At 34.2% G+C, this 125,226-nt stretch overlaps 7 protein-coding genes, 1 non-coding gene and 2 pseudogenes across 18 annotated transcripts; 5 read left to right on the top strand and 5 right to left on the bottom strand.

Annotated features, from left to right (window-relative positions):
- Positions 1 to 9,066: 9,066 nt before the first annotated feature.
- Positions 9,067 to 9,137, top strand: TRNAG-GCC (transfer RNA glycine (anticodon GCC)). Its single transcript has one exon. It is a non-coding gene; the product is annotated as a tRNA-Gly (tRNA).
- Positions 9,138 to 10,139: 1,002 nt separating this feature from the next.
- XK-1 (xylulose kinase-1) lies at positions 10,140 to 17,076 on the bottom strand. 9 transcript variants are annotated; one of them, XM_086439312.1, is made up of 11 exons: positions 16,908 to 17,045; positions 15,716 to 15,942; positions 14,976 to 15,115; positions 14,791 to 14,897; positions 14,645 to 14,706; positions 14,403 to 14,535; positions 13,360 to 13,448; positions 12,830 to 13,107; positions 12,194 to 12,263; positions 10,708 to 11,006; positions 10,140 to 10,427 (listed from the first exon to the last, which is right to left on the bottom strand). In XM_086439312.1, the coding sequence occupies exons 1-10, from the start codon at positions 16,978 to 16,980 to the stop codon at positions 10,803 to 10,805; spliced, it is 1,383 nt and encodes a 460-aa protein (XP_086295438.1). In that variant the 5' UTR covers positions 16,981 to 17,045; the 3' UTR covers positions 10,140 to 10,427; positions 10,708 to 10,802. The 9 variants fall into 9 exon arrangements, with proteins under 9 accessions (XP_086295438.1, XP_086295440.1, XP_086295436.1 ...); XM_086439314.1 differs by having other exon boundaries at positions 14,645 to 14,897; positions 15,716 to 15,854; positions 16,908 to 17,076; XM_086439310.1 differs by having other exon boundaries at positions 14,645 to 14,897.
- A 12,429-nt stretch (positions 17,077 to 29,505) lies between these two features.
- Positions 29,506 to 33,261, top strand: LOC147403651 (cytochrome P450 84A1-like). Its single transcript, XM_086439319.1, has 2 exons — positions 29,506 to 30,502; positions 32,416 to 33,261. The coding sequence occupies exons 1-2, from the start codon at positions 29,573 to 29,575 to the stop codon at positions 33,037 to 33,039; spliced, it is 1,554 nt and encodes a 517-aa protein (XP_086295445.1). The 5' UTR covers positions 29,506 to 29,572; the 3' UTR covers positions 33,040 to 33,261.
- A 6,706-nt stretch (positions 33,262 to 39,967) lies between these two features.
- LOC147403652 (altered inheritance of mitochondria protein) lies at positions 39,968 to 51,654 on the bottom strand. The gene is made up of 5 exons (XM_086439320.1): positions 51,386 to 51,654; positions 43,210 to 43,379; positions 42,290 to 42,353; positions 40,405 to 40,474; positions 39,968 to 40,314 (listed from the first exon to the last, which is right to left on the bottom strand). The coding sequence occupies exons 1-5, from the start codon at positions 51,546 to 51,548 to the stop codon at positions 40,194 to 40,196; spliced, it is 588 nt and encodes a 195-aa protein (XP_086295446.1). The 5' UTR covers positions 51,549 to 51,654; the 3' UTR covers positions 39,968 to 40,193.
- Positions 51,655 to 54,022: 2,368 nt separating this feature from the next.
- On the bottom strand, positions 54,023 to 63,913 carry LOC147403653 (transmembrane and coiled-coil domain-containing protein STS1-like). 2 transcript variants are annotated; one of them, XM_086439323.1, is made up of 15 exons: positions 63,273 to 63,913; positions 61,973 to 62,054; positions 61,223 to 61,687; positions 60,063 to 60,231; positions 59,456 to 59,608; positions 58,730 to 58,827; positions 58,326 to 58,417; positions 57,450 to 57,520; positions 57,219 to 57,354; positions 56,625 to 56,684; positions 56,026 to 56,108; positions 55,859 to 55,935; positions 55,316 to 55,386; positions 54,527 to 54,584; positions 54,023 to 54,416 (listed from the first exon to the last, which is right to left on the bottom strand). In XM_086439323.1, the coding sequence occupies exons 1-15, from the start codon at positions 63,494 to 63,496 to the stop codon at positions 54,294 to 54,296; spliced, it is 1,962 nt and encodes a 653-aa protein (XP_086295449.1). In that variant the 5' UTR covers positions 63,497 to 63,913; the 3' UTR covers positions 54,023 to 54,293. The 2 variants fall into 2 exon arrangements, with proteins under 2 accessions (XP_086295449.1, XP_086295448.1); XM_086439322.1 differs by having other exon boundaries at positions 54,024 to 54,416; positions 61,223 to 61,696; positions 63,273 to 63,908.
- Positions 63,914 to 64,181: 268 nt separating this feature from the next.
- Positions 64,182 to 74,096, bottom strand: LOC147403654 (uncharacterized). Its single transcript, XM_086439321.1, has 10 exons — positions 73,483 to 74,096; positions 73,032 to 73,111; positions 70,633 to 70,826; positions 70,052 to 70,170; positions 68,910 to 69,724; positions 68,677 to 68,804; positions 67,877 to 67,936; positions 67,733 to 67,783; positions 66,625 to 66,751; positions 64,182 to 66,505 (listed from the first exon to the last, which is right to left on the bottom strand). The coding sequence occupies exons 1-10, from the start codon at positions 73,806 to 73,808 to the stop codon at positions 64,524 to 64,526; spliced, it is 3,882 nt and encodes a 1,293-aa protein (XP_086295447.1). The 5' UTR covers positions 73,809 to 74,096; the 3' UTR covers positions 64,182 to 64,523.
- A 3,226-nt stretch (positions 74,097 to 77,322) lies between these two features.
- On the top strand, positions 77,323 to 96,580 carry LOC147403655 (endoglucanase 23-like). 2 transcript variants are annotated; one of them, XM_086439325.1, is made up of 8 exons: positions 77,323 to 77,504; positions 80,813 to 80,906; positions 81,543 to 81,603; positions 92,350 to 92,643; positions 93,381 to 93,680; positions 94,037 to 94,198; positions 94,919 to 95,194; positions 96,152 to 96,580. In XM_086439325.1, the coding sequence occupies exons 4-8, from the start codon at positions 92,491 to 92,493 to the stop codon at positions 96,482 to 96,484; spliced, it is 1,224 nt and encodes a 407-aa protein (XP_086295451.1). In that variant the 5' UTR covers positions 77,323 to 77,504; positions 80,813 to 80,906; positions 81,543 to 81,603; positions 92,350 to 92,490; the 3' UTR covers positions 96,485 to 96,580. The 2 variants fall into 2 exon arrangements, with proteins under 2 accessions (XP_086295451.1, XP_086295450.1); XM_086439324.1 differs by lacking the exons at positions 77,323 to 77,504; positions 80,813 to 80,906; positions 81,543 to 81,603 and having other exon boundaries at positions 88,059 to 92,643.
- Positions 96,581 to 99,538: 2,958 nt separating this feature from the next.
- Positions 99,539 to 102,292, top strand: LOC147403656 (endoglucanase 24-like; annotated as a pseudogene).
- Positions 102,293 to 110,217: 7,925 nt separating this feature from the next.
- Positions 110,218 to 112,812, top strand: LOC147403657 (uncharacterized). Its single transcript, XM_086439326.1, has 2 exons — positions 110,218 to 110,364; positions 111,992 to 112,812. The coding sequence occupies exon 2, from the start codon at positions 111,994 to 111,996 to the stop codon at positions 112,648 to 112,650; it is 657 nt and encodes a 218-aa protein (XP_086295452.1). The 5' UTR covers positions 110,218 to 110,364; positions 111,992 to 111,993; the 3' UTR covers positions 112,651 to 112,812.
- Positions 112,813 to 114,336: 1,524 nt separating this feature from the next.
- On the bottom strand, positions 114,337 to 117,128 carry LOC147403658 (putative TPR repeat-containing protein At2g32450 pseudogene; annotated as a pseudogene).
- Positions 117,129 to 125,226: the final 8,098 nt, after the last annotated feature.

Raw genomic sequence — 125,226 nt, forward strand, 5'->3', positions numbered from 1 at the left:
GGAAAAAAAACTATTTTTTTTTTATATAAGCTATGATAGAATAAATATTAAAATGAAATATGTTTAAAGGTATCAAAGTGTTATTGATTTATTATAAGGCTTACGTGCTTCATAAATATCCATAAAAATATCATATGTTGTACATTTTTGGAGGATGAGTTCAAAGATAAAAGGTACTAATGACGATGATTTTGAAAAATAAGATATAAAAATAATAAATGTTAAAAAGATAGGAGAAATTTCTAAATTTTTAGATATAAGTACTATGAAAATTTTAATATGATTATTTTGAATTTTTTTAAAATGTTGAAGTCGAATTATATCCGAACCAGTGTCGTATAGTATTTTTGCCGTTCTTCGAATGTTTAGACTAACTACGAAACGTATATTCGTACACCTAATTGCTAATTATGCCCACGTGTTTATAAAGGAGATAGTTTCTTCAATTCTTTGATGCGGATGATTAGCTTCAAAGTTTTTTCATACTCAAGACCTGACAAACCCACACAAATCTCGCATTCGTTTCGGAAACCGAGTACAAGGACATGTGAGTGAGATCATCTACAGTTGTATAAATTAACACGTGGAGTACATGCAAACAAGTGGGTCCTACTTTTCTGTCATCAAACGATCGCTGTTATTGACAGAGAAAGATGCATCATCAAATGCTGAAGCTGAAGACAGCCAGTTCCTTGTGTAGGAAACAATCAGCCGTCAGAAAAATATTAGAATTTGAGGCCAAATCCTTGCATTAAATGGGAGTCGGATCTCATGATGAGTGCCAAAATCTTCTCCTCATTACTCTTCTTAAAATAAACAGCAATTTAGCAAATCAATACGTATATCTAAGTTTTGCTACTTCTTACCTCCTCGTGTTTTCATTCCAATGACTTACTGCTTGACCCTAGTCTACTTGTAGTACTAATATAGAATTACGTAAATATCCTCCTTTTTCAAACCTTGGCCAAAGTCCCTTTGGATTTCTCCTTCTAAACCAATCATGTAGTACACGTTTTTTACTCTCTAAAGTGAAAGACCACGAATTCTTATCTTAATTTTTTAGAGCTTCCATTGGCACCCCAACTGTTACTAATTCTAAATCATAATTTACTTATTTTTCTTTAGAATAAGAAAAAGTTGGGGTGTTAATAGAAGATTTATAATTTATTCTTGCTAGATTTTTGGGTTTAAGATTTTTTATGAGTCGAATCATAATTGTAAATAACTATTGTTGAGATAATAATTTGAACAAAACTTTCGTAAGTTTGAATGGTGTGTTTTAACATTTAATTTAGGTGTATTAGATTATTTAAAAAATTAGGATGTAATAAATAAAATTTGGAGTGCCGTTAGAAGCTCTCTAATTTTTCAAGTCTAGAAACTCTATTTTTATAAGTCTCGAGAGCAGGTTGGGGCCTACCAAGTAAACAATGTAATAAATATAACCATTTTTTTTTCCCCTTTGATGAATTGAAACTGATAGATAGGTGGGAGTAAATAGATCCATCTCATTAATGCACTCATTGAGTGCTAGAAGTGATAGAATGAGCAAGGAAGTCTAAGATCAATAAATAAGATAAAAAAACACACAAAAAAATAAAAACAAATTATTTGAACAAATATAGAACTTTAAATATAACCATTCTTTTTTCCTTTTAATGAATTGAACCATAGATAAGAGTAAATAGATTCATCTTATTGTTGCTTTCATTGTGTGCTTGACGTGATTAACGAAGTCTAAGATCAATAATTAAATAATTTAATCAAACTGATTATTCTTCTTACGACAATCCTTATAAAAATAAAAATGAAAATAATTGTCAATAAATATAAGTTTTCTTTCTTTAAGATTTTTAAGTTAGAAGGTGACATTTTAAATATTTTGTGAACATATGAATATTTAGTGGAAGACCCTGGTGACATGGGGAGCAAAACATTTGTAGTATATTTTCTTGCAATATGAAGTTTTGGATGGTTGAGATATCGTCATGTCGACAAAATACTAAATTCACACGATTAAAATTTGGAGTTCAACGACAATTCATTTTCATGACCTTTGATCGAAAAAATCTTTTTATGATTTTTTTATATTCGTCCTATGCTTAAAAAACTAGAGGATTGGTGTGTTGTTGGTTGAGTGAATATAAAAATAATTATTATAGGGTATAAAAATAATTAAAATTCATCGTGACCAAAGCATCTCCGTACCATTTGTGAATGAGATGAGTTCTTTTTCTTCTTCTCCTTTTTCCTCTTCAAATCAAATGTGTGAAAATAAAATAATATGATTTGAGATAATGAGATGACTTAAGTCGTCCTAATATCATTATAAACAAATAGAGACGAAAATGTGATATATATTTTTTTTATATGTAATTCTCTGATTTTTTGTTTATATATATGGATTAGGATCCGTATACACATAAAGCTACTCATAAAGCTACAACGTGTTTTGTCTTCTATGGACAAAAATGTTTAGAATGGGCTGATTTTTTGTGATGATGATCTTTATGGTGAGGAAATCATCCTTGCCAAAAATCAGCCCATTATGAAATTTCTAGCCCCATGTTTACAAGTTGAAAATTTTTAGATCGTCCAATTTTTATAAATCACTTTTGATAGGGTTATAAGTTTTGGAATGGAATGATTTTTTTGCAAGAATGATCCCCTCACCACATATATCATTCTCGTAAAAAATTAGCCCATTCCGAACCTTTTTATATATATATATAGGGTCAGGTTCAAGGGACATGAGAAAACATATGTAAAAACAATGTAATATTAATAGTTTTTTAAATATGGGTTAGAAATTTCGGATTGAGCTGATTTTTTGTGAGAATGATCTCTATGATGGGAAGATTATCCGGAAAAAAAAATCAGTCCAATCTGAAACTTCCAAGCCCATTAAAAGTGATTTAGAATGTGGACCGTCGATTTTTATCAATTTTTGTTAATAATTTGTAAATCACTTTTGATGGATTTAGAAATTTCTGATTGAGCTGATTTTTTGCGAGGATGATCTTCTCATCATAGTGACCATTCCTGTAAAAAAATCAGCTCAATCCAAAATCTCTAACTCATGTTTTGAAAAACCATTGTTTTTTCATATGTTTTTACATATGGCCTTTGAACCGCCCCCATATATATATATATATATATAGGTCCCGTTCGGCACCCTAAGTTTTACCACACACTTTAACAAACACGTTTTGTCTTACATGGGTTAGAAGTTTCGGAATGAGCTGATTTTTGGTGAGGATGATCTCTATGGTGAGGAGATCATCCTCACCAAAAATCAGCTCATTCCAAAACTTCTAACCCCATCAAAATTGATTTACAAAAAATGGACGGTTCACAATTTTTCAACGTGTAAACATGGGGCTAAACATTTCGGAATGGGCTGATTTTTGGGGAGGATGATCTTCTAATCATAGAGATCATCCTCACCAAAAATCAGCTCATTCCAAAACTTCTAACCCATGTAGGACAAAAAACGTTTGTTAAAGTATGTGGTAAAACTTAGGGTGCTGAACATTTCCCTATATATATATATAGAGGGTCCTGTTCAATGGCCAACAGTTTGCAAACATTTTGGCAAACACTTTTTCAAAACATGGGTTAAAGGTCTTGGAATGGGCTGATTTTTGGTGAAGATGATCTCTACGGTGAGGAGATCATCCTCACAAAAAATCGGCTTATTCCAAAACTTCTAGCCCTAGTTTACAAGTTGAAAAATCGTGAACTGTCCATTTTTTGTAAACCATTTTTTATGGGGTTAGAAGTTTTGGAATGGGCTGATTTTTGGTGATGATGATCTCCTCACCGTAGAGATCATCATCACCAAAAATCAGCCCATTCCAAGACCTCTAACCCATGTTTTGAAAAATGTGTTTGCCAAAATGTTGGCCATTGAACGTTACTTATATATATATATATATATATATGAGTCCCGTTCAGCACCAAACATTTTAGCCAACCATTTTTGTCCTACATGGATTAGAAGTTCTGGAATGGAATGATTTTTGGTGAGGATGATCTCTATGATGAAGAGATCATTCTCACAAAAAATCAGCCCATTCCAAAACTTCTAACCCCATGTTTACAAGTTGAAAAATCATAGACCGTCCATTTTTTATAAATCATTTTTGATAGGGTAAGAAGTTTTGGAATGGGCTGATTTTTGGTGATGATGATCTCCTCACCATAGAGATCATCATCACCAAAAATCAGCCCATTCCAAAACTTCTAACCCATGTTTTGAAAAATGTTTTGTGCCGAACATCTCCATATATATATATATATGGAAATGTTTAGCACCCTACTTTTTAACCTACGCTTTGCTCAATGTGTTTTATCTTACATGGGTTAGAAGTTTTGAAATGGACTGATTTTTGGTGAGGATGATTTCTATGATTAAAAGATTACCCTCATTAAAAAGCAGTTCATTCCGAATTTTCTAGTCCCATGTAGGACAAAACACGTTGGGCAAAGCGTAGGGTAAATAATAGGGTGCCGAACGGGACTCATATATATAATGAGAGTTACTATTGCCACACCACCTTTTACTAACCCCACAACAACTGTGTGCAAATTCTTTGATGATTTACATAAAAATTGGCGTGGCATTAGCAGCTTTCTAAAAACTAATAAGGGGTAAATGAGTCTTTGCATAGTTTTTTTTTTTTTCATTCCAGATAAAGTCCTACCATAACAATCTAATTACACATTTACACCTAGGTTTTTATTGTTTATTAAAGCAACTCTTCCTCTCTCTCGCTAAAGCTTCTTTCATGGCTTCTTTGAACCCTGAAGCACCTGAGTTCATCTTCCCCTACAACGACACACCTCTTCCCATCTTTTCTTACAATCTCACATATTTCTATTCATCTTACCCTCCTTCTTTGTTCTCTACTTTCCCTATGTTGGAAACCCAATCATCACTAACAACATACAACAACTCTGATATTTGTTATTTGGTCCCTCAGTGGCATCACCTACAAAGCTCATCAGCTTCATCAATGGCAGTAGAGAGAGGTGTGACGAGTGAGGATGTTGTACCTAGAATCGGTACGACGATGGGGAGTAAGCCTGGTAGGAGAGAAAGTCGGAAGGAATGGCTTGGCGCTAATAGTAACCAAGAGAGGATGATATGGAAGCAAAAGGTTTTGGGTGTGTGTGAGGAGAGGTCATCTCGTCGAAAGAGTAGTGAACCTAAGCTGATTGAAATGGAGCCAATCCAACGTGATGGAACGAAGACCACTATAATGATAAGGAACATACCAAATAAGTACAAGTACGACTACTACCTCTATGTGTTTATATGTGTGTGCGTGTGTGTCGAGAATTTCCTTTGTATTCTCATTAGGGAGAAGTTGGGATTACTAATTGCTGCATGAAGAGATGCTCTCAACTTCCTTTAAAACCCATCTTTCTGGTTTACTTACTTTGATTTTGCACCTCTCTCACTAGTATGCATGAAGAGAGATGCTTCCCAAGCACTTCAATCAAACATCTTCTAAATCTGATTTTATGCTTTTATATACTACATGGGTTTGTCATTTGTTCTTTTGGTTTCTTGATAGGGTGATGTTCGATTTGCTTTCATTTTATTTCAATTATGCACTTAAGTTTGTCTGTAGGGAGATTCATTTGGTTTTGAGGGTGTGGGTGGGTCTGTGGCAAGTTTCCTTTGAATTTCTCAGTAGAGATATGATGAGGTTACTAAGTACTGCATGGAAATGACCACAATTTTCTTTATACCCATATGTCTAGTTATTCCATTGATATTCACCTTTTTCATTACTATACTATGTGTGATGAAAGATGTTTTTCAATTACTTCAATCCAGAGAAATGCTTTCCTATTAATCACCTCACTCCAACTTCTTCTTATCTAATTATGATTTTATTGCATGGCTGTTGTCAATTTTCCTCAACATTACAGTTTCTTAGTAGGGTGACATATATAGAATCTACCATTATTTTATTACAATTATGGACTAGTACTGGCTGTGTTGTAGCTCATGTTTCCTTTAATTTTCAAATCCTATCTTGATCTCTAATGTAGCATTGCATGATCAATTTGGTCTATGAAGTTATTACATGGGTTTTGTGAGTTTCCTTCAATTCGGTACTCAAGTGGTTTCAAATTTGGCAGATGTTGTCTTTACTGTCAATTTCCTTCAGTTTTTTTTTTTCCTTCTTCTTTAATTTTATTTGGGTTTCTCACCTTGGGATTCCTAAATGCTACCCATTTTCTCAGTCCATTTATGGTCTCATGAGTTTCCTTCAATTTACACTTAAGTGGTTTCTCATTATCATGTTTTCAAAACTCGCCCGAGTCGTCTCGGTATCGCCCAGAAACAAGATGGACGGACAAGTCCATGTATATATCGGGTGAGATTTAAAAGTTAAAACCCAAACGATCATTTTTCTCATTGTTGAACGAGTCGTCTCAAACGTATTGGAAAACTCGGCTGAGACGACTCGGTCACGTTCATGGACTTCACAACAAAACGAGTTTTAAAACCATGCTCAGTAGGGAGATGTATTAAATGTCATTTTCCTAAAGTTTTTTATCCTTATTAATTGGTTTCTCCTACTGGGCTTTTGTTTCGACGTCCCATGCACCCATTTCCTCAAATCCCCTCTATGATCTCTATCCACTATTGGCTATTGTGATTTCTTATATTTATATTGAAATGGGTGTAATGGGTACGTGCTGTAGTTTCCTCCATAATTTACTGTCAATCTCCTCAAGTTTTTTGCTTAGTTTTGTTCCTCTCAATGGGCATACCTAATGGGTTTTTGCTTGAATGACCCATGCAATAATAGCAATGCTCAGTATCTCAATCTCCTGTTTCATCTCTTACCTTCTATTGATATTGATATATTAATTTATAATGAAATGGGATGTAATGGGGTTTGTTGGTTTCCTCTAATTTTTTACATTTGTGGGGTCTCTCAGTAAGGAGATGTTGCTAGATTTGCTTGATAAGCACTGCATGAAGGAGAATCAGAAGCAAAAATTGGAGAAACCAACAGAAATTGACGAAAACTTTTCATCAGCTTTCGATTTCGTGTATCTCCCCATAGATTTTGGGTATGATTTGATTCATAAACTCATCCAAATTATCTTAAATTTGACAGATTCTCTAATTATTTTCTTGTCTGGTTTTTCAATGAGTGCAGGAGCAAGTGCAATAAAGGGTATGCTTTTGTTAATTTCACAAACCCAAATGCAGTTTGGAAATTTCACCTCTCAATGCACAATTACAAATGGGGAATTCTCAATTCCAAGAAGATTTGTGAGATTACTTACGCTAAGATACAGGTAATTATGATCTAACTTGGAAGATAAAAAGGTTTTTACAATGAAGATAAAAAGGTTTTTACAATGATGATTTATAATAGGGTAATTTAGACGTACCCCTTCTACTTTGGTGAATATATCTAGGTACCCCTGGATTTTGAGACCTATGAGATACCCCTTGACTTGGTCCAATATGAAAATACCAAAAATACCCACGTCTTCAAAATCTTCAAAGCTCAAGAAGAGATAGTGTTTTAGGAGAGGTTGAAAGTATTAGAAAAATTATGGAGAAAGTGTTAAGAGTATTAGAAAAATTATGGAAATTAAAGGATTTTTAGAATAGGTTACGACAAGGGCATTTTGATCATTTTATATCTCAGAAGAGCGTTGGTAATGGGTGTGGGTTTTCTTCAGCTTGAAGTCCAAGGGGTTTCTCAAATATCAGCATAAAACCAAGGGGTTGTTTAAAATAGACTTTAGAAAATGATTTATAACGACGTTAATTATATCGTTTAACTGCTGTTACGGTTTTTACCCAGTAGGGCAAGGAAGCGTTGATAAAGCACTTTCAGAAGTCCTCGTTTACGTGCGAAAAAGACGACTATCTCCCAACCTACTTCAACCCACGTCGTGACGGAACGGATGAGTCGGTAGTACAGTTAACGGTAGGTAGACGTCTGACCCACACTGTTTCAAGCTAAACCCTAATGATGAAACCCCTCCACCCCCCATCTTTGATTTGACGTGGTATGTCCAACACTTCATGATTAGGGTTTGTGTCAAATGTGCTATATGGCTGTATTGTAACTATGCAGTTGTTTTAGGAGTTTTCTATCATTTTCTCTAGGGGTAGAAAGGGGTTGGCCCTGCCACCTGGAACTGACCATATGGTGTTCAGGTGGTGGGATCCACCTCTAATGGATGGTTGTGATGTAATGGGTTTGTATTATATGTGGTTTGGGACTTTGGGTTTGTTGAGATGATCGATCTATCAAGTATCAAAGAGAGCCTACTCATTTTAATCCTCATGCTTAGTTAATGATTATGCGCAAAATTTTAAATTTTTGTGTTTGGCTCTTAAAACAATTTGATTCTCAAGATAACCCTTTACATGATTGGAGGAGCTGATCTTTCTCTAAGCCTTGCTTCCAAAGTATTGGATCCTGCTTTGAAACGTTGGAAATTTTATTTTTTCAGAAATAATCATATTCCATCTATCTGTTAAATATATATAATATCTTTAATATATTGTTTCAATATTTATGATCTTTAAGAGCACAAATTTTATTGGTCATGTTCTTCAAATAAAGGAAAATCAAATATGGTTTGTAAATCGATCATTTATATTCTCGTGGAAGTGCATACCTTCTTCCCTGATAATATATCATTGATTACAACTATCTATGATTTGTTGTCCACATATTGACAAGACTTTGATGTTGATGATATACAATCTGCCATCTCTTTAAAACAAATACGAAGAAAGGATATGTCGAGTGTTTGTTTCATCAGTATCTTGTCGTCATTTGGCATGATCTTTGACCTGTTGACCACAGGAACTTTTGGCCCAACTTGTTAAAAAAAAAAAAAAAAATCGATTTGTTTGATTATGTATATTGGTTGGATTTGAGCATTTATTATTACTCAAAAATTTTTAGGATTATATAAGCCTCGAAGAAATATTCTCAAGTCTAATGGCCAGAAATTTATTTAGATATAATAAAAATATAAAAAGACCTTAAAAAGAGTATAATTGCACCAGTGGTCTAGTGGTAGAATAGTACCCTGCCACGGTACAGACCCGGGTTCGATTCCCGGCTGGTGCATTAAATTTTTTATTTTTTCAATTTTTTTGCAGTTCCAATTTGCCCGTTAACAACTCTTTTTTGATGAATATTTGAAATACTCCTCTGTTCTCAAACTCATGATATGCCCCTTGAACTCGAAATTCTCGAGAAGACTTTCATACAATAACTTAAATACCTTCCATGTAAAAACCCTTGATTATCTTCCCCTGAATACCAGCCTCTTTTAATTTAAAATCCTCTCCACTAACATTATTTTGATCATTTAATCCGAGGTGCTTGAGCTATCTTCTTAGTGTTTTATGCAAATTGAATTAATTTTTGTTTCTCTATGTTTTCGGTCAGGATTGAGTGACTAGTGAAAAAACACATGTAAATACAATTCCAAGATTTTTACCTATCTCGATAATATGTATACCACATTTATCTTAAAGATAAATCTTGACTGTTGGATTTTGTATTTATATTACTTGGATCATGTTTTTTTTTTGTTTTTTTCATGATTCACTTAAATCTGACCTTTTATATATTTATTTATCACACTGTTATCATCTTTCCACCCCCATAAAAACAATTTTGTCCACAATATTTTGAAATCTTCTACGACAACCATCAAATCAGTTGTTGGGAATCAATGGTAATTCAAAACTGTTTAGGATTTATTTCAGATTTTGTAAATATGGATTTTAAAGAACAATTTACTTGAAATAAAGAATTTGACTTTGACTTGAGGAGTTGATCACTTCTTGGAAGTCAAATATGAGGGAATACATCATTTTTCTTCTCTATCATCATCATCATCACCACCACCACCACCACCACAACAACAACAACAACAATAATAATGCCTTATACCAAAAATTTGGGGTTAGCTAAACGAATCATGTTTTTACATTTCACTCAGTTCAAAGCCAAGTCTTTTGTTATTGGGAGTTCGTATTTGTTTTCGTTGTTTCCATCCACGTTCTTCCTCGGGACCCTCTTCTTGTTCTTCTAACTAAGGCTGTAATCGGATCAAAAGGGTGGACAAAACAGAAATAATCTGAGTGTTGAGTATGCCAGTTAGCAGGTAATCCAGTAGCCATCGACACCCGTAGTATTTATATTATACAATTAAACATACAAATCGACCCAGTTTTTTCTGACACATTCAAAATTTATGGGTTTGAAGCTGCATTAAACATAATTTAATCAATAATAATACCTTATTACCAATCTTCTTTCCTTTTTATAGTGAAGTTCAAAATCCATGGATTGACCAGCTTGACATTTTGCACTGTAACCTCGAAGTATTGGGTTTATCCCATTTACCTAAGGGAAAAAAAAATAGAATTGGATTCTAAGTTGAGCAAAGTTGTACAAGCAATTTCTGCATTCGAAAGCAATGCCTTGAAGGGGTTGAACAGATACAACTTGTAATTTGTAAAAGACAAGGAAAACTATAGTATTTTTAGTTCAAGACCTAAGATAAGCATATCTTGAATCAAAATACATATTTCCAATTCTTCTTTTCGTAAATTTTGTTTCATACCACGCAGTTTCCCAAGATTGAACAAAAAATGCAAACATGAAGCGGAAGACTAAAAGGTACCTCCATTATATTCTGGTCTCATCTAGTGAGTATCCCGCCTTGCAGTCCAAATGTATTTACTTCTGTTAGACATATCTTCCTTCTGTAACCTGTTTTCAGTGGGAGTTCTCTCGGGCGCCCTTCAATGCCAAAAGAGCGGCTCCGTATGCAGCTTCGGTCTGACTTGCCCGACTTACGGGCAAACGGAGCACTCTCTCCCGTATCTTTGTCCACTTACCATTTTTAGCGCCACCTCCAGCAGTAAACACTTCTTCTACCTCTGTTGCACCTAGCTCCTTTAATAAGCCATAAGCATTTGCCTAAATAACATAAAGTGGGGTGTAATTAGCAATGAGCTTATAGGTGCAATGGATCATTGATCCATAGATTTGGGTTTCAAAACTTGGTTTGACGTCTCGTCTGGTTCATGGACAAGACCGAGTTGTCTCGTACAAGTCAACATGCCTCAAAGCGAGATAAACCATTTAACTTGGTTTGTAAACATTCATTCATAAATATTTATATGAGAATAATCATAAATTTTCTAAAAAATAAGGTAGATTAGAATATTTTTAGTAATAAAATCATATATTATTTAGATAATAAATATTTAAATTTAAAAAAATAATTATTTTAATTAGAATATACAAATCCCGGTTGACTCAGAAGAGTTTTACTGACTTGGCCGGAATTTTCAAAACATTGCCCGAGTCATCTTGTTCATCTCGCGAGATTTTGCACATGTGAAACACCATGTCTATCCGTCTCGTTCATGGATGATGCCGAGATGACCCTCCCGAGTCATCTTGGTTGAGATTTAAAACTATGGCTTCAAACCCAATTCATGACCCTTCAATGGTGAATGCTTTGTCGCCGCTCCTTGCTACCAAGCATTATGACCAAGGGAAAAAGAGGATAAAAATGGGTGATTGTTCATCTATTGAAAAATCGTACAGTTTTGCCAGCATGCACATGGTGAAAATAATGCAGAATTGATCGAGTGTCTGGTTTCAAGAGATTTCATGGCGAAGTCATAATGTCGCAATTTCATAAAGAATAGGAAGGTGTATTTAATATAGCACAACTTAAGAAGAATAAGAAACAGAAAAAGTGACCAAGTGAAACAATTAAGTCCTAGTTTTCTGAAGTTTTTTATTTCTTTTAAATTTAATTTTCTTTCCCAATAGTTTGATATTTAACTCTGCATCATCTTGTTGTCCAAGAATTTCTATATAAGGTTTATAAAGGCAGGGATGTCCAGTAAATGTTAGAGCAAGTTAGAACTTTTATCCACATTGCTAGATAGGGTGCTTCATCGCCCCTCTATCGATATAGTCTTCTTGTTTGGCTTCTCTTCAAGAGTATTCTTCTTCGTTTGCTTGAATTGCTACAATAAAATTATGGATGATGGGTTGAAACAGACTACATAACACCATAGCTAGTAATCTTTCAGAACCCTTGCATCTGTTTTGTGGTCGTTAAAATTGAGAGAAGGAGGTTTTCCTACCTCAATGCGTGCAATGGATTCTAGTATGCCATGTAAGTACTTCACATCACTTTCTGGGCGTGGATGTAATCTGCACAAGAGAAGAAAATAATAAATCTAATGCACACACACGGTTGTCAAGTACGAACAAAATTACTACAATCAAGAACAAAATTTTAAATTGCACTCCATTCACATGTTCTAGTAATAATGAGAGATGAAGAGGACCTGTGTACCTTCTTAATCATCTCCTCCAGTAACCATGGCATCAATAGAAAGGAAATAAGTTACAAAAAGTTACGTAGCTTTTCTTTCAACAAACCCAAACTCCAAATAACATCCTAAAAAGATTTTTGAACCAAAGCCGAGGTGCTTAAATGACACTCTATATTGCCTACTTCAGCTTAACACTAGGAAACACAATTTGGGATGTGAACAATAGAAGAAAATACAAACGCAAACCACGACACAAATTTACATGCTTTACCCAATTTTGGGTCCACAAAGATTCAAGCTAGACTACTACTAGTAAGTAAGCATGTCTTACAACACTTAAAACTCAAAATTATGGAACTATACTGAGTGCATCTTAACATACTTAGAAGATCATTTGTACCTAGTTTTCTTTGGAAATTTAGATACTGAACGGTTAAATACCTGGGTACCATTTTTGGGTCTGCTATAGGAAATCTTTCACCCATTGCTGGGAGAGGGTAGTAGTCAAGAGGAGATGATTCCATGGGATTTATTTGTTGACTCAATTCTTCCAATTGTTCATCAGTGAAAATCTGTCTAAGTACAGCTCCACCAGTATTTGAGGCACCTCCAACCAACCACTTATCATCAAGACGATGGCTATACACTCCATATCGAGCATCCTCGATTCGTTTAGTACTGAGAAGTTTAACAGCAAGAGTTGAACCCAAAGATGTTACCTAATTATATAACACAAAAATAGCTCATTAGTAACTAAACACACATTCTTAATTGCATTGGAGAAGAGAACATGTTTCGTTCAAGACATTCTGAAACATTCCAAGACAATTTGAAACATTCCTGCAATATTGAATATTTTGGGGTTAATGTTTTCGTTCTGGTCTTGGCCGAAACAGTACGAAACTTTAAACCATGATTATAGTTTCTTTATAGTAAAAAAGAAAGAACGATAAGTTGTGTGGAAATCTCACAGCTTTTCCTGGTTGTGTAGCACGTGCCGCAAGAAAAGCGGCTATACTATCGGTTGTTCCAGTGCAGACAATGCAGTCTTTTGGAAAACCTGCCAGGATAATTTTTAATAAAATCAACTAAGATCTGAAACTTAAAAGGCCTCCCAAGTTAAAACAGATTTCAAAATGCAACATAATAAGACCAACTAACGATTCAAAAGTAACCAAAAATAAATAAAAGCTTCCCAAGTTGAAAAAGGTCTCAAGGTGCAACATCCATAAGTTAGAAATCCATCACATGAGATGCCAAACTATTAAGTTTTCACAGTTTTTACGATATCCACATCAGAATCGAGATGGACCAAAATTGTAGCCAGCTTTCAAAAATACAATCAAGAAACTATACTAAAAAAGAAAAGAAACAAAAGAAAGAGATGGAAACATTATTTTAAAATATTTGAATTTCTCAAAATTCAATACATTTTTTTTTTTTCACTTTTTGAGGAGGAACAAAAAGAATGGAGGATGATTTGTATGGCCAACAAAATTGTTGGTATAAGAAAAGTTAAATTTGAGTATAATTCAATATGTATGCTTTTATATTTGATAATAGAAGGTTTAGATTATGTAATTCTGTTTCTCACAATCATGGAAGTAATAGAAATGAAAGTCTTCATCGACCCTAATAAGTATGATTCTCACACGCCAAAAGAAATTATAAATAAGTATAAGTCTTAGAAACAATTCTCACATGGAATTGTCAAACCCAATAGAACTATTAAGGACCTAAGTTGTCCATTTCTTGTGAGATTCACACTAATACCTTGATTATCTGATCTCAGACTAATTACATTTTCTGAATAAAAGAAGATCTACTTGTCACTTGAGTTGTAGTTATCACTACTGAAAATGGCAATCATGAAACTATATGAGTACACATAATTGAGAGCGGACATGAACACACTTGAATTAACATATGACATGACTTTAGATAGAACGAAATAAAAAAAACAGGACTCATTCAATTCAACCGATGATGATGATGATGATGAAACCAAACATACCAAACCGCGTTCTAACTTCTTGTTTTATAGAACCAATTGAAGTTCCAGGAGCTTCGACAGAAGGTAACATCTGTGAATATGGCTGAGAAGCCAGCCAATTGGGATAGGAATCAACTTCGGGATCGTAACCAACCTGTGATAAGTATACAACATTATAAATCTTTCCCTGATATCCGTAAAGTTGAGTGAGAGAGCTAGCAAACTCTTAAAAGCCAAAGAACATCAAAGGAATTAAATAATACCTTCAAAGCATTGTTGTAATCTGACACTCCAAGCTTTCCATGAAGAAGCCAAAGCAACCAATCTGCTTGATGAAGCAACAAAGCAGAATCTTTATTTGAATCAGGGGAATTCCACCATGAAACAAGCTTGCAGAGTGTAGAGGAACCTGTGCAGACTGTATGATTTGCCGGAGCAATGAACTTAACCATTGGTAAAGCATCAGGGCAGCTCTCATTGTAAAGTAAAGGTCTGCATAAAGGCTCCCCTGTGTTGCTGCAATTGTGAATTTGAACGCCGAGTTTAGATAAGGTAACCATGTGAATATAAAACAATAGATTGTAAAGGATCCACCTGTCAACTATAATTGTTGTTGCAGAAGTCCCATCAATCGAAATGGAAGCAATAAATTGTCGAAGACTAATTGGGATATCTTCAAGTAGCAAGAAAAGTGCCATTTTCCAAGAGCTCGTCCAATCCTCCAGGTCTCCTCTCTGTCTAGACAACCAAATAGGAGCCTCTAAGTTCAAATGCAATGTGGCACAATAGATAGTACTCTCTCTAATATAAGTAAGAACGGGTTTACTACTTTAAGAATTCAATAATAGTTCATTTAAAAAAGGAACCCGAATGGAGGAAAATAAGAAAGCTCAATTGGAACATAGTCCTCCTCCAATAGAGACGAACATTGATTTTTTGTAGACTCCATTTTTAATTTTGATAAATCTAGTTTAACATGAAATTCAAGATTGTTTGATAATATCAATGAAGAAAATTCTAAGCTAATGCAATTCTTGCACCATTTTGGTTCAAAGTCCAGACACTAAAATGGGCTTAGACCCATAGCTCAGTTGGTTTGACACATTGCAAAACAACTTTGAAGTCATGCGTTCAAGTCCAGCTTACTCATCCAAAAAAAAGTCCTTGTTGCATAGACTTTTGGTATGGAAGATCTCTTGTATCAATTCTATCCCCTCACCCTTGGTGCGTGCATGCTCAAGCGCACACAAATCACACAATATTGCTACACCTTGGTATTTTCTTTCTTTCTTACAATCTATCCAAAGTTTACAGCACAAGGACAACAATCTTACCATACGTCGTGAATATTCCCTTTTTCCCTCAGCGTGAATCATCCCTTGCTTGTCGATAAGAATATATCGAGCTCCAGATGTGCCAAAGTCCATCCCAAGATAAAGTTGTTTACTACCTCGGAGATCACCATTATTTTTGCTACAAAAGGTCATCATTCTGGCGTTCGTTTTGTTTAATAAATTATGTAGCTTATTTCTTAGAGGAAACTTCCCCGAATGTGAATATCCTATAATTTCAACATCAAACATGAAATTAAGCCATAATCAATTTTTTTTTTAATCTTCATCAAAACCCCAATCAATTTACATTCAATAAATACTTTATCACACCAATGACAAATGACTTCTTCAACAATAAATATTTCAAAAGAAGCAAAACATCAAACTCCCTTTTTTTCTCAGAATGACTAGTCCTATTAAGTGATAAATTAAGGGAAAGATGATTGAGATGGTTTGGGCATATCTAGAGAATGCCTATTACAACCCCATTTGTAAGGAATGTGCAAGTTGAATTTTCTAGAAAAGCAAGAAGAAGACCAAAAATAATGTCAATTGAGATAGTGAGAGCCAACGAATAATTTTATTTAATGGGTAAGCTGGGGACTTGAACCCACAAGCTCAAAGTTGCTTTGCAATGTGTCAAACGAATTGAGCTATGGGTCTAAGCCCGGCAGATAACTTTCATTTATTCTATTCTTCTAAAGCCATGTCTTCTTTCAATTCAAAATAAGAACAAATTCCAGAAAGAGTACGCAAATATTTATCAAATACATCAAAATAGAGGGTCACATATATATGTATCTCATTTTATTAAATACTAATGATCTCTACGATACATAACAAAAAGAAGACATCGCTTCTCTGGTAAAGCTTTGATGATGACGAAGACTAGGAACGACATGAACAAAGCATTTACACATCAAAGGTAAAGTGCTGTGACACGGATACAGCATACATTTTGAATTGTTCAGGTAAAATTGTTTGGGATGTTTAAATCTATAATTAGCTTGAGAAAATTAAAATTTGGAGCAACCCAACACTTTAGATGTCAAACAATTGGAACAAATTAAAATTATCTGGTAAAAATATACAAATGAAGAGCAGTTGCAAAGTAATTTTAAGCAATAAAGTACAATTGAATCACAATTCAAATGTTGAAATCGACTGGAAACATTGTTCAAGAGAGAGTTACCATGTTTGGGAAAAGAAGTGCAGGCAAAGGACAAGGGGAAGAGCCATGGCTGAGAGTGTAGGAATGTTGTCATCACTGGCACTGTTTCTTCTATTCTTCTCCAACTCAATGGATAAGGTAAAAAAACCTTGGCTTTAAAGATACCGAGTTGAGTCATCCGAGTCATCTCGTCTGTCACGTCAGAGGTGTCGATTGAGTATGCTACGTTGGAAGTCAGATTATCACAACTCCTTTGTATAATGCTTTTAAGATTGTGTTGACTCAAGTTTTTAAAATCATGTGAATCGTCAATGCTTTGAGAAGATTTTTCTTATATTATTTTGAAAACATTAAAGGTATGTTTGATTGCACGTGAAAAATATGGTGAAAAATCAATTTTCATGAAAAATGATATTTTTCAAGCGTTTGATTATATATGAAAATAGAAATTCATTTTCCATCCCAATCAAAAAGTTCATCAAAATATGAATTTCACTTTCCTACTCATATGGATAAGAAAATGAAATCTACCCATATTTTTCATTCCTAATTCTTCCTCATTCACATATTCTTCTTCCCTACTACCACCACTATCAGCGTCATTGTCTCCGTCATCACCATCTTCGACAACTTTCTCTCTCTCTCTCGCCATCCTTCACCTCCGTCTCCACCACCATCATGTTCTTCCCGTATCTTCCGCATTATCTTTTTCCTCACTTACCTCTGTCGCCATCACCGCCATCGCCACCATCACCACCACGTTCTCTCTTTTTTTTCCTTTCTTACATCCATCGTCACTGCCACATCCTCCCCCCTCCCTCTTCCTCCTCATCTTCTCATTCCTCTCCCTCTCTTCTCATCTTCTTCCTCATTCTCCTCCTCTCCTTCTTTTTTTTCTTTTTTCTCATATTTTTTCCATGATTTTATCCAAGTAAAATCAAACAATGGAATTTGATTTTCTAACTCTACCTATTTTTCACCATTGTTTTTTCATGAATTTTAAATTTCATGAAAAGTCACTTTTTTTTCTATCAAACATACTCTAACACTTTTCTTTACTAACTTGGTAAGATTTTAAGTCTCATTAAGGGTCGTTTTGACAAAAAAAAAAAAAAATCTTTTAAACTTTATCCAAGGTTTTGGAAATTGATCACTACGAAACTTTCACCTTACTCCTAAATTTAAAATTAAAATACAATAGTGAAAAATAATTTTATATGATTTTTTTTTAATTCATAAAATTATATGATGTTTGATCAAATTATCAAGTGAACTTCACAAATGTGTTCACATACACTACATTTGACTCATTTGAGATTCAAAATAACTAATCTAACCTTTAAAAAATATTATTTGAGTTTATGAAAAATTGGTGGAGTTAATTGGAATGAACATTTCTTGTGTAAAATGAATAAATAATTTTTAATGGTTTAAGTATTTGTTATCTATATGAAAATAAGATTGTAAGACCGAGCATTAACTAATCCACCTCAAATAAGAAAAAATATATAATTTCAAATAGTAAATCACAAATGGGGACGACACGCTCATAATTTTGAAGATTTAAACACAGCTCTTTATTTGAGCATCCATTTCACTATTTTACATTTCGAGTATTTTGTTAAGATATATCCATTTTTAAAGCGCAAATATTTAAGAAATACTTTAAAGTGACAAGCTTGTCAATGGGTAGATCTCTTTAAGAAATACTTGAAATGCATAAATAACAAAAGTGAAACGAACCATGACATACAAAATTAGGTTCTAATAAAGATTATTCACTAATCTATTTTGATTCGAACATTTGTTTCCCTGTTGTTATATATTCATTTTGGGTATTTCTTAAAGATCTATTTGGTGGAGAGCTTAATGTTTGAAAAATTAGAAAACTTTGAGCTCAACCCTTTAAAGATCAGCAAATGTTGACTCACCATTTGATAGATCTTTACAAAATACTCAAAATTCATCACCAGTCCAACACTACATTTGATCCTGATGTCCCTTTCACTATTGAAAACTAACGGGTCGAGTATGGATCAACCCTAATCCAATCAAAAACTTGATTCAGTGACAGCCTTTGGTTAACCAACATTTTGGCAAATAGGTAGATGAGGATTCTAATCAACATCGAATGGACTCTTGACAGATCTCTTAAATCAACAAACTTTACTTGGCTAAATAATCATATTCAATTTATTGTTTAAAACTTTGATTTGTTTATTGAGTTATTTTATTGATGTTGGATTTGCATTATAAAACTAGTTTTTGCAAGTCTTCATCCTCAAATCCATTAAAAAACTTCCTCGATCGTGTTTAGTTATTAGTAGGTCATGCTAGGGGTTGTCAATGGATCGAATTAGACACAAAATCCGAACCACTAACTTTGGATCTAGATTAAAGATTTTGGTAAGTGTTCCAATATTGGATTCCATGTTCCGATTCAATAGTGCCTCAATCAAATAAAATGTGAAAATTTTTAAATTACATTATATATTGCATATTTAAATCTAAGAAGATTATTTATATTTGAATAATGATAAATTAACTCCCCCTGCTGACAAACTCTCCTCACGTGACTGTTCATTGAATCATTTTTTTCATCAAGATACACAACTACACATATTTATGGGGATGTGCAATTGGGTATCCCAAAGAAAAATGTATGATTTTATGCACAACCATGTGGGGAGTTAGAAAAATATTGACTCTTTATGTTTTGTACACCAAATCAGAATTGAATTAAATCCAAACCCTATCCTTTATTGAGATCCAATGGAAACCCAATCCTTGTCAAATCAGAATCAGTTCTGGGTTCGATCCGATCCATTGATATTCCTATTGCCAGGAAAATGTGGTAAACTCAAAGTTTTGCACTTTTGGCATGTAATATATACCTAAAATTGAAATGTAAATAAAATCCAATTATTGTTTGTGGTGGTAAACTCTCTAAATTCATAGATTCCTCGGGATTTACATCTAATAAAATACATATCAAGTCACACATAAAAAATCACAAAAAAAGAAAAAACAAAACAAAACTAGAAATACATATGATTCGTTCATGGGTTTCGTCATAAATACAGATTACGCCCTTACCCGAAAGAGCCACTCTAACCATCTTACTAGCTATAACAAGACTTTCCTTTATAATTCCTCTCCTCCAATTTCCTTTCTTTATGCGGTAACCTCTCTTTGAAGAAAAAAAGACAAAACTAATCTAAAAAGGAAGAAATAATTTCTTCCCTTATATCAATAAATTCTCAATCAATTATTATCCAAGTATAGATATTTTGAAAAACCTTTCGTATTTAAAAATAAGATCCCACTCTTCTCTAATTAACTCTGTCAAGATAGATTATCCCAACATGTCACATGTCAAGTACCATTTTTACCCACATATATTGCTATTGCTCAAGCTACTTCTTTTAGCTTCTTGGGGGTACATTAATATATTTAATTCAACATCCCTTTCTTAAGAGATTCTTAGGCAAGACAAAACTCTTTTACTCATTGTGGTAGATGGAAGATAAGCAAATACTCAAAACAAAATTTTACAAAGATTTGTGGAGGAGCAACCAAGCACTTGGAAATTGTAAAAAATTATTTCAAGTCAATTTACAATGATTTGAGACCCCACCAAGGGAGGACTCGTTTACTTGTGTAAAAATAAATAAATAGACGGTAGTAGGTAGGAGGTTTTATTTTTCTAAATAAAACAAAATTAAAGACTTGACCCATTTAAATGACTTGACTTTAGTTGACTTGGTTCATCTGAATCGGTAACTAAGTTTAGTTTTTCAAAATATATTAAGTAAAAAATTGGGTTTTTGCCTAAATGATTGTGTTAGAAAATTGAGAATGATGGTCTATCCAATCCACCTGTCCATTTTGGTAAGCTCCACCATAGTATGAAAAACTGTAAATATTCAAGAGAGAGAGAAATTTTTAAATGGTTTAAGAGAGCAAAATTTTTTTTTCTATGGCACTAGCATAGAAATTTTTATTTTTTATTCTTGAAAGCTTGACCTTTATTATATCGTTTCTCCTTTCTAACTAGCGAAAAGTTTCCATAAGATAAAAAGTCTATGGCATGGATGAGGACTTTTCCCTCCAATTCTTTCAACCTTCTTTTACATGGTTTCACATTAGGGTGTCAATGGGTGTCCAATTAGCCCTTGTGCCCGAAATTGATTAGTCCATTTTGGATCCATTCGAAGCCCCGAATAGGTACTTGACTAATAAATTTATTTTATTTATAATAAAATTAATAGTCTAATTAATTAAACATTAACAAAAAGGCATCTTGAAGAAAATGTATTTGAATTAAAATTAAAAAATACAAAAAAAATGTGAAGTGGTTATTTTTTATCTTTTCTCTACATGAAACGTCCATTTATTTTTCACATATTATACAATGTCAACAACAAATACATGGCTCATACCATAATTTTCTATTATCTTACTCTTAAAGGTTGATTTTCTTGAACAATTCATTATTGATCTTAACTTCTAATTGAGAAATTACAAGTTAAATTATTATATTTATAAATAATAGTCTATTTGTTGAATAACATTTTTTTCTCATTAAAAAAACATTATCTATCTTAATGGATACTGGGGAGGTCAAATGTGTGATTGACCTTGATATGTGATTTGAAGTAAGATTATTCACCAATAAATCATAAGACTAATGAAAAAAAGAACAAAAAAAGAGAGAAATAACACAAATTTTTTTTATATGGTTCGACAAACGTGCCTACATCCACAGGTTTGGGGAGTTGTCCTACTATAAATCTGATTTACATGACCTCCTCTCCTTAGTCATTCTCCTCATTTCTCCCTTTTTCTTTTCCCTCATCTCCTTTTTTATAATGGCCTTAACCTTCTTTAAATAGAAAAACTCTAAAAGAATCCTAATTTTACTTAAATTACAATTGATTAAATTACCAATTATCCAAATTAATACTTACATAAAAGAAAATAATTCTCTTAAATTGAAATTTTTTCCTAATAAGATAAAGTCTTCTTCCCATGATACCACGTGTCTATCTTGAAATGTGTCTTAATGATACGAATGAATGATCTAAATGGGAAACAATTTTATCCCTTCACAAATACCCAACTAGTATTTAAAAGGTATCTATTATTTGTAGAGTCAGTTTTGATTTCAAGGATCTTGTACTTGGAATCGAAATCAATAAGAATCGAAATTGAGATTTTACTTACGCTGTATTTAGATTAAGAGAAATGGAGAGAAGAGAAGAGAAAATAAGTGAGTTTCTCTCCATTTCTCTTGTTTAGATTGTTAAGTGGGGAGAGAAGAGAAAAAAAAAAAAAGAGTTTTCTTTCTTTCCAAAAGTGAAGAAAAGAGGAGAGAAACTCTTTTAAAATATTTTATAATTCCAACTTTACCCCTAAATCTCTTATAAGATATTTTAAATTTTCAAAGTTATCTCAAGTTCTCTCATGTCAATCCAAACATGTTGGAGAGAAATTGCGTTGCTCTTCTCTCAATTCAAACGTAACCTTAGGTTCCCGTTATAAGTATACGTGGAACTGACCCATAAACATCTTATTGACATTATACAAGAGAGAGGAAGAGATTGATTTGTGGGAATCCATGTGAAAATCAATTTCTTAGGGTCCATGACCATATGATTGCACACAAAGATACGTGAGAGAATAATTGTTCCTACAATTATGAATTTCAAATATATGATTATATTTTTTCTTTAAAAACCTTTTTTTGTCCAAGATAATTTTTTCTCGTGGTCTAAAAATGTTGTCACCGTACCTCTTGGGAAAATGATTTTTTTTTTCCTTTTAATATTATTCTTTGAAGATGAACGAAATTAAAAAAAAAAAAAAAAAAAATCACTTTTTAACATTTTTCCTAATTACTTTCAAAATAATAATTTCCATCTTGTCAAGAAATTCAATTTTCCTTGAGAACAGACCCCTTGGAATCGTGCATGAAAGCAGATTTATCTTCAATGGTAATTATTGGATAATAATTACATTATTTCATTGGATTTATTTAGATTCAAAAGATCCACCAAATGGAAAGATAATCAATAAGCCAATCTAATGTCTAATTAATCATATATGTCATATCTTCAAGATATCTGATTTTATACACCATGGCATTGATATAGTGCATCTCACTTGCATTTTTTACAATACATAAACTTCATCTCTATCATCCACAACTAATCTCTATCAATAAGGACCCTTTGAGAAAATATCATTTTACAACTAATTCATTATTTTTTGAGAAATTAATTTATTGAAAACTGTGACATACTTATCAAATTCATTTTCTTCCCTGTTGAGAATTTTTATGGACAGATATATGGAGAGTTTTCTCAATACTTATTATTAGTTTAGAAATTAAAATCCCCACATTGGTATACACGTGTGAAAATGACTGAGAAACGATTAAATAATCTAATTAAGCTACTGATTCTGTAAAATAACGTTTTTGTACGTGTAGATAGAAGATGGTACACGTTGGTAGAAAACCTACATCACTGAAGAATTGTTGCATGTGGACCCACCCAATCAAGTAGCCAGACCCATCAACGTTCAATCATCATCGATTGCTTTGATGATTGAGACTTCGAACTTAGCCAAGCATTAGGAGTACAATCAAAGAAAACACTTACTTGCTTATCATGATCTTCATCAATCATCATCAGACCTAAAAGAGTTAGAAATATACATCAAAATGCCACGTGGCATCATTAGAATAAACCTTTATAATTGAGAAAAAGGTGGTGTTGACCTTTCTCATTGATTGCCGCCGGTCTGGCCCATATGTGGGCCTAAATATCATCGGAATGCTGGAGGATCTCCACGTAAGCAGTTTTGAAGTAAAGGTAACGGCAGTGGGACCGAAGAGTATACCACGTGGCAATTTGTGAAAGGTTGTGGCTCATAGAAATTTGACAAACGCTTTGCTCAATAAATCACCGAAGAATTATAAACTAGGAAATGGTTATTTTATTGAGTCAATTCCAAAACTCATCGAGTCAAACTGAAATCAGGACAAGATATGTGTGATACATTAATAGAGTCGTGATAATACGACTCGCCATGTGACATACCTAATTGACTCCCTGGCATGACAAATTTGAAAATCGTAGATATGTATGTCTCGAGATACATGATTGTACTTCTTCATAGAAAAGTGTATTCTGAGAGAGTTGTATATCCTGAGACGTACAAATCTATGATTCTCAAACTTGTACACGTCAAGGAATCGATTGAGTACACCATATGATGAGTTATATAATTGGGACTTTATATTAATATTAGAGTTTGGCCTGTGCGACAGACATCCCTTTTGGGTAGAAAGGATAAAAGACAAAATATGATAAAATTAAAGAGATATTATTAAAAAGAAGAAAGGAGAGGAAATACAATAAAATTGAAGGGAGGAGAATATGAAATATAATAAAATAGGAATGTGTGAATCCCATTATTTTATTTCAATATTTAAATCCCAATAAACTATAATTGAGTAGGTCCACCATTCACAACGTGAAAAAAAATATATTTGACGGACCTAAGCATCAAAATTTTCATTGTCAAATTATTTTTTTTTGACGGACTGAAACCGTTAAATTAGTGGAGAATGAGAGAAATTAGCCATCGAATTGAGGATCATAAAAAATTTCTACGACCATAGGCCATCAAAATTCACTTTCTAAAATTTGTGACCTTTGGCCCGTCAAATTTTCTTGTAAAAATTTTTAGTTTTCACATAGTGATTGTGTTTTATTATATATATTATTTTTCTAGAAATAATATATAATAAAATAATAATCATGATTCCAAATATGTAGATTTTCATGAGTTATCTGAAAAACATATATAATAGTAGTCAAATAAACGTTATAAAAAAAAGTTATGCCATATTTAAGTTTAGAGTTGGCACGGTATTAACACTGAAGTGATTACGACAATAAGATGAAAGAAAGATCAATTTTGTTTTATGAAGCAAAATGTCGAACAGACGAAGAAGCATCATGTTAAAACTTTGAACTTAGGATAGTGAGATAAATGATTAGAGAGACTATAAAAGATAAATTTGAAATGAAATGATTCAGAAAAAATAAAAATAAAAAAATAAATAAAAATAACTCCAATACATAAGAAATCATGAGAAAGTCAACAAAGATAATTTACACATATTCAAAGAATGCCGGCTACAACCCCAATCAGAAGAATTGTTCAAGTTGAAGATCCTTATAAATAAATAAAAAAGTAAAAGAATTTAAACAAAAATGAACTCACTCTCAATAAAAGAAGATTTCACTTTGGACATAATAAAACTATAGAACTCAATTGTTCAGCCAATTTTAAAATTTTGGGATAAAGGCTTCTTGGTGAGCAAAGGGCTTGTTGCAACTTTTCTTTTGTTTTTCAACATAACATAACATAACATGTACATGTAATTTTATGACTACATAAACAAAGTAATGCTCCAAACATCATTAAAATGTTGTTACTCCCCATGAGATACCCTTGACATTTTTGACCCAGTGGTGCAAACCCATTGCCACACTTGCCCAATTCCCATATTATATATGGATAAGGATTTTATGGCCCCAAAAGTACTAAATTAAAATGCTGCAAGTGCACGTGATTGTATCATCGACTGTGATCTTATGATATCTTGGTCATCTACCATTTCTATCCTTAGGGGAAAAAGTGACATTTTAAAATGTACCATTGCATCACTTGGCAATGTGCATATTTGATGATGTCATAGATACCTTGATTAGGAATTTGGACGTATAGTTCATTTGATTGGTGTGAGATATACTTCACCCCAAAAATTTTCATACAAAATATGAGATCTTCTACTTGTCTTATTCATTAACTTGATCTTTCATTTTGATGCTTAAGTCAATTTTTTTAGAGTTGCGAAGTTTTGTTCAGAATGCGAAAAGTCATGTTTTTTGTTTTGTTTTTATTGTAGGTTTTCTTTAGTGGATATGTTGTCAACAATCACAAATAGGATTAAGTGACTATGCCTTAATTACTAGCTAGGATCTCAATCAACTCAGTTGTCACTGATTATCATCATGATTTTCAAGATTTGATATAATCCCTTTCTATTGTGATTTGAAATTGAGTCGTGATAATCTGACTTCCCAATGGATTGACTACTTGATATGACAAGTTAGGGAATCGTAGATCTGTGTTCTTTGGGATACATGATTCCCTTGAGATACACTTTTTTACGGGAAAGTGCAGTCGTGTATATCAAGAAAAGCAGATCTGCGGTTCTCAAATTTGTCATGTAAGGGTAGTTGATTGAGTTTGCCATCATGTGAGGTTAGTCAGACTATCACGACTCTTTGAAATATATCGTGTTTTTGTCATAGACACGACCTTCCTCACAATATTCATTTGAGAAGTAAATAAGTTTTGAGCGTATAAAAAGTTTTCTTACAACGTCAGGCTTACTTTAGAGAAAAAAAAAAAAAAAAATGGAAGAGAGAACATCTACTAGAACTTCGTAGTTGTCTTGGTTGGGGTGTCTACATTATTTGATTGTGATTGATCTGAATCAGAGGGAGAAGGTTCTCTTCATCCGCATATGGGTTGGTGGATCATGAAGTCAAGCTTGTTTTGGACAAATCTCATATCAACTCTGTAATTGGGCTATTAAGTTTTATTTTATCTCAAAAATGTAAGTGAGAATGAAATATTCTAACCCAATCAGAAAAACTCTACTATAGTAAGTCAAGTCAATATGAAGTCTAAACTCCACGTTTAATGTATTGAGGTCAACCACAAACAATTTGGCGCGTTGGGATCACTAATCATACCTATTTTGAATCAACCAACCCTCATTGCAACTCATGGTCAACCCACTAACCATATGGTGCGTTGGGCTCACTAATCACACTTATTTTAAATCACCACCATCCTTGCAACCATGGTCAAAATTTTCAGCTAGCTGGTATGGATTCCTAAGAAAAAAACATTATCAAATTCGAATCCCCATCTTTTATTTTCTTATTTTGAAATTAAGTTTGTTCTTGGACATGATCATGGTCAAATCCTTATCCCAAAGGTTTGGGATCAGATACACAAATCATGTTCATACATCCTATTCGATCTAAATCCATATAGTTTATTAATGAAATGTGCTTTCATATCTATTTTTTACTTTTTCATTCATGTTCTTTTGGATCTTCCTTTTATTCTTTTAAAATCTTCACCTTAAATATTATTTCTTCTTATTGGGATTGTAATTGGCCTTCTTTTAAAGATAATCAAACTAATTGACTTTCTCTTAGTTTATCTTTTATAACCTTTTCATTCATCCATCTTCAATATCTCCATTGCTACAACTCTAAAATTTAGTAACATGATACATTTTTTTATTACTCAACAATTTTGTTTCATAAAACATAGTTGGTTTTATTGCATTTTATAAAATTCTTTTTCTAATTTGATTCGTATGTGTGGTCATCATATCTACTTTAATCATTTGATTTTGATTCAACAACCAACTTCCTCGATGTGTCAATCATATCCTTTTGTATAACATTCATCAGCTCTTGCTGCCTTTGGTACTTACATTATACTTTTTTGTAGAGTTTAGTAGTGGGTAACATTTGATTGACACATCGAGGAAGCATTGTAGTGAAAGTTAAGGCCCTTCTTGGTAACATTTGAAGTAGATAAAATCTTAGGAAAAATGATGATCATGATTAAAAAATTTATCAAAAGAGGTTGAAGATGACTGATTTTTAGAACAAAAATTACGATTTTTTCACTAGATGTTGAAGATGAGGGATTCAAGTCTTTTCCCCTTTGTTCTATGTAGAAGACTAAGGTCAAGAGATGCATACCATCATTTTCAAAACATAAGAGGACATGTCTAAATCACCTGTTAATCATTACATATGATATTTTCATAAGAAACAAAAAATATTATTTCAATGAGTTGTGCTCCATAGATTCATGGAAAATGAACTTATATCTTCACACCCAATTCTAATCATGTAAGTTCAAAATTCAATAATTCAGATAAAAGATGTATTCCTAAAATATATTACGGATCTCTAAAATAAATTCTTACAACTGTTGGATTTCATAGGACGAATTTCAACTCAATTTGTATTTATTAAAACATAAATCTAAATTATTTATAAATTTAATATATTTATTTTTTGACTCATTCAACTTGACTCAACTAGTCAACTGGATGGACAACCAAGTGAGTTCGAGTTCTCCAATTGTAAGATTTTTATCACGATATATACATAAGTTTTCAAATCCAACGGTTATAATCACAGATGATGTTTTTGTGTAAAGATTACCAAAACAATATGACACGTGGCATTCGGTGGGCCATATTCAAACAAATCCTTCTAAATAGTCGAAAAAGATTGTTACGTCATAATGACGAAAAACATACGCTGACCTTTAGAATCTCACAACTAAATAGGAATCATAAGCTTTCTAATTTATCTGAAAAATTCTAATCGCAAACTACGTTTGACGTATAGAGTCAAATCTACCAATACGATAGTTTAGGATTTCCTTTCTGCCTAAAAAATCGATGTACGTTTGACGCTGTTGTTTGACATTAAAAAATTAAATTTAATTTAATTGAGAGACATTTATGTAAATTAATTAATTAAATTTGAGATTGAGATAAAACTGGTAAGCAAATCTGTCAAAGGCTCGCTCCAGCGAAAGTGACTCAAACCATAAAATGAGGTTAGATATCATATCTCACAAAAGGATTTTTAAGTCTAAACAGAGATGATTCTCTTTAAAGAAAAAAGAAACCAAAAGTATTACAGTCTATATCGAAATTAAATAAAATCAGTGGTTGATACTTTTTCTATCAATAATCAATTAAAGGAGACCCATTAATCCAACGGTAGAGATCAGTTAGCCACCTACCCCTTACTGTGAAACAAAACATCTCTAGAAGTCTGGCGCCACAGTTTCAACTGTGCAAAGTTATTTGAAGGACCATCCAACTGTGAGCTATGATTTTGTACTACAAGGAGTTAAATAACTAACCAACTTCACAGACTGCTTTCAGTTATAGTCACAGTATTCTTTGAATTATTTGAAGTAATCGAGAATTTATTGATTAATCATACAAAATAATAATATTTTTACCATTTACCCTTAAAGTTTTATTCTCTTCTACGTTCAATCTTAGAGTAATAAGATAGGGTCTTTGGTGAGGTTGAAGATAATGGCTTTTGGAAAAAAAAACCCTAAAAATCATATTTTTATCCTTCAATTTTATTTTATTTTTTGGATTTTTTATACAGAAAATTTCCAAATTTTTTCGAATTAACCAAATTGAACCTCTCTCCGAATATTATTTGCTTGATCAGTGAGTCACGTGGCATAAAAGGGCTGTGTAGTTGGGAAGCCACCTATTCTCAAGAGTAGTCGATATTTGCTTCCTGGCTACTATATAAGGAAAGAAGGAGCGAATTCGAAATATGGAAATAAGAAAACTTCTTGTACATCGTAGTTGTCGTATAACATCCAAAGATTGGGAAAAAAACGTATCCCTAGAAACCTCTAATAATCCTTCAAACGTGTATAAAAGCCCCCCTCATTTCTAAAAAAAAACACAGAGAGAGAGAGAGACAAAGAGAAAAAGAAAGAAAGAGAGAGAGAGAGAAGCCATGGATCCTTCTCTGCAACAACTTCCCATGTTCTTCATCTTCCTTCTCCCTTTGTTCTTATTGGGTCTTATACTACTGACACGTAGGAAACTCCCATACCCACCTGGTCCACGTGGCGTACCCATATTAGGCAACATGTTCATGATGGATCAACTCACGCACCGAGGACTCGCTCGACTCGCTAAGCAATATGGCGGAATTTTCCATCTACGAATCGGTGTGTTACACATGGTATCTGTGTCGACTCCCGAGATCGCTCGCCAAGTCCTTCAAGTACAAGACAACATCTTCTCTAACCGTCCAGCCACTCTGGCCATCAAATACTTAACTTACGACCGAGCCGACATGGCTTTCGCTCACTACGGTCCCTTTTGGCGCCAGATGCGTAAGATCTGCGTCATGAAGGTGTTTAGCCGAAAACGAGCCGAGTCGTGGGTGTCCGTCCGAGACGAGGTCAATTCAACGATTCGAACCGTCGCGTTAAAAGCTGGGTCACCAGTTGATTTCGGTGAGTTGATTTTTAATCTCACGAGAAATATAACTTATCGAGCGGCTTTCGGGTCGAACTCGCATGAAGGACAGGACGAGTTCGTATCCATAATGCAGGAGTTTTCGAAACTCTTTGGTGCTTTTAATATCGCCGATTTTATACCTTGGTTAGGCTGGGTTGACCCGCAAGGGTTCAATAAGAGACTCACTAAGGCACGTAAGTCTCTGGATCGGTTTATCGATAGTATCATCGATGATCATCTCAAGAAGAAGAAGAAGAAGAAGAAGAGAGAGAATGATGCAGATGATGGTGATTTTGATACGGACATGGTCGATGATTTACTTGCTTATTATAGCGAAGAAACGAAACAAGGAAGCGAATCTGATGATGTACAGGGCTCCATCAATCTCACTAAGGATAATATCAAAGCGATCATCATGGTACGTATATACTATGTAGTAAGAGATATAATAATAATAATAATAAGAGTTGACTTGATTCAAGTCCGTGCCTCGGGATACGCAAAATAAAGATTTATGATTATGCGTATCCCAAGAAAATTGATCTACGGTTAGTTGATGATAGCGTAGAATAAAAGAAAGAAACTGACCAACAGAGTAAAAAAAACAGATGTGTGGTTCTGTGCACAGATGCAGCTACTTGCAGTTTTAGCTAGACAGGTGGCTATCATAAAGATTTTTGACGAAGAGTGGTGGTGATGATAAACGGATTTGAAATTCACTCAAATGAAATGAAATGATGTGGCATATGTACGGAGCCATAGATTTATTTCCTTGGATACACGAGGAAAAATATCTCTATCGGGATACACAAATACAATCTTTTATTTACCGAGTGAGTGGAGATTTTTAACTTAGAAAATCGTAACTCATCTATCTTTTTTGAGTCCTCGTAATATGACTCGCCATGTGGCATACTCACGTGTGGACAATTTTGATAATCATAAATATGTACAAATAAGGGTACACTTTTATGCGAAATTGCATTTGTGTATCCCGAGGCGATTTCAGAATTTCTCATAAGGTAAGAGTGAATGAGTGATGTCGAGATTTGGATCCAACCAATTGCTTATTTGATCGGATTTCAAGATTTGGATTCGAATCCAATCTGATGAGATAGAGAGACTGGGTCTCAAATCTAACAACTAGAGATCCATCGTGGAAAAGAATAAAATCTAGAATCCATGATGTATTTTGTTATAAACAGGTCAATAAACCCGTTAACCGTAAGATTGAAAAAGCTTCCTTCATCTTTCTTTTTTTATTATTGCCACACCAACCTTTTTTATAACAGTCAGGGAAATTAAATGGATGTATTGGGTTGTGGATAACCATTATTTTTCGAAAAAGGCTAAACTGTCTTCCTACCACACTACCATTATTCTTTGTAAACACCATGCTTGAGTCCCCCCTCACCTCTACTACGCGAGGAAAAAAAGTTTTTGCTAAAGAAGGATCCCGAAAAAGAGATTCCTTTTAAAAAAATGGGGGTGATAGGTTGGAATAGACAAAAGACTGTTGATTCTGGTACGACATCTGATAGAGTTATTGGACGGACATGAGCTCAACCATTAGCAACCCAGCTTACTCCACCAATGAATTTGGTTAAGTGTAGTCGATGGATCAAACTAGGTTGGGTTATAAATTGCCCTAATCAAGCCCCAAAATCCATCCAACTGAGGCCAATTCGATCCTATTTACGAGACGAGATGGGTTGTATGCTACCAGGGGTGGATTTAGAGTGGGGGTTGTGGGGGCATTTATCCCGTAAGAGTTTTCAAATTTTATGGATTAGTGTGCTATTACAACAGATTTTAATGGTGGATAAAGAAATTTATCCTTATTACTCTTACCATTATTATTTTTCTACTCTTAGTTGACTTCACAATTATTTTTTTCACTCTTGACTTGCCCCCCCCCCCCCCCCTCTGAGTAAAATCTTGGCTCAGCCCTTATGTATGTACATAAATATAATTATATATTATAAATTAAATTATACTATAAGTAAATGGACCACTTAGATATTCATTTATTTTAAGATATATATTGCGAAACACAGAGTGGTCAATTATTTTTTCTATTGAATGGTGTAGATATCCTTATTCGGTGTGTTATATATAATTTTACTCATACGTATGCTACAAAGAAAAAAAATTGTGGCAATTTGGTAATTTAATATTGATATTTTTGTCCAGAATTTCTCATAGTCAAAAGACAAAGGAGGTCATTCTAATATAGTTAAAATATACAGAGGTATTTCTAATTAATCTCATTAATGAGGGTGGAAATTCTAACATAATCTATATTTGTTTTCTTCATCTCCATTGTTACAGGACGTGATGTTTGGTGGCACTGAAACGGTTGCATCAGCTATAGAATGGGCCATGGCAGAGCTAATAAAAAACCCAGAAGAAATGAAGAAAGTCCAAAAAGAACTCACTGAGTTAGTGGGTCTGGATCGGCGAGTTCATGAAACTGATCTCGACAAACTCACTTACCTCAAATTCACCGTAAAAGAAACTCTCCGACTCCACCCTCCCATTCCACTCCTCCTTCATGAGACCTCGGAGGACAGCGAGGTTTCTGGGTACTTCATTCCAGCTCGTTCACGGGTCATGATCAACGCATGGGCAATCGGGCGAGACAAAACCGCTTGGGACGATCCGGAAACCTTTAACCCATCAAGATTCAATAAAGAGAATGCAGCAGACTTTAAAGGGAGTAATTTTGAGTTCATTCCGTTCGGTTCGGGTAGACGATCTTGCCCCGGTATGCAACTCGGACTCTACTCGTTAGAGTTAGCTGTGGCTCAGTTGGTCCATAGTTTTTCATGGGAGTTACCAGATGGATTGAAACCTAGTGAGCTTGATATGATGGATGTGTTTGGACTCACTGCTCCAAGAGCGATTCGACTCGTTGCTATACCGAGTCTTCGTCTCAATAGCTCTTTATTCTAAGTGAGAGTGAAGAGTTTTAAGACAATTGCTTTTCTATTTGTTCTCTCTTTCCATTAGAATATAAATTTATCTTTTGGCGTTTTATTTTGGATTTGTGAAGAAATAAAAAGAACAATTGAAAAATAGACTTAAGTGGATTTGTTCCAATTTAAATAATGAAAAAATGTTTTATTGTATATAGTTATATGTTTATTTGTATGAGAAAGAGATTTCTTTGTTTGATTTGGTAGTTGTTTGTTATTTTGTGCGGGGTGGCAAAGTAAGTTGGGCTCTAAATGTTTGGCTGTTTAGGTCGAGATTTGATTAAGATCAAATCTAGGATTAACTCAATAAGCATCTGATCAAACCCTTGTTGGATTCCTCCCATTTTTTTTGTTATATATTTATCAAATCTCAATATTATGATCCAAATCCATTGCAATAACAATCAGGTTGAGTTTTACTCTTACCAAATTATTTGGATTTGATAAACAAAATATAAATAAGCTTCATATATTTGAAATCGGATCCTTACTAGAACCATGGGTAGTATAATATGGTATTTGGTGAGAATAGTGCTGTCAATGGATTGATCAATCAACCCTAAATTAGATCCATATCAATTTGATAACTTATTGGATTGGTTTTAAATCAATAATGTCCATGTTGTAAAATATATTGATTTCGAGTTGGTCCTAGAATATCATATTTCCCTTCTTCTATATTGATTTTAAGGTCAAAATTTAATTAAATAATTTTTAAAAGACCCCTTACCCTAAATAGTTAGTGTTTAAAATCTCCATAATTCTCAAGTCTATAAAACCCTAATCTCTTTCTTACTAAGAAACCTTAGCCTCCTTCCTCACATCTTATTTTCTTCTCTATAACTCGAAATCCTAAACTCTAGAAAACTTTGAGAGATTAGATGTGCGAAGAAAGACACAATCTTTGAACGAAAATCATCGAAAAAAGGTGTAAATATAATTAATAATTAAATATTTTTATGAAAATCACGTGCTTTCTTTCTTTTGATTTTTAGATATATGATTGATATCGATATGACGATATCATCATGATGTGTTCAGATTTTTCCATAAAATAAAATAATTACAAATACAAAAAGTTCAGTTTATAATCCAAATATTTTTTGCATTTTTATTTCTTACAACTCGAGATTTTGGATCATTAGTGGGTCTTATACTAGAGATTGAGTTGTGAGTTTCCAAGATTTGGGGCGTGACAAAATAAGCATTTGAGAGTAGTTTTGGTAGGATTTTTTTTAGGGCATTTTAGGTAGTATATCTTTTTGGAGGTATATTTAATGCATCTTAGCATGCCCTTAAGGAGCATTTAAACAATGAGTCATGACAATATGATGCCCCCTATGCCCTCATCATAGAACCATAGATCATTTGTCTTTAGATACATAGAAAAAAAAAAAAACATTTTCTTGTATATCCCAAGGCATTTGATTTACGATTCTGTGATGAGAGTGTTTGTCAAAGGGGAGCGCCATATTATCACGTTTCTTAAACAATACCCATGCGTTAAATTATGCACTGACATGGTAGTGGGTAGAGAACCATAGATATTATTTTTTTCCTTATATCCCAAAGAAAAAAAATCTATGATATGAGGAAAAATTTATGATTCTTAATCTATTGTAAGTCACCACAGTGTTCAACGAAGTGTTGAAGGAAGTCAATTTAGAACAACTCTAAACTAAAGCTTTATTGGATGACAAGTCACTAAAAAACTTTTGCAAAGTGTTGCATTTTTTTAATTTATATTTTCTATAAATTTACGGAGTAAAGCCTAACCTGCATTAAGTTAGAATAGAAACTTGACCGAGATAATTTTTACATATTATATTTTCATAGAGCAAAAAAAAAATACATTATTCCTATGTGTCGAGCTTGAAAAATGAACTTATATGTTCACAGACAAATCCAACGATTGTGATAAAAGATATATCTAGAGAATATATTACGGATATCTCGAATAAATCCTAACAACCATTGGATTTCATATTTACACCTTCATGAGTCTACTAATCCAACTCTATTTTTATTTATGAAAAAATATATCTAAATTATTTATAAATATAATATATTTTCATTTGACTCATTCAAATTGACTCAACTAGGTGGACACTCGAGTTGAGTTCTCATAGTTTTAAGTTTTTTATCACCATGTACATATGCATTCCTATTCAAGTTTCAAAGTTTTCAAATCCAACGGTCATAATCACAGATGATGTTTTTGTCCAAAGGTCAACCAAAAAAATGATCCACGTGGCATTCTGTGGGCCATGTTCAAACAAATCCTTCAAACACAGTCTGAAAAAATTCGTTACGTCATAATGACGATAACCTGACGCAAAGCTTTAGAACATCACATTCAAATTTTATATTAGATTATAATTTATTTCTTTGAAAAATACTAAACTCAACGTACGTTTGACGTATAGAGTCAAATCTAACAAAAAGATAAAGAGGATTTACTTTTGCCATAAATATCAATGTACGTTTGAGCTATTCATCAAATATTGTTTGACACTTATAAAATTAAATTAATTTTATTGAGAGACAGTTATTTAAATTAATGAATTTTGAGGTAAAAAATGTAAGCCAAACTGTCAAAAAGTTCGGCCCAGCGAAAATGACGCAAAAAGATTATAAATCCAAAAAAAATATAGATGAGTCAATTTAAACAAAAGAAACCAAAACATCACCTCTTATCTATATAGAAATTAAACGTAAATCAGTGGTTGATATTTTTTCTATCAATGACCCCATTTTTGTTCTTTTAGATCATCGCTCGTTTTTTCAAAATCTTCGGGCCTGTGTGGATACACTTCTCTGCGCAAGAGCAAAAGCTCAATCACTCCCCGCAAGAGCAAAAAATCTCTCTGCGAAAGATCAGGTCCTTGGAGCTTCTCAATAAAGAGCAAAAAACGTCTCCCCACAAGAGTAAAAACCTCTCCGCGCAAGAGCAAAAATCTATCCAAACGTTTATTAGCTCCTCGTAGGGGTAGAAGTCATCAAGAAGCTCTATCCAAATGCAGTGTTCACCTTACATATTATTTCTTCTTATATTGAAATTGGAATTGTAATTGACTTTTGTTGAAGTATTGAAAATAATCAAATTATTTCAATTGACTTTCTCTTAATTTATCGTCAATATGAGTAAGCATTTGTTGTTAAGAAATTTATTTACTACTTTGATGAGCTAATTGTATGACACCACATGTATTACAAGAAAACACTAAAAATCTGATCTCTTAATTGCTCAAAAAAATTTCTCCTTAATTTTTCTCTCCACCAACCAATCACTCGCTTTTTCAATACACGTGATGCATGCTATTGGTTAACACCTTAGACCAAAAATTTCTTAGCACTAAAAGCGTACTCTCTCATGCGTACTTGATAGCAGTGTTTTAACAATCAGGCGAGACGTGCGGGTTGGACCGGTCCAACTTTTTGGAGTATTTTTAACATACCCCCTTCACAATTTGGTGATTATTATTTAAGATACCCCTTGTGTTATAAAATTGATGGTATGCCCCCCTTAATCAAAGGTCTTATCTACGTTGGAAAAATAACACAAACCTTAAAATTCATGGCCAGACCAAATTTAAAATAAATAAAATTATTTTTTATTTGATCCAAGTTGCCCATGTTAAACCATCTAGTGATTGATTGGTAGCTTCCGTAGTTCCATTCCACTGAATTTTGATTTTCTAATGAAATTAAGCAATTTTGTTTCGATCAAATAGGAGTGAGTGAAAAGCTCTCTCTCCCGCTCCCTATTTTTTTAAGGATGACTTGAAGAAAAGCTCAATTACATCTCAATCTGATCTACGAGCACCCTCTTTTGATTCAAATACGCTTCGCTTAGGGGGAGTCGTCCAGAAAGACAGATAAGCTGCCATCTCTCCCGTGTTTTCCGTTGATTTTAAGGAAACAAGAGCCCCAGTCCTACTTATTCAACGAGTGCTCACCTCTACTTAAACATGAAACTAATTAAATATTTCTTCTTGGGTTCCTTCCCTGACAATTCCATTGTTTTTTTCTAGAAGAATAACGGATTTTTAAAATGGATGGCAACTAAACTCTTTAAATTTCAAATTCCAATCCAACTATGAAAATTTTACCTTCTAATTTTTTTTAGAAGTTCTTAAAATCTCACTATAATCTACATCCAGTGGCATTGGATCATGTTTTTAATGTTAAAGTTACTTGATTTTGAGAAGAAATAAAAAAAATACTTATTTCATATTTCATATTTTGATTTCAACATTCTACCACTGATCAGACGAACCCAATCAGTCATACAGGCCAATGACTAGTCTGATTTTTAGAACATAGCTAGATAGTTACTCCCAACTATATCAGGCAAAGCAAGAACAAATCCTCAACGAAAAAAAAAAAAAAGAATGATTTATCGTGCAGACTCAATTTTTGCATTTTTATTATAAAAAAACTCCCTAAGAGTTCTGACAACTCCTAGGGTACCTTATTTTATCAAATTTGTTACTCTGCAAACTTTGGAGCAGGATTCATATTATTTGAAAAGATTAAATACTTATGATTCCTTCACTTCTTTAAATCAAATACTTATTATATCATCTTTCTCCTCTCTAAAAATCATGAAATTTAGAGGGTCATGGTGCTAGATTGTTAATATGTCCATGTGAGTCCAATGATTATTTTGGGAGAGAGAATTGATATTGAGAAGAGAGAGAGAGAGAGAGATGATATATTAAGTATTTTATAGAAAAAATATTGGAGGGTGTGTTATTGATATTTAATATTTTAAAGGGGAAATTATAATTTAAAAAAATCTATTAAAAAAAAGTAATAATTTTTTAAAATTTGTCAAAATAAATCAAATTCGACCCTTTAAGGGCTGAATTTATTTTTAATTTTTTTTAAAAGTCAACAATTGCAATTTGCAACAATTAATTAAAAAATAAATTTAAATTATTATTTTTTTACCGTTGCTTTTCGACGATCTTCATCAAGACAATTATTTAATCCGATCATGATATTGATGAAGATCGTCAAAAAACAACAACTAAATAACAGTTAAAAAATAAAAAAATAATTTAAATTTAAATTTAAATTTATTTTTTAATTAATTATTACGAGTCGTAATTGTTGAATTTTTTAAAAAATTATATTTAAAAATTATGGCTAAATTTATGAATTTAAAAAAAAAAAAAAATTTGCCCTTAAAGGACGGATTTTAAATCCTTTTGAAAAATTCTAAAAAATTATTTATTTTTTAAAATAATTTTTAAAATAGAATTAAAAAAAAAAAAAAAAAATTCTCCTATCTTAAAATGAAGCTTTTAAGGTAATAAATTTAATAAAGTAGGGTTCGCTTGGAATTATGCAACAGTTGGGCCTGCAGGTAAAACTCTATAAGAAAATATATCGTGCAACGTAGCTGGTCATATAATATTGAAAGAACGGCTAGGAGGGGAAAAGAAACATATCCCTAGGAAACCTATATAGTAATCCTTTAAACGTAAATAAAAAGGGCCCTAATATCTTGGGAAAAAAAAGAGAGAGAGAGAGAAACCATGGATTAACTTTTTATCTTTTTCTTCTTCCTTTAGCTTAGAGTGCTGATTTTTTAACTCAGCCTGGCAGGGACTCGTTTTTTATCCGGATACAAACCCGATTCAAATCATACTAACCAAGACCATATTTGAATTATTTTACTTTCATTAAATCACAACCGACCTGGATATGAGTGTGTCCATATCCAAATTTTTATCCGGCTATCCGAACCATGAAAAAAGAAATTGCCCCAAAAAAAGATATTTTTCTTTGGAGGGCCGTGGTGTTGGATTGAGTCGCTAACAAAGTAGGGCTCCCGTTTCAATGGACAATAAATAACACCATGTCTACGTGACATGCTTTCATTGGAAAATAAACATTTTGAGCTGCGTGCGCTGATTGATTAGAGTCTGAGATGCTTTAAACTCCAATTAAAGGAGACACTTTTCCTATATTATAGAAACGGGACACCGTATTGGATCCTGAGTCAATTTTATTTATCCGAGTCATTGAGTTAAAGGAAAAGGAGGTAATCATAATTCTAATATATTTAAATATAAGGAGATATTTCTAATTAATCTCACTAATGAAGGAGGTAATTCTAACCTGATCGTATTTATTTTTTCATCTCCATTGTAACAGAATGTGATGTTTAATGGAGAACCGAAACAGTTGCTTCAGCCATAGAATGGGTCAATGGCTCATCAATTGAAGTTGCGTCCAAGAAATAAAAAAAAAAAAAAATCAATGTCTAATACTTGTAGAGCACTACTTTAGAATTAATTTAAGACCCCAAAACAAAGGATGCAAGAAAACCAATGTGATGATCACAACATAATAGACTGGGAAGACTACAAAAGATAAATTACTAATGAAGACAATTGGGAAAAAAAGGTAAAAGAACCCTCAATTAAGTCTTGAGATGATTCCATCCATTAATGACATATGCTATAAAGAACATGCATACAAGTTCAAATGTTCTAAACAGATATATGACTTCAGGTAATGAAAGCTGATATAGGCACTTGAAAATAACACAATACACGTATCCAGGCAATTCAATGGGAGCAACAAGATTCATTTGGCGGACCCCAAATAATATTAGGAATAACACTTTGGTGAAGCACAAAACCCTAAAGTAAATACTAGAAAATAGGATCCCTTCCCCTGGATCAGATGAAAGGCCTAAGGCCTGCAAATCCATACAAATGGGTTTCTGGGATTACGTTTAAACATGACCATTTGCCCTTCTGAATAGGACAGCCACAAAAGTCGCACCAATCAATCATACAATGTGACCCTCAATTATACCAGAGAGCATGATTTAAGCAACAAAAAAAAAAAAAAAAAGATAATTTCATCAAAAGCATTTATCCTACTAGCACTGAAATATTTCATTCATCTCTCTTCCATTTCCCACGAAAAACAATATTGTTCGTCAAAGGGGAAAAAAACAGAGATTACTTCTTGATAAAAAAAAGAGCAAAAGAGGATAAGAGAGAAGAGAAAAACATAAACAACATAAATGGCGAAAATCAGATGATACTAAACCCTGGATTATTTCTTTTTTCTTATTGTTATACATAATCATGGGTTTTTGCAATCTTACTTGGGTCGCCTTCGGTAAGGGTATAGTATGTCATCGAAACTATCTTTGATGTAATTGCCCACTCTGTGCATATTCCTGGCCACACCCGAAGCAACCAGACTCGCATTCCTCGTGTACCTGCATTTTTATAATGTTAGAAACAGAGTCTCTACAATTATTAATGAAACAATAACAATGAGAAATGAGTAGGTGAACTTGCTGGCTTGCCTGCTCAAGAATTCCTCCCCTATTGAATGAGCTGGCCTGTATGGTCGCGGCTGGGGATGAACATGATCATCTTCAACAAAACCGAGACCACGAGTCAGTTATGAGGAATCTATATAATGTTCTAGAAGAAAGGTAGAATGCCAAACTCAATGGAACTTCCCAAAACTTGGGATTTCTATTTTTTTTTTTTTTTAATGGAGCGGCAATTAGCAATGAAATCTTTAATTCTCTTAGATTGGATAAAGCTATGAAATCAGTTTTTACAGCTTGATAGAATATGAATGGATAGAGACAAATACAAATTGAAACTTGAGCGACTAAGCATATCACCATAACATTTCCATTCTCCTCCACAGCAGCACCATCTTCATGCATTCTTATGAAATACATACCATCAAACATTAAAGGTCAAAAATCAATTTGAAACTCCAGAGTTCAGCTCTGTTTGATGGTATAACCTTACCAGAAATGAAAAACCAAGAAGTGTTTCGAGTAATCCCAATAAATAATTACTAACAATGGATAAATTCCAATCGTTTTACACATTTCTTGTCTGTTAGGGCATTACTTGACCACTTGCTGAAACCGAGTTCAATGATGCATGACAGGGGGTTTAATTAGAAAAAGGAAAAGGATTCGGATTCAGGGTTTTAATGGATTCAAACAACGTCTTCAATTCAAATGAATAGAAAAGGATTAGGGTTAGGATTTATGATGGATAGAACTATATCTAGTAATTTAAAGGGATGAAAGGTGCTAGACAAATTTAAAGTCCATCCGGTAAAAAAAGGAGTTTTAAGGAGACTGTCCACCTAAGTCTCACTTGTATGGAGCCAAATCATACAAAAGAAAGAGGCATCTCACCTCTGGAAAGAACAAATTAATTCTTCATTCATTCAATGTCGTAAATCAAAGAGCTTGTACATATTCATAGGGGCACCCCACTCAATCTACAGGGGATTGTCAGTTAACCCCCAAAATCTACTGTCTAACTAAAGCCAGAATCACTCCTATAACATCTGAATATAATAGAAATGAATATTAATAGGATTGTACGTTACTAAACCTAATTGACCAATATGAGACCAAATTGGAGTTATCAAAACAACATAGAAACCCGGTAAGGACTAGTGCAAGTAAGTGAATGGAACCCTTTGTTTGGCTGTTTAGATATAGTACAGTACAGTACAATCCACACAATAAAGCAAACTGTATTTACTCAATCCCTGAAAAATAACAAGAGCATGTATGTTTCTGTAGTTTTATCTAGTCCTAGGCTTCCTAATTCAAAAAATAAAATAAAATATCCTATAATTATCTAACAACCATGTGGGCTTCAGATCTGTGCTATATCATGCAAACTGAAGATTAGTGATGGGAAAGGTTTCCATACATGCAAGACATAGATAAGTCTTCAGAAGACAAACCATAAAATGTTCAAATGTAAAGGAGCTTTTAGTTCTACACAAAAGACAATCACTTAGAAATAACATACTTATCAATCCATCATGGTAAATATGTAAAATATTCTGCTTAGTAGTTTGACACTAGCACAACTAATGAGCCCTCCTTAGTAAATTAGTATAATATGCACTTAGGCAAGGTGTTCCAGTTTGACAACAATTCACCAAAACAATTTACTATTAGGACACTCAATAAGGCCTACTGATGGCTGGTAAATGAATATAACATTGTGCTTAGTACAGACCATAACAGAAAATTTGAAGTAATGAAAGGAAGAACAATTAGATAAGAACATAAAAAACATATAGAGATCTTATAATCAGTGTAATTATGGTCCATGAAAGAAGTAAATTCATTAAATAAATCTCCAACTAGAACAAAGTCCTCATCAAAATAATATAAATACGGCGATTTTCAATACCTTCCTTACTGTGAACACGAGCAGGAACAGTATCAGCAGTTGAAGCTCTTTTATCCACCAATAGCTGCAACAAAGATCATTCATGTGAGATGTATGATGGGCACAGGTATATAAACAAAAATCATGAAAAATAAAGCAATCCACAGAAGATTTAATGCTGAATGCAAGAAGCTATAAGAAACACCACCGGGCATTAACTTGGAACCGTGTCCATCTAAGGCACCTTTTAACTAAGATCAATATGGCTATATATGTAAACCTAGAGCAAAAGCATGATGAACCAAAAAGTCTCCAGGGCCTATTGTTAAGAATAGTGAATTACTATTCTGATTAACTGAATGCTAGACCATTCGTTACTAGCCACTGGTAAACGGTTGTGATACAACGCCTTATTGGTTTCCATGTATATCTTCATTTGTTTTATATAAATATTTTTATCTTTGTAAAAAAAAGATATTTTCAAAAGAATTTCAGCATTTCCATAAACAGGATTTTTTATTTTTTTATTTTAAAAAATGTGATTTTTGGGTCTCAACAAAAAGAATATTTTGGTACAGAAGAAAGTCAACAATGAAGGAAATATATTCTAAAGAATTCTTTGGATGCCAAACATGCATTTATCCACTTGGGGATGGACCACTCTAATATCAAGTTTTTCTTGAGAAGGTGATTCCCAAATGATTTGAGCCAAAACTGGTTTTTAAAAAATTAGGTTTTGGTCACGTACTGGTAACTATTGTTTAGAAAATCACAACATTACTATCCCTAATAATGACTACTCTAATATGCTGACGAGATGCATTAATAGCCAGTTTGGCAGTTTCAGTATGCCAAATTACATTTTGATCCTCCTTTTACAGATTGAAATTTAAAAAAAAAAAAAAAAAATGTATATGCACAAGAAACATCAAAACAATAACCTCGATACCAACACAGAATGGCAATTCTGCTTGTTTATCTTTTGAATCAACTGAAGGATCTTTGTTATCCAAGTATACTGAATAACCAACACAAGCATACTTGAAGTCTGTAAGACTGCGACCCTCTTTAGAAGCTTCCACTTCAGATTCTCCGACAATGTAGCCAGGGACTGATCATGAATTTTTGAAGTCAGAATACTATACTGTAATTTTAATGGATAACTTGTTAATTTGCAAATACAAACTACACAAGACGGCTAAGAGGTGATGAATGAGGAAATAAATTAGAACAAAAAAACAGAAATGTGTAACGACGGGCTACAAGTATAGAAATTTCAAAATGACAGCAATAAATGATCAAGTCATAATAACGAACAGTTTAATATGAGGCTCCAAAGGCCTTGCCAATACATAACCAAACACTTTTTGCTGAAAGTATAAAATTCATTAATCAAATAGCATGCACACACTCCCATTGATTGGATTCCATCTTATGATGCATATAATGATGTATCCCTTTCAATAAAACATAAAATTTCACTATCCTGATGTTAGATTGGTGATGGGGGTTGAATCCTCATAGAACTGCAGTTTTAGAATAAATTTAGAATGGTGATGGGGTCGAATCCTCATAGAATTGCAGTTTTAGAATAAATTACAACAATTGGGAGGTTTGAGCAGGTTGAGAGAATATTAGATTTTATTGGTGTGTCCACTTCTACTCACTCAATAACGAAAGGAGAATCTTGTCAGAAATTTGAGATAGTTGGTTCTCAGTTAGATCTGTTTATGCCACTTTGAATATTGATGGGAATTATTTTCATTTGGGGCCTAAATGTCCCTTCCAAAGGGGGGTCTTTATCATATGGTGAGCTTCCCTCAATGAAATTCTTACTGTGTATCATCGGGTTTTTTTTTTTTTTTTGAATTAGCAAAAGAGAGGATTATACTAAAATAGAAGTTCTGGTTACGCAAAGAAAAGGAAAACAAAATACAAAAGACAGGCCCAAGGCCAAAACAAAACAATCACCCCACAGATATGTTACAAACCCTCTCCCAGTGAAACAGAAAATCCTCAAAAAAGAAACCCTTGAACTCCACAAAAGCCTTGCACCAAAAAATAAGAACCCCGGGATCGACAGGATCATTTAGCCAACATCAAGATCTTTTCCTTCGAAGATTCTTCTATTACATTTCTTCCAATCCCCAAGAAACAGCAAATGGGTTTAAAGATCACAACAATCTCTTGGATCTATTGAATAATGTTCCCAACTGTCCCCAAGACACGTAGACATCACGGACAGAGGAACCCAGGTAGCCTTGCACACCAAATAGTAGAAAGAAGTGAAACCAAATCTCCCTAGCCACCACACATTGAAGATTAAGATGATTCACTGACTCTTCATCTAAATTACATATGCAACAAAAACTAGCTCCACAAAAACCTCTTCTTCTCAAATTATCCCAAGTAAGGATCCTCCCCCACACCCCTGCACAAAAGAAGGAGGAGACCTTAGATGGCACCCTATGACCCCACATAGCCACAAAAGGACAGGAAGGCATTCCCGCCCTCATCATATCATGGTAGAAGGCCCTCATTGTGAACAACCAGTTCCTGCTGGTACCCCACAATCTCTCATCCTCTGTCACCGTTCCCCCAAAGAACATCCTCCAAATATGCCAACATGTTTCCATCTCTGGAACTTCCCACCTAAACCCAAAGTCCCAGCTACTCCCTTCAATATTCTGAACCAAGAAGCTAGACACTGGCAGATTCTCCTTCCTGGAAATTGAGAAAAGATTTGGAAACTGCTCCTTCAATGGAATGTCCCCACACTAGACATCTGCCCAAAACCTAACTTCTTTCACCCTTCTCGATCCTGAACTTGACCATTTTCCTTAAACTAGGAAGAACCCAAAGAACACCCTTCCCAACTCCACAAACGTATGCCTTATTCGCCTTCCCACTCTCCCAACTAAAGTTATCTCCCCCAAATTTAGCCTGGAATTTTTTTTACCAAAGGCTTTTTTTTTTTTTTTTTTCCACCCCAAACTTCCATAACCACTTGCCCAAAAGGGCCAAGTTCATCAACCGCATCTTCCTAAACCTGAGGCCTCCCACTTTTCTATCTGTCCAAACACATTTCCAGTTAACCAGATGAAACTTTTTTTTTTCATCTGTATCATTTCACAAAAGGTCCCAAAACAACTTATCCAACCGTAACGCTGCACTCCTCAGAATTATAAAGACATAAAATACACGGGGATGCTATGCAATGCACTCTCAATAAACATCAATTTATCCCCCTTTGAAAGATAATTTGCTTAACAAACTCCAAGCCTCTTGCTTACCTTTTCCACAATGGGATCCCAAATTGATTGCTATTGTAGGCCGCTCCTAATGACAGACCCATGTATGAAGAAGGAAAAGACCCGACATAACATCGCAACTAAGCGGCTAACATATCTATTTTTTCCTAGACCTGTCCCATTGCAAAAACCTTACTCTTTTACAAATTTACTGCCAACCATGAAAAAGCCTCGAAGCAACATATGATACCACTAAAAAAACTCAAATGCTCCAGATCCATGTCTAAGAATACAAAATGTCATCCGCAAACTGCAAATGGTATACCAATGGACCCGTTGGATTTATAGAAAAGTCGACCAGATCACCATTTTCCACAACTCTACCCAACATCCTGCCCAAAGCCTCGGCCACCACAGAACAAGAGGATAATGCATCGCCTTCCCTCAAACGCCGAGAGCTTTTGAAGAAACCTTCAAAAGATCCGTTAACTCAAATGGAAAACAAAAGTGAAGACCCACACTTAATTATCTACTGAACCCATTTCTCCCCAAAATTCATAAGAACAAGGAGATATCTCAAGCAACTCCAGATGACATAGTCACAAGCCTTCTTGAGATCAACCATACAAACCACCCGACTTCTTCACTTTAACTCTAGAATCAATACACTCATTAGCAATTAACATAATTTTCCTACCTTTCAAGAAAGCCCATAGGCAAGGCCCAATAATACCTTGTAGCACGTCATTCTCACCACTAACATTTTAGGAATTGTCTTATACGGAGCTCCCAGCAAATCAATTGTCCTTAAGTCTTTAATGTCCTCCACTCCAAGTTCTATAGGAATTAGGGCCACAAAGAAGTAATTTGACCATAGTCTAGGAACCCATGTCGATAAAAATCCTCCACTGTCATCATCACATCCTCTTTGATGACATCCCAACAAACCTTGAAGAATGCCATTTGCCTTATCACTGTTCATTCTAGCCATCGTGTTGAAAACTTCATCTTCATCAAAATGCCTTCCAAGCCAATCACGTTGTGTTGCTGAAATTCTATCAAAATGAAAATCATCCAATCTAGGTCTCACTTTGTGCTCTTCTGAATATCTATACTTTACTTTAAAAGGCGCAAACAGCTCAAAAAAAAATTATTTTTTTTTGCAAGTAACTTAACATACACGTGTCTGGTTGCCACTACTATAATAATTAAAAGAGAGATTTACCAAACAAACCTATAGGTTGCAATTTTTATTTCAAAAACTCCTCCTTTATCAACTTTGTTACTGAACAAGCCTTACTTTTTGAATCAGGCTAGCATGACTAACTTAGTGAATCTTACCAAGGATCGTTGGGCCCACATGGATTATAAAATTGATAATCCAAGACCACAACCTTCAAAATTTCATGGAAAACTCAGATTCAAAATTAAAAAAAATTAAAAAAAATCTTTTTTAGCTTGATCCAAGGTGTTGAAAATGGATGGGTCTCTTATAATTATTATAGTAATGACTAATGTGGTGTGTCGTAAGTTGACTATGAGGATAGTTTAGTAATTTTAATATCATGTAAAGCCAGAAACATGTAACTTAAGTTAACTGTAAAATAAAACAAAAAAATTTGAGTTGTTTGCGCCTATTAGAATTTTGTCCTTTCTAACCTTGTGGCATCAAATCATGTTTTTGGATGCCACGAATTGATGTGATTTGGATCCACTCCAAGTTTGTTTAGTAACAAACTAACAACATCAATATGAATTTTATGACAGGATCCCTACTCCAAGGTTTGTTGAGTAACAAACTTGATGAAGTAATACAACAATCAAGTATTCCCGATAGAAGGGAAAGGGCAATAAAGTTGGAGGGATATTATTGAAAATGTGGGAGAAGAAGAAAGGGAATAAAGTTTGAGGGGTTAGCATTGGAAAGGGGGTAGAAGAGAAAAGACAATAAAGTTGAAGGGTATTCTTAAAAAGAGAGAAGATAAAGAGGAATAAAGATGAAATTATTCCTTGAGATGCGTGGGAGATTGAATCTAAACCGCTCTTTATGGGGGTAAACATTGGGGAATATATATATATATATATATATATATATCGAGTTTGTGTGACAAAATTCTAGATAAACATCCACACAAATTGAACTAGTCGTCGGATCATTACAGTTCTAAGCAAATCCAATAGCTCGGATATATTTAAAAAAAAAACACTTATAATTGATTCACTTAATATTTGTAAAATTGCAGCTACCTCCCCATAACAATCACATCGTCTTCTTCACAAACAGCTCCAAACCAGAAAAAATTATAGAGTTTCTCAACTATAGCAATTGGTGAGATTTTAGTTTTCATTTTTTACTTTCTGAGAGGAGATGAGATGAAACCAATCAAACCAATGAATTAGAAAAATACAAAACCCAAAAATATAAAATGTCAGATTTTGTTTGTGTATTTTTGTGTGGATGTGATCAGATTCTGTTTCATTTCTTTCTATCAATCATGCATTGAAGAGACTTTGTAGTAAAATTATACCTCTCCCATGTTTAGAGACTTCTCTACCTTCAGGTTCTTATCATTTTCTTCTTTTTAAGTTCATTTTACATCTGGGTTTTATCATTTTTTTTTGTGTTCTTATAACCCACTCTAGAATCTAAAAATCCAAAAACCCATTTTTTATAACCAAGAAAAAGTTGTTTTTCAAGAAAATTTTCATATGGGTTGTGCTGATCAATGCCTTTTGCAACGGTTTACTTGCCTATAATCCAATCTGGAAATCCAAAAACCCATTTGTTTTTTCTTTTCCAAAAAAAAATAAATTGTTCTTTTAAGAAATTTCCGTAAGGGTTTTGTTGATTAATGCCTTTTTTCTTTGTTTTTAGTTCAAGTTTCGATGGTAAAGGCGATGATGAGTGTCTATGAGGGTTCGTGTTAAGAGAAGAGAAAAAGAAAATTGATTTGGTTTTTTACTTTGGATTCTACAAATTTGGGGTTGTAAGGCAATAGGGAGTTAGTTGCAATTTTACAAAACATTAAGTGGATCAATTATGCATATGTTTTTTTAACAGATCTAAGCCATTAGATTTGATTAGATTTATAATGATCCAACGACCAACTCGATTTGTGTGGATGTTTGCTTAGAATTTTGTCACACGAACTCAACCCTATATATCCCTTTTGTCTCAATCTTTATCCTCCCATAAAGACCATGAATCTCGAGTACAAATTTCAATTTTATTACTTTATCTTTTTTTCCTTTTCCAAGAATACCCCTTCAACTTTGTATATTCCCTTTCCTTTTCTCCCCCCTTTCCAATAATACCCCTCCAACTTTATTATCTTTCCTCTTCTCCTCCCTTTTCCAATAATACCCCTCCAACTTCATTGTCTTTCCTCTTCTACCCATCGGCATAAGAAAACTCTAGTATGTATATATCATGAAGGTGCCAGCTTGCTAAGTTGGTTAAAGTTTGTGAGTCTCGATACCACACCACTTTAGTTCAAAACATGCCTTCAACAACACCATCAACATTGAAGGCCTATCCCAAATATTGGAATCTGCTAAATTAAACCTGTTCCTTCATTCAATTTCATCTAGAGCCACTGCTTCTTTTATTGAAAGTATGTACATATTCGCTTTCACTCTCATAATCCATGTTCTTTGGGCATTTAGCCATGTCTGATAAGAACCTTCAACTTGTATCTTCCTTTTAATGGGGTTATAATTGGCCTTTACTAAACGTGCGTAATAATTAGTAATAATGATATATATTCGTAGTGACCAATAAAAACCTCCTTAATGCATCAACTCATATAATCCAATAAAGGAGTTACGAAACCCTCAACTTGACATCAACAATTCTCCCTAAACCAAGCAATATCCACTCCAACAAAAATATAGCTTCTGCTGATCCAAAACTATTTAGCTACTTTGTTTTGTATGCACCAATCAAACACATGGAAAATGGCACTTTCCATGGAAAGTAGGTTTTCGCCCTATTTTCCATGTGCTTTATAATAAAACACACCCTTAGAGGACAAGACGGCCTCAAGAAAATACACAAAACTACAAGTTGACTTCTCTTATCACTAACAAGATCCCACCTAAATAGAAAGTCTTCAAAAGAAAAACCCCTAAAGTCCCTATTTTGCCTACACAAATGAAAGATAAAACCCAACCTACTGAAAAAAAGACTTCCTAAAGGGACTGTTCCTTTCCTTCAAAAATTCTCCCATTCCTTTCCTTCCATAAGCCACAACTAACAACAAAGGGAACTAGATCCCATAGAAAACTCTCTCTCCCAGGCATGGATGCAGACCTCCAGCTTTGGAAAGTTCGAAAGACTGAAGAAGGAAAGCACCCTCAACTTGACATCAACAATCCTCCCAAAAAAGTAATATCCACTCCAACAAAAGTATAGCTTCTGTCGATCCAAAAGTATTTAGCTACTTTGTTTTGTATGCACAAATCCTTTGATAACTATGGTCATATCTCATAACTAGTTACCACCTTCCACTACCCAATCACCTATTTCTACCCCCAAAGTAGAAGAAAAATAACCACCAACAATAGCCTCTTTATTTCATCTCTAGATCTCCAAATTTCCTTTATATATATAAGAAGAAAGAAAGAAAGAAAAGAATAGCCTTGGGTAATGCTCAAAACTAAAAACACAAGATCTACATTACTGAATGACCAACGGCAGAACGCCTTTTTTTTAAATAAAATTTGAAAGACCCCTCCTCATGTTGCTGACTTGGAATTCGAAGTTGCAAATATTAGATCAAAATACGATTATGACATGTATATGCAGGTTCCTTTTAGAGTCGAATTCATATATGGTACAGTAGTTTTAAAGCATATTTGTAGAGTACTTGCAAGAATGCCACCTTTTTGCAATGCAATTCTACTCATTTACAGAAATATCAATGGGTTTATTAGCTAAAGCTCAACAAAGAACAAGGTAATACCAACACATAAATATTTTTAACATCTTATGTATTTCTTTAATATTAAAAGTATTGGTTGACCAGAAAGAAACTTTATATACCTGTAAACGATACCAAAAATTTTCATTTGGAGGGGGCTCACAATTCCATAAAAGAAGTGTTACCATCAGCTAAATGAATCCCATTCCTACATTTCACAATGTCCAGAGCCGCCTCTTATGTTAATGAACGTGTGTTTATATCTGCATTCAAACCTTCTATTGGGTCTTCCTCTAGCTCGTTTAGAACCTTCAACTTGAATATTTCTCAGGGCTGTAATCGGCCTTTGTTGAACATTACCCAAACCATCTCAGTCGACTTTCCCTTCGTATATTGCCTATTGGAACTACTACTATATTTTCTCGATTGCTTTCATTCATAATTTTTCCTTTTGTAGTCTTTCCACTCATCCATCTCATCATCCTCAATTCCTCATCTCTGCTATGGCCATCTTACTAATATGATGCTTCATGACCACCCAACATTCAAATTCTCACTAAGTGTAAGACACACTACATGCATGTTTCACTAAATGCTGGTTTTCGTTCCAATCTTTCACTCTATTTGTACGATGTAACAAAAAGAATCAACCAAAATCAGAAGGAAATCAACATATAAACAGGTTCAGACTCAGATCATTTTCACAAAGGTAACCTAGGGTTTGAAATCCAAAACCCAAACAGAACCATGTGACAAAGATCACAAATTTACAAGAAACAATCGATCGAAACACAACATGTAACAGAAATTGGAGCACAAATTACAGAAATCAGAGCAATTTCTAACATTTCAAAGATGAGAAAAGAAAAAAACTATCAACTCCCGAAACCCTTAACGCATTAAAAAAGATTGAAAATTTTGGGTAAATCGATAGTAAGAGAGACCTTGTGGAAGGGTTCTACCAACGCCAACGCAAAGAGGGTTTCGAGATTTGGATTTGAGAATCGATGAGTAATAGAGACATCCCTTGCATGATTTCCCCTTCGATCCCTTCACCAAGGTTTCGCCTCCTTTTTCTTCCGCAGCTTCGCTTTGTGATTCCTCCATCGATCTCTGCAACTTGTTCTTGTTTCGATTGCGTTAAATAATGATTGAGAACCTGAAGCTGAAGCCTGAAAGTGAGAGAAGACCTTCTTTATTTGCGAGAATGTCAGGAAACCCCTTGTAAATTAGGTTATAATTCTTTTCTTTTTTTTTAGAATATAGGGACTGCACGCGGTTAGGTACGTGGCTGACGTGGTAAGGACACAAAACCATTGATATTTTCATCGGGATACTAAGTAAAAAAATGTGCAGTACTATGCTCTTGACACGTCATCCACGTACCCAACCACGTACCATAATCGCGTGAGTATATCACGACTCTTTTTTTAATTAGTGATTTTGACAGATCCCACATTGTTTTGGTGAATATTTGAGGACACCCTTGGGTTTCTAAACTGACGACATGCAACTTGACCTCGATCGTTTACATAGACTACATGAATTGACCTAAATGGCCTCTTATTTTAATCTGTGGCCTTGATTGTGGACAAACCTTTAAACGATAATAACTATGCCCTTGGACTTATAAACTGATGATATGCCCCTTAAAATTGACTTAATACATTCTCTCATTGCTAACGTGGAGGTGCACATGTAACTATAGATGCTTTTCATTCGTATCTCATTGAAAAGCATCTATGATTTTGTACATACATCCACGTCGCAATGTGAGAATCAATGTACATTTTAATGTTAATTCAGTATTTTTCTATATAAAATCTTGACTTTTCTTCTTATAAACCAAGTCATCCAATCTTTTATGATAAATTGCATTTAATGTACAAAATCCTTAACTTTGCTACTTCAAAAATCTAATCTTGCTTTTTGGTATTTCAAGTTTGAAGTGATAGAAGCAAAAGATTGTATTGCGGGGGGGGGGGGGGGGGGGTTTGAAGGTTGAAGTAGATAATGTGAAAAAGTTAAAGTAGTAAAGAGAACAACGATTTACATGATTCAACAGTATGCTTACGTCCACGATCATAACCAATTTTCTTCACTGAGAATTCAGAGGAGAACAATACAAGAAATAGTCTCAAAATTTTAATCCCAAAAAATGTTGGTACACCTCTTCCCTTTCTCTCTAAATCCTAGAAGAAAAAAAACCCTTTTGTTTTTACAATCCTAGATATTTCTATTTAAAACACAGAGAGTTAACATATATATATATATATATATATATATATATATATGTATCTCCCCATAAACAAAAAAAATCCAAAAGATAATATTCTATAATCCCTTTTTAATAACCATAAAAAGGAAACGAAATACAAATAATTTTGCACAACAAATAAAACTATAACATTGAAGAGAAGTATAAAAAATTTTACAGAAAGATTCAAGATGACTGACTTCGTGATGAAAAATCGAAGGTTTTTTATTAAAATTAACGATAAGGGTATTTAAACACTTTTTTTTTATTCGATCCAATCCTTATCTTGTTGTATCATTTAAATTTGTTTATCATTAAAGTTTAAAACAAAGCTTGCTTCATATGGCCAATGGGAACACATGAGATTCATGTGATATTCTAAATAAACAATATTTTTTCAGTCATGATATCATATTACCACACAATAAAATATTGAAATATTGCAGCTGCCAACTAGTTTAGTTGGTAAAATCTTTGGATGACGATACTAGAGACCTGAGTTCAAATCCGTTCAACACCGAGTTATTGAACTCATTAAAAACTAAGCCCACTGATCATTAAAAAAGAAGAAGAAGATATTATTATACTAGAGATTGATAGGGTTGTCAAGATCAGACCCAAAGTCTGATTCATTTCGATCCAATAACTTAAGATTTATATCAAGTACTTAGATTGAACTAAGAATCCAATCAGATAAGGATCTGATCTGATATTTTGTTTGGTCGATTTTCGATCATCATTGATGTCCAAATTCTTTAATATATGAGAATATAGGAAAATTATATTATATATTTTATCCAAATATAGGACGCATATTTGTTTTATATGTCGGATAAGATTTTGATTGAAACCAAACTCAATCCAATTGTCATTGGGATCGAAGTTGACCAAATTGTATGAACCCAAAAAATTTGACCCAATAAGTATTGGATTAGTTCCAAATCTGATCTATTTCTTCTCTAAGTGGCCCCAAATAGACATCGATCCAATTCAATCTCTACCCAAGATTCGATCGTCTTATCTTTATGTTGAATTTGAGGGTAAAAGTTGTTTCTCAAGAGCTTGAAAATGATAGGATTTGGGAAGAAAAAGGTGTTTGACTAGAAGTTGCTGTTAAAGATAATGACATTTACATAATTGTAGTTAGTCTCCCATAGAAGACTGAAGTAGAGGGGTGTGTCATCAGTTTGAAACACAAGGAGGTATCTCAAATACTCACTTAATTTTCCAAGTAACCAAAGAATGGGCAGTAATCCAAAGTTAAGAGCACCAAATTACTCTTCAAAACTTGTTTTTAAAATATTAAAATGCAAATATCTATTTTGGTATTTATTCTTTTTTTTACCAGAAAGGCTACTGCAGTACAGTGCACAGCCCATGATTTTACTGTTATACCTTTACTATATGTTCACTTGTATCATTTGATAAATAATTGGTAAAACACCATACAAAAAAAATAAAATAGTACAGAATAATACAATAATATGGTTAATCGCTAACAAGAAATTGAACCATTAAGTTCTACTTTGGCAATCAACAGAGAAATTTCCAGACTGATTGAATGAGGTACTAAAAATTTCCTGGCTTTTGACTTTCTAGGGTTTAGCAGGACAGTTCCTGAAGACAGGGTAATAAGAATCCAGTTCAAGTTGTTCCAGGATTTGTTTTGAAGCCCAAATATAAGAAGAATGGCCTTCAATGAATTCTGTTAGATCAACCTGAAAAAAAAAAATTATTAATAGAAATCTTGTTTTACTTTCAAAAATAAAGTAGGAGAGAGAGTGGTTAACCACTATCACGGAGTAGGAAAGTGGCCCACAGTACTTACATTTTCGATCCCAGGGCAATCAACGGGTTGAATTCCAGCTAATCCTTGACTCAAAAGGCTGCAAACGATAAATATACGAAGGTGTCAACTTGTTAAGTTGGTAAAGTCTCTGAGTGTTGATATTACGATCTAGGTTAAAAAACCATCTTCACCCACTCATTTCTTACTACTAACCCACTTATCGAAAAATAGAAAGAAAGAACGTAATAGTGTAATACACTTGATAAAGTTGGTTTAGCCAGTAATTAGCTATCCAATAAATGTGTCATCAATCCAAAATATACAATTAATTTGACCATTTCTTGGATAAACAACAGCCTCAATTAATTTGATCATTAATTGTCATGACAGATGCTTTGAATATGGTTGGTATCTCATGTTTCGGGTATATATATATGAAATTGTAAGTGGTTTTGAGAATCATCACACGTCATAATTTCATTCTCAAAGTTAGTGAATCACTTTCATCTCATCCCTGAATGCAGGCATGGTGGGGGGGTCGTGTGTGTGAGTGTGTGCAGGCATGGGTAGCGGTGCGGGTGCATGCGTGTGTGTATGTTGAATGTCCCAAATAAAGAAACTCAATCAATGAAAAGGATTTCCTGATCAATGTAGTTAATAATGGTCATAGTTCGTATCAAGAAATGACCATCAATATAATACAAGTGGGAAGATAAATATACTACAACCTATATACCATTTATTACTAAATGGTAAAAGATTACCCAAGACTTGAAACTGATGAATTAAGCAAAGAGAGACCGACAGAGAATTGTGAATCATACATACCTTGCACGGAAAGCAACTCCAAGTGTCCAATCACTCGTGGAGTAAGCGTTCACGAACCTCCCAGCTACCATCTGCAAATCACCAGCATTTTAGGACTTGGAACTATGTTACCTGGTTCGTTGGTTCGAATTCGGGTTCGTGGTTCACCACTCATGAACAAACCCGGTTCGTAGAGGTAGTTCGTGGCAGATATTTAAGTCATTTATGTTAATCCCATAGAAGAAGACTCAGGTCGAGGGGGCTGGGCATATCATCAGTTTAAAAACAAAGGGATATCTTTAATATTGACCAAATCTTGGGATTTCTAAAATAAGGGTATCTCTAATATTGACCAAACCAAAGGGGCATCTCTAAAATTCACCAAGATAAGGGGGTTCGTTAGGTTCGCTGATTTTGACGAACCCACTATGAACCAAACCTCGAACTGGTTCTTACCAGTTCAAGGTCCGCTACTATAGTAGCTTGGAATAAAATAGAGAAATGGGGTACAAATACGGTTGCATGAAGAGCAGTTGTATAGATGGAAAAAATATCTGCAGCTACCTTTCTAGAAGCTTCCCAGTTTTCACCTTTAATCGATATCGGTGCTCCGAGAAGAACAACTCTTTCGATGAGCCCCGCTGTCAAAATTCAGAAGATTGTTAGGACCATTGAATCGATTCAACATGTCTAACTACAAAAATGCTTATAAAGCGGTTGGCACTAATTACCATTATCTTCGGTTTCAGATAAATACTGGAGACATTTGAAAATTACTCGTGCCCCGAGTGAAAAACCAACAAGTGTCACAGGCCTGAAATATTCTAAGAAAGATGAATAAATATTTTGATTATTTGCTTGATTGAATGAAATTTGCTGGGCAATGAGACAAGTGATATCTTAGTTCTCATGACTCCTGTTAGGGTTCTTAGATCAAGAAGAAGAGATAAAGAGAGATAAAGAAGAAGAATTTATTGAGAGTAGGAAGACAAAATTTTATTATTATTCCTTGCTCCATAATAAGATCAGTCCACCTATACATAATGATCCTAACACAATTACTTACCAACTTTGCCTACAACTTTGAAATATAATAATTAATACGGGACGAAAAATCAAGCCAACACTAATGGGTTCCAATGGAAATTTTGTAATTATTTAAGTTGGAGTTTGTTTGGGTCTAGAGTTATCTTGCATTAATAATCTTAAATTAACTCTAAAACCTAAGTAGACACACACTAAACTCCTAATAAACTTAGAATAGAAACTGTCTAAAACAATAATGAATCGAATTAGAAAACCAAGATAACTAGGAAACCAATTCCTTCACCTGTTCCCTTGCAATCCTTTCAATAACACTTCAGCCAGAAGTTTTCCTGCTTTGTCTGATCTGAAAAGAGCAAAAGAATGAATCTAATAAGAAACTAACAAAATAAAACCTTTGATCTTAAATGATTTAGGATGGAAGGACAGAAAGTGGTATCTTCTAATAATACATGGTACAGGATATCCTCTTAGATGGGATTCATTGATCAGTCGGTCCTGAAACTGTTGTATGCACATATTGTGTACAATATGGTCGCGGACATTCATAAACCGCTCTACCGTAGTTCTTAGCAGATAATCCCAATTTTGGTTTAATAGTACAGCCCAATAGGGGACGACCATACTTGTTCAATTTATCTCTCTCAACTTGGATGCCATGAGGCGGGCCTTGGAAAGTTTTAACATAAGAGGTAGGGATTCGCAGATCCTCCAGACGTAGAGCGCGTAGCGCTTTGAACCCAAATACATTACCCACAATGGAAGTAAACATGTTAGTAACCGAACCTTCTTCAAAAAGGTCTAAAGGGTAAGCTATATGGTTTCTTTCTGTCCTCTCATCCTGACTTCTATAATCCCCTTGTTAAGCGAAGAGAGAAACCTGTCAACAGCGATAGCCCATTTGCTGTCTATAAAATCGGTAGCTGAAAGTAATGTAGCCGGCCAAGCCAACGCAGCCAAAAGCGTGTTTAATACAGTCATCATGGCACCTTTTTTCATCAACTCAATTGCAAGCTCTGAAGAAGTGGGCACCAATGTGAACATCACATGAGATGGTGGTCATAGTAGTAATTAGTAAATAATGGCAACAAAGAGGTTTAAAAACACTTACTTGATGTTAACCAATCCTGGATTGCGGTGCTCACTGCGATCAAATTCTTAGACTCCCACTGTAGCACATACCTAAACATTTGTTAATATATTATCAGAGATAACATATATGAGTTCATGCTTCTTTGAGGTTGCAAGTTTTTAGCACAAAAGGTGCTAAACATTTTGAGTTGGTATAAGAGAGATTCTATTGCCACACCAACTTTTGCTAATGCCACCCCCAATTCATATGTACATCACCAAAGACTAACACACATCTTGGGGTGGCATTAGCAAAAGTTGGTGTGGCAATAGCAGCTCTCTAGTATATTGAGAAGAAAGATTTTGACCATATTAAAGCAAATCAAACAGTATGAACCGTATAAGAGAGTTCCACTGAGATTAAAAGTCCTAAACTCGTAATTTGTTGCACCCATAATAAGAGGAATAAAGTTGGATTATAAAAATAAGCATGTCAAACTTCGGAAATAGAAACAAGATAAAGAACTCTGCATTGCTTTTTTGAGGCTCAGAAGTGGGTCAAAACTAATATAATAGCAAGGAAGACAAAGGAAAATGAGAGATTCTATTGTCACACCAACTTTTGCTAATGCTACACCAATTCATACGTAAATCACCAAAGAATTAGCACACATCTTGGGGTGGCATTAGTAAAAGTTAGTGTGGCAATAGAAGCTCTCAAGAAAAATTGCCAGACCAAGTGAGAATTCCAAAGTTTAGAGAATGGAAACACAAATGTGAATATCCAACAGCCAATCTACACTAAATGGTGGAAAAGATAAAACATAATAAACACATTTTAAAATGGGAAGAAGATAGAGAAACAAAAGCATAGAAGTTTCAAACATCAAGGAATTAGTATGATTATCAGTTGTACCTCTCCAAGTTATCATTTTGTCCTTCCCAAGGCCTCACAAAATCCTCCTCCTCGAAAACAAGTCCGGAGATCAAGATGCCAACTGCAAGCCGCTGACAAGGTTTATTGAGAGTAGAGGTCAGAATTCGTAAATCCTACAAAGAGGCAGCCCTGTTCTCGAAATATCTCTGTCACTATAGTTAGAGCCATTCTAAATTGAATTCCTACGACACTGTGCTGACGTGGCAGTGTGAAGATAACCATAAAGTTTTCCTCAAGATACAAGGAAAAAAAATTCTATAATTATCTGCACACTGCCATGTCAGTGTAGAATTGTAGGAAGTTAGTTTAGTATTCTTCATATAGTTAACAAGAGTAGTCCCCTTTAGAATGTCACCAATAAGTGAGAAGGAAGGACAACTCACTCCTTGGTTGTGATTTTCTCCAATAGCTTTAAATTCAAATTCATCAATGCTGCCAATTCTCCGAGCCATTTTACTCCCTGTAAGTCCTGCTCCAGCAGCTGGGTTTGCGAAAAGCAAGCATGAATTAGAAAAGGTAGAAAGAATGTTCTATGAAACCTAGCACATATTAACATCATTGCCATCATCACCATCGAAGCCTTACCCCAAAGATCTGGCATTGGCTCAACAAATCCCAATAGCTATATTTAACTCAAAAGTTTTATAAAATAAAATTAAGAAATATATGAAAATTAAATGAAAACATTTGTATACACCGTAACTTAATAGAAGAAAATTTCTAATACCAAACCACGGTTGTGTTTGACAACTTATAAGTTAGGATATGGAGGATGGATTACACAAACCCTCTTCCATAACTTTTTTTTTATATAGAAAACCATTAAAATAAAGGATGATACTAACATATGTGTTAAGATGTGTAGAGATGTCTCATTGTGTAGACATGTGTTTGACACAACAAAATCATGTAGTGGTATCCATTAATGTTTTTACTAGAAGGTGGCATATGCAGATGCACATGTATCAAATGGGCTTATTTGTAATTTAAAATAAATTAATGTTAACTGTACTTGTTACAGAGGTGTCAAAAGTTACCTAAAAAATATTGGGTACAATGTGAAATTCTTAGAGAAAATAAACAAAAAAATATATAGACCATTTATTTACCTCCAAATGATGCAGCAACAGCAATTGAACCAGCAACGGATCCAGCAGCACTTGCTGCAGCGGCAAACCCACTCGCTCCAATCACAGGGACAAGAGTGCCCAATGTAGGTGCTAAAGCACTAAATCCTGCAGCAATTGCTGGAGCAGCCAGGCCTGTTTGAAGAATGTAATAGAAACTCTGAGATTAAAAGAAGAGAGCTGCTATTGGCATCCCAACTTTTACTTATTACACCCCAATTTCTTAAATTATTTATCACCCCCAAATTAAAGATTAAAACATACCTTCCAAACATTACAAAAGTTTGGTTCAAGTTATTACTTCAACATTACAAAAGCATTATAACACCTTCAAATAACTTTAGCAATTGTTTACAATTAGGATTGGGCTCATATAAAATCCTAAATCTAACAAATAAAAATCTAAAGAAGAGAGAGTTTCTCTTGGCATCCCAACTTTACTTATTTTCCATCATTGACTTATTTTTTATGTTTTTTTAATTGGGTTGTAATAAGTAAAAGTAGGGGTGCCCGTATCAGAAACTTGTTATGTTTCCAAGATGAAATTTGAGTTCTCCTAAATCTTGGGAAGAAAATCGAGATGTCATACCACCGGTGACAGCCAACAAGGTTCCTCCAGTTAATGCAGCTGCACCGATGATACCTCCACGTTTCCAACTAGACCATGAGCTTTTTGGCGATTTAATTTCTTCCTCCTTTATTCCTTCCTCTTTCACTAAAGCCATTGCAGAGCAAGCAACCATTATCTCAATAGATTCCTATAAAAACAGGATTTAGTACATATAAGATATGACTTTCAATTCAAAAGGAGAACTATTAAGAGTTATGTAGTCAATTTCTCAATTGCATTCATAAGTACATCTCTTACATATGATCGGGGGATTTTAACAGATCTAAGCATGTCCATGCCGGCATGTCCTTGTTAAAATAGATCCTTACTAAACTTGCACTCCATACACTTAGTATTGGTCCAACTTATATTAAAGTTTTTGGACTCCAAAAAAGCGCTGCACCAAAGTGATCCTTCTCTTAGTTGCCATCACTAGTCTTTGTTATTTATACCCAGGTCATCCTAACCAACTTTCTTTTATTCTATCTCCTCTCAAGATCCAAATCTTGATATGAGATATAAATTAGAGTGAGAAAATGGATTGAGAGCTTGATCTATGTAGAATAGGATAAGGTGTGTTTCTTTTAACTCCATAATAAGATAGATTTTGCACAAATCTCACTTAAGTAATTGCTCTTCTCTATTTAGAAATTTTTTATCTAGGTAACGTCTTTTTCACTTTTCCTAAAAATAAAATTCTTGGTGTCCTAACACTTAAGAACAAGGTTTAAAATCGTGTTTCGATGCAATGTTCAAGTCAGGAGAAAAACCGAAACATTCTAAGACATTCCAAAACATTCAATGTTTCGGTGGTCAATGTTTTGTTCCAGTCTTGGCCAAAACAGCACAAAACTTTAAAACATTCTTAAGAAACATAATACTAATTCCCACTCATACAATTCATGTTTTGGAATATTCATAATTTTACCATATATACCTGAACTAAAATACAAATCACTAGTGCATTTTATCCACATGGATATTAAATCAAAACAGAACCATTGAAACACACAATCAGGAAGGATGTCAAACATATAACATTCTTCGTCAATGTCAAGGCATACAATTAACAACAAAAGAGCTCTACAACTGCAAGTGAGAGGCAGCTTAGAAATAAAGACTAGTTTGAGTAGACAAACCATTGTTATCCACTTGACATCAAACCATGTCGCCAACAAACGTAAAGCCACACGGTATCGAGAATCATAGCCCATCCTTGGTCGAGAACATTTCTTGTCATCTTCAGGAATATTTGCTAAGCAAGCAGAGAGAAGCTCATATAGAACTGCCACTTTCCTTTGATAGTTGATCCGTGAAACCTCCTCCGTAGGTTCCACGTCGAATTTGTTTCCCGAGTGTATCTTAGAAGTTGTCTGCTCGAAGGTTTCAGAGGGAGCGTCCTCCCTTTCTGAGGTTGATTGCATCTCATCAGTTGATAGTTTCTCACGGCATTCATGTTCATACTCATGGTGTTTCTCCTTAGCAACCTTTGAAGAAGCATAAGCGGTTTCAATGTTTATTGTCATAGCATCAACAGCTTTTGCCAAAGCAAGTTCTTGATCCATCCTTTCCGAAGAAGTTTCACCATTTTCTTCCAAAAGTAACTTTAAAAACTGTGATGAGATGAAAACAACAATTAATAAAGAAATTGTTGAATCCTAATCGGAGAAAAACTACCAATAGTATTTCCTTCATATTAGAACAAATGTTAATTTAAAACAATAGTATTCTCCAATGATTAGTTGCTAATGAAAGCAAAATTGAATGTTCTAAATTGTCAATTTTGGATTCACATAGACTTCCATGATCATCAAAGAAAAACTCGTGAACAAATGCTCTATATTGTGATAATTCAAAAGATATTAATAGATTGAAGGAACAAGAAATACCGCTTCAATGTGATGCTTGGCTGGAGAGGAACTGCCAGTTTCCTTGAGCCCATGCCAAGCTTTGGAATCTATCTCCAAGAACCTGTTTATGTCATGAAATCAATAATTAAAAAAATTAGCCAAAACACACAAATAATTCTTGAACATTAATATCTCAATTAAACCTCCACATGAAACTTATAATAGTTGTAAATAGTAGTAGCTAGCAGATTGATGTGGCACGACATTGCTAGTTGGTCTGAGAAGACACATCACTAGGGACTAACGTGGCATGAACACAAGGTCTTCAAAGGAGCTTTTTGAGATAACATGGATTGATCACCACCCGGCACTTAGGGAAGAGTGTTATCATGATCACCAATGAGTGGGAGGCTCATCACTAGGGGACTGACATGGCATGACCACAAGGTCTTCAAAGGAAATATTGCATCATCCTCTAATCATAAGAAGGACGTTGATTTTTCCTACCTACCTCGGATCAAAGTAACCTGATGCCCCAATGGCAGAGAATGAAACATGACATAACTTGACTTAGAACCATCATTATCCCCTTCATCTCTCCCTTGTGTTGTATAAAATATAAATAGTGGTTCCCTATCAATTAAATGGGAGAGAAAGCATTGATCTCAACTAAATTCTCTCTCTCTCTCTCTCCTCTCTCTCTCTCTCATTTGATCAGCTTGGTGCGATTTGGCCCGTACGGCCGTCCTAGACAGTTAAGTTGGTCTTAGAGTCTCTAAAAACGAATCATCATACACATGTACAAAATTCTTTTTTCTTACAATAGTGCAACCTAAATTCCAAGGTAAGCAAAAGTAACCCCTAAACTCAACTAATAAAACACCATAATCACATATTATGTGCCTAAGTTGTTAAGGGCATAAATTAAACGGGTTCCAATAAGTCGACACAATTTGGTGTATTGGTTTAGGTACCTAGCATTTGGTATCAGAGCAGATCCCACTTCTCAGGTCTGAGTCATGAAAAAGACTACCTAGGAGGGCAACCAAAGTGAAAGCTGTCGTGGACGTCTACTGTGGAACATGGTGATTTGTTACGTGCCTAAGGGATCAAGGGCTTAAAGTGTTCCAATAGGTCTAAGCCTTTTGGCATATTGGTCTAACTACCTAACATCACATCAACCCATTCGACGAAAATCCAAGAATTGAGCCTCTAGTAAACTACAGCGATCCATCACGTGACGTGGATCAATCAATCGAAGAAACAATTCTCAATACTACTGTAAATTCAAATACCTTTAATTTACTTCAATTTAGGAAAAAACAAGAGAGAAGATTACCTGAACACAGGTTGAAGAAGACCAGATTTTTCATGGATCCAGAGCTCAGATTTCTCAGAAACAGAATCATTACTGCTTCCATTGCTGATTCGTTCTTCATTTATTTGTTCATCCGTAGAGTTTGGAGAACTCAAATTTCGAGTCTGATCGATCTGAGCCTGATTAAGGGCAAGAGTAAGCAGACCTCCCGAAGCATATTTCTGCCTAGATGTCAACATCGCCATGATTCGAAGTTAATTTTTGAATCCAAAATTCAATCGAAACGTCCTTCAGAAATGCTAAAACAGATTTAGTTTTTTTCTTTTTCTTTCTTTTTTAAATTGTCTTTTTATGTATAGAAAATCATGATTTCGATTTATTTTATGTTTTGGAATAAAAGCAGATATTTGATCGGAGATTTAAAGGGGTTTACTTTTTCAAGATCTCATCGTGCCACACATTGGTGCCCACGTACGTATTTTGGCTCGCTATGTGAAGAAATTAGAGATTTTTTTGTCCCTCCAAGTCCAACCGTCCAAGAACGTTCAGATGCTGTACACCCGATGTTCGATAAGCTATCTAACACTGATTCTACTGATTGCCACGTATACAAAATCGCTCAACACCGTAGTCATCTGCTGACTTGCCATCCGTTAAAATAAGGTGATTTTACACATACCCCTCCACATTTTGGTAAATATTGCAGATACACCTGTATTTTCAAACTCGAGTCATGCCCCCTTGACTGTAGTCTTCTCTTTAGACTAATAAAAATGGCGTTTTGATTTTATGGCACAGTTAATCTCACACAAAAAACCACTAGGGTATTTTTTTATCATTTTTTGTTAAGTCTCCCGCGAAAAAAACCACAGAAGAAGAGTTGAGACAGAAAAGCTCGGAGAACACACACTTTGAAAGACCATCGAGTCAGGTCGCACAGATAATCCTCAACATTGGATGAAATCCAATCACTCGGATCCACAAATATTAATCCAAAAGCATTCATTGTTTATGTTCATAATGTGCAAAAACAAATAGCACCTACACTGTCAAGCCTTAAATCAGGATTTAAAGTTATAAACAATAAATTTGAAGCCAATGGCCCACAGAAAACAAAGTATCAGGACGGGGAGGATCCAACACTCATTCAAAAGCGGGTCCAGACGATTTAGCCAAAGCAGTGAGAATGATCCAAACCGTTCATCTAATTAGGCCAAACAAAAGAATGGTCCACAGCCTCGCCTACATGTACATAATGACAGTCTCCATCGATCATTGATGCAGAAAAGTACAGTGGGCTCCTTTCTTGCAATTCCCCTTGTCGTGATATATACACACTTTCCATGGTTTGGGATGCCTGAAAGATCCACCTCCCTCACCAAATGAGGCCGATGGCCTACTACTACCGTGACCGTGAAAACCCCGGTTCGAACGTCCAGAAAACCGATTCCCATTAGATTTCAGTTGGTGCCCACATGCAGTGTTGTTATTTCCCCAACCCATGTTTGGACCTGATTCCCATGTTTTACCGAACATTGCTGGACTTTGAGTATTGGCAGAGGAGACCAATACATTGTTTTGAGTATTGCCCATGGCACCTGTCGATGATGTAAACCAATCACCACTATTTGCATTTGGTGGGCCCACCCAGTTATCTAATGCTGAGAAGCCCTGATTAGAATTATTTCTGGGTTGATTAGTAGTGCTCAAATATTCTGATGAAATTTGTAATGGTTCTGGATCTTGTACTGCGAGCGCCTGTGTTGGACTTGACATAGGCGATGACAGCTCTATATGGAGCCACTCATCCAATGCACGAGTCAACAGTATAGAATCTTCTTTGTTTTCAGTTGTTCTCCATATTCTTAGATTGGCCGAGAATGGACTTGTACTCCACTTAAGCAGATGAGCCATAGAAAATGGTCCTTGGATTTTCCCGGATGGGTCCTGGTAATGCCACACTTTGGTAGTTTCACCGACGTTGGACGACTGTGTCACCACAACCGGGTCAGTTGCATATTTCTCATTTGAAATCCCACTACTCTCACTTTGCTTTTCATCTACCCAAGTTGAATTATTTTCTCTATAATTATCAGATGAAGCTGTAACCTTTTGAGGTTGTGGAAAACTGTTTTCCGACTCTGCTAACTCTTTATGGAGCCACTCATCCAATGCATGAGTCAACAGTATAGAATCTTCTTCCTTCTCAGTTGTTCTCCATATTCTCAGATTGGCTGTGAAGAATGAAGTTGTACTCAAGTTACGCAGCCATGCCATAGAAACTGGTCCTTGGATTTTCCTAGATGGGTCCCAATAATGCCATACTTCGGCAGTTTCACTGATGTTGGGCAACTGTGTCACCCCTGCAGAGTAAGATGTTGCTTCAGATTCAAAAGATGCTCCAGGTGTCACCACAGCCGGATCATTCGCATACTTCACGTTTGAAATCCCACTACCATCACTTCGCTTTTCATCTGTCCATGTTGAATTATTTGCTCTATTATTATCAATTGAAGCAGTAATCTTTTGAGGTTGAGAAAAGCTGTTTTCCGACTGTGGCAACTCTTTATGGAACCCCTCATCCAATGCATGAGTCAACAGTATAGAATCTTCTTCCCTTTCTGTTGTTCTCCATATTCTCAGATTGGCTGGAAAGAATGAAATTGTACTCAACTTAAGCAGCTGCGCCATAGAACACGGTCCTTGGATTTTCCCGGATGGGTCCCGGTAATGCCAGACTTCAGCAATTTCACCGACATTGGGCGATTGTATTACCTCAGTAGAGCAAGATCTCATCACAGCCAGATCACTTGCATATTTCACATTTGAAATCGAGCCAATATTGCTTCGCTCCTCATCGGTACATGTTGAATTATCACATGAAGAGATAACCTTTTGATGTTGTGAAAAGCCGTTTTCCAACTGTGCCAACTCTCTACGAAACCTCTCATTAAATACATCAATCAACAATATAGAATCTTCTTGCTTTTTGTTTGTTCTCCATATCCTCATGTTTGCTGGGAAGTATGAGGTACTCCACTCAAGAAGTTGAACCATAGAAAATGGTCCTTGAATTTTCCCAGATGGGCCATGGTAATGCCACACTTTGTCAGTCTCATTTGGTCCTGTCAGGCTAGCTATCTGTAGTGGAGTATCAACGATTTCCATAGAAGACGGGGAGATGATGTCTTGAGCAGTTATGTATCCACTGATGTCCAGATCAGATCCATCATCTCTTGGTTTTGGGTGATTGTCTGTAACAAAGGGAAGCAAAGATACAATTTAGTCATAAGGTTTAAAAATAAAAGTAAAAACGAGATGAAGTAATGGAAAAGAATCCAAGTACAAAATCCATAAAGCCAAAACTAAGGACCTTGCTTTATATTATCCAATTCAGCTTCATCGTATTTAGCCTCATAAAATGGATCCATGTTTGGGTCAGTGTGTACTTCCGGAACTTCATTTAGTCTACATAAACGCTCCTCGGGTGTGTTCAGAAGCTGCAATTTTTACCATATTCTCTAAGTGTGGAACAAGGTCAAGGATTACTTGAGAACTATTTATGTAACTTTGTAATAATTCTTATTATAAATAACAAGATAGGGAAATATAGATAATCGAACTTGTTGGAAACAAATAAAACATATGGATAATAAAAATGCTACAGTCAAGACAGATTAACTTCTAATCCCCATCAAAAGCCGTTTACAAATTAATGGTAAAAATCAACGGTCCACAATTCTCCAACTTGTAAACCACTTTTGATGGGGTTCGAAGTTTCAGATTGGCCTGATTTTTTGTGAGGAACTGAGGATGATCTCCTCACAGTAGAGATCATCCTCACAAAAAAATCAGCCCAGTCCGAAAACTTTAACCCATATAGGCCAAATTTTGGCTCCAACGTTGCCTGCCAAACGTGACCCTATATATATGTATATATGTATGTATGTATGTGATTTATTATTTTCTTAGCTAATTAGACCCTTTTACATGAGTATAGATTTTTTTTCTTGATAGAAGTAATTTCCAAAATTATTTACTTTGACATTGTCTTTATTAACACTGGCAATCACCCAAAATTTTCCAAAGCTTAATGCCTGGATCAGATGTGGCATCAGAACACTGAACCCAAGGATCACTATAGGTGGTGTTAGCAAAACATAGGTGGCTATAAAACCATCCAAATAGACTTGAATAGAAAAAGGATATTCCTTTCTTTGCCTTTTTCATTTGCCCAGTCAAAAGAAAGAGTAATAAATAAAGTAACAAAATTCTCAGAATTATATCACAGAAATACTTACAATTGTTTTTAATTAGAGATACTTCCCAATTCAATAGTAACGAGACACAACAATAATCGAATCAGACAAAGATCCTACTTAGAAAGAGTACTCAAAAACATGTTCATGTAAGTAATATAAGTTTACATATATGTGCACGTAGATATGTGTTGGAAGGCAGTTCTAAGGTAAGAAACTCACGTCATTGACTTTCACTGCCTGCAGGGCTATAGCTTTCTCCTGAACCTCACCCTGCAATCCAGCAACCACAAATCTTCATACTTTAATGTAAGGTCTGCATAACTACTACTGAAATGTAAAAGTGGAAGTAAACTTTAGTATTACCACTTTCATCTGCCTAATGGACCCACATAGTATGCTCTGCCGTAAACAATTGCATTCGTCCTGCAAACAGAACGTTTACAAAACAAACTGAATGATTTTTGAAAAGGCAAACACATCATACATAAAATTGCAAACCTGGACATTTGGCATTATATCAATTGACTACCTAAATAAAAATTAATATATTACAAATGATTGAAAAGATACATTTATTGGTAAAAATTAGGAGGCAAATCACCCAGACTTAATAGGGAACTGCAGGACATAGTGAGCCAATTTAACTTCATTATCAATGCTATTTTGGGCAGTTGTGGGAAAGGGGGAGACAAAGCTGCTAACATATGAATCTGGAAATTATGTTGTGGAATGTTAGGAGATTGTGTAGAAGAGACAGAAGGGTGGTTGTCAAAAGCATGGCCAGAACTTATAATCATATTCTTGGAGACCTTATTCTTTTGGGGATAACTTTTTAAAGAATTCAAGGGGATCTTTTTTGAAGACTTTCTTGTAAAATGGGATAGGGTTTGTAACCTTGCCTTGGGGTAGGGTGCTTTATTGTCGGGTGTTCTCATCTTTGTTCCTAGGGCCGGTCATCACAACCACCTTTTTCTCTATAATAAAATCATCTTTTATCTACCGAAAAAAACAAAAACGTAGAAATTCTGCACTCATAATGGATATACTACCTGAGAAATATTGAATATGTTTATGTTGTTCTAAGACTTTACCGCACGAAGCAAACCCATGGCGTACATGGTAAATTTACGAGAAGCATTGGTATTCTATGTAAATTTAATCACCTCAGAGAACTTCTGATCTGAAATTATATCAATGGGTATATTCTCGGTCTTGTTTAGGTTTAATATTTTCAGCATGACATTTGTTGCCCTTTTACCAATTTTATATGGCTCTTCCGCTCTCCCAATACCTGTATTCAATGTCATTAACCAGTTTACGATATACTGTTTCCAATATATACAAATCAAACCACCAAAAGTAGCATAGAAGAAAACAAGTAATAACGAAAAATTACCTACAACTTGGACAAGCCTATATGTATCTTGTTTTTTATCCAACCCAGAAATCCTTATTCTTACAAAAGAGCCAACAACCTTTTCATAGAACTTGTCAGTATCTTCAATTAAATCTTCAATAAAATTACGTTGCAAGTAAAGTAAGTTAATGTTGTGGACATCAATTGCCGCATACTCATCAAGATTAGTTTGTGGTCTTCTCTCCTCGCCCTTTTTACAACTTCTATGTTTCTTATCTGTTTGCTCCTTTGTTAAAGCTTCATTGTTACCTTCAGCCTCCAACAGACTAGACTCATCAAGATTAGTCTGTGGTCTTCTCTCCTCGCCCTTTTTACAAATTCTACGTTTCTTATCTGTCCGCACCTTTGTTAAGGCTTCATTGTTACCTTCAGCCCCAAACTTAGCCTCAGTATTGACAATCCCACCTTGAGGATTCTTTTCTACAAGAAAGTGTGATTCAAGAAGCTTCAACATTTCAAAATGTCCCACACATGCTTTGCCAAACAGATTTTCCAGTCTTGAATCACATACAATTTGACATTTCCGATAAGGATCACGAAGATTGTTTCGTCTTATATATTCTAGCAAGAGAGCCTTGACCTCAAAATGAGATAAAACAGCTTTTGAGCCATTTTTTACATGGGAAACAAAATCCAAGAGCTCTTTAGAAGCCCATTCAGTGCCATCCGACATAGACAACCCGTCGCCACTATCTGCTCTTGCCTCACTGGAACAACCCTCCTCCCTGGTGGAAGAGTTTGACCATGACTTGGATATTTTTTCATAACTACTTTCTTCATGATTCTCCAAAAAGCTGTCAGAATTAGAACATAGATAATCATTAGCATCATATAATTCATCGAATGAGTTCTCTTTGTGAGCTAAGACTCCAGATTCTCCTAGTTACAAAGTTGGGTTCAGGAATAATCTGGGAAGAGAAAACTTTGGAAAAAATCAGTAAAAGATTGATAAAGTCGGAAAAACATCAGATAAATTTAAAAATAAAAATGTCTTTTTTTTCTTCAAAAAATTGTCGATTAATGGTGATTTTTTGAAAAAAATCATATGATCTAATCAATGACTATTAGAATCACGATTTGTTCAAAAAATCGCAGATTTTTGTCACTATGCAGATTCTTACCATCGTTTTTTCGCTTGAGCGAGCTCATCTGAAGTTAATGATAGCTTCCCTTTTAAGTCTATCCAGTAATCCTTGAATAGATACTCCCAGCTATTTTTGTCACTAAAACGTACTTGAGCCTATGCATATAAATAAGTATACAAACAAGAAAAAGGACAGGTGTCAAAAAAGTACCATTAATGGGTAAAATTACAAAGAATTGAGGCACATATGCATTCTAACAAAGCACCAGACTCCCGATGAAACACTGGTCTGATGTCATCCACTCTTCTACACAAAATCACTTTGATATTAACACACCAAAATAAGTATCCCAACATTCATTTTCTGAAGGAAAATATATTTTCATCAAAAGCCGTTACTTAGTTGGACAGACTCATATTAATTTAACATAGTTATAAAACAGATAGATATTTCAATAAGCTACACACTACTAGAATTTACAGAAGTAAGTATTAAGTATCACTAACGACAACTGTTTGAGTATGTGATATTAGGGATTGAACCGCAAGTTCACGACCAACAATGAAGACAATCATCTGAAAAACAACATCACATATGAGAAATTGAATTTGGAATACCATTTCACTGTTTCCCTGCTCATTCTTATCAATCAACTCTATGGTTCTCATGCATGCTTTGCAGAAGCCGTTGTTTCCTCTAACACAAAAAAAATCTGCTTCTTTGATGCAGCTCTTGCACCTCGAAGATGTGCAAGTATAGCACATATATCGGGCAGACAAACCCTTTTCACAATTGCTACATACATGCCAACCTGAAAAGGACAACAACCAAGATATACAGAAATTGATATTAGCAGTGGCGAACCAGTGATCCTGAAAGACAAAAAGTATAATACAAAAACTATCACAAGTCAAGGAAACATCCGAGCAGCAGAAGCAAGGCATGGATTGCCACATTTATACTGCCCCTTGACAGGGCATCATCCATGCGAAGACACTAAACTGAGCATGATAACAGATGAAGGCCACTTTTCAAGAAGAAAGAAATGAGAACCAGGAATTTTGAAAATAATTTGTTTCTATTAATAATATAAAAAAGAAGAACAAGGCATGGATTGGCACATTTATATGGGTTGAAGTAGTCACCCTCGAGATTGATTTGACATGTCCATAGGGGTCATTGATATTGGATTTTTGTACAGGTCAAAGCTGATCATTTTTCTTTTTGTCATCACGGTGCTCAGGAAACGAGTCATTTTGGCATGTGTGGGCGATATTATGGTGATTAGTGATGATTGATGGCTACTATATGATTAATTGTCTCAAACAACATTCCTCACGTGTTTTTGACATTAGGCCCATCATAATATTCCTTTGGTATCAGGGTTTTTAATCTAGATAAGGAACTTTTTCTATCTCAAAGGATGTAAGCCATTGATCTTTTTTGTGATAATAGAAAGATTGATCCAGATCAAGTGATATTACTTTGGAAGCCAAGCACCACCTTTCCATTGAAGACAAAAATAATCTTTTAGACCCAAGTATTATCAACATCTCGTGAATCATGTTGTTTATTTGTTGTCCACTCAGTTTGCCTTGATTATGCAGTGAGAGTAGTTACTCGTTTCATGCATGAACCCAAGAGCATCCTTGCATTGAGGTGGCTCTTGGGATAGATGATTGGATCTCCCTGCATCAAATGGTCTCAAATCAGGAGGTCTTAAGTTCATTCTTCCAGCGTGAGTGAATGATGAAAAAGCATCCTAGGTGTGGAGCATCCACGCACTGAGGTAGTTCCTACCTTAATTGACTAAAACACTGGGCTATGGGATAAAGGATTGATTCTGCATTCCCATAAATTGCAGTTTTTGGGATAAATGGTTGGATCTCCCTACATCAAATGGTATTAGAGCAAGAGGTCTCAAGTTCGCGAGTCTTTCAACGTGGGTGTACGATGTAAGAGCATCCTCGCATTGAGGTGGGTCCTGCCTTGATTGACTGGAACACTGGACTATGCGATAAGGGGATTGATTTCGCCATTCTCATCAGTTCCAGCTTTTGGGGTAAATGGTTAGATCTCCTTGCGTCAAAATTAAAACTAGATCATATCCATACCTCCAACTTCCCAAATCCAAACTCAAATCCTATGCGACATGCGCCTTAGTCAAAGGGCATAGAAAAGGGTATGTGTTTTCCTCAAGACAAGCTTTTAAAGGCCTTTGAGAAAAAAGGCTTCCCCCTTGAAGCCTCAAGGGGTTTGGTGAGACCTCGCTCTAAGACAAATCTCAAGGCATAAAATTCTAATGCCCTTCCGAAGAATGAATGCAAATATGTTGTATACATTGTATTGTTACACAACCTTACTAAAACAATCTCATTTCTCTAATCGATTTCCAAACATACAATGAACCTCAATTTCACTATTTTCAAAAGCTAAGTTGAGCCTATGTCCCACTTTGGGCACCAAAATCCCACCTTTTTTACGTGAGGTTTCAAAACATAGGATTAAAATGGTAATTTTATGTAATATTTTTGTACAAACCGTGGTCTAATGGGCATTTAATCAATTTTAGAACATAAGAGGTGCCTCAAATATTCACCCAAACTTGGAGGCCAAGTCTAAAATTGAAAGACATTTGAGAGGAAGCATGAAACCGCTTGAATTTTGACAATAACATGATTTTAATTTTTGTTTTTTTTATAAGTAAAATGATTTTTAATGTACTAACATGTTAGTTGTGTTGACTTACTAGTTTGATTGTAGTGAGGATTATAATTTTTTTTTTAAATCATGGCTTTTACTACATATAAAAAATCAAAACATTTTTTTTTGTTCACTTTAGTCCTATCTAGGTCCTAAGAGGATCAACAGCCTGGAGCTTTTAACAACTTTGCTAAAACACCACCAACGTTATTCCATCATTCACAAATACCAAAATATCCAAAGTTCCAGTAAAATAAACAATTAAAACAGAAATCAACAAATTTGTGTTAGAAAGTAAGAGAATCAAACGCACCGCAATACCAACGATCTCTGGAATGGAAGAATTCAACATCCCGATCAATGCAGCCAGGGTGGTACGCCTTAGGGCATTCCCTAACAATCCCAATTAGGAAAAAACAAGATTACAAGTATAACAACAAAATTCGGATTCTGCATTTATTTGGTGAGGGCTCAATTCAGTTAATTCTGATATTCGGGAATGTATCATGATTTCAGAGAATATACCAATGATGTTTTTAGGTTTCTTACCAAAATCCATCATCTTCAACCTTCCTAAAAACCCTATTTTTTTCTTGAGATTTAAATGTTTAAGAAAGTAAAATTTGGAGGGTGAAGTAAAAAAATTCACCATATTTCAGATTAATCGATAAATATTTGATTAATTCGTCGATTTATTCGCCTGGGTCCCAAATTCAGAGAATTTTACAACATTTTGGAAAAAAATACGGAAACAAAGCCCACACCTTCGATCACAAAGAACGAGATCCCCACCATCATAACAGATGAAACAAACGTCCTCTCCTATGTCCTTTTCTGCGACTTTCGTCTGAACCTTCCGAGGTCGACCAGGCTTACGCTGCACTTCCTCTTCTACGTTCTTCTTCTTCTTTGCGATTTCCTTCGAAAGCGCAGGTGGTCGACCTCGCTTGCGCTTCATGCTCTCTTCTACTTTCATCTTCTTTAAGACTATCTCCTGATCCTTTCGTGGTCGACCTCGCTTGCGCTTCCCGCAAACTTTGAGATTCGACTCTGCGATCTTCATCTCTACCACATATTTTTCCATTGACATGGCTTCGATCGTCGATTAAAGAGAGAATTTTGAATTGTTGGGAGTTCGAATGATTCTTAAACTCCTGCAACTTCTCCTCCTCGATTGGATTCTAGATTTAAGGAGATAAATAAGCGCCTGTTGAAGCATCTTTTTCTTCTTTCATGGCGTCTGAAAACCCTAAAAATAAAATGGTAAAACCCTACGTTTTGTGCCTTCGAGGCTTCGACTGGTTTTAACTGAGGGGAGAGACGTTACGTTTTCGCTCCACTTCGGCAAGGACACTTTGAATTGGACACGCTCAACGTTTTTGGAGAAACTCTCTCCCTTTTATAGCACGTGTCATTATACTTTCAAATTAAGAAGTACCCCTCTAAGTTTTGGTTAATATATGACACAACTCCCTTGACGTAGTCTCTTTCTATAGACAAATGAAAATGACGTTAATACCCTCATGATCAACATCAACAATGTCATTGCCTCACTGTTTTCACCAGCGTATACAAGGGGTTAAGGATTTTTAGGTCATTTTTCATAATCTATAACAGAAGACTGAGGTGTGAATGGGCATGTAATTAATTTCAAACATGGAGAAACATCGACCATTCATGAGAATATAAAAAAGCCACATGCCATATATATCAATCCTTCAAATTTTCTACGCCAGTTATTCAGACCACATATGATTAACCGTGTGCATTCATCATGACTCTCTTGTCTAAGAAGCTAACAAATATGTAAATACTTTCATCTTCGACCTCTTGGGTAAAGGTTTTTTTTTTCCCCCTTTTGTCTTCAATTTGAAAGATGAAAATAAACCTTTATAAATAAAATGGGATTTTTTTGAAAAATAAAATATGATCGAAATTTGAATTAAAAAAATAAGGATTTTCTCAAAGAAATCGATGTGTGGCTGAACTTATTGGGTTGAAGACATTTTTTTAATAGGGTTATCCAAACTTACATCTGACTAGTGAGGCTTGGTGAGCCAAGGCCTTGACCAAAGCATATGAGTCCTTCTGCCAGGCACGTGCAACACCCACACATCACACACTCCAAGTAAGTGAGAGTACGCCTTCATAGGTGACCTCAAGGGACCATATTGATTATCGAATACACAACCTACAAACGCTCATCACTTATTGGATTCAAAATTTTCATTGCACCAACTCCTTAGGTTTGGGTTGAAGACATGTTGGGTAGGTTAACATAATTTAATATAATGATTGAAGAGTCCGAACTTGATCATTTTCTAGAGAAAAATCATAATTTTTTTTAGTTATAAGTCGAAGAAAAGGGTATTTAGGTCACTTCAAAAGTCTTTGGCGTGGAACAAGATCAAATGTCTCAGCTTGTGTATGCGGGGATATTCCAAAAAAATAAACAAAAACGTGGTGGGTCACGTTTAAAACTCCAAAACACCCTTAAAATTATACCTTATTTCTAACCCTTCCATTCACAATCTTTTCTCTATTCCAAAATTAATAATCCCGACATAGGATAGCCAGAACAACTATGACTCATTAGGTCCATAAGCATATAAACGCACGCAGTGGTTAGTTATGGATGAAACAATTAATGAACATATTTTAAGCTACTCCATCTTGGTAGAGTATATCCACGTGTACTTGAATTGATTTAGAGTAGTCGTTGTCAAATATGGGATTTAAACATGTACCCTTTTCTCACTATTGTGAATATTTGTCATACTTGGTGTTTTCAGACTAACGACACACCCTATTCTACCCAATAAAATGACCTAAATACCCATATTGTCTACAACTAGTGAAAAATTCCCTGATTTAATTTCCCCGAAAACATGTCATCTTCAGCTTCTAAGATCAAATTTTTTCTCTTATCTTCAACTTCAAGGTTCTGTAACTCATTTGGCATTCAAATGTTTAGAACAATATTAAATTTTTTGCAAGATGAGAAAGTGGATTTTCATATGCAAGAATCAAGGGATTTTTACATGAGGTCAAATATGGTGGAGTGAGGATAACGTTGAGGTTAAAAATAGCTCATCCCAGAGGTTCAAGAGCTTGGAGATTGCAAAGTTCTGGGAAAAAATTAACTTTTTTATTTTTATTTTTATTTAAAGTTTTAAGATAAGCGCATTTAGGTCAATCAATAAATCATTGTAGATTAGGGTCAAGAGGCATATGCCATCATTTTGAAAATGCATAGGAATGTCAAATATTCAACAAATCTTGGATGGTTGTTTGAATCACAATCCTAACTCATGGTCCACAAAATGAGTGTGGTATGGACAAATTTGACATGATTGAGACATTAAAGGGGCATTTATAAATCAACGAGTGTTGGGCGAAATGACCAAGGCATCCCTCCAAAAAGGAAGAAGTCTTATGTTCAAACCCTTTTGTTAGTCACTCACGTGGATTTATCTTTACTTACTTGATATGTGTGATTTGTGGGGGTATTACAAGTATCTGAAGGATTTGGACAAGATATAGTGCTCTAAAAAGTTAGTTGCCTCGCCCTTGTTAGTCAGGCCTTAAGGGTATGAAACCACGTTATCAAAATATAAAAAGAAAAATGAGGGGGAGGGGAGAAGCATTTGTAACCTTGTGAGATTTGTAACTTAAAATTATATAAATGTCCCTCCTTTTTGTTAAATAGAAGTTATAATTTTTTTAATATGAAAATAAATTTTACAAAAATTAGAATAAAATTATCATTAAAAATGAAAATTTTAAAGTACTTTGAAGATATGTAAATTTTTTTTGATTTTTGGCATCTTAAGGAGGCTTTGAAGGTTCAAATCAGTCCCTGAATCCCACTCCCCACATTTATCACAATTGAAATGCCAATTCTTCCTTAACCGCTTGAACTCACTAATTTCGTAAAAGAAAAAAAAAAAAAAAAGGATTTTCAACATTTTAATTGAGTTTCATCAATTCCATTATGACATAAATGATTTGAGAAAAGAGAAGAGTCATTTTCTAGGATTTTTCTTCAAGTATTTTAAAGACATGTACAAAATTAATATTTTTTCATTTTTTTTTCTTACAAAAATCGAAAAATAATAGTTCTCTTGGTTTGAAATCATCTAAGACAAATCATCATACAAAGTTTTTAGTATCTTTCCATGTATTTTTGTTGAAAAACTTGAAAAATAAAAATGGATGAGTTTTACCAATGTCGAATTCACCACTTTTTATTATCAAGTTTGATATATTTTTTTAAATTGTCGAATTCAACAATAAAAAATATCAAACTCAACAATATAAAATGGTGAGTTCAACAATAGAATGTGGTGAGGTTAACAACAAAAATGTTAACTTCGATAGTACATAAAAAGTGGTGAGTTCGATAATAATGAGGGACCACTAAGAAATGCTAATTTACTAAATTGATCATCAAGGTAACGCCCAAAACTTAAGATTATTGAGAAAGAAACTCCACCATCAGTGTTATTTAAGTAATTTTCCTAAAAAAAAAAAAAAAACATTCTTAACGAGATTGTAGTTGCACTACGAGCACACCTACACCTACACCTACACCTACACCTACACAACCTAGAATTGATGTGTCGTAAGTAAAAGTTTAATCTATCTATAAATATATTCGGCGCGAAAAAAATGGATGAGAGGCTGCAGACACCTCGGCGAAGGTGCGAGGGCACAACCATGGGAGCCATCGTTCTTGTCTTATCGATCTCTGTCCCTGCCTTTGAAGCGGCCTTTTTCACTCCTGGTACCCTCTCTATCTTGTTTTCGAATTGATAGAATTCCAATGCTAACATCTTGAATTACTTGATGGTTGCTTAAGATTATCATTTCGGTCTATGAATTGTATCTGTTTTTTCGTTTTTCTTTAGAATCTAATAATTGTAGATCGATTTCGAATGAGTTAATTAACGTTTTTCCCCCTAATCATACGGATGGATTTTAGTTGTTTGGTTCATTAGGGCACATGATTAAGAAGCAGAATCCACTGGTCATCCTTTGAATTTTTGTTATATGAAACTGGAAATCCACTTATTTTGTTTTTATCTTGGAACCCAATTTGGTTTAGATCATCGGTAATTTTAACTTTTTGTGAAATAGTTGAATAATTTTCATGCACCTCTCATGGTATTAGGTTCAAGTTTGATTCCATTGCCGAAGCTCACTTTTAATTTTTTTTAATGAATTTGTTGGTTAAAAAAATGGATATAAACAATCTTTGTACTTAACAAACTCTATCCCCAAATCTTTCCTTTTGTTGTTTACATTCGCTACTTCCAGATTTTTAAGAAGAAAGTTTATTCTTTTATCTCTCCAATCTTTCAATTTATATAGGCAATACTTATTGCAGACTCTTTTAAACAAGTTGGGACATTTTTTTTTTATAGTGGTAATAGCTCGGGTTGATGTCAAGTATTTCAGCTTTGTGTAGATAGCCTTTTTTTTTTCCTCCTTTACTCCTTCAATGTTAGTATGGGGTATTTTTCCTTTGATTCTTATATATAAATATATACTTATATAAAATTAGAAATGGAGAGAAGAAGAAGGGAATCCTAACAAAATTGTGGGTTGAATTTGATAAATTTTTTTAGTTTTATTTTAACACAAGTGTAAGAGTGTGGATAAGGCTAGTGTGTGTAAAATTGCTTTGATACTAATTGATGTGTTGTGCAGTGAAAATACGGCAAAGTCTTGTAACCATTAGGCCCCAATGTTACTCGAATTCCAATAGGAATTCCGTAAGTGTTATATACCTTGCAAGCAATAGCTTGTTGTAAACATGGATAAGGGTTTGTATGTATGTGCATGGGGAAGACAGGGCGAAGTGGATCAGACTCCTGATTTAAAATATAAGACGATTATATGTTTGAGCGTCATTTTGGAAAGGTAGAAGGGAAGAAGACGAGAATTAGGTTCAAGAGGGGAAAAAAAAAGGGACAAAAGAGGATGAGAAAGGGTTAGAGTCCCCCATACAAGGCAGAAGGTGAGGGTTAGAAATTATCTCTCCTTGCTTTGTTTTCCGAGTAGCTTATTTACAACCAAACATGTGTGAGATGCCCTTATCTCATCCAACGATTTGCAATGTGATGAATTTCTTAGATAAAGAGTTGAATGTGCGATTGTGTGGGTTGCAATTATATCTTGGTCTCCAAACTTGATTCCTTATTGTCCTTCCCACATTGATTGTGCTTTTCCAACTCGTGCATAGCCAGTCAACGTGTGTGTGCACCATTTACGTAGCCCCTCACAAAGGTTATGAAGACCTCTGTGGCGAGTGACTCTTGATGCAGATCATTGTGACACATCGACGAATGTGAGATAAAAGCAACCTCGATTGTCAGTAGGTACCCCATGGGAGTTACACAATGACAATCTTGACAATCAATATGCACCTTAAAGGGGCAATGACGACCTTTGTTTGAAAACATCACTACATGGAGGGGAAATGTGCCCAAAAGGGTCCGTGGCGATGGAAAAAAAGTGAAATAAAAAAGTAAAGTCTTAAAGACAAGCAAGCAGGAAGCATGTGATAAATGCAATCTTCACTTGAAGGTGCTATCACATGGAGACAAAATAATGTCGGAGAAGATAAACAATCATGATCACAGGGCGCTAGGAAGCTAATAAGCATCTAAAAAGACAAGCAGTCGCATGTAAAACATGATATTGGCTAAGAGGTGGCATAGCTTGGAGGTGGAAATAATGCATGGGAAGGCAAACGATTGTGACTATAAGAGCGCCAGAGGGCCAATAAATGTTGGAAAAGACGAACAATCACAAAAGCGCGATCTTCACTCATAAGCGACTTTGTCCAAGGTGAAAATAATGCTTGAGAAGGTAGGCCACTGTGGCTAAGGAGCAACTGATTGTAGTTATAAGAGTGCGACTGAGCCAATAAGTGTTTGAACACAACAAAACAAAAAAAAAAGACATTTGCAAAGATGTAGCATCAACTAGTGGTGGGAATAAAACCTGTGAAGCCAAGCAATTGTGGCTATAAGAGGCAGAGGGAGCCAAGAAGCATCTGCGATGATCTTATTGTTTAACAAACATATATCAACCTAATTGAAAACTCATATTTAAAGAAATATATTTATGGTGTCACGTCAATCTCAAGTTTGACAAACTGTTGTGCGTGGTAGCAGACCCGTTTAATCAAGCGTTATGTATGGTGCCTCGGTGGTCTCAAGGAGAACATGATTGCCAACATTGATTTTCGGCCTTATGATCACGTAGATTTACATTATAGTGTTAAGAGAGTGTTTCATCCTGATGCTATTTCTTTTATGGTTATGTAGCATAATGTGCCTGATGATGCATCCTTGGTGGGTATATCTGATGTATATGGCATAAGTGCTTTTCGAGTTCATCACCCAACTTTCATTTGTGAACTATCTAATTTGTATTATTAATTTGCAACTATATATAACATAGGATTAAAAAAAAAAAAATTTTGATAGAATAATTTGAAACTGATGTTTTGAGACATGTAGCATATAATAATAAGGATATGAATTGATCTTACACCATGATGATGGTGATAGCAAGTAGCAACATGTTGGACCCAGGCAAGTAAAGATGGATGGGTGTCAGTGTGACCTGTTGGGTCTAAGCCAATGAAGTGTGTGTCATGAGAATGAGAGTATTGACCTATGGACCTCTATTTTGTTGAGAGCAAATTGCAGTTTACTTACTACACAATGGTCACATAATACTTCAATCTCTACTTTAATACAAGTACATAATCGAATTAATTATATTGGTCAATCCTCCATTCATATTGCCCACGTGCAAGAAATTCTCTTAAGAATTTTGTTACTCTCCAAGTAATTTGATCAAAGTAAGTTTTCTTGGTTGACAGCGTAGTATACGGTTGGTTGATATTTCATATTCATCACTGAATGAATTTCCTGGAACAACATGAGAATCCAATTGCCCCTTTCTTCTTTGTAGAAATAAGTTTGTACTGCCTTTTCTTGTTCTTATCGTGTAGCATCCACTTGATCTTTTCTTGATTTGGTCTATGGTAATGATGAATTTTACTCTTAATTATAGGATATTCTTGGTGATCTGCAATCCAAACATAAGTATCCATGAGCAATCCTTTGGTTCTACTTCTGTGCATGTGTATCCAAATATTGCATTTGAGGTGAGAATTGGTGTTAAGTCAGATCAGTTATCCTTTTGAGTCTTTATTGCCACCCCAGATTTTTGGGATAAGGCTTTTATGATGATCATGTGTTGAAACATTCACAAAAGAATTTTTTTTTGAACATTTCACCAAATAAGGAATCTACTGATTAAATCGTCAAATCATCCCCCCCCCCCCCCTCCCCTCCCCAACTAATTTAAAGGTTTTAACTTATTTTTTGTTTTTATTTTTCCGAAACCCTCCCAACTCTGAATCATGTATCTTTCCATGTACCTTACCTTCTTTTTTATTTTAAGGTTTATTGATTTTTTTTTTTTTTTGTAACCATAATTTCCCCCCAAAAAATAGATCATCTTCAACCACTCATTTTTACCCATCAACCTCAAAATTATATCTTCTTCAACTTTCAAATCTCAAGAGCAAGATAGGATTTTAGGGAGGGAATTTTGGAAAGACCCAAAAACATCAATTGTATAATCCCTGGAATTTACCCATTTTTCTTAAACTTTCCTGGATTTATGTGAATTAAATTGAACTGGCCCCCAAGGAATAATTGCTTAATTCAAAATTGTTTACTAATGCTCATGATGAGTAGTGTAAGCTAACAATGCCATTGTTGTAACATCTTATCAGGTTATGAAAAATGGTTATATTGCCATAGTTACACTCGTCCAATCATGATGACTTTTTTTAGGTATGTTGCTTTTGCCCATCTTTCTTTGTCATTGATTTGTGCCTATTAGATGTCTATGCTGATTCTTTTCTATTTTTTTCCCTCGTTGCTTTTATCTAGATTTAAAATCTCGTCTGAAGGCAACTAGGTCATGTAAAAAACCAAGACTGTCGTAATTGAGACAACCCGAAACATTCTATGTTTCCGGGTCAATGTTTCATTATGGTATTGACCAAAACATTCTGAGACGATACTAACTTTAAACCATGATTTTTATGTTAGGCAATTTTCACATCATTAGAAAAGTCTCAGGGGCTACATGTGGATTGTAAAAAGGGAAAATCTTATCCTCCGACTTCAGTTATGAATGAAGCTTTTTTGACTCCTAGTTACATTTTCTATACTATGTCCTGTGTCTTTACCATAATAGTGTGTATATATATATATATCAATGTTTTAAAAATTGGACCTGACCGACGGTTCATCCGAGAATTCATTTGTTTTTTTTCTTTTTAAACCAATAGTTCAACTGTGAAAATCGTCTTTTGACTGGTTTTGAAAATTTTGAAAAAAATTTTAAGTGCTCAACGAGATTGACATTGAACTTGAAGATTCATTCTTATATTCTCTTGCTAAAAATAAGTGAATTTTTTTAGAAAATCTGAAAAGTAATTATTTTAGATTTTTGATAATTTTTTTATTATCAAATAAATGTAGAAACCTACTAAAACTCTTAACAACTAGATTAATAATAAAATCTGTAAATTTATTAAATTATTTTTATTTTTTAGGGATCTTTAAATAAATAAAATAACTTTAATATATAATACTAAAGCCTATAAAAAACAAATATATAATACTAAATAAAAAACATCCGACGATTTTTTACTTTTTTGGTATAGTTTTTTTAGGGATCTTTAAATAAAAAATAATCTTTTTAAATCTTAACTATATAAAAAATCTCCAACAATTTTTATTTTTTTAGCTTTTCTAATTTTTGTTATCAAATATTAGTTCAAAATATTTTTTAAAGGACTTTTATATAATGTGAAAAATTGAAAATCGATGAACATTGAATAAGCTTCAAAGCTTTGGAAGGAAAACAATTGTTAAGGTATTTTATTTTTTAATCTTGTTATTTTTGTTGATTTCTTCATAAGGATTTATGTAATTTTAATTTTTTAAAAATGTTTTGCTTTGATTTCATAGAGGTTTTTCATGAACGTTATTTCTTAATCTCTTGATGTTTTGGTTATTTATCAAGAATTTCATTAACTTTTCCAAAGTTGAGTGTTAGGACTCTTATTTAACTTCATCATGCATTACCAAGTATGTGATGGAGTTAAAGAAACTGAAATTAATCTTTATGATCGTTAGTCTTTATTTGTTTAATTTTGTTGTAAGATAATAATCCTTCATCTATTAGGTATGATTAACGTTCTAATTAAATTAATGTTACATGTTTTTAGTTGATAGAATGTTAAAACCTAGTGTAACTCCCATTTTTGTCAATTTTAATGCCAATCGAAATAAATATAACAATTATTAATAGGAAAATTTGAAAATTTGGATGACTTAATGGGAAAATGAAGTATTATTCTTAAATACAATTATAGTGCAAAAACCTGTTATGGGGGTGAAATACATCGAATGAAAGAACATCTAGGAAAAAAAAAATGGATGCCAAAGCTTGTACAACAGTTCATGCAGAGGTGCAATATTAATTGATTGTTGTCTAAAGAATATTATAAAAGAGAACAAAGAAATTGTGATATGTCAGAAATGAGTCGCATGACTGTACATGATGAGACAAGTGAAGAAGATATTCACATGCCTAAGACTAAGAAGAGCGAAAAGTCAAAAGAAAAGAAAGGGATGGGTAAATTTTTGGGTCCACGGACAACTCCAAGTTCACAATTAGGAATTAAAAGTGCATTACAACTTCAAGTTCACAATTAGGAATTAAAAATGCATTGGCAACAAACGATAAGATTTTGGAGGTAAATTCAACTATTGAAAAATGGATGTATGATGCATCCCATTCAATAACTAACATCCAATAAGAAAAAAAATTTAACATTAACTTAAAAATTATCCATATAAATGTAAAAAAATGTCATTTTATTTATACTTAAATTCATCTTTATTCATTAATAAATCTATAGTAAAACCCTCAACTCAAATAAATCAAATTTAAATATATCTAATATTTCTAAATGGTTCAAATTCAAATATAATCCCTACCCTTCCAAGTTCTTACTACTCATGTAATCTATAAATAATCATCATTTTGATTTTGATTTTTTATTTTTTTGATTGATAAGCAATCATTATTTTGATTTTCATCATTCCCAATAGTTGTAGCATCCTCTCTTTGTTGTTCCACCATACGCAATAATCCCGTCATGCCTACAAAAAGAATTATAAATTATTTTATATTCACTTTTGTATCAAACTTATACATTTTTATTTTCAATCAAAGTAATATTTTTTTTTACTTGTATCTTCATTGACTTGATCTCCATCTAGGAGATGATTTGTCTCCAACCAATTTTCTACTTCTTTTTCTTGAAGTAAAGAAGGTATAGTCTCTACTATCAAATTTTCTAGTACGTCCATATCTTCAAAAGATATATAGGATCAAAGCACTTATTTTTCTTAGTTATCCTGTAAAAATAATTTTAATCAAAAGTTAATTAATCAATGATAAGATTTAAATCAAAACTATGTAAAATGCATAATATATTTTAGTGCAAAACTTAAAAAAAAAATGTAACTATTAAAAAACAATGACATTCAACTTATAAATGCCTAAATAAATTTTCTCTTGCTGATTTGATAAACATAAATTATATTGAACAAATAAAATATCATTGAGCCATACATTCATTTTCCAATAGTTGAATCGACTTCCAAAATCTTATCATTTGATGTAAAATGCAATTTTAATTCCTAGTTGTGCACCTGGAGTTGTTTGTGGAGCAAAAATTTTATCCATTCTTAGTTCTAGTCATGTGAAAATTTTCTTCACTTGCCTCGTCATCTACAATCATGAGACTCATTTTTAACATATCACAATTTCATTTTTTCTATTTTATAATATTCTTAAGACTACAATCAATTTGATATTGCACATATGCAAGAATTTTCGGACAAACTTTGACATCCCTTTCTTTTTCCTTAGATGTTCCTTCATTTGATATATTTCGCCCACACAATAGATTTTTTGCACAATATTTGCATTTAAGAATAATCATTCTTTTTCTTGTTGAGTCATCCAAAATTTTACAGTTTTCCCATGTAATATCTGTCTTATTTCGAGTGGAATTAAGATTGACAAAAGTGGGAGTTGCACTAGGTTCTGACATTCTATCAAATTCAAAGCATGTAAAATTAATTTAATTAGAATATTAATCATAACTAATACATCAATGATTATTATCCAACAAATAAATAAATAAAGATTAGTGATCATAAACATTAATTTCATTCCTTTAATTCCATCGTATGTTTGGTAATACATGATGGAATTAAATAAAAATCTTAACACTCAACTTTGAAAAAATTAATCGAATTATTAATAAATAACCAATACATCAAAAGATTAAACGTTAATGAAGAACCTTTATAGAATCAAAGTAAAATATGAAAAAAATAAATTAAAATTACATAAAATCCTTATGAAGAAGTCAACATAATAAAAAAGATTAAAAAAATAAAATACTTAAACAATTTTTTCCCCAAATCTTTATTTTTTTCCAAAGCTCAAAGCTTATTCAATGTTCATTGATGTTCAAATTTTCACTTCATGTAAAAGTTAAAAAAAAAAGAAAAAAGGTTTGTAACTTTATCTATTTATTTAAAGATCCCTAAAGAAAAAAAAAATTTAAAAATCATTTGAGATTTTTTATTTAGTACTTTAGATTTGAGAACTTTTTAATTCATTTAAAGATCTTTAAAAGATAAAAGTAATAAAATAAATTTATAGATTTTATTTATTAATATAGTTGTTAGAGTTTTAGTTTTAGTAGGTTTGTATATTTATTTGATATTAAAAAAAATATTATAAATCTAAAATAATTAATTTCCAGACTTTCTAAGATTTTTCACTGATTTTTAACAAGAGAATCTAAGAATGAGTCTTCAAGTTCAACGTCAATCTCATTGAACACTTAGTTTTTCCAAAACCGGTCCTTTACAAAGGACGGTTGTTTTCAAGGTTGAACCAATGGTTTTAAAAATGCCAATGGTTCTTAAATTAACAACGGTTTTGAAAGAATTGAACCGATAATTATGAAATTTCCAGTCCTACCCACTCAGACCGTCAGTCTGAACCGATTTTTAAAACATTGCCTTTTTCTTGTTGAACGATCGACATTGTACTGCATAACCCAGTGCACTACGTCTAGAATGTCTGCTCCCCATCACGGTCATACACATCCTCTGTATATCACACAAACTATAGCTTTGTCTTTTCTAATCATTATTCAGGGCTTAGTTTAATGACTTATCTTTTTGAATTTTTTTAGGATAAAACTTCGATGACGATGACTAGCTTTTATCCTTTTAAGTTAGAGCCTTGAACCGTCTAGAACTTTCAAAATATCTTATCGAGTACCATGAATGAGTTTATGCATTGATTTACCAGCAATAACTCAACTTGTGTTCCGAACCTGAAATATTTTCTTGTTTTAGGGGAGATTGTCTCTGCCTTTAGCACATTCAGCCTTCGTTCTTCTCAGTCCGTTTTGATACCAAATCTTGAGCTCCCTGTTAAAAGCATAAAATAAATTTTGTTATCTATATTCTTAATAGATAACCATTTCAAAATTTAAACTTAAGTCCTAACTTAATCACTGTGGTGTGCCCGATGTGCTTTTAATGTTTTTCATTAATTTGAGTTTTGTGGATGATTCCATTTTCACAGGGATCACTTAGTTATTCTGGACATTCATTTGGTTTTGGTGCATTTTTTGCTCCCATTCATCATTTCTACTAAAAGCAACTATATACAAAGTGTACAGTAATGTAGGAAATAATATTAATATGTACAGTTGTATCATATATTTGTGGGTGATTTAGAGTTTAGACATACCTCTCAACGTTTTGGTGAATATTTGAGATAAAAGCCCTGAGTTTTCAAAGTAATGACTGCCCCTTGAACTTGGTCTTCTCTGTGAGAGTAAAATAGAAAATGACCTAAGTGCCTCATCGTCAACTTATAGCCAAAAACCTTTGATTTTTATCTAAAATATTGTTCATCTTAAAGCACTACAATCTCTAAGATGAATTCCTTTTAACCTCCTTCATCCTCGTATTCTTCACCCTCTTGTAGAAAACCCCTTGATTTTTCTTTCCAAAGTATTCATTGTCTTTTACTTTCCCAAAAATTTTACCTTCAAGAGGTTGAAGATGGCATTTTTTGGGAAGAAAAATCAGAGGTTTTTATTTTTGCTACAAGTTGAAGTGAAGGACAAGGTTATGGTCTTGTGGAACCTGATGATTCTGGTAATCAAGGAGTAATTATTATTTTTCATACTTACGCTACTGAAATGTAAAATCATTATTAATTTTTGTACTTATGCTACTGATACGTAAAATCCTAATTACCAATTGATGGTATGAATATCTCTTCATTAGGTGATAGGGTGTACTTTATATAAAGAGTTTTCACTTCATAGTGGAATCTGTGTGGATCCATGGACGTACTTCAATCATGAAGGAGCCATGTTAATCCCTGTGTTTATTTTTCTACATTGTTCTTGTCTTGATTCTGTATAAACCTCTTAAAGGAAGACTGATGTTAAGAGGTGTATGCAGGGGCGGATATAAGGGTACTTGGCTTCACAAGTATTTTTTATAACTAATAAGATTTATATGTTAGTGCGTAAAACAAAACAAAACAAAATCCGCGGCTATTTCCCCTGCACTTAGATAAAATCCTTAGACCCTGGTTCTGGCCCTTGGTGCATGGCATCAGTTTGGAATCCATGGTATCTCAAATATTTACGAAAATGTGGGATTAGGGTAATGGCCCGAATCAAATAAAATCCTTGACCCTAGTTCTGCCCCTTGGTGCATGGCATCAGTTTGGAATCAATGGTATCTCAAATATTTATGAAAACGTGAGATTAGGGTAATGGCCTGAATCAAATAAAATCCTTGCCCCTTCCCTTGTGCATATGGCATCTGAAATATTTACGAAAATGTGGGATTAGGGTAATGGCCTGAATCAAGTGGATTGATGGACCACTTATGGTAAGAAAATATGAAGTTCATTCATTCATTCAGTGAGGATCATGTTTTATGATGTACATCGGTATCATCTAATAAATTTCCATAATGTCAGTAGGGCCCACATCATTAGCATTGATTCATAGATGACGGTCAAGATTGAAAAAAAGGTGATAGGCCTAATTTGCAGTTGTAAGAAAAAGATTGAACATCACCAAGTGTTTCATTAATGTTTGATCCAGTTCTGGTGGGGCACTGCTGGATCATCACATGCTTGAGTCACGTGACTCGCCAAACTAACACAAAAACGGTTGGTCAGCAACTTAACGGTACTAACACAAAAACGGTTGGTTAGCAACTTGACGGTTCGGACTAGGAGTCTTGTGATTGTTGTTATAAGGATCCGAAGGGTCTGATTTTGAGGGGGCCGCCCGCCCGTTTCAAATTTTGAAGAAACCCTCTTCGTTATAAGACACGTGGGGTTTTGAATTTATTTCATGCCTACATTTATAAAAAAAAAAAGTTGAAATATCACCTTAAAAATTCCACGTGTAATTCAATGGAGAGGGTTCTTTTAAAATCTTGAAGGGGCCGCTACAAATTTTTCCGGATCCGGATCCGGATCCGAATCCTTAATGTTAGCTGAAGAGTTGTTCGGTTGAGTGTTAATTGTCACGAACCCGTGTTTCACTCAAGATGTACGCTACTGAGCTAATTTCCTTTGTATTTATTGAAAGTTTTTATTTCCCAGTTTCTCCCCAAGTCATTTATCCATCTATCTATATGCTATTTAGCAGTCTTTGGGTCCACTATTGACATGGATATCTTCTTATTAGTTACTGAATTTTCTATGAGAAATTCTCATTGCACCCACTGATTTTGCCAACTATAATACCATTGTAAAGAGATAAATTTTAAAGAAATAGTGAAATGACCAAATTGACCTTAACAAAAAAATTCTCACACCTACTGATTTTGCCAACTATAATACCATTTTAAAGAGATAAATTTTTTAAAAAAATAGTGAAATGACCAAATTGACCTTAACAAAAAAAATTCTCAGACCTAAAAAATACTACTTTTTTTGTTCAGTAAGAATTTACCGAAATTTTTTTGTTGTGACACGATAGGATCCTACCGAGTGTATCTGAATGAATTCGGTGGCAACCTACTGAGCGTGACACGATAAGAGTCTATCGAATCTCTGTTGGAGAATTTGATACTAGCCTATTAAATGAACTGGGGAACAGAGAAAAGCGGATTTTCTCTTTCAATCCCTACAAATTGGGTTTGTTCTAGAGTAACAAATCACAAATTTGGACAAATCAAAATTTGGAAACCCAATCTTTCTTTACTTTTCTCTTCTTTCTGTTTTTTTTGAGAAAAATTGTGCAAACTAATGGCACAAAAATCACCAATTTGGATGATTTTTTGTGTGAAGATCTATCATGGGCATGCTCTTTGGGCCCACGTATTCATGAATGTTAATCGCACACTTTACTTGATCAATACACATGACCAATATTTGTGACAAACACCAAAGATTTGTACACCTCAGTCATCTATAACTTTTACACATGGCTCTCTCAACTTTGCATCTTATCAAAGAGCAGAAAGAAGGTTAAAACAGTGAAACTTCCTTGTAACGATTGCCCACCTTCTTCAAAGCTTCTCTCTCTTTTGGTTTCTCATGGATGAAAAAAAAGAGAGTTTATGTTCTCTTTCAGGCATCCACCTCACTAATAACCAAACAGATTTCAGAAAGGATGTGCCCTTGAGTTGGACATGACAGTGGGGGCCGACATATGGCTGCAAAGCCAAAAATGTCGATCTTCATGCGTAGGAGAGAATAAAACTCTTTTTCTTTTTCGCTTTGAGTGTGATAAGTTTTTAGTAGTTGATGCTCACTTGGTAGATTGAAGACAAAACCCGAAAAAATGTTTCATTTAGACAACCCCCAACATTTTGGTGAATATTTTAGATACCTCCTTTTTTTTTTTTTTTTTTAAATGATGACATGTGCCTTGACCTTGGCCTTCTTTAGCATATTAATGAAAAATGACTGAAATGCTCTCATCTTTAACGTGAGTTTTATTTCCAAAACAAGTCATCTTTAAATTCTTGGGTAAATTCTTTTTGTACCAGTATTTTCTTCCGTAAAAGATTCTATCTATTTCAACTTTCAAACTTCAAGAGCAAGATTGAATTTTTGGAGTGGTAAAAGATGATGTAATATATTGGGGAGAAAATCCGCCCTTTTCTACGAGGGATTAATGTGAAGTTGAGAATGATGGATCCAAAATAAGGTTGAATAGTTTACAAGTAATTTATCATAGATGAAGAGTTTCCAAACAAATTATGTTTCGGAGAAAAAGATAAAAAGGTGTTTTTCCTAGAATTGAAGATGAGGGCATTTAGATAATTTTCATTGCCTATATTGTAAAGGATGCTGGTCAAGGGGTATCTTATTTATTTGAAAAGTCAGGGGTATCTCAAATATTCATCTAAACTTGGAGAGGTTATACCTAAATCACCTAAAATAAAAGAAAGAAAGACAAAAGGTTAAAGAACGATAAGATGTGAGTCACACATGCATGTCTCCACTTGCCGTCTGATCTCTTTATGATAGAAGAAAAGAAACCTCTAAAGAGTGTGGGCCCCACTATGACTCATAGTAGATTAACAACACTTAACAAGTTAATCTCCAATCGTAGGGATATCAAGGCCAAGCCCTCTTACCATCACATTGATTAGATGATCCTAATCTCATCACACTAAAAAGATCTTATTTACCCGTAATAGTGATCAACACTTGAGTTTTCTTTCCGCCCACCAACCGCATTTTCTTCAAGTTCCAACTGTTTTGTTGACATGCGTTGAGGACCACCGCTCTATTTCTTTATCCCATAAATATTTTACTTTATTCATTATTCTTTTTACTTTTTTTTTTTAATTCAAATTATAGTACCAGTTACTCCATAATTTCACATGGCACATTAGAACATTGGGTTGAAACTTGTTGAGTCGACTCAACTCTATTGGATTTTGAGGCGACTTGGCTTCAAAGCTTGATGGAACTAACTCATTAACTTGGCAAACTCAGGTAAAAGATGCACTGACTTGATCAAAATTAAGCTTCTTCCAGTTGTGCATCTATATTTAATATTTTTTTATGAGTCGTGAGTTTTTTGACTCCTCCTTTGATATACGCTCTCTAATGTGACATGGACTAGAACCATAGATTTTTTTCCTAGGGATACACAACTGTACATCCCCATAAATGTGTGCAGTTGTGTATTCCAATGAAAAGAATCTATGATTCTGGCACAAACAACATCAAGGGAACGTATGTTAGAGGGCCCCCCTCAGAAAATCATTATTCTTTTTTTTCTTTTATCGAGAACAAAATATAGATTTTATTAATTATTTTAAATATTTAAAATTATTTTGATAGATTTAGTTTATTTTTATTTGACTTGTGAGTAGCCAACTTGACTCAATTGACAATCAAATCCGGTCGTTGAGTTACAAAACTATTCTTTAAAATACCCTAGAGACAAATAGAATGACTTTGGATTGGCTTAACATATTGGAATGTTTCCGGTGGGATAATCTGATTTTGGGCAAGAATAAAACAAGATATCCTTAAACATTAAATACCTAAGGAATGATTTTCTCATAAAGTAATTTCAAAATTTTCAATTAACATTATGGAAGCATGAAAAAATTAAATGATTCCGATGGCTTCACTAGTAATCCTATGCCTAATGATTCCGTTGTTTTGACTCATGATCTTCGATTGTACATGATGATTCGAAACAAACATGTGTTAGATATATTCTAATATAATACAAACAGATAGTCATGCAATACATCTATAACTTTAAATTAATGTATCAATTCTGTCAAAATTAAATCTGACTTGATTATCGAAGTAGTCTCAATTTTTCTTTTAATAGATACATTGCCTCTGGACAAAGTTAATCATACCAAATATTAAATTAATTACGCCTAAGACCATCACTTGTTCTTTTCTTATGCTCTGTTGATCCACTTGTTTAGAAGATATATGAACAGAGTAAAGAAGTGAAACTGAAACATGCTTTATCGAGGTTAAAGGGGACCCCACCACATCCTAACTCCTAAACCCTTTTGTGGTTGAGTAGTGGGCTCATGTTCATGATGCATGTGAGTTTAACTGACACTCACAGTGGTGTCGGCGCTAATGCTCACACACCCCCCACCCCTTAAGACCCCTAAAACCTAAAACCTAAAACCTAACCTCTCCTTTCTCTCCTCCTCGTGATCACATCAACCCTTGCCCCTTTAATACCTTATAAATTTCCCACCAAAATAACTAACAACCACTCAAACACAATATCACCAAACGACGACACCATGAGACCTTCTTCCCCTCTCCATCATTTCCTTCATGTTTTGATTCTTGTTCTAGTTCTTGAATCACCCCTAATGATCAAGTCTGCTAATCATGATTACTATGATGCATTGTCTAAATGTATTTTATTCTTCGAGGGTCAACGATCTGGGTTCCTCCCACAAGACCAACGACTCAATTGGCGAGCAAATTCGGGTCTAGCCGATGGTTCGGGTAACGGGCAAGAGCTAACAGGTGGATACTACGACGCGGGGGATAATATCAAGTTCGGGTTTCCGATGGCCTTCACGACGACAATGTTGGCATGGAGTGTCATCGAATTCGGAGAATTGATGCCACCCAATGAGCTTCGGAACGCTTTGGTTGCAATTCGATGGGTCACAGATTATCTTCTCAAGACTGTTTCACAACCTGATCGGATTTATGTGCAGGTAACGGTAATGGCATTTTCTGTAATTTTAGATTAGTGTCTGTGGGGGGGGTATTTTGGGAAGTTTAATTTGGTGGAATGTGGGGCCGGTTTTGTCTTGGAGCATGTTAGCCGAAGAACCCCGTGAGAAGAACTTTGTGGTGCTTCGTATGAGCCACGGGTTGTCAACTATTGGTATTGGGTCCCACTTGTGACTTGTCGTTGATCAAGTTCTAAGGAAATTTTTGTCCTTTTCCAGGAGTATGTTTTCTTCCCAAGAAAACTTTAGGTGGTATTTAATTTTGGTCCATTGACTCATGTGAAAACACAAACACAAAATCCAATGGCCCAGATTCATTCATATCCCCATGATATACATCTCGGAGATACTATCTCGAAGATAAATCTTAACTGTTGAATTTTGTGTTTTAAATGATCAAGATCATGTGATTTTTTTTACATGAGTCATTTGGGTCTTACTGCTGATAATGTAAAGAGATATGATACAATGTTTTAATATAAAACAATCATCATCGTCCATATGATGGTGACTTCATGATAGTCCCACGGTACTTGTAATGGGGATCTAACAAAATCATCATTTTTGTCGAAGTCTTATCTCGAAGTCATTTGGGTTGTTTGTGCAATTTTTTTTCATCCTTTCAATTATATCTACATTCACATTCCTTATTTATTCAAACTATCTTCATATTTGTAACTACTTTAATTCATATTTCTTTTTATTATTTAAATTCTTAGGTGGGAGATCCTATTATTGATCATAATTGTTGGGAGAGACCAGAAGACATGGACACAGCAAGGACAGTTTACATTGTTGACGCACCTAACACGGCCTCAGATGTGGCGGGAGAGACCGCAGCGGCTTTGGCAGCCTCTTCAATGGCGTTCAAGTCATCAGACCCAGGCTATTCCAATACACTCCTACGAACTGCAGTTAGGGTTTTCGAGTTCGCGGACAATTATAAAGGTGCTTATAGTGATAATGATGGAATTAGATCTGGTGTTTGTCCATTCTATTGTGACTTTGATGGATATCAGGCAAGTTTATCATTTAATTTGTAACTATTATATACCATCTCATACATTAAGGACCTATTTCGAATGTTGAGTTGAAAGCGAAATTAAAATCGCAACTCTCATGACTCAAACTCTAATTCACCTTTTCGATGGAAGATTGTTCATGAAAATTCCTCCAATTCCCCTAATTAGGGGAATTTTCGTGCCTACTAAGCCATCCCTACCCTTTTGGACAACATCAACTATTAATTACCTAAAAATAATCTATTCTACACAAACAACTAAATGTTGGAGTTTTTTTATATTCCAGAAAATTTGTAGAAAGACAAGAATGCCCTCATTTGTGGTCTAATTTTGTTTTTGTTTTGGTTTGGCAGGATGAGTTGCTATGGGGAGCAGCTTGGCTTAGAAGAGCATCTCAAAATGATACATATCTTAATTACATACAAAACAATGGGAAAACCCTTGGGGCTGATGACAACATCAATGAATTTGGGTGGGACAATAAACATGCTGGCCTCAACGTTCTCGTTTCTAAGGTTGGTATGAAGTTAAGGCTGTCAGCGGATCGGATTAAACCCAAAATCTGATCCGTTTCGATATAAAAATTTGGGATCTACATCAAGGATTTAGGTTCCACTAGTTACCAGATTTTATAAAGATCCAATATGATTTAAGCTTTTATTGATTCAGTGCAATCCATTAACTTTGGATATGGATCGAGGAATTCAATTTCAATAATGTTCTGATTTCTTAAGGATCCAATGTGATAACCTATCGGATTTGTTTTGGATTGACGTGCCTCAATCCGATACGATTCTGACCCGATAATATGTGACAGTACGAAAATTATATTATCCATTTTTTTTGTTTTTTGGATTAAGCACATTGAATTTATTTATATTTTGCATAATCAAATTGGATTCGATCCAATCCAAAGACGATCCAATTGTTATCAGATCGGATTTGGATCCTAAGATTGAGATCAGCATAACATAATCTAATCCAATAATGGTCCAATCCTATTCTTATCGGATCGGTTCCATGTTCAATCAAATCCTTATCGGATGGTCCTAGATCTACCCCAATCCGATCCATTGACTGCTCTAGATCTGATCCATCTCTTATCAGATTGGTTCAATATCAAACATGATCCAAATCCAAATCCAATATCCATTGTGAGAGTTATTTTGGTACAAGTCTTATAAAAACAACAAAATGTACTATAAATGGTAGATCACCATTGAATATGATTCCAGGAATTCTTGGAAGGAAACGCGTACTCTCTTGAGTCGTACAAAGCATCGGCGGACAGTTTCATGTGCACCTTAATACCAGAATCATCGTCCTCCCACATAGAGTACACCCCAGGAGGACTCATCTACAAGCCAGGAGGGAGCAATATGCAACATGTGACCTCCATTGCTTTTCTACTACTGGTTTATGCTAACTATCTAACACGTACATCACAGACCGTTAATTGTGGGAGCATCAGTATTGGGCCCACATCTCTCCATCAACAAGCCAAGAAGCAGGTACGAACCATCATAATAACTATATGTTTGGTAATTGATTGGTTTTGACGGTGATGATCCATCCTTGAGATGGGTCTCCTCAATGCTTTTTTAGACCTATAGATGCTTCATTCGTTTGGATGCCCATTGGTCAGATCCGAAATCCGATTTAATAATTTGGGGTCTGGATCGAAATCTGGGTTTCAATAAGGATCCGATTTGACAACTCATCAGAATCATATCCGATCCCAAGAAATGAGAAAGTGGGTAAATTATATTATATTTTTTTGTTTAAATATATAAAATTTAAATTTGTTTAATATTTTTATATCAAATTGAACTTGATCTGACCCAAACCCAATCCAATTTGGATCCCAATATTAAGATTTGACAAAGAGAAAATTATTTTATTAAGGGTTGGATCAGCTAAAGTTCTCCTTCTTTGGGGAAAATCTTTTCTTTGGGGCAAAGTTTTTTCCATGAGAATATATGATCAAACTCAAAACAAATTGCAATTTGTCAAACCAACTATTACATAGGTCTAGGCCCGAAATATCAATTTCTTTAAGAAAATATTTTCTTGAAAATCATACACACATCCCAAAAATAAATGTTTCTCCCTGATCTAGCAATAAAAATCCTAAGTTAAATTAGTTCAGATGTCTGTTTGGCATTATTGCAATCATTGGTTTAATGTTTTTGCGATTTGTTTGATATTATATCCAATGCACAAATAATAAATCGGACCATGTTAATATGAATAATGATTTTTTGACGCCCCCTCTAACATACACCCCCATCATAGAACCATAGTTAATATGCCTAAGGATAAATAGAATCATCAATCTTTGTCTTGTGTATCTCGAGGCAAATGTTCTAGGATTCTGTGACGGGGCGTCAAATTATCATGACTTGATTAATATTTCTTGGGTATAATATTATATTTTTCAATAATGTTAATTATTTCCAACTGTGCAGGTTGACTACATCTTAGGTGATAACCCGATGGGAATGTCGTACATGGTAGGCTATGGAAACAAGTACCCACAACGCATTCACCATCGAGGGTCCTCGATACCATCAATAAAGGACCATCCCCAATTCATCGCATGTAAGGAGGGCACTATTTACTTCAACTCATCAAATCCTAATCCTAACATCCTAGTCGGGGCTGTGGTTGGAGGACCAGGAGAAGACGACATTTACGAAGATGACAGGGCAGATTTTAGGAAATCCGAGCCCACTACCTACATCAATGCTCCTTTGGTTGGTGCCTTGGCCTACTTCAATGCAAACCCTAACCCTAATTAAACACACTAAAACAAGTACAAAACAATACAAAGTAGTAAAAAAATGTCTCTCATCTTGTGAGAAACAAAGAAGGAAGAGGCTTGTTATAATACCTTTTTTCATGTTTTAGTATAATGTCTCACAACATATCAGGTTGAAGGGAATGCTTTTGAAGTAAAAAAAAAAAAAAAGCACTTCTTTATGTTATGTGTTTCTAAAGAAAGGGTTATTAATGTAATTTTACGTTGTAATTGGTGGCTGGAATCTCCTAATAAGAGGATGGGGCCCTTGTTTTGTTTCTTGATATTTTGTCGCGTTGTTTGATATCCGTACCGAGAGACTATTGTGTTGGAACGTAAGGAACATGGAGCATCTACACGAAAAGCCCTATTCTTAAGATGATAGGGTGGGCCCTAAAGTCATCCAAAAGTTTAAATATAATACAGGTGCTTCACCTAATTCACATACTTGTGGGGTCTACCTATTGAGACAAATTAAAAGAGAACATACCTATCTGTTATAATTTTATTACAAAAATTGCCTTGCTTTTTAGAGTCCGACTAGTCTAATTAAGTTCAGTTAAGTTTGTAAGGATTTCACCCTCACTAAGAGTCTTTGAACTCAAATTGTGGCATCCAAAACCATGATCCAATGCTTTGAGGATGTATTGAGTTGAAAGAAATTTCAAAACATAACTATTTTTTACTGTTGAATTTTAATTATAAGTTTGAGAGTTTTGTGGAAGTCTAGTAGTCATCCATTTTCAAAATCTTGGATCAAGTTCAAAGATATATATATATATATATCTTTGAATATAAGTTTTTCGAAACAACTTAGAGGTTGAGGTGGTAATCCATTTGAGTAAAACGACCCTTAGAAATACTCAAATCTTTACTAATTTAGTTAGGAAAATGTTTCTCCTTACTTTATCAAGTTTGGTACACAACAAATCTTGCTTTATGAATCAGGCTAGCATGATTAATTTATTCAGACAATAAAATCTTACCAAAGGTAGTTGGGCCAACATGGATTAAAAAATATTGGCAATCCAACGCTCCATCCTTCTAAATTTTAAGGAAAAATTCAAATTCAATGGTAAAAAATTCGGAAAAAAAAAAAAAAAAAAAGAGATCCCTTTTGATCTTGATCGACGATGTTGAAAATGGAGGGTTATCAAACTCCTAAATTTAAAATTAAAATTCAACGACTAAAATTAATTAATTTTTTTTTTTAATTCTTCTCAAAAATTTTAGAATTTTGTCCTTTATAACCTTGTGGCTTCAAATCATATTTTTGGACACCACAAATTAATGCAGTTAGGATCCCCTACAAGGTATGTCAAGTAACAAATTAATCCCATCAATTTGAATTTTATGACATGGATCCCCACTCCAAGGTTTGGTGGCTAACAAATTTGATAAAGTAAGGTTCCCTTCAAGTTGTTAGAACTCCACGAGAATTTTTGTAATAAAAATACAACAATTAAGTTTGTTGGGTAAATCTCTCAAATTAAAATACTTTTAATAAAAATGTAACAATTAATATTTAAGATTAATTGAGACAAATCACGTTTAATATACAAATCAAACTAATGAAAGAATAACTAATTCATTAGTGAGAGGGTACTCTACTCCATAGAAGACTAAGATACCGAGAAAGCATCCCAATAGACTCCTAGGAGTAGAGTAAGATTTGGATAGGGAAGATTTTGACACTTTTAAAATGCGTAAGAAAAATCTTGATGAATTCCTAAAAGTAAAATGTTGTTGCAAGAGTTGATCCATGTGTATGCGTCGCTAGTGGGAAGCTTGGACTTGAGTTGATGAGAACAAATGAAAAGATATGATACTAGGAAAAAAGTGAAAAGTTGAAAACTCGCTCATCCTACCTACCTATAAAAGCAAACAAGATAAATAACAAATGTACTCTACTGAACCCTAAAAGATTAGTGAGATGGCCAAGACCACAACTTAAGGAGCAAAGATTTTGAGTTAGAATCCCTATTTCTGGACCAACTTTAGGACTTTATTCTAAAAATTACATGGTGTTGTGGGGGAGGGAACTGAGAGTGCTTTGAGGATTAGTCGGACTCCCAGAGGTATCTAAAAAAAAAAAAAATCTTAAATCACAAAAAAATGATTCCAAATAAATCTGATTTATGCTATTATGAACATGTGGTCTTGACTCATAGGTGAACATATCCTTTGAAATTCAACCTAAATTTAGATGTTAAACCCATGACTCCCTAAACCATGATGAAAATATTCCAACCTAAAAACTAGATTTACCAATAAGAAATATTGTGCTTGATTTTCAAAATCAATTCTTCCTTGCTCTAAGACTAAAGAAAGGCCTTTCAAATCTAGTATTGATTTCCCAATTAATTTACTCATTGGAGTCAAGAAATGATTAATGTCTATCAATAATGACTTTTTATCAAATGTATTTATCGTCAAGAAAATAAATTCTAAATTATATTTGTTATTACAATTAAAATGCGCCGATAGTTTATTTGATCTAGGACTTTTTTTTTCTTTCTTTAAATGCCTTTCATTAAATTATAGGTATTGCTTGCATCGAGCTTGCACAATAAATTGCAAATGGGTGCAACTAATTGATTAATTTATTCGATTTTTAATTAGAATGTCAAATTGATATTATTAAACACATGGCAAGGAAGATTAATTAAAATTGACTAAAACTCTCCAACTAAGTGCTAACAAACTATAGTTTTGAATAATAAAAATAGAGGTTTTAAGAAATACTGAATATACTTACAAATTGGTTAGAAAGATAAAAATAAATTAAAATACTTCAATAAAAAGATACAAATATCTAAAAATACTTGAATAAGTATCATCGTTTATAAACAAATCAAAAAAGAAATCCATGTTGAAGTAAAAAAAAATAATAATATAATTTTTAATAATTATTAAAATGTTCACGTGATCACATCAACTCCTTTTCCTTATAAATTTTCATACCTAATGAACCAACCAATTAATCCACTTTTAGTAAACCAAACACAACATCAACCAAAAAGGGTCTCACCATAAAACCTTCTTACTCTCACCATCATCATCATCTTGTTCTAGCTCTTGAATTGCCCTCCATGATCAAGTCTGATAATCATGACTACAATGATACATTATCTAAAATGTATCTTATTCTTCGAGGGTCAATGATCCGGGACTCTCCCAATAGACCAACGCCTTAATTGGAGAGCCAATTCGGGTCTATTCGATGGTTGGAATAATGGGACCGATCTAATGGGTGGGTACTACGACGCCGGGGATAACATCAAATTCGGGTTTACAATGGCCTTCACCACGACAATTAATGTCGGCATGGAGCGTGGTCGAATTCGGAGAATTGATGCACCCAATGAGCTTCGAAGCGCTTTGATTGCAATTCGATGGGCTACAGATTATCTTATCACAACCTGATCGGATTAATGTGCAGGTAACGATAGTGGCTTTTTTGTCATTTTAAATGGTGGGTGTGTGGGTACTTTGGGAAGTTTAATTTTTGTTTAATTTAGCACAACGAACCCGTGAGAAGAACTTTGTTTTGCTTTAGATGAGTCACGAGTTGTTGACAATTGATATTGGGTCCCACATGTCCTTAATCAAGTTCTAAGGGGATTTTTGTCCTTTTGTAGGAATTTGTTTTCTTTCCAAGATGACTTTTTAGAGGGTTGTCGATTGATACTTACGTCTTAATGTTAATAAAATAAAGAGAAACGATACAATGTTTTATAACCATGTAACAAAAAAAATGTTAGATTCAATTAATCTTCATTAAATTCATTAAAATGCATATCCCCTCTACACCCCCATCACATAATCGTAAATCAATTGCCTCGAGATATACAAAAAATATTTATGATTATGCATATCCAGACACGACTGATCTACAATTTTATGACGGGGGTGTTAGAAAATCATTACACTTCAATTATATCTAGAGTCACAATTTTTCATTTGCTCAAAGTGTGTTTATACGTGTAGATTTTATCTTCATTAATTTTATTTATTTTTTTTTTAAATTCTTAGGTAGGAGATCCTATTAACCATAATTGTTGGGAGAGACTAAAAGACATGGACACAATAAGGATTGTTTACACTGTTGAAGCACCGAACACAACATCGGATGTTGCGGGAGAGACTGCAACGGCTCTAGCAGTCTCTTCAATGGCGTTCAAGTCATTAGACCTAGGCTATTCCAATACACTCCTCTGGATTACAATTAGGGTTTTCGAGTTTGCAAACAATAATAAAAGTGTTTATAATGATAATGATGGAATTAGATTTGGTGTCTGTCCAATCTACTATGATTTTGATGGATATCAAGCAAGTCATCATTTAATTTGTAATTATTATATACTATCTCATACATTAAGGATCTATTTGGAAGGTCAAGTCAAACACCAATTCATCTTTTAAATAGATTATTAATGAAAATTTCCCAAATTTACTAAGCCATCCCCACCCTTTTGGACAACATCACTATTAATTATTCAAAAAAATTCCAATCTACACTAACAACTAAATGTTGGAGTTCATTTTAGGAGCTTTTATTTTTTAGAAGAATAAAGCCGAAATGACCTCAGGCTAGAATCTCATATTGCACTTCTTGATGTGAAAGTGTATAGGAACAATAGATATTTTCATTGACATACAAGTAAAAAAACATTTATGATTCCTATCCACTTTTCTGTCAAGAAGTGTTATATGAGGTCAGTCTAGCACGACTCTTTTAAGTAGGGCGTACTTACAAAGGCTTCTAGTAAGCCTTAGACCTCATTTTGGATCCATTTAAGTGTGGGCCCTACTCCATCGTGAGTGATATGGTAGAAGATTTGTAAAAAGATAAAAATGCCCTCATTTGTGGTTTAAGTTTAGTTTGGTTTGATTTGGTTTGGCAGTATGGGCTTAGATTAGAAGGCATCTCAAAATCTTAATTACATACAATCAAATGGAAAACCCTTGAGGCTGATGACAACATACCTATGAATTTGGGTGGGACAACAAACATGCCGGCCCCTACGTTCTAGTCTCCAAGGTTGGTATGATCTAGGGCTGTTAATGGATCGGGTCATTCTCAATCCAAAAACTTGGGGTTCGGATTATGGATTTCAGTACCAATAATGACCACATTTGATCAAGGTCCAATATATTTTATTTATTGGATCAATGATACATCGATTTGCTATGGACCCAATCGTACAACATTTTCTCTGGTTTGAAGATTTGGATTTTAAAAGGATTTGATCGTTAATGATCAGATTTGATAACTTATCAACATGGAATAACCATATCCCCATCTAATAAGATGGTGATCCAAGTTTGATTTGATCCTTAATGGATTGGTCCCAGATCTACCCTAGATCCAATCCAACTCTTATCAGATTGGTTCGATATCAACCCTGATCCAAACCCAGTATCCATTGTTAGAGTTGTTTTGGTGTGTAGCTTACAGAAGCAACAAAATGTAGTATACATGCTAGATCACCATTTAATGTGATTTTGATGTTGCAGGAATTCTTGGAAGGAAACGTGGTCTGTCTTCAGTCGTACAAAGCATCAGCGGACAGTTAGTTTCATGTGTACCTTAGTAGCAGAATCATCATCCTCCCACATAGAGTACACCCCAGGAGGACTCATCTACAAGCCAGGAGGAAGCAATACTTACGCAACATGTAACCTCCATTACTTTCCTACTACAGGTCTATGCTAACTATCTAACACGTACATCAAAAACCGTTTACTGTGGAAGCATCAATGTTGGGCCCACATATCTCCATCAACAAGCAAAGAAATAGGTATCAACCTCTACAATGTTGGGCCCACATATTTGGCAATTGATTGGTTTTAAAAGTGATGATCCATCCTCTACAATGCATCGTCATTATATCTTCATTCGCTGATGCACAGTGGCCCACTTCAAAATCCAATCCATTCCGATCTAATAACTTTGGGTATGGATTGAGGAGTTATCGAATCTGAATTTTGGTAAGGATCTGATTTGATAATCTATTGGATCAATTCTAGATCAATCATGTCCTAAAATACATGAAAGTGTGTGAATTATATTATTTATTTTGTTTAAATATATAAAACTTATTTAAATTTTGTATATCAAATCAGATTTGATCCAATCCCGTCCTAATCTGATTGTTACTAAACCGGATTTGGATCCTAACCATTAGATTCAATAAAACCCCTATGCTATAACAATTTGATCCAATGCTTACAGGATTGGTTCCGGGTTTGAACGACCCTAATGGATTAGTCCCAATTGGATCTAAACCATTGACAACTCTAATCTTTTTTTTATTTTATATGAATAATTAATTAATTATTATTATTATTTTGTGTGTGTGTGTGTGTAAGCCCTACCTTAACTCAAGAACTCTAAATTATAAAATTACTTTTAAAAAGCAAAAAAATCTTATCTTAACTTTTTCAAAAGAAAAAAAAGAAACTACTTTCAACTTGTAAAAGAAAATATTTTTTCTTAGAGTTATTTTCTTCTGCAATTACTTTATATTATCTATTTTTTACTTTACATCCAAACATGATCTTCTTTGAAGTGATTTTTATAGAAGAAGTTATTGTGTAATTTACATAATGTTAGGAATCTCATAACAGGGTCTTTCTTTTGTTTTTTTAATATTTCGTGTCTTTGTCCGACATCCGTTCTGGGAGACTATTGTGTTGGGACTTGAGGAAAATGGAGATTCTTAAAATAAAAAAAATAAAAAATTACACTAAATAAATTTAATATATTACAAATGCTTCACATAATTTACATAGTTATGGGCTCTACCTACTAAAAGAAATTAATTAAAATACATTTTAACAGCAACAAGGCCTTATTGGAAATATTTGGGATCATTTAAAAAATAAAAACGAATCAATTTTCATACTTTTCCAAAGTCAAGTCAATATTTGACATACAACCCAAAAGTCAAGAACAAATAAATAATACGTTGAGAGAGTATTCTACTCTATAGGAAACCAAGATCCAAAGAAAATGTCCAATAAATTCTAGAAGGGAGAGTATGATTTATACAAGGGAGATCTTGAGGTGCTCAAAAATTGTATATGATGTACTCTTATAAGCAAAGGATTGTTGCAATAGCTAATTAATGGACTTAAGTTGACTAAGACAAATGAAAAGAAATGACTCAAAATATAAAAAGTGAAAAGTCGACGACTCGCTCATCCTACTTACCTATAACAAAAGAAATGGCTATGATAAATAATAAGTATATTCTACTGGAATAGAAGCTGACTTTAACGTTGGAGTGTGATTTGTAAATTCATCTTTAAAATTTCAAAAGAGATTAGAGAGTATTTATAAATAAATAAAACCTCGAATCCCCAAAAGATAATTCCTAATCGATCTAATGCATCCTATTATGAACATGTGGCCCCACCTTTTATGGGAGCATATCCATTGAGTTTCAACCTAATTGATAAATGTAGATGTTAGACCATATCCATAGCTCCATAAGACCATGATAAAAATACTATAACCTAAAAGTTAGGTTGTCAAGGCCTCCCTCTAAAAATTGAGAGGTCTTGATTTCAAGTCCCTCATTGGGTAATTATAAGGATTTATCTCGATCTAATTGGTATGTGGTTTGTGGGGAGTATTACATGTACTCAGGGGATTTGAATGAGATATGGTGCTCTAAGTAGTTAGTTGCATCGTCCTTATTAGTCGAGTCAGGCCTACAAGTCTAGACACCCCTACCATAAAAAACAAATAAAAGCTAGGTCCACCAATATGTGATAATAAATAAATAAATAAATAAATAAAACCCTCGTGGAATGAGGCATGCCACATGTCAATTTGTGATGGATGTGGGTCATTTATGCCCAATGACCCTGGGGACACATTAATGTCCTACCATTTTATTTTCTTCTTATAAAGACAAATATAAGAAGCACTAAATAAAAAAGATGATTTGTGAAGGAAACAAAAAGATAGCTAAGAAGTCCATTTAAGAAGATGTGGGGTTCAATCAACCAAAAGTTTTCTTAGTGGTTGGGAATTGATCTCGTGCTTCACCAAACAAAAAAAAAAAAAAAAAATTTAAACATAATGATTTAGTGATTGACATCAGACCTACCATACTTATATAGACTCACGAGCACCAGTACCGTAGATTCCGTATTCCACGGAATTTGAAATCTTTGACATAAATGATTAACGCGTTTGGTGACTCTAACATCAAACAAAGTTTTTAACTTTTCTTATGACCTCAAATTAGTTGTCTCCAATTTAGGGGTCGCAATGGGTACCCACTCTAATAAAAAAGAATCCCTTTTTATTGGAATCAAAATTGATAGGAATCGATAAATTCCAAGAATTGTAACTGTGTTCAAAGAGAAATTTTTTGATGGTTCTGATTCCATGGATTAATGGAAATCGAATCTGATAAAATTAACTGCTTTGATTCTTGTCCTTATAGGAATTGAACCAGAACTGACCCATTAACAACCCTACTCTCCATGAAACATAAACAAGTTCGGATTCAGCAATGTTTCAGTTGGGATCAGCTCAATTTAATTTAGAATATAACTATAAATATTGGGGATGATAAAAATGACATTTTGAGTAGGGTGTCAATTGAGGACATTGGCCCGTTAACTCAATTTGATCCGCCCAAAAGAATGATTAGGGCCTTGATTTTGAGTCCAAAAGGTAGGTTGGGTTCAAAAATTTTGAACCCATTATATTATATTAGTTAGATGTATGACTTATAATAAAAAATAAACAAATCCATATTCATCTCTAACCGTTTTTTCAACTGTAATTTTTGTTTCAAATTAAAAAAATCAATGCAAATACGGTTAGTATGGGAGTCCATACTATGATTTCATCCTCAGTGTACATGTATTTTTCCAATACATGTTTCATTATATAGGTTTAGACTTGTCAATGGGCCAGTCTTTCTCCCAACTTCGCCTGTCGTGGACCAAGTTTGGGAAGTTTTTATAGGCCTATTTAGTCATCATGGCAGGCAAGATTGGATCCGTTTTATATTTTGGACCAGATTGGGCTTGTGGACTAGGCCTGTCGGATGATACAGTCCGATAAATTATATTATAATATTTTATAAAAGAAAACTTGAAGTTCGGCCCATAAATAAGCCTAATACTTGTAATTTGAACTGAGCTAGACATAGGTAACAATTATTTGACCCAGCATGATCCCGTTTAGGAGATGATTTTTAGGCCCAATTAATATCGGGCCTTAACGACCCGACCCATTGACAGCCCTAGATGCCTAACCCTTAGTTTTATTCATAACATGAGACAATCATCTAAATCATATAAACAGTTGTGTCTGCCAGTATATATTGTAAGGGTAAGAAATTGTCCATAATTTCTTATTTATATGTGTTACCTCGAGATCTTCATTGTTGGCAATGGGTCGGGTAAAGCCTGTACCAAATCTATACCCGAATTGAAACACGCACAACCATAGCCGATTTCTTATCCGAAGTTTAGGATAATGCCCAAATCCAAAATTTTAACCAAATTTTAGGTGGATAACCATACCCAAATCTTGGGTGACCCAAATTTTTACCCATCTCGTATGATTTTTTTTATTCAATAATAAAAACTTTAGTTATTTACATATATTTATTTATAGAATATGAAATTATAATTTTCTCTCAGATAAACAGGTAGTTGGGTAGGATATGACGTATATTCATATCCGACCCTACAAAACTTTTGGGTAAACAGGTATCGGGTAATATTACCCGAATTCTTAATTAGGTTGAAAAACCTTGCCCATATCCAATTTATTTAGGCCTGGATGAGTCAAGTAGGCAGGTATTATCCGACCCATGGCTAGTCCTATTAAAAATGTTTTAGTGTTATAAAAATGTTGGTGTGACATTATAAATGACTATCGTTCATTATGAAATTAATATAAGTAACCATAGACATAAATCTAAGGGAAATGAATGGTTTGGGTTCTTTTGTTGGGTGAGTTCCTTAGAGGGATGTCAATGGATTGGGATCGGATTCAAATCGAATTGGTACCAATCCAATAAGAAATTTATTAGACCTAGACTTGATCAGGTGCATCATTTTAAGCTTTTGGATCACTCCTAATCCAATCCACTTCGAGATAATAAACATATGAATGAAGTATAAGATAGATTATATATCTAAAGAAAATATAAACAAAATTTTTATATTTCAAACATATTATTCGATGGGGATATGGTTGATCCAAAACCAACTTGATAAGTCAAATCCGATTTTTAATGGATCGGGTCCATATTAGAATCCAAATCCTTGATACAGACCCATAATTATCAGACTGTATTTTTCGTCCGATCCAATCCAATCCAATCCACTGACAGCCCTAGTTCCTTTAATAAAGACACTTTCACCGAAGCCTGCCCCTGGCCCGTAAAATAAAGGTCCAAGAACACAAATGAAGCTTTCACTAATTAGACTATCGAAAGACCTCTGTAGTGGATATTAGTTACTATTCAGAGGGACCACACTTAGGTCCAACATCAGTACAATTTGATGCATGCCCCTTGACCTAGGTCATCTTTTTTGAGACCAATATAAATGACCTAAATACCCTATACGAAACTACCTCTATGCACGTAGAGTGTTGAACCATGAATGCAAATTTGAAACGAGAGTAACCAATGAACCAGCTAACATAAGACTCCGGACTTTGCCCAGCTCGCAGATGGACCCAAATGTGGTCTAGCCTGGCTTGACATATAGGTTTTCTAAAGGTTCGGTCCAATCATTGAATGTGTTGTTCTTAGGCTAGACATTTAGGCTCATTCGAAATGGACCTATGATAGCAAGGAAATCATTTCCAAGGGAATATGTGTGGGCATCAAAATTTTAAATTAATCAAATTAGGGCATTTATAGGGAATACGTCTCCTAAAACTTGGGTTTAGGCTTTCACAGATAAAACCCATGATCCAAGAAAGTCTGAGTGATCCACACATTAAAGGACTTTACACCAAAACAGATAAGTGAAGCCCAACAAATTTCATTGAATCCTTAAAATTGAATTTGGACGAACTTAACATTTAGATGAACTAATCAAAGTTCAATAAATTAAAGTATATATATCAGAGCCTTCCTCATGTAGAAGGGGACCTGTATCACTTTCTCTCAGAAGACAGAAGCTCTCTCTTTAGAGAAAAAGAAATTCTCCATAAATGAAGTAAAATTCTTCAAGAAAGACTTGAGTTTCTATTAAAAAAATATCAAGCCTAAAAACCCTTTCTCCAGAAGTCAAAAAATTATTCTCAACTGATAAAGTGCAAAATTCGAATAGAAGAAAACCTATAACAAACCTCCAGAGAAGATCAAGCCTAAAAACTTTTCTTCGAAAATCAAAAAATCTTTCTCAATCGATCTAGCGCGAAGCACATATAAAAGAAAATTTACAACTACTATGTAGAGAAAATTAAGCTTAAAGCTCTTTTTTAAAAGTTAAGAAATCATTTTTAGCCAATCAATCAAACACAAAGCATAGAGAAAATAAACCCATACAAAGATTCTCAGAAAATCAAGCACAACAAAGTCACCATCAAAGTAACCTTCTCAACTAATCACATGTAAAGTTCGAAGAAAAAATAAAAAACTACATATGTCACCATTATTTTTGTACTTGATTGTTAATCAGAGGATAATAATGAAATTTATATTGTCATTTTATCAAAATTAATAAAATTATTTACGATCTTACTTCACAAATCAGGAAATAGATTTATAAAATTGATTGTCAATAATATGAAATCCTCGAAAAATGGTATTGGGAAAATGAATCTTGCAATTTGATTTTACCTTGAAAAATATCAAAAAGAGAATTGATTGTTTTAGTCCAAGGGCAGACATAAACGTGGGAGAATAACACTAATTGGAAAGTCATCTTTTTTCTTTTTGACCTTTTTCCACACAAAGTGAAAAATTGTTGGAAAGAAAAATGAGTTTCAAGGAAAATGCACAATAATAATCCGAAATTGCATTTTCTAGGAAAAATCATTTCGTGCATAGTCATACAAACCCGGTAATTTTTAAAGGATTGGGATCCCTTGACTCCTAAGAACGACTCATGAAAAAAACACATGATCTCAACCCTTGAAACAAAAAATCCTGTGGTTGAGATTTATGAGTATCTTGATAACACAAATCCTTGAGATACTTATCCCGATGATAAATCTCAATCATTGGGTTTTTCATATAAAGGGTTGGGATCACGTGTCATTCTTAGGAGTCACAGGATCTTAATCCATTTTTAAATATCGCTAATCACCAGTTTAAAAACTTGAGGTTATAGTTGCCAACGGTGGGATTTGGATTGGATTTGTACCGAGCTTGATGCTTCAGGAAAATCCTTGATTAGTTCCGGATTTATGGGATATGAAGGGCATGTTTGGATACCAGGAGCAGAACTACTCTTCCAAAGAACAGAAGCTGAAGTACTCTATGGAGGAGCTGGAAAAGTAATTCTGTGCAGAAATGGCGTTTGGCAATCAACTCTATGAAGTACTGGCAGAAGTACTTTTGTGCTGAAAGTCTGTTTGGGAACCATACTGACTTCTCATGACTTCTAGAAAAAAGACCAGAATACCCTTATATTATACCAGTTACTGTTTTTTATCTTTTAGTGTCATAATATGCCTTCAAACTATATTGTTTTTGACATTTTAACTATAAATATTAATATAATATAATATATATAATATTAATATAATAAATATTAATATAATATAATATAATATTTTAAATATTAAATATTAATATAATATGTTTAAATCCATTATACTTAAAATTTTAAAAAAAATTTGACTGACTATTTTTGACATAATATTTAAAAAAAAAAAATTGACAGACTGTCTTTTAGTGTCATAATATGCCTTCAAACTATATTGTTTTTTACATTTTAACTATAAATATTAATATAATATAATATAATATAATAAATATTATTATAATATAATATAATATTTTAAATATTAAATATTAATATAATGTGTTTAAATCCATTATACTCAAAATTTAAAAAAAAATTGACAGACTGTCTTTTAGTATCATAATATGCCTTCAAACTATATTATTTTTGACATTTTAACTATAAATATTAATATAATATAATATAATATTTTAAATATTAAATATTAATATAATGTGTTTAACTATAAATATTAATATAATATATAATAAATATAATATAATATAATATAATATTTTAAATATTAAATATTAATATAATGTGTTTAAATCCATTATACTCAAAATTAAAAAAAAATAATTTAATATTAATAAATGTTTCTTTTGTTTGATTTAAGGGCAAATGAATTAGAAATATTTTCATAGAAAATTAATAAAGTTAGGGGTATTTTGGTAAAACGAACCGTTAGATTTTGACTCCCCGCAAGAAGAGTTTTGAGAAATAGGTTTTCTTGACTTCTTCATAAAGAGTAATTTTTTGCTCTTGCGCGGAGTAACTCTTCGAGGGAGTAGTTCATACAAACGCATCCAAACGACTTCTAACTCCCCGCAAGAGTCAGAAGTAGCCAAGGAGTCCTATCCAAATGCCTACGAAGTTTCGGATCCCATCCATTGACAATCCCACTCGTGGTATCTGAAATGAGTAACTATTAAGAGCGGTGTCCCGTTTCTACAGAAATATACGGTGTCTACGTGGCACATTTTAATTAGATACTAAACAGATGGGCTGCGTTCTTTTATAAAAACTACGGGCCACGTAGACACCGTACCTACTCTATAGAACAGGACACCACTCTGGATCCTGATTCATCTCAAATTTGCGCTAAAACTGGTTTTAGGGTTTCAAGAGCAAAAAAATTCGCCATCAACAAAGGTACGTTTTCTCCCTCATTTTCCTGTTAATCTTCTCTCTGATTTTTTCCTCCATTGTTGGTCTTCTTGTCTCGCTTGTTTCAGAGAATACTAGATTGAACAAATCGATTGAAATTCGAACAACTGTTTTTTTTTTTTTTAATAATTAAACTTTTATATTTACCTCTGCTACGAAACAAAACCCTAAACCCTAAATCCTAAATCCTACCTCTCTTAACAATCTTATAAAGGGAAACTTGGTTAATTAAGCAACTAAGCTCTTGTCTTATATAAATGTGGAAATTTCAGAATCCGATCATCTTGAATTCCCTACTTAATTAAATTATGACTGTTGGATGGATTTTTGCTAGTGTTTGATCTGGCTCTGCTTGGTTGTTTTTGATTAATTTTTGGTAGATAAGGAGATGTAGCTGTGTAATTTTTTGTAAAATTGTCCAAATAAGGGACTGATCGATTGAATAGGCAAATAGATGAATTAATGGCAATTTATCAATTAATTGCTAAATATGGTAACATTTTTACCCTTTACCTTACCATCAAAATTTTATTTTCTTCGGCATTCAAATCTCAATAGCGAGGTAGGGCTTTTATGGAGGTTGAAGATGATAGATTTTGATAAGAAACCCAAAAACACAATGTTTGAGACATAGTGCAAATAACTTGATTTTTTGGGGGGGGGGAAGGACATTACTTTATGAGACCGGCAATGCACGAGCAATATAACTTGAATTTTGTTGTTTCCAAAGCCATTACATTTCCGTCAAGTTGTTAACTTTTGATCACCTCAACTACCCATTACTATGGTCACAACTGATTTAGGATTTGGGATTGAAAGATGGGAAGAAACTGCCACCCTAGCATGTGTGAGGCATTTTGTGCATATTAAGTGTGGCATGAACCAACCCCAGAGGGTTGGTCAGATGGCCAGGACCACGCCTCTTGAGTTCAAATCATCCTTAAGGGGCCACCCCTCTAGGATCTATCTCATAAATTACTTGGTTGTGTGGGGGGAGGGGGATTGCATGTGCCTGAGGATTAGTCGGGTGCTCTAAGAGGCTTGAATACCTTGGTTACAAAAAGGAAGTGTGGGATGAACCAAATGCTCAATGTTTTCCACTTAGATAGTATTTGATTGCATTGATTTTCATTTTCCATGGTGACCTATGGCGGCGTTGGTTGCGATGGCAATGGTGATTATGGTAGTAGAGAATGATAATAGATTAAGATTTTGATTTAGGGGTAAATTTTATTTTTCTATAGGGATGGGTGGGAAAGTGAAATCCACACTTTGTTGGATTTTTGGATGAGGGTGGATATCCATTTTTCTTGGACAAACCAATCAAACACTTGGAAAAATGTGATTTTCCATGGAAACACTTCAAACACACCATATAGGCCATCTTCTATTGTCTTAAGTCAATGAAGTAGGATAAAGGGTCCATATAAATGGGTTGAAGGGATGTATTATCGATGTAGTCCTTTCAGGTTGAACTTTTGTATTAGAAGATCCTAGTGTGTCCTATATGTGTATTTCATGACTAAAATCTCTTCATATTCTCTTGTTTCACCTTAGACTTAGTATCATTTTTTCATACATCCTACTGACATTGGCCCCAACCATTTCTTAGTGATGGCAGTACATGATGATTTGTGGCAAGGCTTAATTTCCTCACTTGTTTCTGATGAGTCCAACGAGAGTGTGGACATCCTTTCTCCCGAAGATGCAGCATGGGTAGATTCTTGCCTGGTTAAAGATCCTGAACTATCGGACAATACTTGGAAAGCTATGAAAGATGCCTTAGTGGAAATTCTCAACATCGAACCCACTTTGCGTCATGACACTTTAGCTTCTAAAATTGAAGGATCCCCACACAGAACTTATGATGAGGTTCTTGTTCCTATGAGTGAAGAGGCAAAAACTGCAAAGCTTTTGAGAGGAGCTGATGTCAAGTCTGGTTTGATCGATGCTGAAGAGGCTGAAGATGCACAAATTCAGGGTTACTTGCGAAACAATTTTTCGTCGAATCCTTTTGACATGGAGGAAGACAAAAATAGTGATGATGGTTTGGATTTGGGGTTCTTAAATGAGATTGATCTGCCCGAGGATATCTTTAGGGTTTGGGATCTGGAAACACCTGTGCCCGAGGAAGACAAACTTGTCGAAGAGTTGAAAATTGCCCTTACAGAGAGTTCCCTTCGAGCTCAACCAAGTTTGGACGTTGATGAGACACTTGAGAATCTCATTAGTGGTATGGCTGACCTGTCTTTGCGTTCGTCCTCCGGTTGAAAAGATTTTGCTCATCATAAATTTATGAATCATGAATGTGAATATGAAGAAACTTGGGGATTGTTAATATTACAGTGGATGTACTTGCCTTTTTATTCCATGCAAGGTTGGGCACCTTATCAATGGTGTGAAACGAGACAAGATATTGGATTTTAAATCATAGATCTGTGTTCATAATAGACTCCTCATGCCTGCACCCATCAAATATTTATTTGAATTTTTTCTTTTTTGAAATTATTGGTTATAATGATGCAGATTTAACTCTCCTTGCATTCTTTTAAAATGTATTACTGGTCCCAAGCTTGGACAAAGGAGCATTGCATTAGATTGGTAGTCGATGTAAAAATGTTACCACCTTCTACCATGAGTCTATGCAACACTAAAGCATGATGTGAACTTCAATATTCTTGGTTAGGTTGAAAAGGGATCGATTTGAATGGTGTCTGAGGGGTTTATGGTTTGTTTTTGTATCTCAAGAGCAATTTTCTAAATAAAATTGTGTGTCAATGTTCAACCAGACTGGTTCTGGCTGATGATGTTTTAGTCCCTGATCGAATCATAACATAAGGCTATGTAAATGCAAGCTACTGGATATGAGATTAATGTAGAACTCTGTCGTAAGGTTTTGGGAGATCCAAGCCTCTGATTCATATATAGTCATTAACTGATGATGCCTGATGCTGCTCACCACAATACTTCGAATTTGGTTTGGTTTGTCCTGCATTGGTTATCCTATAAGAAGATCCCCTGTTTTATTTCTCTCCAACTAAATTGAGAACTTCAATTTTTGAAATTTTTATAAGATGGTCATCGGGTTGGAAGATCAAGAAGCATAATATTAATAAATTGAATGCAGCCGAGAGGAGCATGTTGAAAAAATGTAGGAGTAGCCCAATAGCTATACATTACTAGAAAGTTGACTAAAATGATTTGGACATTTTCAGTGAAGGCAATGTATCACCCCGATTGGAAGAAATATTCAAACCAAAGATCTTAAAAGAGCGAGATAACTACAAAAGATATAAACTCATTTTCAATAACATCAGACTTGGGTCTCAACATAATAGAATGTCGGAGCTTTTTCGTTTAGCAAACTCTAATTCTGGATAAGGCTTTGTTTTCAGAACTTCTGAAGTACCCATGAATTCAATAAAGGATTCAAATTCAGTAATTTCTTGTGAAGTTTGATGGTTAAAAATAAAAGTTAAAAACTATGCATTTTGTTCATTTTTAGTATACTGGAGTATTAGAATCACCATGTGATTACTACCTGTGATTCTGTTTATGTGAGAAACCCAATAGGATGGCCTGATGAACCACATCTATTCGTTTATACTTTCAAGTGTACCTGGTGAACAAAATGGCACACATATATATGTGACCCTTATTGAAGATTTGATGTAACCTTATAGAATTACAAGATCTGATTGGACCACACACACAAAACCATATAGAATTACAAGATCTGATTGGAACACCCACGCCCACACACACACACACACACACACACACACACACACACACACAAGCACACCCCACGTCAACCACAAATTCCATTCTCAATTTGACTGTTTCAGTAACCATCAACTTCATACAAACTTTGGGTATCTTACTCACCTAGCATTCAATCCATGGAGTACAACACCCAAAAATAGAAGTTTCAAAACAAAACTTTATAGAGGATATGAAAATTATGAAATGCACCCCTACATATCAATTATTAATCTCATCTTAAGCATAGACAAAAAAAAAACAAAAAATCACTTCAGAAGCTATTATTAGACAAAGAATTATGGGATTACACTCCCAAGAACATATTTATTACACAAGGACTCAAATCAAAGAAACCTATAATCTATAATCTATATTTAACACTGAACATTAAGAATAGTTCGGTGGGGTATTAGAAGATATCTTTAGACGCTTAATGCAGGCTATCTATGTTCACTTTGTGAGGAGCTCCTAGGATGCAAACTTAATAATGTGCACTTATCTTTAATAGCTTCAGTTTCATTCCCATATTCTTTGAATTTATACTCTCCCCTCTTGAAGGTGGACGGAACCTTCCCTTCACTATAACATTGGCAACACAAACTGAAATGAGATTTCATCTCCTTGAAGCGGGACCCAATAATTGGATAGCGGCAAACAGAGCAAGCATGGTGACCATGTCGGGTTCGGTCCCCATTTTCGAGCTTCACAAGAGTATCCATGATCCCAAAACCCCAATCTAGATTATCAAACATTTCTAGAAACTCGGGAAAAGAAACCGCTGAAACATCGTTTTCTTCATTTACTTCCGTAATTTCACTAACCACGTGAGACGGAATATAAATGGCTCTCAACAACTTGATGTATCTCATGGCGTCGACTTTCCTAATATGTACACCAACTTCATTAACAGGTCGCCACATGAGAGCATCGAAGACGATTTGTTTGCGCTTCTTGGAAGGACCGGTACAAATGGGTGCAAGAACAGCATAAAACATGCCCAAATCCACCTTACCCGAACCCCAAGAATCCAAGATGGATATAATCCTTTTGTTAATAGCTTTCACGGCTTCTTGGAAAGTCTCGGGCTTTAAGAAATGAAGTAACTTGCGGAGAATTCTTTCCAATCCAGCCTTGTTGATTGATTTCTCAGGGATGCTGCTGTCAGAGTAGGAAATTGGAATGTTGGTTTCATTGATTTCCTTCTTCAAAAGATCCACATTGCAGTGATTCAACCTGGTGAGCCTCTGAAAAGACCTTATTTCAAGAGCATTGGACAAGTCCTCCCTACGTGTAGTCTCTGAACCCACTCTATCGAACTTCGATAACTCCACAACAAGAAAACCCGCCTCCTCATCTCCATTTCCCTTACTTCTCTTCTTCTGAAGTTGCTTCAAATGAGACATCGCATCACGTAATTCAACCCTATTCGTCATCTTAAAAGCCTCTTTCAAATTTTTATTAGCTTCCTCGCTTTCTTCCACCCCTAACAAGGCCACAGCTTTGTTAAGCACTGCTCGCCAATGATTCGGCCACAATGCTAAAACCCTATTATACATCTCTGAAGCTCTCTGATACCTACCCATATCCATGTAAAGCCCACCCAAATTGTACAAAGCATCAATGTGCCCTGGTTTCAAATCGATCGCTTTCTGAAACTCTTGAATTGCTCTATCGTCCTCTCCCAGCGCATGCAAAGTAGAACCTAGATCGCAATGTGCATCGGCATAATCCGATTTCAAAAAAATAGCTTCTTCCAACGACTTCTCTGCTGCCCTATACTCTCCTACACCGAAGAGAGCGCTACCGAGAAGCTTTAAAGCCCTGAAATGAGTTGGACAAAGAATTGTGGCCTCTCTATAATGCTCACAAGCACTTAAAACCATTCCTTCCCCTTCGAGCGAAATCCCAAGATTAACGTGAATTTGAGGGAGAAGGTAAGACCATTGGTTCTCATCGGTCTTTGCGGCCTCGAGAGCCAATAAAAATTCTTCCTTTCCTTCTCCATACCTGCCAAGAACATATAAACAGTTTCCGGCACGAAAATGTGGTTTGAAATTCATCGGTTGAAGATCACAAGCACATTTAAAACTTACCAAAGCCTCCTTAAACAAATGGTGCTCATATAAAACTCTACCGACCGCCATATGCCCATCGAAAACCTCTTCGTTCGACTTATTCTCATCCAATCTACCTCTCAAAACACCCAATTCCTTCACAAATGAGGCATAATCTTTCCCTAATTCATCCCAAAAGACCTTTTTATGGACGAAATCTGAAGTTTTACACAATTCACTCGACCACCCTTGTTCAGAACAAGCATCAACAACATTATCCCCTTTCAATCTCCCATCTTTGGCCTGCTTTGCTTTAAGACGCTTAATCAGAATCTCCAAATCATCAACAATCTTCCTCGAATCTTCGAAGACGATTTCGTGACTAGGCGAAGCAGCCCAAGCCGGGCTCCTCGGGTTCTTAATGGGCTCCACTGCTGAGGTTGACGTTGAAGCTTGAGAAACAATGGGGATCTCAGCAATGGTGGTGATGGAATCTGTAATGGGTTCGAGTTCGAGCTCGAGAGCTTCGAAATCTCGATCAACATCTCCTGCACCGTCGTCGTACGTTTGGAGGAGTCCAGCGAAGGTGAGACCCTTATCGCCATTGATAAAATCTTCATAGGATCTGAAGACTTCTTCGAGAATCGCATTGATCTGATCGTTGCTGAATTGAACCCTAGGGTTTACAGAGACCACGAGAGAGGACATTTCGTCTCTGTTGAGACCTCCATCTTTGTTCTTGTCGAATTCGTTGAAGATTCTCTTTACCTTCTCCTCTCTGGTTCCCTTCGAAGCAGCCATTGTAGGGTTTTTGAGAGAGAGAGAGAGAGAATCTGTTTCAGATTGAGAAACGAATCTCTGATTCTGACAGAATTGATTGGAACTGAGATTCTGAGAAGCGCTTTTAATTGTTCGTTTGGCGCTACGCTATTTAAATGCCAACGAAATATTTGATGCCAAATTAATTACCAACAACCTCAACCTTTTTGGGGTTAATTTTCTCGCGAACCGCCCTCCGAATTGAAAATTTTTTGCTCACGCATTTTGCTGATAGTGCTCATAGAATCGGGGATCCACCAATCACATTCACCCGCGTGTCTCCAATCTACAGAATTATCCTTCTTAATTACAAAACTACCCTTACTAAGCTTGACGTGGCACGCACTGGGCACTTGAGCAAAAAATCACTCCCTCCGAATTATGGTGAAAAGTACCTTGGGATAATCAAACAGATTAATATTGACTTCTGTCATCCACTAGTGGACTAATAAAATGACGAAAATGCACTCATCTGCAAACCCCTAGCAATAATCATTAAAATATTCTCCCAAAAATTCGTTGTTTTCGACTGACACTAAGCTGACGTCGTTTTATGCTATTAACCATTGATGCTTTTCATCACTCGTATCTCAAGGAAAAGCATCCATGATTCTACACAGACTTCCACATTAGCACGCAATATTGTGGAAAATCATCGTTAGCATTATTATTAATAAAATCCATTAATAGGTTGAATATTCACAAAGAAAAAAAATCTAAGAAATAGATATTTATTTATTTATATTTTTTAAATCTTCTTATCTTTCTTAAGTGGTCCTAATCATTATCCACATAATTATCTGGTCGTTAACAGGATACCTTTCCAATGATTGAAATTACCTAATCAATGGCCTATTCTTAAAGATGAGACAATCCCAAATCATAACGTGTAGATAAACCCTAATCTTATGCTACAACAATTAATGAAAATGAATAACTACCAAATTACAATCATGGTTTTAACTTTTAAAGCTTCCTCATCATCGCATTGACTCGTCTGGGATTTACAATGGATCAGGTCAGAATAGGGTCGTTTGTATTTGGTACCGATCCAATATTGAATCTGAGACTTATCCGATATGTTTTCAATCGAGTTTTTATCACATTGCAATACTAAGATCCAGACCTGGTCCAATAACAATCAAATTGAGCCAGACTTGAATTATTGGATTGGATCCAAGACATATTTGATAAATATTGGATTGAGTTTTATGGTCCAGACCTTGTCCAATAACAATCGAATCGAGCCAAACTCGAAGCATCGGATTAGATCCAAGACTTATTCAATAAATATTGGATCGAGTTTTTATCTGATCTTAATATTAAGATCCAAACCTAGTCCAATAACAATCGATTGAGCCAAACTTGATTATATATATAAACTTCTTGTATTTCAATAAATATATCACATAATTTATACACTTTCTAACATTTTATCGATTCGGGTCCTTATCGGATTAGGACATAGTTGATCCAAATCCAATCCAATAAGATATCAGAGTTTGGAACCTTATCAGAATCCAAAATGTCGATTTAGACTCAAAGTTATGGGATCGGATTTCAAGTTTGATATGATCCATTGGCAACACTACTCCTTTGATATTTTGAAAATTTGAGTTGGTTTATTAGAACTCGGGTTTTGTAAGAACATAATTTTTTATGAGCATTTTTAATAGGAAAATAAATTTTAAGGTGTATTTAATAAACCTTAACGCGTGCCCATACATCACATGGTAACAAACCCCTTAAAATTCAGAAAAATTATACTATTTTGATGCTTTAATAACTTAAAAGGTTTGAGATCCACTTACTCATGAAGAATGCTAATGAGAAAATACATGATCCAAACCATGTAAGCATGAAATTCAACCGATTTATACATATCCTTATAATACAAATGTCGATGATAAATCTCAATCATCTTGTGTTTAATTGGGTGGGATCATGTGTTTTTTCCACGAGTCATACTTCATGGGGTCACAAAACCCCTAACTTAAATATTTATAATCTAATTTTTTTAAATAAATAAAAAAAATGCCATCTATCATATGTATGGGTTCAGGTGACTTATGAGAAAACACATGATCTATCTTGTAAATAAGAAATTCAATTATTAAGACTATCTCAATGACAAATCTTAGTCATTGGATTTTGTGTTTAAATAATTGGGATCATAATTTTTTCCACGAGTCATTCTTCATGAGTTAGTGGATCTTGAACCTTCTATTTAACATTTCATAACTGCACACCAACTTGGTCTCCTAAGTAGGTGTCAGCTAGCTTAGTTGGTAAAGTCTTTGGATAATGACACCAAAGATTGGGTTCAAATCCCATCATCATTGACTTACTGAACTCATTAAAAATAGATTTATCAATTAAAAAATATATAAACAATTTGGTCTTCTTGAATGCCCACAACCACACATCATAACATGCATATAAGATCATTGGCAACTTAATGTTTGGCTCCCCCTCTTTGTGGATCTAATATAGCAAATTCTCAAATAACGTGTGCATCAAACGAATGAATAAGACTCAAAGTGGTTTGGGATTGATTTTTGGGTTTTATACAACTATTGAAATTATAAGTATCCAATCTCCATTATAATTGAAAATCGATTGTAGATGAGAGTAAACTTATTATTTTATAATATGCTTTAATTATTTTTTATAATAAAATTATATATCTAACTATATATATAAAATATGTATATATGTAATTTAGTAATGGAGCTCAGAGTCTTGATTTGGTGGGTTGGAGAATTTTGAACCTATTCCCACCTTTGCAAGTGAGATCAAGGCTCTAAATTTCTGTATTTTTAGATAGGAAATAATTGTGTTAGTGTAGGGGTGTCAATAGATAGCCGAAATCTGAATTTGAATTCGAATTCGAAAAATTGAATATTATCCAAAATTTTCGGATATCTGATTCGGATTCGGATCTCATTTTAAAATTTGAATGCTTTTTGGATACGAATTCGGATATCGCGATATCCGATTCGATAATATCTGCTCCGATATAATATATATATATATTATATATATATATATATATTATGTATTTATGTTTTACAACAACATTTTTACATATGTATATATGGTGATGCGTATTTGTGTTATACAACGAAATATTATTTTTTAAACTTTATATTCTCTAACGAGAAGAACCAGTGACAGAATGATGGATTTTGATCGAACTCTGTAACACCGTCTTCTCTGGCCGACGAGCATCAGGTACATTTCTCTCTCTCTCCGATCTGATTGGAACCAGTTGGAGTAGTTTTTTAGGAGGAAATCTACGGGTTTCGAGTTTCGACTGTGTGAACTCTGACACGTCTTCTCCAGCCGACGAGAATACAGGTACATATTCACTCTCTCTCTCTCTTTCTCCGATCCGAACCAGTCGAAGTGATTTTTCGAAGGAAATCTATGAGTTTCAACTGTGCAAACTCCAACAGATTGAGGACGATGGTATTTTGCAGGATTTTTTGTCAGATCGAATATCCGATATATTTTTTGGATTCGAATTCGAATGTTTGCTAGGGATATCCGATCGAATTCGAATTCGGATATAGTACTGTTCGATTGGATACATATCCGTTGACAGGCCTATGTTAGTAGTCCAAATTGACAATGTATTGCATATTAGGGTGTCAACGGGTACCCATTTAATCAAAATAAAAAAACCCTAATTTTGGATCCCTTTTTATGGGAATCGATTAGAGTTGAATCTCTTGGAACTAAAATGATCGAGAATCAGAGCCCATAAAAATATACACAAATCAAGATCTGAAATTAGTTAAGGATAATTTTTTATGATTTCGATACTGGTTTCACTAATTTGAGAATGGAAATTAGAATTGACAAAATTTAACGATTTTAATATTGATTCCTTTAGGAATTGAACGATAATCGATCCATTGACACCCTTATAATGCAACCCGTATTCCATTTGATGTTATTTTATGGTTCTTAAACCTAAATTAGGTGGGGACTCCAAAACACCAAGATACGCATTTATACATGGATTTTTCCTGAGCGATGCTTTTAGAGAGAGAGAGAGAGAGAGAGAGAGAGATGTGGCTAGTGGGTAGTTTCAAACAATTGTTTCCTTTAATGAAAAGTGATTTCCATCGCTGGATCTTCCCCAAATAGATCTCACACAGTGAAATATGTTTATGGGGTGGGGTGTATAAAGATGCATTTTATATATAGACTAGTCGATGCATGTGCTTACACCACGAGTTATTCCGTGCATTTGTTCCTTACACGTTGAAAATTTAATTAAATTAATAAAGTATGAAATTTAATTAAGTCGAACAATTGACAATCTGCAATCAGAACCCTCTAGATTTTACGAAAAAAAGAGAGCAGGAAAGTGTCAACTGCCAACACAATAGGCATTCTTTTAGTTTAAATGGATCAAATAAATAATTACCTTTTTAAATTTATTAAAAAATCATAATTTTTCCTATATCTGAAATAATCTCACTTAAAATGCATCATACCATAAGTCATATGTGATTTCTTAGAGTTGCAAAAAAAAATGTAAGAGATTTAATTGCAGAAAAAAAAAAAAAAAGATTTTTCTCCTTACAATCATTGTGTTACTAAATTTACTGGAATAATTTTAAGTAGTCGATCAACCTATTGAGTCATTTTTGCTTTGTGTTGTCTTATTCTTATGAGCATCAAGTTTGATGCATGCTATGTATTATAACAAAAACAAATTCTTTCATTTTCACCAAATGGTGATGAAATAATGAATCTTTATCGCGTAATGCGTAAATAATTGATGCATGGCTTAACATCTTATTGAAACAAATTTGCCATTCTTAATTTAAATGAGTGGTTCATCAAGATTTGATCATTTACACAACACTATAAAATATCTACCCATCATCTAAAGGGAAAGAGCTGTGTTTTAAAAACCGGATTGGACCGGACCGATGATCCGACTGGGTCTGGTCGAAATTTTAAAAAAGTCGGTCCAGTTCATTGGGAACCAAAATTTTCTTGGGAACGGTCGATTTTTCTAATTTCCCTCAAAACGAATAGCGCATTATAATAGCGGTTATTAAATAGTTAAAGCAAATTTCTTAATTATTAAGGTATTAAAAAATGGGTTTCTAGATATGCAATTCTTTTCGAACCATTGGTAAATGATTAAGGACTTGGATTTTCAAAAGGACTTCAAAATGCCATGAAATCCTTAAATTTTCCATTCTTACCGGTTATTAAATAATATTAAAATATTAACATTTCAAGTTATTTAAAAATAATAATTCTTTTAATCTTATATATTTATAATATTTTAATATTATGAATTACACTTACCTATAATATTAATATATATATATATATATATATATATATGGGGGCGGTTCAAGGCCGTATGAAAAAACTTTCATTTTTCAAAATAAGAGTTAGAGGTTTTGGATTGAGCTGATTTTTTGCAAAGATGGTCACTACGATGAAAAGATCATCCTCACAAAAAATTAGCTCAATCAGAAACTTCTAAATCCATCAAAAGTGATTTACAAATTAATGATAAAAATTGGTAAAAAATTGACGATCCACATTCTAAATCACTTTTAATGGGGTTAGAAGTTTCAGATTGGGCTGATTTTTTTTTTTTTTTTTGATGATCTTCCCATCATAGAGATCATCCTCACAAAAAATCAGCTCAATCTAAAATTTCTAACCCATATCTTAAAATTTTTTGAAAAACAGAAGTTTTTTCATATGTTTTCTCATATGGCCCTTGAACCTGACCCTATATATATATATATATATATATATATATATATAAGTGTGGTTCAAGCGATATATGTAAAAACATAGGTAAAAATAATGATTTTTCAAAATATGGGTTAGAGGTTTTAAATTGAGCTGATTTTTAGAGAAGATGGTCACTATGATGAGATGATCATCCTCACAAAAAATCAGCTTAATTTGAAAATTTGAAAATTTTAAATCTATCAAAAGTGATTTATAAATTATTGACAAAAATTAATAAAAAAATCGACGGTCCACATTCTAAATAATTTTTAATGGTTGGATTGATTGTTTTTTTCAGATGATCTTCCCATCATAGAGATCGTCCTCACAAAAAATCAGTTCAATCCAAAACTTCTAATCCATATATTAAAAATTTATTAATGTTACATTGTTTTACATAAGTCCCTTTAACCCCCTTAACAGCCTCATCTCCTCCCCCCGTTAACGCCCCAAACAATCCATTTTCTTAGCCACTCTTCTCCTCCTTCACAGCACCTCTCCCTTGTACCCACTTTTAGCACTCTTTTGCTCTCTGTCACAAAACTCCATCTCCATCATCATCTTCTTCTCTTCTTATAACCCTCAATCACCTTCTCTTTTATTTTAATTCAGACCAACAGCCCCATATATCTCTAACTTCGACCAGCAGCCCCATGCATCTCCATTTTCTTCTCGACTTCACAGCAGCACTACTTTGCCCTCTCAGCCGATCCATCTCTTTCACCTCTCTTTTAATCTCTCCCCTCATCTACTCACTCTCTCACTTTCTATGCTCACATCTTTTGCCAACACCATTGCGGCCATTTTCCTTTCGGACAACCATAAGCATTCGTTGAGCTCTCGGTGTTTTTCAGATTATTGCTTTCATCCAAACAGTCTTAGACCACTTATATATTGGAGAGGTATCGTGTTTGTATCATGGTTGCTAGAAATTCTGTAGGAGTTCATATCAGCCACACATCCAGTCGTATATAATAAACTAAGGTAGGTTGATTTCCTTTATTTCATGTTGTGTCCTTTGGTATTAATCAAGTCAGTTATTGCAGGGTAGGAGAATTGGATTTGAGTGCATCTGATTTCAAGTTTCAGCCTCAATAAATCACTTTCAGCGCTTAACAATGGAACGACTTTGATGCCATTGCTTGATCACATTAATGATTAATGGATCACATAATTTTTTTTTAAAATTGGTTGTATCTATTTTTAAGGCGCAGATCTGAACCTCTCGGCCTCTCATTGTCATTGTTTTGGTCATTGTATGGTAGGACTCGATTATGCGGTAAGTGTTAATCTCGTGGTGTTCAGAAAATTATTTTAAAGTAAAAGATGTGAGTTGACTCGCTATTTTTTTTTTTTAGGTAAGAATATAAGGGAAACTTGTTTTTTTCTTTTTCTGTGAAATATTAGTCATCATGGGTTGACTCACCGATTTTATCATGTACGGAGAGTTAAGATCAGTTTAAATTTTCTATAAATCTGGTAAACAAGTCAACTCACTAGTTTTGTGCACATGTGGAGGATAAAAAATTATTTTCGTTTTTGGTCAAGTCAACTCAATGATTTTGGAGAGAAGATGTCTAAAGGCCTCAATTTTTATTTTGAAATTGGGTGAGTCGACTCATTGATTTTTGAAGAAAGGGATGTTTAAAATATTAATTTTTGTTAAATGAGTTGGCCCGGTGATTTTTCCAAAGCATGGCTAGTGGGTCATTTTTGCACATGAGATGCTTAGATCGATTTCCATCCTTTTCCAAAATTTTACCATTTACGAGCATTAATGCGTAATTTGACTTATTAATGTGTGCCATATGAATTGAATAAGAAATTGTGATTTTTTTTTAAAAATTTCTTAAGGTGATTTGAAAAGAAATTTTTTAATTCGAAAAATTATAGTCATAAGATTTGATTAATTAAGTCAACATAAAATGATGAGGATTGGACCTTAGTCCTGATCTTGGTCTTCTTCCATTGACCTTAAAATAATATGAGATCGTAGTAGAGACAGATCACCTCAATTGGGGTGCTTAACACCTTCCGAAACCTATAACTCGTTACTCGTGGACTGATTCAGATCCATTTAAAATTATTTTAGTTCTTAGACCTAAACTAAGTGGCTACTCATTATTCCTTAAATTTTCTATTTATCGTGAAATATTTTTTATTTTAATCAGTAAAAAGTGCCGAGGTGCTTTCAGTGGCGACTTCTACAAGGTTGTAGAGGATAAAATTCCAAGTTCTTTGAAATTTTTTTTCCAAAAAACAAGGTTATTTTTTAACATTGTATTTTAATTTTAAATTTAGGAATTCGGTGGCCATCCTTTTTCAATAGCTTGGATCAAAAGCTTATAAAAGAATTTTTTGAACCCGAGTTTTTCCATGAAATCTATAGACTTTTAGTCTAAGGTGTAGGATTTCCAATGACTCTTAA

The sequence above is a fragment of the Akebia trifoliata genome, chromosome 4 (assembly GCF_017979445.1).
Source record: "Akebia trifoliata isolate Shusen 1 chromosome 4, ASM1797944v1, whole genome shotgun sequence".
NCBI classification, from domain to species: domain Eukaryota; kingdom Viridiplantae; phylum Streptophyta; class Magnoliopsida; order Ranunculales; family Lardizabalaceae; genus Akebia; species Akebia trifoliata.

Bases quoted from the DNA above. Each gene is read 5' to 3' on its own strand.
- XK-1 (XM_086439310.1), bottom strand. From the start codon at position 16,980: ATGACAACATTCCTACACTCTCAGCCATGGCTCTTCCCCTTGTCCTTT. The intron at 12,264-12,829 runs GTATTTAACCGT...TCTCTTGTGCAG, and splicing joins GACCCAAAAATGGTACCCAG to ATTACATCCACGCCCAGAAA. The intron at 11,007-12,193 runs GTAGGAAAACCT...TATGTTATTTAG, and splicing joins AATCCATTGCACGCATTGAG to GCAAATGCTTATGGCTTATT.
- LOC147403651 (XM_086439319.1), top strand. From the start codon at position 29,573: ATGGATCCTTCTCTGCAACAACTTCCCATGTTCTTCATCTTCCTTCTC. The intron at 30,503-32,415 runs GTACGTATATAC...CCATTGTTACAG, and splicing joins ATATCAAAGCGATCATCATG to GACGTGATGTTTGGTGGCAC.
- LOC147403652 (XM_086439320.1), bottom strand. From the start codon at position 51,548: ATGGAGGAATCACAAAGCGAAGCTGCGGAAGAAAAAGGAGGCGAAACC. The intron at 43,380-51,385 runs GTCTCTCTTACT...ATTCATGATCAG, and splicing joins TGGTAGAACCCTTCCACAAG to TCCCTGGCTACATTGTCGGA. The intron at 40,475-42,289 runs GTATTGAAAATC...GTTTTGTTGAAG, and splicing joins TCGTGTTCACAGTAAGGAAG to ATGATCATGTTCATCCCCAG.
- LOC147403653 (XM_086439322.1), bottom strand. From the start codon at position 63,496: ATGGCGATGTTGACATCTAGGCAGAAATATGCTTCGGGAGGTCTGCTT. The intron at 58,828-59,455 runs GTAAATAAATGG...TCGCAAACCCAG, and splicing joins TGTTGCTGCATCATTTGGAG to CTGCTGGAGCAGGACTTACA. The intron at 55,387-55,858 runs GTAGCTGCAGAT...GGTGATTTGCAG, and splicing joins ACTGGGAAGCTTCTAGAAAG to ATGGTAGCTGGGAGGTTCGT.
- LOC147403654 (XM_086439321.1), bottom strand. From the start codon at position 73,808: ATGTCAATGGAAAAATATGTGGTAGAGATGAAGATCGCAGAGTCGAAT. The intron at 69,725-70,051 runs GTAAGAATCTGC...TAATTCTGACAG, and splicing joins GCTCAAGCGAAAAAACGATG to CTTTTTGGAGAATCATGAAG. The intron at 67,784-67,876 runs GTAATACTAAAG...GCTGGATTGCAG, and splicing joins CCATTAGGCAGATGAAAGTG to GGTGAGGTTCAGGAGAAAGC.
- LOC147403655 (XM_086439324.1), top strand. From the start codon at position 92,215: ATGAGACCTTCTTCCCCTCTCCATCATTTCCTTCATGTTTTGATTCTT. The intron at 93,681-94,036 runs GCAAGTTTATCA...TTGGTTTGGCAG, and splicing joins GTGACTTTGATGGATATCAG to GATGAGTTGCTATGGGGAGC. The intron at 94,199-94,918 runs GTTGGTATGAAG...ATATGATTCCAG, and splicing joins TCAACGTTCTCGTTTCTAAG to GAATTCTTGGAAGGAAACGC.
- LOC147403657 (XM_086439326.1), top strand. From the start codon at position 111,994: ATGGCAGTACATGATGATTTGTGGCAAGGCTTAATTTCCTCACTTGTT.